This window comes from Hemicordylus capensis, chromosome 3 (genome assembly GCF_027244095.1).
Source record: "Hemicordylus capensis ecotype Gifberg chromosome 3, rHemCap1.1.pri, whole genome shotgun sequence".
NCBI lineage: Eukaryota > Metazoa > Chordata > Lepidosauria > Squamata > Cordylidae > Hemicordylus > Hemicordylus capensis.
Genome location: NC_069659.1, coordinates 260,630,987 through 260,775,165, shown reverse-complemented (window position 1 = coordinate 260,775,165; position 144,179 = coordinate 260,630,987). Strand labels below are relative to the sequence as shown.

At 43.0% G+C, this 144,179-nt stretch overlaps 3 protein-coding genes and 2 long non-coding RNA genes across 14 annotated transcripts in view; 2 read left to right on the top strand and 3 right to left on the bottom strand.

The window, feature by feature from the left end:
* FAM53B (family with sequence similarity 53 member B) overlaps positions 1-46,030 on the bottom strand; it is a 165,790-nt gene extending 119,760 nt beyond the window's left edge. Inside the window, exons 1-3 of one of the 7 annotated variants that reach the window (XM_053306382.1) lie at positions 45,213-45,611; positions 37,524-37,614; positions 1,605-1,848 (exon numbers count right to left, since the gene is read on the bottom strand). In XM_053306382.1, the coding sequence (XP_053162357.1) occupies positions 1,605-1,691 (87 nt within the window). In that variant the 5' untranslated portion in view covers positions 1,692-1,848; positions 37,524-37,614; positions 45,213-45,611. Of the gene's footprint in view, positions 1-1,604; positions 1,849-18,599; positions 18,710-37,523; positions 37,615-45,009; positions 45,054-45,212; positions 45,612-45,979 lie in introns of those variants that run through there. The other 6 variants (XM_053306381.1, XM_053306383.1, XM_053306386.1 and 3 more) reach the window with 6 other exon arrangements.
* A 14,982-nt stretch (positions 46,031-61,012) lies between these two features.
* On the bottom strand, positions 61,013-84,826 carry EEF1AKMT2 (EEF1A lysine methyltransferase 2). 2 transcript variants are annotated; one of them, XM_053309538.1, is made up of 7 exons: positions 84,643-84,826; positions 74,856-74,921; positions 74,175-74,289; positions 67,701-67,808; positions 64,997-65,213; positions 64,661-64,715; positions 61,013-61,472 (listed from the first exon to the last, which is right to left on the bottom strand). In XM_053309538.1, the coding sequence occupies exons 1-7, from the start codon at positions 84,696-84,698 to the stop codon at positions 61,355-61,357; spliced, it is 735 nt and encodes a 244-aa protein (XP_053165513.1). In that variant the 5' UTR covers positions 84,699-84,826; the 3' UTR covers positions 61,013-61,354. The 2 variants fall into 2 exon arrangements, with proteins under 2 accessions (XP_053165513.1, XP_053165514.1); XM_053309539.1 differs by lacking the exon at positions 64,661-64,715 and having other exon boundaries at positions 84,643-84,818.
* A 30-nt stretch (positions 84,827-84,856) lies between these two features.
* ABRAXAS2 (abraxas 2, BRISC complex subunit) lies at positions 84,857-123,106 on the top strand. Of its 3 annotated transcripts, none has more exons than XM_053309534.1 (9): positions 84,857-85,314; positions 94,240-94,330; positions 98,119-98,155; positions 100,169-100,235; positions 107,107-107,297; positions 108,228-108,347; positions 108,908-108,992; positions 110,869-110,983; positions 121,042-123,106. In XM_053309534.1, the coding sequence occupies exons 1-9, from the start codon at positions 85,243-85,245 to the stop codon at positions 121,512-121,514; spliced, it is 1,251 nt and encodes a 416-aa protein (XP_053165509.1). In that variant the 5' UTR covers positions 84,857-85,242; the 3' UTR covers positions 121,515-123,106. The 3 variants fall into 3 exon arrangements, with proteins under 3 accessions (XP_053165509.1, XP_053165510.1, XP_053165511.1); XM_053309535.1 differs by lacking the exon at positions 84,857-85,314 and adding an exon at positions 85,404-85,524; XM_053309536.1 differs by lacking the exons at positions 84,857-85,314; positions 94,240-94,330; positions 98,119-98,155; positions 100,169-100,235 and adding an exon at positions 104,964-105,650.
* LOC128350807 (uncharacterized) lies at positions 112,330-129,441 on the bottom strand. Its single transcript, XR_008319459.1, has 3 exons — positions 129,356-129,441; positions 123,118-123,153; positions 112,330-112,436 (listed from the first exon to the last, which is right to left on the bottom strand). It is a non-coding gene; the product is annotated as an uncharacterized LOC128350807 (long non-coding RNA).
* Positions 129,442-132,702: 3,261 nt separating this feature from the next.
* LOC128349241 (uncharacterized) lies at positions 132,703-140,281 on the top strand. The gene is made up of 3 exons (XR_008318652.1): positions 132,703-132,789; positions 133,151-133,241; positions 139,763-140,281. It is a non-coding gene; the product is annotated as an uncharacterized LOC128349241 (long non-coding RNA).
* The last annotated feature ends 3,898 nt before the right edge of the window (positions 140,282-144,179 follow it).

Below are 144,179 nucleotides of genomic sequence, written 5' to 3'. Positions count from 1 at the left end.
AGCAAGTTTATTGACCACCTGACTTCCTTAGACTCAAAGCAGTTTACATAAATTAAAACAACAGCGAAGACCAAAAAAACCCAAACACCCCCGCCCTGCCACACACACCCTAAAAACTAAAAGCCTGGCAAAATAGATATGTTTTCAGAACCTTCTTAAAGAACAGAAGGAAGGGGGAATTATGAATCTCAGAAGGCAAGGTGCTCCATGAGGAGGGGGGCTGCAACAGAGAAGTAAACTAAAGATATTGAGGTGATTCTCACAATCAGCCAAAACCGTGCTAAGGGAGCCCAGTCCGGTTTCAGTTGGTTGTGTAGTGCAACGGGAGCCATGCAGCTCCTGGCGGCAGGACCGCTTAAATGCCCTCCCTTAAACGAGGTTAGTGGAGCGCATGCTCCACTAAGCCTGTTCTTCAGATCATGTGTCGCCACAACACAGCTCCGCACTGCAGCGCCTCATGAGTAGCCCCCCAACGCTGAGGCTACAACAAGCCTCCTGGTGTCAGGGGGCTCCCCAGAATGCCCCACGCACTAACATGGAGCCTTCTGGGACTTCTGGGGGCCAGGAGGCCCCGAAACCCCACCGCCCCAACCGGCTCCGTGACAGAGATGGTAATCGTCTGGGCAGCCGATCCAGCCACCCAGGGAGGCCTGCCTGATCGTCTGCGGGGAGAGCGGGTCAAACAGCTCCTCGCAGATCCCGTTTTGGTGCTTCACACTGCTCGTGTGAAGCGCCTCATTGGATTCCTTGAGGCAGATAGGGCAGGCTATGCTGAGATTGGTGGGTTTGGACATCCCAACCAATCTTGGCATATTGGACATTGGAAAGGAAGCAAAGGCCTGCACTGGGATGCGGAGAGCACACACTCCTGGGCCTTCGGGTACTCGCATCACCCTATATGTGTGAACCCGCCCTTAGTATGAATATGGCCCAATGTAAATGAGAAATAGGACAGAGAACTTTAAGGAAAAGGAGAGCAGGTCTGTACCTGCTCTCTGCCAACCCATGCAGCTTCCTGCTGGGGTGGCACACATCACAATAACCCATGTGGCACCAGCACACACATGGTGTCCACACATAGGTGGGTACCACTTGCATGGTCAGCATGGTGTTGCTGACTGCTCAAATGGTGCCTGTGCCTGTGCGGATGCCAAGTGCATGCTGGCACCATGCAGGGGTTATTGGGATATGTGCTACCCCAGCAGGAAGCTCCATGGGGTGGCAGAGAGCAGGTACAGACCTGCTCTCCTTTTCCTTAAAGTTCTCTGTCCCATTTCCCAAAAAGTGCTCAAACCGTGGTTCAAACTGAGGTTCATGCACATCCCCATGCAGTGTTAGAACACCAACAGCACCTGCCTGGGTCACAGATCCATGGTTTGCTTACGCACAGGCAAGATGACCCAGTTTTTTAAACATGATATTGGGCACATGCAGTACTCCTCTTGCTTGCCAAGCATCATGTTTAAACTGGGCCATAAGTACAGAGTCACTGAAAAATCAATGGCATTCCACTAGTTTAACCCCAACTGAGGAGACAGTCCTGCAGTCTGAAAAACATTAATGCCCTATAGCCTAAGCTAAGCTTAGGAAATGAAGTCTCTTACCAGCTCAGCCCTGCATGATAGAGAATCAGCACCTTTGTTTTCCAGAGTTGTAGTTAAGATCATCACCATGGTAACAAAGTCATGCATTGGGGTCCATTCCAGTAGAAGTAAAGGTCACAATTAGCCATATTAGGCACAACCTCTGATTCAGTGCATTCTCCCAGAAGAAAGGTTCAATAGAATTAATTCCCATCTGTTTTATAAACTGGATGGCTTGACAGAAATCGCCCCAAATTGTCACTTTCTGGAAAAAAGCAAAAAGGTAAAACACAAATAGACTGTAAGTTGCTTTCACAAAACATTGGACCAAATTAAAGATGTGTGCCAGGATTCTCCTTGCACTCATAGTCTATCTAGGGACTGTTGCCCTTTCCACATATCTAGGCGCAACGTAGAAATTGCTCATGCAGAAGGAAAAGGCTCTTCTCCATACACTGTATAAGTGCAAGGTGGGTGAGGATCACAGGTGAGGGCCACTGCAAACTGGTGACAACCAGCTGACTAGTGAGAAAACAAGGCAGAATACACTGTCAATAGGATGAACGGGGTTGAGGAAATTAATAACCAGTTATGAAGGCCTTGGGTCTCCAATCTGCCTCTAAGCATCTTGTTGTGTTACTCCAGATTCTCAAGTGAGAATTTTTCTCTGCAGAAATGAAGACATTGGATAGTCAACCTATAACGCAGGTTATAGGAATTTGCAGCACAAGCAACAGCACAAGAAACCCCCTGGAGCCATTTTTAGAAGGTCGATATATAAATCAAATACATAACTACATAAATAATGAATAGGGATTTGAGGCATACCTGAACAGGAGGTGGGGCCTAGCTATGGGAGCTAGCTATGGCTTAATGAGAGGCCTTCACTCCACTCTAGGTCTGCAGTGATGTGCTTTTGCCTACTCTCCAGCTCACTAGACCAGAGCAATGTTATCCCAAAGAACTGAGTGGGGCTGGGGAGATACAGAGTGTCACTTACAGACTTTAGACAAGACTTCTGTGACATCTGCCAAAAAGCTTGACGACCACTGCTCAAATAGAAGTGTGGACATTAATAGGAGAAAGAATGGCTCCTCCGGATCATTATGCTGAAAAGCCTATTGGTTTACTATGCTTGCACATCTGGGAACACATCTATGGTTCCCATTTTGTGTAACACACTCACACATCTGCCTAATTCTAAGTCCTCTGGTATTTTCAAAATAAGCTAATTAATTGTAAGAAAAACAATCTCAGGATCAGAGAGATTTCTGGGCATTTCATTATTTTGAGGAAAGTGATTTGGACCCTGTGAGAAAGCACACTTCCACAAATAGTTAATCCAGACCAGAGTCTGATCGAGATTTGTCAGGAATAAAATGAAAGCTTTACTTTAAAAGCTTAATACTTTCTTTAACAATTTAGAAAGTTGCTTGCATATACATCAGCCTTATTTATCTGAACCCCTGGACAGCTTCAAAACATTTCAGATAAAAGTTCAAACCACTGGGAGATATTTACATGGGCTACATAGGGAACTAGAGAGAAGCCAGATAGCCAAGACAGATATGTTTCAGCTTCTGGCAGGCTTTGCAACAAAATGTACATAGAAAAGCTAACAGACTGTAGTTAGAGTCTAATTGAAAAAATATTTTTTCTAAAGTAATGCCTATAATCCCATTTCAGTATTTTGTTGCCTTTTTGCCAACGCTAAAGAGAAAACAAAACAAATCATGAGATGTAGCCAAACATTTAAACCAGGAGTGAAACCAGGCCTCAGACAAATCAGATACCTGCTGAGGGCCCACACGTCACACCTACCATAGATGTGAGGTGGGAGTGAATGGCATGTTGGGAATTTAAAATTGCATTGCAGATAAAGGAGTCCTCAGTTGTCCACTATTGCCTAATAAGTTTGTTATGGCCCCAGGATTACCATGCAGTACCGTAATGGATCTAGTGCTTTCACAGCTTTTCACTGGGTGGACAGTGGTGTTGAAAGAGAAAACACATGCTGTCCTTACTGGGCACCACAGAGTCCAGTCTACATGCCCCACTGGGAGGGCTGAGGGCCCAGTACAAGGCTTTGTCCCCAGGACTCCCCGCCCCGCCCCCCCACACACATATAAACAGCCTGATTTATCCCTTAATGTGCAACTAAAAGCAAGTTGTTCTATGTAAGGCCAATAATTCAGAAAATGCTGAGAACTCACTAAGAGCCAATATTGATTCCCTTGTCAGTTTGTAAATCATATTCCTTGCTTACTTGGATTTAAGCTTGCAAGTGGGTGCCATTGAGAATGCTCACTTAAAGGCCAGCTGGCTAGTTAAGAAAAATTATCTACTATTGTTTTGTCAGAACCGGGTTCATCCAGAGTGCAAAAGCCACGGAAGGGAGAAAATCGATACATTTACTGAAGATTTATTGTTGAAAAAAGGAAGTGTGATGGAGTCTGGATATTTCTGTATGCCATATGGGTTGACTTCAAGTACAGTCTGCTGGTAGCCTCCCCATTAATCTCTGAACAACCTAATGACCTTCTGGGAAGTATGAAAGCTACAAACAGAGAAGATGAGACAAGACAAGACTAACACCCCAATCTAAAAATATGCATAGCTGAGGGCACGCAGCAGCGTATCTGATTTAGCTACCAAGTATCCTGTGGGTGGACAGCAAGGCAGGCCTATTTGTCAGCACAACAATCCCACCCTAACATGTTAACACCAAATATATAAGGCGTCACTGTGTGGATTTTTCTGTGGTGACTGAGAGTCTTATAGTATAATGTGTGGGTTATTCACCGGCAGGGCTTATGTGAAACCGGCTGCTCATTCTTCCTACATCTAGTTCTACATCATACATAAAAGATCAGATATAATTTATTTGACCAACTTTTACTAGTACGGGAGCATATAGGAGCAGAAATCTGCAAGCTTTTGAGCTGCACACAGTTCTTCTTCATGAAGGAAAAAATATTCTCAACAAGTGAGGTATTTTAATGGCTCAGTCCTTGCAAGACTCTGCAAGATTTACAGTACACAGAGATCCCCAACCTGTAGAAATTCTTCACTCTGACTCACAAAGAGTGCCTTGTAACTCAAAGGCTTGCATACTCTTATACTGATAAACTTCTATTGGTGCAGAATGAGGCAAACTTTTGCCTCATGCAAACCCAACTTCCCCACCCCAATGGTGAAAGTCCTATGAAATTTGAAAGTCCGCATACAGCTGAACTGATGTTGGTCCATTGTTTTGTAAATGAGCTGAGAGCAGCTGAAGCAGGCCCCAAAGGGCAAAAGCAAGACAGATGTGTGTGTGGGGGGGGAGCCTAATCTAAAACAATATGTGCAGTTCATGTTTTCATTTCATTTTTTAAATGTATATCCCGCTCTTCCTCTAAGGAGCTCAGAGTGGCATACATGCTTTTTTTTATCCTCACAACAACCCAATGAGGTAGGTTAGGCTGAGAGATACATGACTGTCCCAGAGTCACCCAGTGAGTTTCAAGGTTGAATGGGGATTCGAACTCAAGTCTTCCCAGTCCTAGTCCAACACTCTAACCACTGCATTGTGCTGGCTCAGCTTTACCACTACTAACCCACATTGCTTCTTATTGCTCCATAGACTTGCCAAGTCATAATGCTGCAGTGACAATAAAAGCTACAACTGGAAAATTCTCGCCAGGCTTTGCACTCAAAAACTAGCAACCCTGTGCTATCATGGCTCTCTCTCCTACCTTTGCTATTGTTAAATTTTTATTGATATTATTATTTTTAATACCGCATTTTATTAAAATAATCTCAAGAAGGGTTACAAAACATTTAAAAACAATATAAAAGCAAAAAACCTCTACACAATAAGAATTAAAATGGAATATAAAAATACAAATCTAATAAAAGGTTTAAAAAACATGTACAATATAAGCATAAGATATAAAGCAGCAGCAAACAAAACACTCATTTAAAAGCCTGGGTAAAATGCCAAGATTGTACTTGCTTTTTAAAAACTGTGATGGAGCCTGTGGAGTGGAGGCCCACTGGGAGAGCATTCCAAAGTCTAGGGGCAATGTCTGAAAAGACCCTGTCCCACGTACACAACAGGTGAGCTTCCTTCATTGTAAGAAAGCTCAGCCCATTTTTGCACATGCATGTGACTACCGGGACCAGGCTGATCCCAGGGGCTCTACAGCGGCAAACCTGCTTATTTAGTCACTCATTAAAATGAGGTTTAGGGAGCGAGATCTTCCTTGACCTCATTTATCTGCACACTTGGGAAGGTGAGGGGGATCCCCATAATGTGCTACACACTCACACAGTGCATTATCAGAGCTCTGGGGGCCGGGCAACATGCGGCGGTGCATCCCAGCACCCCGACCTTCAGAGCTGCTGAGAGCACCCACTGCTCATCTGGGCGGGTGATCCACCCACCCAGGGAAGGGGAGACGATGGTCTATGGGGAAGGAATGTTTAACCCACCTCCCCTGCAACCCGCCCACAAGCCCTCCAGATCAGGAAACGGCTCGTGAGAAGAGGCTCTCTATGTCCTACAGGTATGTGTAGTTTTGCCCCACTCTCATTCATGTCTTTGCATAGCTGTTCCCATTTTTTCAGTCATCCTGTCTTTTGACCAGCATCCCTAGCACTCTTCATCTTCTCTTTTTCCTCAGAGCATACAGATCCTCTCATCGTAGACTCTGTGAAGTTTCTGCAGAGCCCCTTGTCTGATTAGCCTATTCTCTCCTCAGTTGCCTGTACCTTCTGCCCTTTTCTTTAAAACTAAATTTCCCATCTACACCTCCTTCAAGCTCTTGCTTTTCAGGTCCTTTTTTGCTCTCCTTTTTTTATTTACTCTCCACCATTCCTTGAGCCTCCTTACCCATCCTTCCTTCCTAAGACCTCTTCTCAAACTTCAGGGTGTGGTTTTAATCCCAGTCAAGTTAATTTTGATTTCCCTCAGAGAAACTGAACTTCACATGGTTAAAGTTCTCCAGGAAACCAAACATCATGAACTGAGCTATCATAGCAGCTTAACCAATCAGGCTAAGAGGCTTCACTGCCACAAGCCTAATGCAATATGGATACCAACCCCTTTTCCAATACAGTGAACTCATAAGGAGTTAACAAAAGTTAAAAATAACTATCTCAATGGATACTAAGATATATATTTATTTAGTTAGTTAGTTAGATTTATATATTGCCCTACTCCCGTAGGACTCAGGACAGCTTACAAGCAATAACATACACAGCAACACAATTCTATTAAAATATATCTTACATAACCTCATAAACTACAACCCCATACAATACTCATTCCACATGACATAATAACCATGGATTACAGGATCACTCTACGATCAGCTATCTCAGCGACCGAACACCCGGCGGAACATTTCAGTCTTACATGCCTTATGAAAGGCCAACAGATCATGGAGAGCTCTAATATTCTCCGGGAGACTGTTCCATAGAGTTGGGGCCACCACTGAGAAGGCTCTGGCTTTCGTTGATTGAAGTTTAATATCCCTAGGGCCCGGGATCACCATATACTACAGAAATAATGTTCAGATAATGTGATATTCCATAAAAGTATATCTGTCCAAAAAGAAATACCTTCATCTGTTTTCTAAAAGATAAAACTGGAGGCTCATAAGGAAGATGGTTCCTAAAATTTAAAGGGAGCAGGCAATATTGTGCCCAAGAGCTAATAGGCAATTAGTGCAACCTACAGAGCATGGCTGTGTCATGTGTTTCTCGAAACCATTCCCGGAAAGGGGCTGCGGAACGTGCAGCCACATTCTGCTCAGGTTGCAACTTCCAAACAATCTCTACAGGCAGCCCAATATACCCTACTGTGGTAGTCAATTCTGGAGGTTACCAAAGCATACATTACCATGGATGGTGCAGAAAGAGGCACATTTAATTTATTAGGTGAAACTGATAGAATACAGTCCTGGCTACCTCAGCATTGTGGCAACTGGGCACAGAGATGGAACTAAGAATAAATCCAGACTTCAAACTTGAAGTACAGGCTGGGGAAGCAATCTGTCTGATTCAGATTTCACACACCACAGGACAAAATGACACATGGTTTGGCCCTGCATGTTCAACAGCAGCCATGGTAGGGGGAGGTCTGATCAGGATGGAGGACTGTGGCACATAGGAAGAAAGTATTTAGAGACACAACAAAGGTTGTGTCTCTAAAGCTGCTATTAGTCCTGAGAGGGAAATTTCCATTTGCACCAGTGCAAGCTTCTCTTCCAGAAGTTCCGGGACTAATAGCAGCTTCAGGAGTGTCATTTTCATTGAGACCACGGCACAGCAGGAAAGAGATATACCTCCTCCCTGCATACTACAACCCCAAACCTATCCGGTTCGACCCACAGTGGCAACTGTTTATTTCAGAAGAAAACAACTTGGTGTGACATGGCCCAGGTGAAGAAGACTCACTTGCAACATTATGAAAAGCAGTGACTTGGCATGCTTCCTCTGTAAGCACTTCCGCTGGAAAGGGAAAGCTACACATCTTTCCCTGTAACTAGTCCCTAATGATAATCCAAATCAGACAAAACCATGATTGACCAATTAGAGGCAGGTTAAAAACTAACAAATCCTACTGAACTTCAACCGTACAAGAGGCACAACAGAAAGAACTTTGCCTTGTGCAATGTGTCCAAAGCAAGCCACTGAGTGTGGTATTTTTTTGCACTGTCAGCAATAAAGTCAGCAAGAAACGTCTCATCAATATGGCAATACATACAGAAGAGGCATTATTAAAACAGCAGTCTTGTGTTCTGGATTAAATTATTCTAGAATAAATACCAACCAAATACCAGCTGTTCTTTGATGGCTCTTTCAAGTGTGTATGTGTGTGTGTGTGAGATATATATATATATATATATATATATATATATATATATATATATATATACACACACATACACACACACACACATACACACATGAAAAATGCTTCCCTGTAGGAAACAGTGGGCAATGTTGCCCATCACAAATACTGATCTACAGAGTCTGCATGCTTTTTTTGCTACAGCGGAGTAATTTCTGTAAAGGAATTGTGCCTTGTTTAAAGCAGTCTATAAATGATCCCCTTTTTAAATACACTTTAAAGACTGGTTGAGGGGTGGGTCATCCTTACACCACCATGACGAAATAAACAAAAGGAGACAAATTAGCAAAGGGGTAGTAAGCACAAAAACAAAAATTATTGAACTTATTTTTCTTGCTTAGAAACAAGTCATTTTCTCCAAAAAGCTGACAAAAGCTGCAGTTAAGATTTCAGCCACCTTAGTGCAAATTTAGTAGAAACTAAGAGTACATAAAATAGCAATCCAGAGGAGCAATGCTTCTCCAGTATCCTCAAAGGCATATTCAACATAAACCCAGGAAGCTAGTGAGATTGCCACCTAGCCAGAATTATACTAGATTTACCATTTCATTTTTTCCCAGCCAGCAATTTTATTTTTGAAAATCCGGTACAAGCTTGATGCTACACCATGGATCATTTTACAATGTCATATGTTTGTGAATACTGTATTCAACATATGGAGGTGTCAGCTCTAAACATTTGGTGGCCAGTATGTCCTGCAGCAAGCCAGAGGCGATGAGAAAGTGACCTCTCTGAGGCCTCTTTCTTGACCTCATTCCTACAAGCTAAAGCTGCTAAGCTAGTGACCCCAAAGAGTCCTGAACCTTGACATCAGACCAACAAGCTAGAGTGTCTGATTGGTGAGTTCACAAAAGCAAAACATATGCACAAACTAGAGTAACTAGGCCAGCGACCTTCCAGTGGCCTCTCCCATGACATTTTATCAGCAAGCTAAAGGTCCTGAGTCATTCACCTCTGAGATAGTCCTTGACATCAATCTAGGCAGACAAGAAATTGACTGAGTCATGCCAGGCAAACTTGAGCCTTGACATCAGAATTGTCAGCAAGCAATACGGAAGTAGTATGAAAATAGCAGGGCTCCACAAGGTTCACCACTTGATAGCACACCAGCAGAATACTGGTGCTGTATATAAACTGCCAGTAATGCAAACTGCAGGAAGACCTGGCACGTGATTAAGATAGGGAGAGATTATTCTTTTCTTTCAGACTTAAAAATGATGACCCTGTGGTGCAGACCCTTCCAGTCACCAAGCTGGTAACATGAGAACCCAGATAAAGGGAAGCTGAAGGAGGTGGTTGTGGACAGGAGAAGAACTAGGGAGGATCCAAGCCATCTAGAAGCAGCATCAGTATCTGAACCAAAAAACATTTTAAAGTCATTTATTCTTTTCTTTTCTAAACCCACTGCCTTTGTCATCACTTGGTCTGCCCAGTGCTTGGTTTGAATCCTGACTTAGAGAAGCAATTCAGTTTTGAAAAAGGGTGGAGAACTGTTTTCTTACACTGCTTAAAAAGAAAGAAAATCAGGACTCTGGGGACCTTCTCCTTACATTGTTAATAATTAATGAAATACTCTAAGCAGGAAACTTACCCCCCCCCCCAAAAAAAAAACACACACACCTTACGGTGGGAGCTTAGATTAAAAATCATAACGTGAGCTTAGATTAAAAATCATAACGTCAATATGAGTGGCTCGAGATTGATATATTCAAATCATCAGTGGGATGCAAAACAGAGTAGCTCACTAAAAAGGGTTTCAACTCTGCAGCTTGTATTTGTTTTCAAACAAAAGTCAAATGAGAAAATGTTGCCTTTCTGTTTTCTCTTCCCTGGGCCAATGATTTGCCATATCCCATGGTATTCAGAAATTTGATCAGCTCCAATAACATTTAGCATCTGTGTACATTGAAGATTCACTCAACACAATACAACCAATGTTGAACTGCCTGATGTATATGAACATATGAAGCTATTCAATACCAAGTCACTACTAGTGCTCATCTACTGTCCAAGCAGCTGTCTGCAATCTGAGGTGAGGGTCTTTCCCAACCCTGAGACCCTTTTAACTACAGATGCTAGAGATTAAGGCTACAATCCTATGCACACTCACTTAAGAGCAAGTCTGATTGAATACACTGGGACTAACTTCCAAGTAAATTGTACATACAGGATTAGGCTGTAAACCTAGGATGTCCTGCATAAACAACTCAATCCTAGAGAGATACAGCAACCTAGTGCAAGAATTACAGAAGCACCTAACCCATAAAAACAGCACCTGGCCCATACAGCACCTGCACTGCTCCAAATCATGGTTCAATTCAGAATGCACCAAAGCTACAACAATGTTCATTGCCAACTACAATGCTTACAAAGATGGCATGAGCCCAGTGTCCGTGCAGGACCTCCTCAAGTAGAAGAGGCAATATAAAAAATTACTTAAAAGAAAAGAGACTCTATGAAAACCACCTGGTTTCACTTTACCCAAGCAATCAGAACCCATGACCCGGCCATCTGCTGGTGCACAACCACAGAACACTCCAGCAATGGCCTTATGGATGAAGCCGCTCTGGGAAGAGCAGAAGGTTTCAAGTTCCCTCCCTGGCTTCTGCAAGATAGGGCTGAGAGAGATTCCTGCCTGCAGCCTTGGAGAAGCCGCTGCCAGTCTGGGAAGACAATACTGAGCTAGAAAGACCAATGGTCTGACTCAGTATATGGCAGTTTCCTATGTTCCTATGACCTGGATAGCTTCATTGCCTGAGGTTTGAGAATGGCACTTTGGTGAATTGTACAGAGAAGAAATAGTGGAGCATGGAAGCCCTTGACATGGAGTACCTGCCTACCCGGCCACCAGTAACGATAATGAAGATCGTGGATCTTATTTTCCAACTGAGACCTGGGAAGGCCCCTGGCGATAATCTTATCAAAACCAACTCATCATGGTGGACCCCATTATGGCCTCACTGTTCACGTTCATTGACAAGCATGGCCGTATCCCCGGGGACTGAGGGCTAGCAGTTATTGTTCCCATCTTCCAAAAAGGTATGAAGGATAATGATCCAGCAAACTATAGACCCATCAGCATGTTCACAACAGTCAATAAGCTCTAAGCTAGTCATCTATACTAGAAACGAAGGGACTGGCTGGAACAAGAAAACCTCCTCCTAGCGGAGGAGCAGGCCAGATTAAGGGAGGGATAGTCCACCATTGACCAGTGCCTAGTACCGTAACACCGCATTGAAAAATGTTCCATCCACACTACAGTCTCACTTTATGTGGCATTTGTAGATCTCAAGCTGGCTTTCGACTCCATCCCTCAAGACAAGCTGTGAGGAAAACTAGAAACAACCTCGATCAACCAGTACCACACCCTCTACGATGAGACATCTCTCAAGGTTAGATGTAATCTCCAGAGCCACCTATCAAGCGCCACCCCAACCCGTAAGGACATTAAGCAGGGCTGCACTTGCTCCGCTCCTGTTTAACTTCTACATAAACTCCATGGTGAGTCACTTAAATAACCCGGACTTTCACCCTCCCAAGCTTGTAGAGAAACACATCTCCATCCTGCTCTACGCAGATGACACAGCAATACTCTCATAGACCCCCACAGGTCTCAGAAGAGCTCTGAGAGCCCTCACTCAATATTGTAAAGAGGATCTACTCAAAATTAACTATCACAAAACCAATATTATGGTATTTGCCAAGAAACCAAAGATATACTCCTGGCACATAAATGGGTACACAAGCAAGCAAGTCACATGCTTCAAATACCTGATGGTGGTCTTCCATGCTTCTGGCACCAGGAAGACTCATGGCAAATCTGGGCATTTAACTAAATGCCCAGAGGAGCTCTGCTGCCATCCTAAATTTCTTCTGTATAAGAGGACAATACATACTTGCAGCCCTTAAATTATTTGAAGCTAAGTTGTTGGCCCAACTCTTCTATGGTGCTCAGCTGGGCCCCTTCTCCAACTTCACCCCTCTGGAACTTGTCCAGTCCAAATTCTTCAGAGCAGTATTCCAAGCACCCTGATGTGTCCCCAACACCAGCCTATGACTGGAGGCAGCCTAGAGAAAGTGGAGGCCAGAGTACGGCTGACCATACTCAATTGCTGGCTAAGACTATCTTTTCTTCCAATGGCTCTAGCATCTCTAACACTACAGGATGACTACCAATACACATGAAAATGAACTCAGGTGGTGACAATTACATCACTTGGACTCTCCCCTGCCCATCTTATCTCCATGGGCAGGCCAGAACACTCCTCAAATAGCGCATAATGAATATAGAGCGCCAAATGGACTTAAGACGGGGTCCTGAACTTCCTCATTACTGAAAGTCAAAAGATATATAGCAGCGCCTTGGAAGGCAAATACAAGAACCCACTCATGGAAAGGCTTTGTCCTTGTGACTCTGTGGAGGTGGAAACCATAGAGCATGTGCTCCCCTCATGTCCCTTTTATGAAGACAGCCGTGACAAGCTCATATCTCCCCTGCTTCTCAAATACCCTGGTTGCTCTAGTCAAGTCTACACCAAGATGCTGCTCTCAGATGACAATCGGACTTTCACGTAAAATGCTGCCAGGTTCTGCAGGGCAGCGTGCAAGATCCACTGGGTCCTGATAGCCAGTCAATACCCCTTGCAGCAGATTTTTAACTACTGATCATTTTACCTGATTGTATGATTTTAATTTGCTCCTCTACTTCACATCTTAGCTTTTATATATTATCTTAACTATTTTATATTTTAAGATGCCCTACTTTTAAAGATATTTGTATACTTACCTTTATTTTATCACTACTCTATTAATCTCCCTACAGCTTCTAGGATTATCCTGCTGTATCATATTTTATTAATCACCTCACAGTTTTTAGAGTTGTATTTCACTAATCATAATCATAATTTTATAGGCTAATTATAGCTATGGATTCACAGCATTTTAGGTGTATCTATCTGGTTTATAATAATTTTAATGATTTTTAATTTCATTGTATCTGTACTATATCCTGTGCTGGTCTTTGAACGTAATAAAGGTGATTGATTGATTGATTGACCAGCAGTGGCTCCTGTATATCTTAAGCAGCTAGAGGTCCCAAATCAAAGAAGGGCCTTCACCTTGGCACCCTGCCCTCAGCTGTGCTAGACAGAAGATACAGGAAGATCCCCTTAGAATATAAGAACAGCCCTGTTGGATCAGGCCCAAGGCCCATCTAGTCCAGCATCCTGTTTTGCACAGTGGCCCACCAGATGCCTCTGGGGAGCCCACAGGCAAGAGGCATGTGCATGCCCTCTCTCCTGCTGTTGCTCCCCTGCAACTGGTATTCAGAGGCATCCTGACTTTGAGGCTGGAGGTGACCTATAGTCCTCCGACTAGTAACCATTGATAGATCTCTCCTCCATGAAGTTATCCAAACCACTCTTAAAGCCATCCACGTTGTTGGCTGTCGCCACATCTTGTGGCAGAGAATTCTACAAGTTGATTATGTGTTGTGTGAAAAAGTACATCCGTTTGTTGGTCCTAAATTTCCTGGCAATCGATTTCATGGGATGACCCCTGGTTCTAAGAGTTCTCAGAACACCTGTACCCATGCAACTCTGGGCAAGTCAAAACCACAGAGTACGTCCTTCTCCACTGCGTATTCTATAGAGACATCCGCAACTCAAGACCCTTTATGGTTTATGAGTTATGAGTTTATGGGATATATCTTAATTTTACTCCTTCAAGAAGAGAAGCTGAGGATCTGGCAGTTCAGTGTTTACACGACAATGTGAAAGAGGATTCCAACTCTTCATCACTGTGAAAAAATTGTTTGAAATGTCCTTTTAGGAGTCAATATTTTCTTTGAAGATTTTTAGCCTTTCTCCTGATGCTTGGTATGGCCAGAGTTGAAAACTATGCCATGTTGTGCCCCAATGCAACAAAATAATGACACTAGAAACAGAGAATAGCAAGGGTAAATTTTATAGTTGATGTTTCACGAAGAGAGATGCGCGGGAAGTCCACTTCTGTTTATTATGTTTCCTATGAATGAATATTATTACTGTTAAAATCAATAAAAATTCAATTTGGGGGGAAAAGAAAGAAACAGAGAATTTTCCTCAGTATGCATCTGAATGCTTGCATGCAGAAGATTCCAAGTTCACTCCCAGACGTCTCCAAGACAGGGCTGAGAGAAGTTTCTGCCTACAACCTTGGGGAAGTCACTGCCCAAGAGAAATTTCACTGCACAGAGAAATACATTATTTCTCTATGTAAACCGCCCTGAGCCATTTTTGGAAGGGCAATATAGAAATTGGATAGATAAACAAACAAACAAATATGGCACCTTCCTATGTTCTATGTTCCTAAGTTACTGCTGATCTGAAAAATGTATTCATATTATTATTATTTATTTACACAGTCAGACAGGTGTTATTGACTGGTTTGTTTTATCCAGACATCGAGTCCTTCCCAAGGACCTGGGATGGCTGAATTTTATTGTCAATGTTGTTGCTGTTGTTATAGATATTGTCGCAGAATATAGTCTTTTCCCAGTAAAGTAGCTTTTTGTAATTGGCTGGTGGTGATTTCTGTGGCCCCTATTGTGTTGAGGTGCTCTTCAAGCTGTTTTGGAATTGCAGCTAGGGTGCCAATTACCACTGGGATTATTTTGGTCTTCTTCTGCCACAGCCTTTCAATTTCAATTTGTAGATCTTTGTGTTTTGCTATTTTTTCTATTTCTTTTTCTTCTGTTCTGCTATCCCCTGGTATTGCTATGTCGATTATTTTCACTTGTTTTTCTTTCTTCTCGATAACAGTTATATCTGGTGTATTGTGTGGCAGATGTTTGTCTGTTTGTAGTCGGAAGTCCCATAATATTTTTGCATCTTCATTTTCTTCAACTTTTTCAATTTTATGGTCCCACCAATTTTTGGCTACAGGTAGCTTGTATTTTTTGCAGATGTTCCAGTGTATCATCCCTGCTACCTTGTCATGCCTTTGTTTGTAGTCAGTCTGTGCGATCTTTTTACAACAGCTGATTAGGTGGTCCACTGTTTAATCTGCTTCTTTACAAAGGCGGCACTTGCTGTTTGTTGTTGGTTTTTTTGACTTTTGCTCTTATTGCATTTGTTCTTAGTGCCTGTTCTTGCGCAGCTAGTATTAAACCCTCTGTTTCTTTCTTCAAGCCATTGCCAGGTCTTGGTGATGTCTGATTTTCCACTTATATTGTGCAAATATTGACCATTCAGGGGCTTATTTTTCCATTTTTCTGCTCGGTTCTTGACTTGTGCTTTCTTGTAGGCCTGCTTTCTTTCATTGGTGTTGAATAGTTTCGCGTTATTGACCATTTTAAGTGCATCTTCTTCACCATCCTTGATATATTCTTCAAGGCCTCTTTTCTCCTCCTCTACTGTTTGATGGACTTGCAGCATTCCTCTTCCACCTGAGCTGCGAGGGAGGTAGAGCCTATCGACATCACTGTGGGGGTGCAGAGCATGATTGATGGTCATTATTTTCCTGGTCTTACGGTCTAGTGTCTCTAGCTCTGTCCAGTCTATTATTCCTGCAGTGTATCTGATAACAGGTATAGCCCAGGTATTTATGGCTTGTATGGTGTTCCCGCCATTGAGTTTGGACCTTAGGATTTTTCTAACTCTCCTGATGTATTCACTTCCAATTTTTCTTTTAACTTCAGTGTGTGCGATGTTATCAGCCTGGAGAATGCCCAAGTATTTGTAATGTTCTTTTTCTTCCAGGTTCTTGATCTTGCTTCCATTGGGCAGTTCTATTCCTTCTGTTTTTGTTATTTTTCCTCTGTTCATTATTAATGCAGTACACTTGTCTAGTCCAAACTCCATTGCTATATCACTACTGAATATACGGACAGTGTTTAGCAGTGATTCAATTTCTGACTGGGACTTTCCATACAACTTCAGATCATCCATGTACAGCAGATGGTTGATTTGACTTGATGTTTTAGATGTTTGGTATCCGAGGCCTGTTTTGTTTAGTATTTGTGAAAGTGGGGTCATGGCGATTACAAACAACAGAGGGGATAGTGAGTCCCCTTGGGAAATGCCTCCTCTAATGCTAACCTGTCCAAGTGTCTCGCCATTGATTGTTAACTGTGTACTCCACATGCTCATTGCTTTTAAAATAAATATCTGAATGTTTTTGCTGACACCAGCTGTTTCTAAACATTTTAGTATCCATGTGTGAGGCAATGAATCGAAGGCTTTCTTGTAGTCAATCCATGCAACACTTAGATTTGTTTTTCTTCTCTTGCAGTTTTCTAAAATCATTTTGTCAATCAGCAGCTGGTCTTTTGTGCCTCTGGTGTTCGGGCAATTTCCTAACCTGCCTGCCAACCATGTTCAAATTATTAACTGGAATAATAGCAGATGAAGTGATGCAACACTTATTAACTAACAAACAGCTTCCAGTTGAACAGAAAGGAAATTGCCCGAACACCAGATTATTTATTATTATTATTAATTCAATTTCTATACCACCCTTCCAAAAATGGCTCAGGGCGGTTTACACAGAGAAGAGAAATAACAAATAATTAAGATGGATCCCTGTCCCCAAAGGGCGCACAATCTAAAAGAAACATAAGATAGACACCAGCAACAGTCACTGGAGGTACTGTGCTGTGGCTGGATAGGGCCAGTTTACTCTCTCCCTGCTAAATAAAGAGAATCACCATGTTAAAAGGTGCCTCTTTGCCAAGTCATACTCTCTTTGGCTGCATGAATTCAGACTTGCAAATATGGCTTTATACGACAGTAGTTTCTTTATTAACAGAATGTATAGGCTTCATCTGAAAGCCACAAAGGATGTTTCCAAAATCCACCTACTAAACTTAAAAGAGATCTCATAGACTGACTCAGCCATGGTTCCCCAACATATGCAGACAGATGCATATGTTTTGATGTGGACGGAATCAGAAAATCTCTAGGAACAAAGCAGAAAGTGCTGCAAGGTCCAGTACAAATGCAAGTTTTGTTTTAAGCTCCATGGTTCTCAAATTGTGAGGCAGGTTTCACAATTATCCTTAAGAGGGGTAGAGAAGATTTATAGATTATCTTCTAGACTTGTTTTTATTTATTTCTAATTTATTACACCCTACTTAAAACCACTTCATAGACATTTCACCTAAACGTCATAGCCATTTCACCTCACCTCTCGCCAGCAATTCTATAAGCCTTTAACAAGTGTTTACTCTTCCTTCAGATTGATTTTTCAAAGTTTTTCTTCCAAAGGATGACTGGAAAAGACTTCAGAAAGGAGCACAGTATCGCCTAAATCTCTCATATGTGCAATATATATATTTTTCCATATCATCTATGCCTTCCCAAAACACCCCCAGTTGAATATTTTTGAAAACCCATCACAATTTCTATCCATGCGTAGCAAAAGCACTGCAGAGATAGCTATCACAAACACTGGAAGGAATAACCATAAACCGTACTCAATACATGGAAATTGGAAACTTTTAGCAAATAATTATTTTTCCATATTCATGAAAAATTCCACACTGAGCCTTTACAAAGCCGTAATAAAAACTACCAGGGTTATCATAGATCTGCTCCGTGGAACAATATCACAGCAAGAAAACATTGCGTACTTCCTTAGTTTGTAAGGCAGAGCAATACAATTTCTTTTTACTAAGTGTCTCTGAAATCACTGCTCTGGTATTCAGGCACATATGTGTATGCACACATACCCACACAGGTTTCCATGTACAGCAGCAGCCCCTTTTATCACCTAAGGTACAGATTTTTTAAAAATTCACTTTTATACTAGCAGAGTAAGAGGTAAGTACTTCTCTACAGGCAACACATTTTTTAGTGCAATGGAAATGATCCCATATCAGTTCTGTTGAATATTTTATCAGAAATAATATGTTAAAAGTCCTGAAGTCAAGTAGCTATCACAGAAGGAGAACTACCAATGCAATTACTCGGGGTGGGGGGAATCTAAATGCATCTTTAACAAGCAGGTTCCATCCCTGAAAGACGTAAGTTTCACTTAATTAGGCTCCAGAAATACTTAACAGTTTCCTAAAGCAAACCTTAATCCTAATGTGTTGGTAAAGGTAGACCATGTTATATGATAATTATCAGCATTACCGACATAAATAATGCAATAAATATCCCAGGCTTCCAGGTATTTCACTGACTCTCAGTCCACAGCCTGAACTGTACAGCCCAACCTTCCGCAGGTCTCAAGTAAGTGGCTGGAGGCAAAGGATTCTTGGGAGGAACAGGATACCATGACAGCTACTGCAATACAAGTTGCGGCTTGTCCCGTCACATTTACTGCAGATCAATAGGATCAAAGTAAACTAATAATCCCAACTAATAATCCCATTTTAAAAAAAATCTTCCCAGTACTCTCTCTCTCTCTCTCTCTCTCTCTCTCTCTCTCTCTCTCTCCCTGAACCTGTACGCTTGTACTCAGGTGTCAGATTCGAAGCCCTCTGTCTTACGATAAGTATCCAGTGTGAACCTCGAAGAGCTGAGCAAGTTGTTTGCCTTGTAACTTGAATAGCCGCTTCCTCAAGGGCACATCTCCAAGCTAAATTAATCTTCTGGCAGCTAATACTAAGTAGACTGCTGAAGAGGCAATCTCTTCCTCCCACCAGGGTGACAGAGGTCATCAATTTCAGCCCTTCAGTGATACGGTACAAATAAAGATACGGGTATGGATGAGAAGTAAATTAAGCAGTCTAGAAAGCAAGAAGAAAGGCTGTAACGTGCTATGGAAAAAACAACACATTCTGCCTTCTAAACTCATACCCTGGAAAAGACACATTTCAGATCAATGGATATGGTTGCAGACTGCCTGTTATTTGTTTTAGAAAAGAATTTCAAGTTCCATGCACTCAATGTAAAGAGAACTGGATCGCAAACAAGGAGCTGCTAACTCAAAGAAGGCACAAGCACTGGTTTTAGGAATGTTCTTCAAGATTCCAAAAATAGGATCTGCAATTGTCTATTCTATTAGCTTCTTAATAAGACAAGTCCTGACTGGCCAGTCATAAGATATGTATACTCGCCAGGGCTGAGCAGCTGTTCTAGTACTCCTCAATCTACTGCCTACTACTCATCAATCTCGCCTGCTACCTTCTAAGTCCCCCTCCAGTCTCTGGATTTTATTTATATGGACAGGAATGAGTAACTGACTTGAAACTTTTGCACAGGAACAGTATTTAGCACCATAAATGTACAGTTGTCACTCATTTGCTGGGCATATACCAGCAGCTTCCATTTTCCCAGCAACTGACATTATGCAGGGGGAAAGCAATACTTCTCCCCAACTAGTGCATCCATTGCAACTATATATAGGAAAGCCATGTGAAAGACATACATGACATTTCTTGGGTTGTATCCTGACCTTCTGCTCTGTGAGCAAAAGCTTCTTTTTTTTAAAAGCTTCACACACACCCTTCTGCCTTTCTATTACTTGCAACTTTCATTTTTATTTCTAGTTTTTCTATTAATTATTTGGAGTCTCTGTATCTCTGTGTTCTGTAGCCCCATGGACACATGTTTATTTACATTACGGAGAAGGGAAGATGAACAGAAGCCAAGGTAGCCACCATAGAAAGGCCATTCTCCTACAGCACAACTTATTCTCCACTTCACCCCCACATTGTACTAGGAAAGCTACATCATCTCTGTTAAGAACACCATGCTAAGAATAAAACAATGTGGAATAATTTCCAGACTGTGCAGAAAGACGCTTGAGTTACTGCTTGTGAATTGTGAGCACTGAAACTTTGTGCTTCCATTGTGAACTAAGCTCTGTTGTAACCTATGAAGGCTGCTTACATTCCTATCTAGCCCCTGATATCTAGAGTCCACAATACCTATGAGCAAAATTGTGTGGTCAGGACCAACATCACAGAACTTCATGTGCATGCAACCAGCCTTTTAGCTTTGAATAGTTTCTTGCAAGGAAAGAAGAGTGCCAATTCTTTTTAAAAATGTCTGCTAAATTTAAATTGTCCATTGTCTAAAGGTGAGCTTTAAAACCTCAAGCAAAGAATAAAACTAATGAAGGCTAGTCTAAAACCAGCCAACTAGACAGAAGAATGTAGAATAGCAGTGGAGGAATGGAGTCCATCTGGATTAAGAAGTGGCTCCTCAAAGCAGAGAATGGACAACATTGCTCTACACCAAATTCTGCAGTAATATTTTCCTCTCACACAAAAATATCCACCATCACCATGCACCTGAACTGCTTTGTGCATTCAGGGAGGCTATTGCTAAATGAACAGGCCTTGCTGAAGGAGAACCCGTGTGGCTTCTTCAAGGGCAAGTCTTGCCTCACTAACCTTTTGGAGTTCTTTGAGAGTGTCAGCAGGCAGGTGGACAAAGGTGATCTGGTTGACAAAGTATACTTGGACTTCCAAAAAGCTTTTGACTAAGTTCCCCACCAAAGGCTCTTGCGTAAACTTAGCAGTCATGGGATAAAGGGACAGGTTCATGTGTGCATTGGTAGCTGGTAACAGGAAACCGAGGGTAGAAATAAATGGACAATTTTCACACTAGAGAGAAGTAAGAGGTAGATTCCCCAAGGATCTGTACTGGGACCAGTACTCTTTAACTTGTTCATAAATTATCTAGAACTTGGGGGAAAGCAGTGAAGTGGCCAAATAAGCAGATAACACTAAACTATTTAGGGTAGTAAAATCCACAACAGTGAGGAGCTCCAAAAAGATCGCTCCAAAAGGATCTCTCCAAATTAGGTGGATGGGAGACAAAATGCAAATGATGTTCATTGTGAGCAAGTGTATAAGTGATGTATATTGAAAAACCCCAACTGCACATATACACTGATGGGGTCTGAGCTGTCAGTGACTGACCAGAAGACAGATCTTGGGGTTGTTGACTTAGGGTTGTTGAAGTGTCGACAGTGCATGGCAGCTGTGAAAAAGGCAAATTCTATGCTAGGGATCATTAGGAAGGAGATTGAAAATAAAAATATTATAATGCCCTTATACAAATCTATGGCGCAGCCGCATTTGGAGTACTGTGTACAGTTTTGGTTACCATATCTTAAGAAGGACATTGTAGAACTAAAAATGTGCAGAGGAGGGCAACCAAAATGATCAGGGGACTGGAGCACCTTCCTTATGAGCCAAGGCTAGAGCATCTGGGGCATTTCAGTTTGGAAAAGAGGCAGGGAGACATGGTAGAGATGTATAAAATTATTAATATTAAGTTTTATTAATACAGACAACTGTTATGGTCATGGCACAGAAGTGCCCCTTTAGTTAAGGAGAGCAACGAAAAAAATATTCGGCCATTATAAGTCTCAAAATTATATTGCTTATGAATATAACAACTGTTGAGCTAACAACCTTCAGCTTGGCATGTGTGAGGTCTAAAAATGTGCCTAACCAAGGAGATCTGATAAAAATTGCCGCAGCAAGTTAAAAAGTGCTGGAAATTGATGCTGTTTTGTCCAAATTTTATCCAGATTTATCATCTAATTCTTTCAAAATTTGGTTAAAAAGACTGATATGTTCTGTCAGGCTTGTTTAGGAGGAGTGCCTTTTAATGGTTTGGTGAGGTTTCGAGCTTTTGGTGAAGTTCCAAGTTTTTGAGGTTTTCCTGCCCATCAAAGCCTATGGAAAGAAAGTGCTGGCAAGGTTATCAAGTACATAAATGTTTTTGATTATTTTATGTTATGTTATTTTATTTATTATTACATTTCAATACTGCCTGACCTAGAGGCTCTAGGCAGTCCACATAAATAAAAATAATAAAAACAAGCTAAATAAGCCAAGAGTCACTAAAAGCCAGACTAAAAAAAAAGATGGTCTTTAGGACTCTTTTAAAGGCTGGTAATGTTGTTAAGCCTCAAATATCTATAGGGAGAACTTTCCACAGCCCATGAATGAAGCTGGAATGCTGACATGTTTTGCCAGTTGTCTAAGATTAGCAGGCAGAGCCAGCCATTATATAGGCATTGCACCTGCAATAGAATCTATTAGTGATAGAATGTGAACACTCAGGGAAGTTGGGAGGGGCAAGGGGAGATATATTAGGAAAGCCAGGTGAGTATTTAGAGCAGTGTGGGGAAGAAGCAGGGACCCCATCTTGATTTGGGCCTCAAAGACCAAGGGAAGTTATGGGTGCATGGAGGGTATGTTGGAAACAAGCATAATTTGTGACAATGCACAACAGCATTACTGATGACATGGCACAACTGTTAGGGCATCAGCCTTAGGTTCCAGTTTTCACACTTATGCAGCTTGAGTCAGATTGAGATAGCCTTAATTCTAGAGTTAAACCAGCAGGTTTTTTTGGTCCATTGAATTATGATTAATTCTGATGCTCTGTAGGAGCAGAATTCTCTCCTACCAGCAGCAACCATGAGAGCATGGGCCTCCTACAATGTATGCAAGTCTACATATTAACTTCATCTGATATACAGTTACTAGGAGCCCTAGGACTGGGCTTACACTTTACTTGTTCCTGCTTAAGACCCTTGATCGTGGGGAAGTCTGTATCTCTCAAAATCAATCACAATGTGGAAAGGTCTAAGTGTGTTATGACTACAGCATTAGAATATCCCAGCTTGTGCCATACATCATATGTTACCAGAGTATGTCTGAATGGTGAAAGCAGTCATAGACAAGATGTGCTCCAATGTGGATCCATTTTGGCTCCGACATGTAGAAATTAGCAGGTGCACACATATCCCAAAGTTATTACCAGGCCAGGGGCAGGCAACCTTTAGCACTCCAGCTGTAGTTGAACTACAACTCCCATTATCCACAGCCATAACAAGTTGTATGTAGCTAGGGATTATAGGAGCTGCAGTTCAACAACTGGACTGCCAAAGGTTGCCTACCCCTAATCTAGGCAAAACAGCATCCCACTCAATAGGAAGTACATCAGAGCCAATTACAGAGCATCCCACGCATGCTTAATTGAGCCTTCTTCAGACATCTGAAAAAGGGAGACTGTGCTCATGTGTTCTAAACACACTAGCAATTCCACCCTGGTGCTAAAACACACAAAAAGCCTCACACATACACCTGCACTGTCCACATTTACAGTATTTGTCTGAAAAGATGAATGCTCTAACTATAATGAAGATTGTTTCCATGATCAGAAGGTTGAGATGCCTCAACCTTTCTAACACAGAAACAATCTATCGTGCTTCCAAGTGTTTGCCATTTCAGACAAGTGCTGTGAGAGAGAGGAAGAGAGTCCCTTTTTTAAGCATCTGAAGAGGGCTTTGGGCTTGTGTCAATATGTCTAATATGGCTTAGTTCCTGGTAAGCATGTTTAGGATTTCAGTCTCCTTCATGCCATTTGGATTTAAAAACGATAAATGATGAAAGGCAAGGCAAAGGACTATATTTCCTCTGTCCACACAAAATTTTGAGAAAACTGTCCCAAAGACAGCATATTTAAAATGATCCAATTTATATTATCCTGCATCCATTGTTTCAGAAAACTAATGCCACTAGTTCAGTCTTTGCTTACAAAGTGGTCAGAGGAGGTAGCCCAAAAGGGTTGCAACATGGCAGGAAATTTTTTTTTAAACGCTCGTACCTGATGTAAATGTCTCTTAATAAAGGAGGAGCCAAACAGCTGCAAGTTATCTTAATTAGTGTAAATCTGGCAGATTGAACAGCAAGCGTATGGTGCCCTGCAGCCTTTAAAATTTCTTACTTTCCTCAGATTCATTAAATACATCACAATCTGTTCCCTGAAGATGGTCTCTACGTGTGCTGGCTGCAAAGGAATCAGTGCTGACATCTCTAGCTAAGGTATGAATATGTAGGAGGGAGAAAATGCTTCCTTCCCATTTTATCTACTTTCCTGGAGCAAAGAGAGAACCATCTGCATCCACTCTGTTCAGTTGAGAAAAGTCTGCAGCAAAGTTATTGAGAGGCTTCTATAGCTACGGCTAGTAGTTTGCTTTTTGCTGCTGCAGCAAAAAATGAATTCTGGACCCAACTTACTATTTTGCATAATTAATTACAGTTCTGCTAATCATGAGGATGGAGATGGGCAAGGAACCTGCATGGCACAGATCTTACAATGCATTACCACTGGAAATTCTGCTGAGACACTTCAATGGTCCTACATAAAGTTCACAATACTTCGATTCTTTCTTCACAACCATAATGACTAAAAGATTGTGTGTATGTGTATAATAATGACATAAAGCCATGGGGTTTTTTGTTTTTATATGCTTTGATTTTAAAAAAATTTTGGAAACCACCATGGGCACCTCTTTGATAGGAAAAATGGAATATACATTTTTAAACTAAACAAATAAAAAGCATAGCATTAAAGGGCCCAATCCACCAAGCAGTTCTCCTGTGTAAGTTTCATTGAGCTCCAGTGCTGCTCCCATTCATGTCAATGGTGTCTGAGCAGGACAAATTCCTCTTGAACTGGGTCCAGATTGTACATCAGGTTCATTCAGTATAACCTTCTATCCTCCATATCAATTTCTTTAAAAACAACTTTACCAGGATAATAATATATCATCTGGTTACAACATGAAACATATGGTTGTTGTTAAAATGTAGTTAGAAGGTTGTATTAAATGTACAGTACAAAAATTATTTTAAAAGGTGAAGATGAAGAGTTCATTCAAGGCAAGTCCTTCACGCATTAAGTAGGAAGGGAGGGGAACGAGACAGAGTACTTTTCCAACTTTCCTTCCTGATCATTAATTTGGTGATCAATTAGTCCCTCTGAATACACTATTCATTCTGTTCTGGAGATCAAAATGTTGTTTTAGCCATCTTTGATGCCTCACAAGAAGACAAAAAGCCAAATCTTCAGGAGTTAAAGTATTATTTCCACCACATGCAGAATACTATGTGATATGGTTGCACATTTTCCCTTTCCCTTACTTCCTGCTTCTCAAAACAAAGAACCATATTTATCATACAAAATGGAGCTGCCCCACCTAGTGAAGTGTTGCCAAGCTTCAACAACAGGCCCACACATAAATATCCCCCTGCCGCCTGTGATACATACAGCTGTACTTTTGAAACCAATTGCTTTATGGGCTCCGTTATCCTGGAGAATTTCTAAACAACTTTATGGCTTGAGCTATTACTTCTCCTACTCATTTATGAAGTAATAGATTATCAAAATGTTGCAACTGTTACTGTTTCTCTTCCTTCTCTCTCCCACGTTCCATCTCATGGCTTCTATGACTATTTAGCTTCTATGTTTCTCCATTTCCCTGACAGTGGTGCACCTCCTTGTGAGTTACATTTGCCTCCAGCGTCTTTTCTCAGTTATTGTCTCATCATTCCCCATTTTCTTCTTCCCTGTTTTCCTGCAGAAACAAGCCTCATTTTCTTAATCTAATCTTATCTATACTAATCTTCTGCCACATACATATATTTATACTTTACACTCCCTTTCCACCATTGATCAGCCAAGATGATTCAGTGGGTAGAATACTAGAGCACAAAGTAAGGCACTGTTCTTCTAGTATAGAATTGCTTTTGTTTTCTCAGTACTGTGTTCTGAAAATTGAAATCATTTCCATAGATCTCCTCTATTCTGTCATTAACCTCAGTATAATATTTCCTCAGAAACGGTATTCTTAGAAGAACATCTTCAAATGGAATTCCAACACTGTGAAGCCTAATATAAGACCATGAGCAGTTTGAATATTTGAGTGTGAGCTACTGTCATTATAAATTCCCTCTGCATTATAGTATCAAAAATTCTAAAATCATAATTATAATTTTTAGAGAAAGCACCTTCTTCAGAAATAATTAAAGGTCTAAAGATCTAACATAAAGATCTAAGTTTTTCTTGAATTTTTCATGCAAACAACCCTTAAGGATACATAGGCTGACATTCTCTGCAATCCTACAAGGGCACAGCAAGAGCTCCACCCTCTCAAGGAGCCCAAAAGATAGCTGCTTTCAAGGCTTATCTTGCAGGGAGCAAGATTTTTAATGTAAGCCTTCTTAGACTCATGGAAGTGTGGGCACTAAAACAAGTTCCCAGTGCCTTCAGCACATTAATTCCTCAGATGAAAATCAGACGCATCCAAAGTTATGACTAAGTCCCATTAAAATTAATTGAATTAAACTTAGTCACAATGAACATGTCACATTGATGCCAGTGGTGCCTACTCTGGATGCTGCACAATGTGTCTCAAGCAGGAAGATGAGAATGGTCAAGCTAGATGTTCATTTAAAGCTGAGTGACTTAGCTCTATGCTCACACTGTCCTACTGTGTGACCAGGCATGCTGCGTCCTGCATGCAATCAGTTCAGTAAAATAAGACAACTGCATAGATTGTGTGGGCAGGGTATACGCACATATTCAATCATATATCACATTCTGAATGAAGTAGGTGGACACACACAAGACGGCTTCCGGCATCCTAGACTGAGCTGCTGCATGAACAGGCCCTTAGCAATGTCAGCAGGTTCTAAGAAAAGAAGGCAGCTGCAGCGATGACCAGGAGTGCTGGAAGCATTTCAGGGGGGAAACAGATGCCTTTTTTTTCTCTGGGATAACCTCATCACTACTGTGGGCGGGCAGCTGTGCTGACTCCACAGCCCATGTAGATCCCTGTCAGAATGAGAACTGGCAGGGAACCAGCAAGGGCTGAAGAACAGGGTTTGGCCTTGATAGGAGAGAAAAGGGGGGAAGCCTCAAACCCCAGTGGGTTAATGAAACTGAAGATTAGAATTCATCACAGCATCAATGTAAAACTTCTGTTTCTTCACAAGGTTTCTTCACACCCCATCCACTGCTGCACACACAGCCAGCTGTTATTCTTACATTAATCTATGACCAGGTTTTCCTACCTCCAAACTGGAATGTGGATGAGCCATCCATAAAATGGCATACCAAATAAGCACAGTATATTGTCCAGGATATTTATCATTATGAACCCCGCTACCTATGGAGACAATCTGTGGAGGTCCATCTGCATTTGCCACCAGGTCATCTGGTGGCTACTTAGGGACATGCCTTCTGTACTGCTGTCACGAGGCTTTGGAATGAGCTCCCTGTTGAAATAAGAGCCTTCCCATCTGTGATGAGGAAATACACCATTTCCACTATCCACCACTTCACAATAAAGTGGTGGATAGCTTCTGCCTTTTAGGACTGACCATCAAAAGTAAAGGATCTACCAGTCAAGAAATACGCTGCAGAATAGCACTTGGTAGGGTTGCAATGAAGGCCTTGGAAAGGATATTTAGATGCCGTGACGTGTCTATACCTACAAAGATTAGAATCATTCGGGCAATGGTTTTTCCTGTGACACTCTATGGATGCAAAAGCTGGACTTTGAAGAAGCAAGACAGAAAAAGTATTGATGCTTTTGAACTTTGGTGCTTGAGAAGACTTTTAAGGATACCATGGATAGCCAGGAAAACAAACAAATGAATCATAGAATGAATCAATCCAGAATTTTCACTCGAGGCACGAATGACCAGGCTCAAACTATCATACTTCGGATATTATACCAGGCCTGCTCAACTTTGGCCCCCCAGCTGTATTTTGACTACAACTCCCATAATCCCCAGCCATAGTGGCCAATACCAGGGATTATGCGAGTTGTATGCCAACATCTGCAGGAGGGCTGAAGTTGAGCAGGCCTGCATTATGCGAAAATCTAGGTCCCTTGAGAAGTACATAATGCTGGGGAAAGTTGAAGGAAAGAGAAGAAGAGGATGACCAGCAGCAAGGTGGATGGACTTGATTACAACAGCAATGAATGCACCACTGAGAGACCTTAGAGGCCAAGTTGAAGACAGGTCATCCTGGAGAGAATCTATCTTTGTTAGGCAGCCTTTTTCCTTTTCTAAGTATGTTGCTTGTAAAGGGGATAAAGAGAAGTCCATTTACCCTTCCCCCTCCACAATGTCCATCACTAAGTCTGGTAATTTTGTCCAGTGTCTGGCTCCTAAATTTGGGGGCTGCCTCCTAGATCTAAATAAAATTGTCAAGGTCTGCTCTATGGCAGATCAGTGGAATCTTAGGATGAAACAGTAAGCACGGGAGAAGGGCGCACAAAACTCCCTCACAGAACCTCCACTCTTTAATTATCACTACTGCTAGTGGTATAGAAATCGTAGGTATTAGCGGCCAGCATGGTATAGTAGATAGAGTGTCCATCTTTGGGCAGGGCTCAAATCCCTACTCAGTCATTAATATTATTTATATATGGCTCAAATCCCTACTGAGTCATTAATGTTCATATATACATACACACACACACACTGCTTTTTAACAAAACGTTCTCAGAGCAGTTTACATGGAAAAATAAGAATGTAAGAACAGCCCTGCTGCATCAGGCCCAAGGCCCATCTAGTCCAGCATCCTGTTTCACACAGTGGCCCACCAGATGCCTCTGAGAAGCCCACAGGCAAGAGGTGAGCGCATGCCCTCTCTCTTGCTTTTGATCCCCTACAACTGGTATTTATAGGCATCTTGCCTCTGAGGCTGGAGGTGGCCTACATTCATCAGATTAATAGCCATTGATAGACCTGTCTTCCATGAATTTTTCTAGGCCCATCCAAGGGGCCATCCAAGCTAGTGGCCATCACTACATCCCGTGACGGAGACTTCCATAGATTAATTATGTGCTCTGTGAAAAAGTACTTCCATTTTTTGGTCCTAAATTTCATGGCCTTCAGTTTCATGGGATTACCCCGGGTCTAGTGCTGTGAGAGAGCGAGAAAAATTTCTCTGTCCACCCTCTCCACTCCATGCATAATTTTATACATCTCTACCATGTCTCCCCGAAGTTACCTCTTTTCCAAACTGAAAAGTCCCAGATGCTGTAAGGAAGGTGCTCCAGGCCCCTGATAATCTTGGTTGCCATCTTCTGCACCTTTTCCAGTTCCATAATGTCCCTCTTAAGATACGGTGACCAAAACTGTAGACAGTATTCCAAATGTGGCTGTGCCATAGATTTGTAGAAGGGCATTATAACATTGGCATTTTTATTTTCAATCCCTAATGATCTCTAGCATGGAATTAGCCTTTTTCATAGCTACCACACACTGAGTCAACACTTTCAATCAGCTGTCCAACACAACCCCAAGATTTCTCACTGACAGCTCAGACCCCATCAGTGTATATATGAAGAACATGGCGCCCTGTCCCCAAGGGGCTCACAATCTAAAAAGAAACAAAGGGAAACACCAGCAACAGCCACTGAAAGAGATGCTATGCTGGGATGAATATGGACAATTGCTCTTCCCATACCAAATATAAGAGAAGCACCACTTTAAAAGGTGCTGCTTTGCCCAGTTAGTGAGGGTTAACAGTAGTGTTCCACTAGGCCATTGGGAATGCTGGGAGTTGTAGTCAACAACATCTGGGATTCTCTGATACAGAAAACACTGGTTAAGAGCCCTAAGATTGATTGGATGACATTGGGCCAGTTACTGAGAGTAAAAAGAAGTCTTTCACCCTGAGCTCATTGGAGGCAAGGTGGGATGTAATACAAACTGATATGTATTTCATATTTTTGCTGCTAACCACATCACATTTTCTTGGAAAAGAATGGCAGAATTTAGAAAGAAATGTTAAAATATTATATTATTTTGCGCTAAAGTGGGGAATTGGATAAGCTGGAAATTTCCAAATTGGTATGCCCTTACTTAAGTTTGTACTGATCAGTCTTTGGCAGATATCTTAGACTGAACCTAAAGCTGAGCAGTTTTCTTTTAACCCTTTGGAGAGAAGAACCACCATAATTCAACAGCCTACATAATCAAATGCACAGTGGACAAATTCCCAAGTACAACATAAATGCATATTGTGTCAGTTATGAAGGGCACCCCTGTGCAGAAATTGTAGCTTTCCTTTCAAAATAAAGTTCATGTGGATAAGTGGGCTTAATCTCAGTCATTGCTTTACATGTGTTTTGAAGAGGAAAGCAGCTCTAGATACATAGGACTCTTCAAGATTAAAGAGAATGCATGTATTGGATATATCCTCAGATGAGTTAAAAGTGAATACAAACTTCAGACTGCCCCAACATTCACAATGACCATTATCATCAATATGGTGTGCAAAATAGCTCCATTTCATGAGCCTATGAGCTTGACAGAACTTCCAGTATTTCCTCATCAGCTGAGGCTCTTCGGCAAATATGACAGATCATTTCCCTTCCAAATGTTTTAGAGGAGAATATTCAGAGGAATACTTGAAGATCCCTACATTGCTATATTTGTGTGTAGTTTATTGAACTACTGCATGTCAAATGGTCCATTGTTTAATAGGTGTACAACCTGATTCCAAGCAGTCCCACCAAATCCCCAGTCACAGTTTCCCACAGCAACATAAAGTCACTCCTGTCCCCCCATGATTCTGGACCCCTGAATCATTTCCGATGCTCTGGAAATGTTTCTGTGTTGGAACCGTGTGGCCAGAGCCCATGCAGTGGTTACCTCCCATAAGAACACTGCCCTTCCTGGGAGCCAAATGAGAAAAGGTTTGTTGATTTACTTTTGACCAGTTCTGAACTTGTCCTGCTGGACACTTTTTAGGACAGATCAACAAGAGATGAAGATCAGAAAATGGCTTCTAAACAAGAGTCAACTGCTCATACTCCCATTAATTTAATATTCTTGTTAATTTCAAGGTACTTTTGTGGGACAGCCATATCTTTGAATTGCACACAACTCATGATGTCCTATTAGTTTCCAGTAAGTATGCATAGGATTGCAGCCTCAATTTGATGCAGGATGAAAATTTCCCATGTAGTCTACAATTTTCTTCCTTGATACAAGGCTGTAGCCAGGATGTGGCGGGTCAGTGAGTGTATTGCCCCCCCTTCATTCCCCCCACCATGTTTTTTTTTTTTAATTGTGACATGGTATCTTCTATTTGAGAGCCACCTAATGGCACAGTGGGGAAGTAACTTGCCTAGGGAGCAAAAGGTTGCTGCTTGGTATGTTTCTATGCAAAAACACCTACATCGAACAGCAGCGATATAAGATGCTGAAAGACATCATCTCATACTGCACGGAAGATGGCAATGGTAAACCCCTCCTGTATTCTACCAAAGAAAACCACATGGCTCTGTGGTCGCCAGGAGTCAACACTGATTCAACGGCACAACCTTACCTTACCTTCCATTTAAAGAATGAAAACTTGTTTGCAGAATAGGCCAATTTCTGGTTAAAAGAAGCCTGCTTATACCCCTCTCCACAAGTGGTAAGAAATTCAAAATCCATCCAGCTGAACTGTCCAACTCTGCTAATTCAAAATTTCTCCAGATTTTGATGGATTGTTCAAGATCATGATCACCCCTACCATGCTCAAGTGATCCTGAATAAAATCCCCCTCCAGATATTATGACTCCAAGCATAGCAGACTGCTGAATAGAGGTAAGAGATCACTGTAAGCCTCCATTATTTTCAAGATCACTTCACTTTAAGTTACCCCTAATCCCTTTTAATCACTCTGCAAATTCAGAGTGAGCGAGTGCTAAAAGGTGGATTTTGTTTCCAAGCTCACCATAGGGTGCTGGTGACAATGATAAAGAATGAGAATGTTAAAAAGTGATCTTTTAAAAATCCCCACAGTCACACTGTGGCTGTGAGTATGGCAGGCTGTTGCCCCTTAAACTTTTTAAGCACCCTGCCATACTATATATATATATATAAACCCACCTAATGTGGCTAAGGCTTCGGAAGTTTCATCATCATTTTATTGTTTTGACATGTCAATGTATTTGTTTGATTTTCAAGTGTACACTGCTCTGGGACTATATGCAGAAGGGAGGCTAACATTGTTTAAATACAGACAAACAGATAACTGTGGGCATCTACCTTCCACAAACATACACACAGAATCAGAGAGCACTCTATCCCCCAAGGCCAACCTTGTTATAGACAGAAGACAGCAGGCAAAATAACAGCTTCCTTTCGAGGCCTGAAAAGTCTTCATTATGGGAAGAAAAGGAGGGACACCAAGGAGAGGAACAGGGAAATTGTGCATGTATCCAGTAATAGCACCATCCTCCCTGACTTCACATAAAGAGCCCAGACATACACCACTTGCCCTTTTGTTTTTAATGACTCTCTACAATTTTCAAACACCAGCATGTGGCTTTTCCAGGTTACTAAGCAGAAGAGTTACCCCAGATTTCATTTTTTTTCCAATTAATCATATACTCAGCAGCATCTCTCACACTGAAAACAGTTAAATTTGCCATTTGTGGCCTTACCCTCTTTATTATTTATCCTGTTCTTTGTACTGATGTGCTGTACAGGATTAATGCTGCATTTTTTAGAAAATAAGCTGCAGCTATTTCTTCAGTTCCTGATAGGTTGGTTCAGACAATACCAACCACTGCTTGGTAGGGATGTGCAGAACCGTTTGAAGTCAAGCAGGATTCTACTCAAACCCAGCTGGCTTGACCCGTTCAGATTTGAACCGGACCAGCCTCAAAAAAAAGGAGGGCAGTCCAAGTTCGAACTGGACCAGGCCCAGTCTGATACAGACCGGTTCAAGAGGGCACCTTACCAGCTGTAGCTGCAGTGACTCCTCTAAACCCCACCAGCACTTGCCCACAAGCAGTGCAGGCTGGCAGCAACCCAATTCCACAAATGGCCTCTGTATATCTGTGGAGTCAGGAACCAGGTGCTCCCCCACAAGCACTAGCCCGCACTGCTGGGGCAGGGAGCGCTGGCAGGGTTTAGAGGAGCTGCCGCACCACTGCCACCAAAGCCGGTAAGGTGCCCTCTCTCCATCCCCCAGGCTGCCCTTAGAACCCTTTCAGAGAAAGGATTCCCCTCTGCTTGTAAAAGGGAATCCTCACCTGTGAAAAGAGACTATGAGATCGGAGCGGGGAAGACAGTGCAATTGGCCTGGAAGAGGTTATATGGTTTTCTCCAAAAAGAACGGGGCTCCTTATCGAGGGCGGAATGGGAAAGACGCTGGAAATGGACGATCGATGTTCCTCCCCCGATTACGTGAGAGTCTGATGTGTGGTATTTCTTTGCTTGTAAGGACTATTCTGTATTTCTTGGGTTTTGCTTGATGTATCCTGGTCTATATTGCTAACCTGTGGATTTCTGATCTTGTGAATGTATCGTAATGTAAAATTCTAGTAGTTTGTTTAGTCAATAAAGAAAACCTCCCAGAAAACCTCACCTGATTCACCTTTACAAGCAGAGCCCCTCAAACCGGGTCAAACCAGGTAGACCCAATTTGACCAAATGGACCAAACCTCTGGCTGGCTCAACTGAACCAGCTTGCATACCAGTGGCTCAGTTCGAATATGGTTCAAATTCAAACCAAACTGCCAAAATCAGTGCATGCCCCTACTGCTTGGCATGTCATCCCAATGTCATCTTGTTGTAAACCGCCCAGAGAAGTAAGTTTTGGATGGTATTAAAATAAAATAAAATAAAATAAAATAAAATAAAATAAAATAAAATAAAACAAAACAAAAATCCCCACCCCCATACTTGCAATTTTTGAGCTGCCTTTCCAATGTAAATAATTAGGGCACTCAATGCAAGAAATCATAGTAATTTCTGATTTGAGAGGCTGATTTAAGAAATACAACTAAAACAAACAAACAAAATAGTGGGGGAAAGGCAATGTTTCTACTCAGTAAATCTGACATGACTGAAAAATCAAGAATAGCCTTAGAATATAAAATTAACTTGAGCTGCTGACAAAAGGCATAGAAAAAAGGGGTTAGCTTGAGCTCTTTTAGTAGCCAGTTCTAGAGGGACAGAGCCTCACACGCAGTATTTTTAACATGTGGGTTTTTGAGGGTAGAAACAGCAATTGAACTCACAAGAAAGTAAGAATATAAACAAGGTATATTTTTGCAAATATGCATTTTTTTCAACTGTGTGCATAATTAGATTTGTTCTGGGCGGCAGTATCAAGGCAGTGTGCATGCACATGCATTCAGAATGGGGCCTTCCTGATTCAACCTGAGCGGGATCTAAAATTAACTGAGCAGACATCAAAGAAGTGTGAGTGCACACACACGTGCACACCTTAGATGGAACACTGGCCCCCAGGGGGTGTGGAGGCCCTGCACTTCGACCACAAAGTCCAGGGGTAAGAGCACCTCTTCCTCTACTGCTGGAAAGCCTGTTCGGCTGAAGAACCTGGTTTCCCACTGTCTATTGGTATAATTAGCGTCAAATGCATCTGAGTCTAATTAAGTTTGTGCTCATGTAAAATGAATGCAGTTTCTAATAGTCAGGGTTATATATTACCCCTGCTAATTGGGCCAGGAGACATCTCCTAAAGTGGTGGCGGCTTTCTTATATCTAGCAGTGGGAGAGCAACTGTCTCCATTTAACCCAGGACAGTGTCCTTGCCAATAGCTATTACTGGTGTCTTCGTTGTTTATTTTTAGACTCTGAGCCCTTTTAGGACAGGAAACCATCTTCTATTTTCCATTGCTATGTAAACTACTTTGAGAACTTGAAAAACATGTATAATAATATTGTTAAAAGTATGTATTGTAAAATAACAATAATGATGATGGTGTCATTCTGTTTGCTGTCAGAATTCAGTGGTATAACAGTCTGACATTCCCTGAGACATGCAACGTAAGGATGTAAGTACAACGTAAGTACATGACAGGAACCTTTTCTAATGAAAAGAACCAAGGTCATATGAAGTTGGTTCAGTTGCCTATTGGCTATACCCAAGTATATCTTTATCCACAACTGTGCCTGGGCTTCATAGGTAGCAAATGAATCAATACCATTACTTCAGACTTCTTTTTTAAGCCAGTTCCTTTCTAAAAGGATGAAAAAGTGAAATGTACATTTGTAATTTGATCCTGATTTGATATCCTTGTTCATAAACTATCTATGGTTTGCACAAACCATGGTTTCCCATATTCAGATGAAACAAGAAACTGTAGTTTGTTACAAACTGCAAATTAAAACTTCATATTTTCTCCCATCATGTACAAAGGAAGGGGAGGGAAGTCACTGCACAAGCCAGAGACTCGCTACAGTGCATTCTCGTACCGGTTAATCATGGTCTGAGTGTGGCCATTAAGTTTTAAGCTCCTAGCAACTATTAATTGATCAATTTTTTTGAGATCATCTAGAATTTTGTCAGATTTAACTGGCAGTACTGTTTTACCTCAAGTTTATTTCAAAAATCAATACAATCAGTACTCACCATACAATTTTGAGGAAGAATTTCTCAGACACGGTGATGAACTTGAAATGTTCACAGAACTAGATTTAACTCAGATTCATGAATCTCACTGGATCATGAATCCCACATCCAACTCCAACTGCTGACTTTATTGCATTTAAACTAAAAGTTAATAATCAGAAATGTGAAGGCAAAATATGCTGAGTGCATAGTTTACCCAAAGGGGAAAGAGAGCCCAGGAGAACCTTAGTTGTGGTTTTGGCTTTTGATTTGTTAACGTAGCAGGATTATTGTGTTGCTGTACTGGCTTTAGTTACCCCTTGGGTTATATAATTCCCTTCTTTTGAGAATTCAGACACAGAGTTTATGCTTGGCAGACTTTAGTAATGTTGAGTATGTGTACTTCAGGTTTTTATAAGACACAGTAAATATGGAAAGAGATCCTAACTTGGAGTTTTGCTAAGTTTGTATAACTCTACTTCACTTTTTAAAACATAACGAGGTCGTGCACCTGAACTCACACCACCGCTCATGGATGTCTGCAGGAAAGGCAGGCACTCACCTGCCTTCCCCGGCAGACAAGTGGCAAGCATCTTTCATAGGAAGGAACATAGGAAGCTGCCATATACTGAGTCAGACCATAGGTCCATCTCGCTCAGTATTGTCTACACAGACTGGCAGCGGCTTCTCCAAGGTTGCAGGCAGGAATCTCTCTCAGCTCTATCTTGGAGATGCCAGGGAAGGAACTTGGAGCCTATATGCTCTTCCCAGAGCAGCTCCATCCCCCAAGGGGAACATCTTACAGCACTCACACTTCTAGTCTCCCTCTCATATGCAACCAGGGCAGATCCTGCTTAGCTTAAGAGGACATGTCATGTTTGCTACCACAAGACCAGCTCTCCTCTCCTCTTGTCTTCACCATGCAACACACCCACACAAGTGGCAGCGCTGCAAAGGCAAAAGCATAACAGCCCTGCTGGATCAGGCCCAAGGCCCATCTAGTCCAGCATCCTGTTTCACACAGTGGCCCACCAGATGCCACTGGGAGCCTACAGGCAGGAGTTGATGGCATGACCTCTCTCCTGCTGTTACTCCCCTGCAACTGGTACTCAGAGGCATCCTGCCTTTGAGGCTGGAGGTGCCCTATAGCAGGGAGCGGGAGGACTTCCCCTTCCCGCATCCCAGAGTGCCCTGCACCATAAGCGCAGTGGCTGCTGTCATCAGAGGAGTCACCGTGCTCGGTGCTTCCCGCCTGCCCACTGCCAGAAATGGGGTGGAGCCTTTTTTAACCCAGCAGCAATCATACTCACGATCACCTGCCAACATTAAATGAACTGCAGGTTCATTTAACCTCGGGTAAATGCTAGGTTAAAAAGTTGGGCTACCAAGTTTTGGAGCAGCCGGGAATGGAGGGGTCTCGGCACTCCAGATAACATGAGCCACCTGGGCTCATGAGCCGCCTGAGCCCCAAACGGCTTGTGTCGTATGAATAGTCTCAACATTTAGCAAAAAGAAAATGCTATACTGGAGCTCAATATTTTCCTCACTGTAGATGTCCAGCTCCAATATGGAGACAGCTAATGCCCATATTATCTTGGGCAAGGGCCACTGGTTTTATTCCTTCTCTTCAGTGAGATGGGAGGGGAGTGGGCTTTTGACATCAAAGGGGCATTTGCAGCTTACTTTTCATAATAAACCTGTTAATTACTAATGGGCTTGACACAAAGTATAGTTTGGCCCAAAGGGGCCATTGATAGAACATGATACATGACATGTTCTTTACATGTCATCATGAACACCCCAATCTACCTTCAGGCACAAACTGTCCACCTTTCTAGTATTAGATGGTGAAAACTATGCTAGAAATATTTGTTGTTATATATTCATTCCTGTACCATGCTGTGAATTGTTTAGTACCTTTGAAATGCACAGATCTCCAAGGTCCTTCAGTGCCGCTCTTTGTTTCCTTAGTCAGCAGAGATGGCTTCTGCCACAATCCCCTCCTACTCTATAGGGAAAAATTAGATTAAAAAAAATAATGTAATAGCACTTTCAAATAAGAAGGATCACTTTTAACACATTTACAGTATTAAAGTACTGAAAATAAATCAATTGGCTGGCCCTTTCATGCTGCTTCTTCAGACCTGCATCTCCAGAAAAAAACAGAGTTGTTAAAGAAAATGCAAAATTATTGCAGATGTGGATTTACACGTTAAAACAATGTCAAATTTTATGTATTTAGGCAACTTCTTGCCCACATACACATATTCATTTTGACTAGTTCTTAATTTCCAGAAATCCAAAACTCCTGAAATACACAGGTCTTTCAGTCAACTCGACTTCTGTATAAGTTCATCTATTCATATGGTAGTTTAGCTCCAAAATATATGCCACAAAACAAAAACAAATCCTCTGAAGTAGTCTTTCTAAACGGCCAGAAACAAAAAAATTACTCTCTTTCTCTCTAAATCAATCAATCAGTTTTTATTACAGCCATTGGCCAACCAAGAGATAAAAATCAGAACAACAAATATAACGAATATACACAAATAGTGACTAATAATTACACACAATAAAACAGTACTAGTTGACTGGGCGCATAGCATCTGCGCCCCTAGTTCTCCCTGGCTAGCCCCCCTTCAGCCCCTTCTCCCTAACTCTTCCCCCTGGTGTCTCTAACCACCGCCCACCCTCTCGCTTCTCTCCCCGCCCCCCGCTTGTGGTTTCTGACCGGCTTGCTGGCCCGTTTGCTCCTGCTGCCGCTTCCTCACACTGGCAGCGCGCAGTGCCCGCCACGGCTGGTCCCGCCGCTGTCCGCCCACTCATCCGCCATTTCCCTGGACATCAGCTCAACAGTCTCATGAATCCTGGCCTGCGTGAGCTCCACCGCCCAGCCAATCCGGCACCTCGGCTTCCCAGCCAATCTGCTGGGTTGCCGGGACGCATCCCCACAGAGGCACGTCTACGGGGATTAATAATATAGATACAAGCAGTCTTTCTCTCTCCAGAACTGGCTCAAAACATTTTTTTTTTGGTTGATTCACAAAATTAACAAAATAAATAAATAAAAAGAGTGGCCCTTGTGGTGATTAAATCAATAATAATAAATATTTGCCCACTTTCCACCCTTTAACAGGACCCCAAATTCTACTGCCTCAGGTGGCCTGTATCACCCTGCCTAATGATTAAGCCACTCCTGGTCTTTCAATCAAACAAAATCCAAAACTGATTTTCAGTTCTGACAGGTTAACTTAAAAACCAGGTAACTAGGACTGCCTGGAGGATATTTTTAAATGTTTACTGAATGTTTCTCAATCAAACATCCTATTTTGCCAACAGTAATTTCTTTTAAACAGAACAGTATTTGTTCTCTTCCTTCCCTCCGCCACACCCAATAAAGACATTTTATAATGGGGCATTTTCTATTATTTGTTTGCATTCTTGGGGGGGGAGGTATTAACACAAGGTGACATTTTTCAAATTTTCAGCAACTCTCAAAACAGTTATAGAGCAACTTTTGTCCTCTCCAGTTTGACCCTGATTTAAAAACCCATGAGACAGAATAATACAAATGCTGGCTGTAACATATGAGTCAAAGGTTGCAATAGTAAAACCAGACTGAAGTAGCCCTTGATTCCAGTGCAGCCACTCAGAGGTCAGGGATAACTACTGCTTCGTTTCCCAGGTCTGAAGTCCTATTTGGACAGGTTTGCTTGATATCAGTGTTCCCTCTAACAGGGATTCTCAGATGTGGTTGACTAGGAGATCTGGTCTTGTGGTAGCAAGCATGACTTGTCCCCCTAGCTAACCAGGGTGAGACTTGATGTGTGAGCACTGCAAGATATTCCCCTCAGGGGATGAAGCCGCTCTGGGAAGAGCAGAAGGTTTCAAGTTCCCTCTCTGGCTTCTCCAAGATAGGACAAGATTTTTTTATTTTATTTTTTAACAGGACAAGATTTTTTGATTGAACCAACAAACTACCAAAGCATTCCTGCCTGCAACCTTGGAGAAGTTGCTGCCAGTCTGTGTAGACAATACTGAACTAGATAGACTAATGGTTTGACTCAGTATATGGTAGATTCCTATGTACAACTTCCATAAACCCCAAGCAAAAGCCACTGCAGCTGGGGATTCTGGGAGTTGTAGTCTACATCTGGGAATCCCTGTTAGAGAGAACACTGCTTGATATATACAATTAAACACACGTTTAAGGAATTCAAGCTACTTCTCCAGTAAACCCACAAAAGTTCTATTAGCAGACACCACACCACAACCCAGCATAGCCCAGTGTGTATTTTTTTTTACCACAGCAGCTTGACAAGCCATAGCAAAGCATGCCAAAACAAAAAGAAAGAAAGCCACTCCAACTTTAAAAAGCAGTGAGCCAGTTCGGACAATCCTTCACCTGACAGCCAACACACATGATTAAGAGGTGAATGTGTCGAGAGCACACATTTCCTCTTCAGTATGCCATTTCTTATTTGCATAGGGGTACAGTTTATCCAAACCACTCTTCTGCATGCTCTTCAAATGCTACTTTAAGTACTTTTTGAAGCATGTGCAGAGGGACAGTTTAGACAAACTACCAATACCACCCCCGGCGTGTTATTAAGGAACAGCATGCTTGGGGGAGCACACTTTTAATCTGTGGGTTGGGCCAGTGAGTCATCTGAACTGACTCAATTTAGCAAGAGCTACTCCAGCAAAAGCAAATCAGATATACACATGGCTCTGAAACCATTCCATTTACACACTGAACTTCTATGGACACTTCTGTGCATCCCCAAACAGGCTAAGGCTGCAATTTTAGGCACATGTATCTGGGAACAAGTCCAATCAAACACAGTGGATCTGACTACTGAGTAAATATGTTAAAATTGCACTAGTTAAATCATCACTTGAACCAGCTGATATGCTCCAAGAGGACAGAGAAAAAGACGGAACTGCACTCAGTTGGTTCTGAACAGATGCTAATCATTCTTCCAAAGTGATTGTCCAGGCTGATCAAGCACAATGACATCTGAATTCATTTGCTCCTGTGTTTACTTGATGGGCCTCGGGAGGTTCAGCTAGAACAGAAATGGAACCACTGTGGTGTAGTGGCTAGAACACTGGACTAAGACCAGGGAGATAAGAGATTCAAATCCTTAATCAGCCATGAAGCTCATTGGGAGCCCCTGGGCCAGTCATTCTATCTCAGTCTAACCTACCTCACAAGGCTGTTGTAGGACAAAATGGGGATGGAAACCTTGTATGTTACTGTATTTTTTTTTGGCAAGATATCAATGTAACCATAATAATGAGAGATTTTTTTAACTTTTATTATTATGTTTGCTAGCAGCAGAATAAGAATAAGAATAAGAATAAGAATATTCATGTATAGTCCTGCCTTGTAGCAAAGCAACCATTCATGAGCCAGTGGAAATTTTGAAGAAACAACAAACCTCTGAAAAAGAAAGACGCACAATCTTTTATGCCAATTTCTAAGCTGCCATCATATCAATAGGAAACAAATCCCACTTATTACATCTTATCAATCACCCAGACAATTTATTTGAATACTCCCAAGGCACGCAGAATCAGTGACCAGTTCTGCACATCTTACATTTGCTGAAAGCAAGTATAAATGCTTTTTCTTCTTCCCCAAATATCAAAACCACTGATGCCAGGAACATCTGCTAGAGTGAGTTAGGCCAGGCAGACATCATGTAAGTCATCACTACGGAGCAAACTGTTCTTTCAAGGCAGAAACATGAAAATCTAGTGCTGAGAGGTGCATGGAATGAAGCAGAATTAAAGGGGGTGGGGAGCAAAACACATGAATTCTGATCACTGCAACCCAGTCTTGCATTTTGCAAGTTGCAAATCACTTTTAACCTACTGAAATATAGTCCCAGTTTTGTTTGATCATTTAGAAAGAGAACATTAGCATCTGGGTTGAATCTCAAACTGAAGCTTTTTTTAAACAACATATTACACAATAAATTGTGGCTTGCTTTACAAATAACTTGTCTATAGAGATATCTATGAAACTAGGTATGCTTCCAAATTGAATGAAAGTGGCCAATATTTACTAAAGATGCATGTGTTGCCTGTATGAAAAAATGATTACTAGGACAGCATAACAGTATACCACGAACCTTAATTATTTCATTTCATATTAACCGGGGGGGGGGTGCTGTTATGCTATCATTGTCCACCCTTTTAAAATTATCCAGCCAAAAACTTGATCCAGCTAAAGTATACCATAGGCAGGTAGATAGTTCCATAGATACCTAGATTAACTGCTATAAAACTATTTTTAAGTGTGAGCTTGTTCCAACAATAGGATTTTCCCATATACTCTATAGTTCCAACAGTTTTGGAATATCCCTAAACTATCATTAGGAAAAGAACTCCTAAAATAATAATAATAATAATAATAATAATAATAATAATAATAATATTATATTTATATCCCGCTCTTCCTCCAAGGAGCCCAGAACGGTGTACTACATACTTGAGTTTCTCTTTCACAACAACCCTGTGAAGTAGGTTAGGCTGAGAGAGAAGTGACTGGCCCAGAGTCACCCAGCTAGTTTCATGGCTGAATGGGGATTTGAACTCGGGTCTCCCCGGTCCTAGTCCAGCACTACACCACGCTGGCTCCATATGACTTCATAGGAAGAGAAAATATAGAAGTTGCCAAAAAGTGGAGAGAATTCCTTTCATTCAAAAAAATAGATATGTAACCAAATAAAATTAGATTTGCATGTTTAGGATATACTGTACTTTGTATATCCCTAGTATTCCTTAGGATGTAATTTGACTGTAGAAACTTCTATCAAGCTTCAGGTCTTACTGACATGCATGTAGAACCTCACCTATCAGGTGTCTATCATAACCACTGCACTGGTCGTCTGACCATAATGTCAGCTAGTCCTTTAGTACTTAGTTCCATGTTGGAAAACAGGCTTTATTCTGATGTTTGGAGATTTGTTTCCCCTGTTACCATAAAAACCTATGGTCGATTATCACATATCATTCTTGCGTAATCCTCATAACTACCCTGCAAAAGAGATAAGGCTGACACACAGCATTGATGACTTACCCAAGCTCCCCCATCAGATTCATTGCAAAGGAAAAAATTGAACCTGGCTCTCCAGATGCTGTATCATTCACTACACTGGCTTGTTAAATAATTTTTATTTAACAAGCCATTCATCCTGTATTCATCCTGAACACATCTGGGATCATTGCCTGTTGCTCATGTTATCGCCTATACTTGAGCTGAATCAAATTATTATTCTCCATGCAAACAGAACATGTAATGTGTTGAGATATACTTAAAATTGCCACAGCAGGAATATGCTAATTTGAATAAAGAGAAAATGTTGCTTATTTCAGTTCAAAATACTGAAAGCAGCTCCAGTCAAGAGTTTAACTGCCCTCGCTCAAAAACCTCTATTTTCCCATATCAGCACTTGGCCTAACTGAAAAATAGGCAGGATCTGGCAAACCCAGTGCGAAAATCAGACTAGTGTTAATCACAGAGCCCAATGTACAATGTCCCTGCAGTGGGGTAGACTAAAGCTATGGCCTAAGCCTAGTAAGTATACACCTCAGCACATAATTAACGTCATTCTCTGGGTGCATGCCTGGTTAGCTTTGCAGCTTTTCTCTATCATCGAACTCTGTACAGTGTGCTCTCCTAAACACAAGGTAGAGTTTTACTCAAGCAGGCTGCATGTGTTGTGCTGCCTAGACCACAGATGAGAGTACACTCTTAAATCATCTCAGCAAGAGACCATTTTTCCTTGATCCAAAAAAAGGGGCTGGGACACAGAAGAGCAGATTTTACAGTCTCTTCAGCTGTATTGTACAGAGGTAAAGTCTGCAAACTGTTAATCTCAGATATCAGATCTGCACTAAGTTACTCTAGAGCATGCACACACATTACAATGAAATCACAGCCTGAGAGGAAAATCGAGAATGAATATAATTATTTTACAAGATGAGCTGCTGCTTTCATCAGCACATGTAATATGACTTTACTTAAGTGTTATACTCTCTTAACATATGGGCCAATTAATCGTGTTATATCTATTTGCCTGATCAAACTAGGCTTTATAAGAAAGTACTTCTGCTAAAACTAAGGCATATAACTGAACATTCAGGAAAGTGACAACCATTTAAGCTAGGACTAACTTAAAAACAAACAAGAAATGCCTCTGATCATCAGTCTATATTAGTCAATCATGCTACGCCCTTCTTAAAAAAGTGCACAATAAATCCCAATTCATAGCAAGTTATTTAATGAAAATATATGTATCCATACATGCCTATTATTTCACACATGAAAGACATGTATTCTTTGCATGCATGCAAATTTACTCCTGTCTGGATAAACTTCTGCCAGATACATAATACTAGGGGGTAGTCCATGACAACCCTCCATTGAGTTAGTACAGTAGGATCATAATCTAAGTAAAGTATGCATAGCACAATCACCGAGGCAAGCACTACTAAAACATTATTCCAAAGGAGAAATTAGAAAAAAAAATAACTGGAAAATATGAACTGCAAGAACAAGTGGGGTATACAGACATAAACAACGCGGGCAAATGTAATAAGCCAGGCTGTAAAACACCCACATACAACCATAAGCATTGCCAGCCTGTTTATACTCAGACTGACTTCTTTATTTTCACCAGGGTGGTGGTGGTGGGGGGAGAAATCAAGCCTGAGGAATAAACTCCCATATCGCTAACAAATCAATGACGTACTGCAAAAATGTGACTTTACAAGAGCCTTTCAAGGGCAGATCCTATCGCCATGTGCAAATGCAAGGCATGCAATACATCATCATCATCACATAAAGAGGAAGCAGAAGATCAGCAAATCTAATCATGGGGGTGGGGTGAGAAGGGGGGGGAATGTTACCACACTTTCAGCTTCAGCTTCCAGTGCCTAAGCAGTAGCTATAGTGCATGGTCTCCATTCAATCAATCAATCAGTCAGTCAGTGCGGTCAGTTCTCCGCTGCTCTGTGCCCACCTATCTCATTACATGCAAAGTTCGGCAAACAAAAAGATCAATTCTAAACTTTTCGGGAAGCTGCCTTCCCAGTCCCCAATCTCTTTCCTTTTTCCTGGTTCGGCTCTAAAAGCAGATTCTTTTCTGGGAATGACAGCCCAGAACGAAACCAGATTAAATTAATGTTCCCAGAATCATTCATCCTCTCAAGCGCATACTTTTAAGCAGCAGTGGACTGGATCCCCTGCTTTGATCGCCCTGTCATCTCCCCATCCCAATCTCTTTCAGGCACCAGTCAAGAAAACGAAGCGCAGTTTGCCAGGGAGGAAAAAGAGAAAGAAAAGAAACTGGGGAGGGGGGGGAGGAAACAAATAATAAACAGCCTCCACCTCAAGCCATCAGGACAGCCTCTCTTTCTCTCTCTCTGTCCAAGAGGGGAATGAAAGTGTCTCGGCTCTGCTACTCTACACATTGTAACAATATCTGCGCAGGACGAGACCAACGGCACGGGGATGCGAAAGAGGGGAAGAGGTTACAGAGCGCCCCGCCAGAGTGAGGCCACCGAAGCACTCCCCCAAGCACGACCTCTTACCCAGGCCGGTGGCTAGTAAGAGGAAGCCCCCACTTCCAAGCCCTCCATTGGGCGCATCCGGGATGGAACCCAAAGTACGGTCGTTTGCAAGGACTGTACAGAGACTCCCCTGCTGCAACTACAATGCTGTGGACCGATCCTCCCGGAGAGAGGAAATAGACTTGTCACTTCCTGGATTGTTCTCTCCCCGCCAGTCCTTTTAAAATAAATAAATAAATAAATAAATGGAAGGAAGGAAGGAAGGAAGGAAGAAGCGCGAGGAAGGCACCGCAACGGCAAAGGCTGGGTGCGTGCGGCGGCTCTGGCGGTCTCGCTTACGGCTAGACCAAAGGTGGTTTGGTAGAGCAGCAGGAGCGGCTGCGCGATGGCTTAAGCGCTGCGCACAGTCGAGGCTCGGTCGCCTCTGGGGGAAAGGAAGGGAGAGGAGCGGAGTGAGGACTGCCTCTGCAAGCGGCATGATGGGTGGGGGCTGGCTTGGATATTGCCCTCAGCCTGGCTAGTGAGCGGTCTCTTGTGGGGCTGTGTAATAGGAGGTCGTGGTGGGGCTGCGACCGGGGAAGGAAAGCGATTCCTTGCATAGAAGTAGCCTTTCGCAGAGTGTCAGGTTCCTAATTGCCTTGTTCTGGTTTGCATCTGCAGTTGGTTGGTGGCGATTTCCAATGGAGAAAAGGCCCGGCTGCAACTGAGCCATGCCTCAGCCTCGGGACCTGTTTTCAAGGGCAGGAAAGAGGGGAAGTAGTACATTGAAGTGTGCAGTCTCCTCTCACCACTGAATAGCCACCACCGGCTGCGCAGTGCGTACACACGCCCTTTTGAGCACATCCGGGATTAGGGAGAGGTCTTCCAGGTCAAAGGGTATCACTGCCAAGGAGGCTGAAGCCTTGTCTGGATATCTTAGAAAGCCCTGGTCTGATTAAAGGTGGTGCCTACTGGAGCTTTCCTAAAACTTCTTACAGTAGGAAGAAGTATAAAGAAGTGTGCCAACCAGTGAAGATGATTTCTTTCATTGATAAAGATGGATGAGCAATCAAATGAGAGAGGATTTGCATGCTTAGGATGTATGTATGGGCACATTCCCAGGATACTGTATCATGTCAGAGAATATAGTGAGGTACTGATGCTACATACGGTAGGAAGCTGCCTTATATACCGAGTCAGACCATTGGTCTGTCTAGCTCAGTATTGTCTACAGAGCAGACTGGCAGCGGCTTCTCCAAGGTTACAGGCAGGAGCCTCTCTCAGCCCTATCTTGGAATCTTCTGCATACAAGCCTCATGCCACCATCCCCTATGAGGAATATCTTACAGTGTTCACATGTCTCCCATTCAAATGCTAACTATGGTGGACCCTGCTTATCAAAGGGACAATTCATGCTTGCTACCACAAGTCCTAATGGCTCAGTGTGGAAGCAACTTGCCTAGGGAGCAGGAGGCTGTCAGCTCGAATCCCTGCTAGTATGTTTCCCAGACTGTGGGAATGTTATCAGGCAGCAGCGATATAGGAAGGTGCTGAAAGGCATCATCTCATACTGTGTAGCTGGAGGCCATGGTAAACTCCTCCTGTATTCTTCCAAGAAAACCACATAGCTCTGGTCACCAGGAGTTGATGCTGACTTGATGGCACAATCCTTCCTTTTCTCCTACCACAGGAGATTCTCACAGTTCCCCCTAAAACCAATCACTCCGGGTGACTGGTTTATTTGTGTAGACCTGATAGTTTCTGACATTATTTCAATCACCTCCTTTCAGTGAAAAAAGTATTGTTTTTTAAATAATAATAATAATAATAATAATAATAATAATATACATTTATCTTGCCAGTAGAAAAAAGGTATCAAAATATACTGATGTGTCTAAATTTTGACAACATTGTACTCTGAATTAGGAAGGCTATATTGAAAAGAGGTACAGAATATCTTGGCATAGAAGGGTTTATTTGTTTGTTTGTTTATGTAAATTGTACTTTACTGTTTCCACCTCAAAAGGCATCAGGCAGCAAATAAGGACAACTATTAAGCACTTAAAAAAAAAAAGCAGAAAGTGCAATAGCAGTTTATCCATCCTTCAAAACCTACAGAATCTAAATGTTGCATACACAATCCTGCCACTGAAATTAGCTGAATGAACTCCTTTTTACACTGCTCTATGCTTCTTGAATGATTAATTTTTTATTCTTAGAAGTTGAATATAATCTTCAGATTTTAACTATTATTGTTCTCAGTTAGAATCAATAATTCTAATAATTTTAAAACAGTTATATCAATAATTCCAAAACTACATCATGCTCAAGAGACGCAGATGGTCTTTCTCAGATCTAAATTTACTATGATTCAAATTTACCGTATAGTAATTATTCAATAAAATGAATAATGTTTGGAGTTGAAATCCTACACATTTCAAACTGTTCTTTTACTTCCCTTTTGCATGCAAACATCTTAATAAAAATGTGTTCTGTTTCTTGAGGTACTTTTATGTTATCTTAGGATGGAAATCCCACCTTCATTTTAAAAAGGGGGTTTTTAGTTTTCAGATGTACAAAAGTGCATTTGAAAACAGGAAAATATCAAATTCTGTTTTTAAAAAATCCCTTACATAGCATATTTGTAAATGAAGTGTCATCTGTCTGGCTTGAGATTTGGCATTAACTATAGATGTGACAATTATATCTAAATTATGTAAAATATTAAAAAAAATAACTGCAGTTCTTAGGCTTACAATACAATTTCAATGTAGCCCAACAAATTGATTTATCCTGGATCTTATGAGCTTCATATTGTTGTTCTTTCAGACTTGAGGAAAGTCATGGTACTTGAATGGTTTTAACAAGAAATATTTTAAGCAGAACTAAGGATGAGCTATCAATAATATTGTCATTTATTCTTTATTGGGAAGAGCTCTGATGTTCTTTAAACAGCATTATTACCTACATTTAAAATATTCAGTAAATCTGGTTGCATGGATGAGCTGCTAATTTCTTAAATTTTCCATTAGGAGTCCTAGAGTGACTCCTACTGGCATATACTAATCCCCTAGCAAATGTATGGCACAACAGAAAAGCCCCAGATGCTATTTGTATCCCTTCCATTATTGCAGTAATTGCTGTTCTTGCTCCATCACCCATTCTTCCACTAAAGTTTATAAGTCTGGAAGTGGTGGCTACACAATGTATCCTAAAGAAGTGAGGATTCCTAATTCCCATTGAAGTTAACAGGACTTACATTAATCATGACTAATTTGTCTCATTGATTTCAATGGTACATGGTCATGACTGACTTTCTTCAGATTGCAACCTTAGGCTATGGAAAGTTTTCAAAAACATTTTGTTACCCAGACATTTTCTTAGTCTGAACTTGTGAGTCCCAGAGCCCCATTCTATGCATATTTACTTAGAAAGTGCCACTAAGTTCAATGTGACTTACTCCTAGGCACACAACATTGGATTACAGTCTTGGTGATCTAGGCCCAAGCTTTAATGAGTAGGAATATAAAATATTACAGCATTCTGGGAAATGAATTGTTGCCCTTTCAAAAATAAAGGGGCGGGGGACAGACACCAGCACCTATTTTATCCAATGCAACAATACCCTGCTACTTGTTAACCAATTGCTTAGTTAGTTAGTTAATTGGTTACTTAAGTTAGTTAGTTAAATTGTAATCTTATGTATATTTATTCAGAAGTATCACTATGTTCAATGCAAAGGGATTTATTCCCACATAAGTGGCAGTTGCACTGTGTGATCCTGCATACAGCAGACTACAGTGAGTAAATAAAGCAACATAAGGAGAGCTAGCTCCACATGGCTTCTATTACCTGGCAGTGCACTGAGTCTGACAATTGTATTCAATGTCCAGAAGGGTCTATATGCCCAACCAATAGGAAGGATGGCTAAAATGATCTGGTAAGTCATATCTCAATCTTATTTTTAGAATATGTAGTAAAATGTTAACTTTTCAACTGGATACTTTGCCTGGAGCCATTCCACATAAAAAGGTATGACATGGGTTGTCCCAACTGAATAATGTATGTAATAAAATCCACAGTGCTACTGCATCATGGGTACTGTGCATATGGTCCATAATTGATACTTGTATTATGGCTGTGTTTGTATCTGCTTGGAATACAGTTCTTGTTCAAGACAGGTAAACTGGCAGCATGGATTGTGCTACAGCCAGTCTTGTTGCTTTCTAGAGCAGGGGCAGGCAACCTTGGCTCTCCAAGGGTTGTTGAACGACAACTCCAGTCATTCCCAACCACAATTATTGTGGCTGAGAATGATGGGAGTTGTAGTTCAACAACAGCTGGAGAGCCAAGGATGCCTACCTCATTCTAGAAAATCAGTCTTATGATTTTGACCTTTCATTTATACTATACATTGAGGCTATTCACACGATGGGGCGAAATCGGGCTAGCGGAGGCTAGCCCGATTTTGGCCCATCGTGTGAACCACCGGGCTCGACTGCAAGCCCGGTGGTTCCTAGGCAGGTAACCCGCCTAAGTACCCCTGCCCTAAACCCAGGTTTTACAGATCGTGAGTAGCTGTGGCGTGTCTCCGTGCCACGGGTACTCACGAGGAGACCCCTGGAGAGGAGGCAAAAAGCCGCCTCCCGGCTCCAGGGGTCTCGCCAGCATGCCCTGTGTGCTCGTGCAGGGCATGCTGGAGCTTCCAGGGGCCAATCGGCCCCCGCTTCCCCCGGCTCCCGCCCAGATTGTCTGTGGGGAGAGCGTGCTTAGCCCACTCTCCCCGCTCAGCTCACCAAACCGGGTCTCACTGATCGTGAGACCCAGCTCAGCGACTATTACAGGTCTGAGTAAGAAAAATTAGAACCTAGTTCTTCCTTTATGTACTTTCCCTGCTTACTAAAATCACCCCTTTAACCTTTTCTGCTCCTTAGCTCAATATGGAACTGCTTTGAAGCCTTAAAGCGCTAGCCCCTTAATTAATTGAAAACAGACATTTTCGTTCTTCTGATTTATTTATCTTCACTTAATGGGTTGTGAGACACAACAGGGATGCATCCCAATCTAAAGTGAGTCACAACATATCTATCTATCTGTCTATCTATCTATCTATCTATCTATCTATCTATCTATCTATCTATTCATCCATCCACATAAACAATGAGAAAGAGGAGTGTGTAGGGGAGGCCCAGTTTTGATCTTACTAAGTGCTTCCAGAGTGCAGGGAGTGTTCTAGGTACTTAGCCCTGATGCACAAAAGCATGAGTGCAGAAGAAGAGGGACCAGGGTGGATTGCCCAAGGAGTGTGGCTGCATGCCCGCAGACCCTACCTACACATGTATGCTGACAGCCATTGTGTCACGCTACCTACACATGTATGATGACAGCCATTGTGTTTCCTGAGAGATCCTGTCAAAGGGGAAACAAAATAGAGGCTACCAAGTTTCTTGCTGGTCTGGGAGCAAGAGGAAGCCACAAGCTTGTATTTCTCTCCTAAAGAAGATATCAAGCAAGGGAACACAGCAAAGAAATAATCAATCCATCCATCAATCACCAGGAAAACAAGAGGCACAGGAGAAACTAAGTTTGTTAGGGCTGGTGATTTTCTAGAGTTTGGTTTCTGGTTGGGTGGAAGTGTTTGTGTCTTTGACAGAAGAGTAGCCTGAGCCAAGGATTCATTCCAGGTGAGTGCCTTAGCTTGTGGGAGGGGATCACATTCCTGAGCAGAGTCACTTTGTCTGCTGGTCTTTATTAATTTATTTTATTGTTACATTTATATACCGCCTTTCATTAAAACAGTCCCAAGGCGGTTACCATCCCAAGGCAGTGAAGGTCAACACAAATTATGCAGTCGAGTTTCCTGCGTCCGGGGAAATCGCAGGGGTCTTGAATACAAGGGTGAAGGCCCAAGAGCTTAGCAAACAGGGCTAGCAGACAGGGCATTGGAATTTTGCGGGAAGCATGTGGGAAGCCTGAAACAAGTCCCCTTGATCACAAGGAGCCCAATGGGAAGAGAAGGTAAGTACTACTCCCTCCTTCATATCCTTGATAAAGGAAATTTGAACAGTTAAATAGCACCAATACAGCCAAGACCTAACTTTCTAATAAACTATCTCTAAATAGTTTATTAGAAATTTGAACAGTTAAATAGCACCAATACAGCCAAGACCTAATTTTCTAATAAACTATCTCTAAATACTGTAAACAGCCAACAAAACCAGTTATGAAGATAGAAAGCCAGCAGGAGGGGACACTTCCCAGTGTATTGCACAGAGTGTCACATGCATGACTATTTGCTCCATGGGCAGAAGTCATGGGTGTGTGCTCGGTACAAGGAGCTCCTGGCTCTCAGGGAACAAATTTGTTCCCTCAAAACCAAGGTGGCAGATTGGAGAAGCTCAGAAAGAAAGTGAGGAATGCAGACGAGACCTTCAGGGATGTGGTTGCATTCCACTCCAAGGCTGATAGCTCCTTTGCTGTCAGGGAGAATGAAGGTCTTGGGGAAGGAGGACATAAGTCTGAGGCAGAGGGAAATGATCTCTTAGAGGGGACCCCTTCCGTGGATGATGAGCCCCTATCCTCTCACACAGGGGATACTCCTCCGGAGGGTGGAGGCCTCCTTGTAGCGGACAATTCAATCATTAGAGGTATAGAGAGATGGGTTTATGACCCGCATGTTGACCACATAGTGACTTGTCTGCCTGGTGCAAAGGTTGTGGCCATCATGCAGCGTCTAGACAGGCTGTTAGGCAGTGCTGAGGAGCAGACAACTGTCATGATACATGTCAGCATCAACAATGTGAGGAAATGTAGTCAGGAACTCCTGGAAGCCAAATGCAAGGTGACAATAAGGGAGGTGAAAAGAGAGTTTGAGGAACATTTAGCTAAAAGCATCAAGGGGAATAACACTCACTTCTTTAAATACACCAGAAGCAGGAAACCTGCCAGGGAGGTAGGCAGTTGGGCCGTTAGACAATGAGGGAGTGAAAGGAATTATAAAGGACAATATAGAGGTTGTAGAGAAGCTAAATGAGTTCTTTGCATCTGTCTTCACGGCAGAGGATACTGAGCATATCCCTGTTCCTGAACCACACTTTTTGGGGATGGAGGCTAAAGAACTGAGCCAGATAGAAGTGACAAGAGATGATGTTCTAAACTGTCTGGAAAAACTGAAAACTAGCAAATCGCCAGGACCAGATGTCAACCATTCAAGAGTCCTTAAATAAATGTGAAATTGCCGGCCTCCTTGCTAAAATATATAACTTATCCCTGCAATCAGGCTCTGTACCAGAGGACTGGAAAGTAGCCAATGTAACACTGATTTTCAAAAAGGGATCCAGAGCCAATCCAGGAAAATACAGGCTGATTAGCTTAATGTCTGTTCCAGGCAAATTGATGGAAAGTATTCTCAAAGATGAAATTGTAAAGCACATAGAAGAACAGGCCCTGCTTGGGGAGAACCAGCATGGCTTCTGCAAAGGTAAATCTTGCCTCATCAATGGCTACTAGTTGGAGGGCTATAGACCACCTCCAGCCTCAGAGGCAGGATGCCTCTGAATACCAGTTGTGGGGGAGTAACAGCAGGAGAGAGGGCATGCCCTCAACTCCTGCCTGTAGGGTCCCAGTGGCATCTGGTGGGCCACTGTGTGAAACAGGATACTGGACTAGATGGGCCTTGGGTCTGATCCAGCAGGGCTGTTTCTTATTTTAACTTTCTTTCTTGGACCTAATTCTGAGTGACACCCAGGACCTGGCGCATGACATCAGTGTCATCGACCCTTTAGGGAACAGTGACCACAGTGCCATCCAATTCAGCATACATGCGGGGAGAGAATCACCAAAGATGTCTAACACGGACATTTTGAATTTCAGAAGAGGAAACTTCTCCAAAATGAGGAGTATGGTGAAAAGAAAGCTGAAAGGGAAAACCAGGAGAGTCACTTCGCTCCAGAGTGCTTGGAGTTTACTCAAAACCACAATACTAGAAGCCCCATTAGATTGTATACCCAAAAGGAGGAAAGGTACCACTAAGTCCAGGAGGATGCCAGCATGGCTAACGGGTACTGTCAAGGAAGCCATAAAAGGGAAGAAGACCTCCTTCCGAAATTGGAAGGCCAGTCCAAATGAAGAGAACAGAAAAGAACACAAACTCTGGCAAAAGAAATGCAAGGTGACAATAAGGGAGGCAAAAAGAAAGTTTGAGGAACATTTAGCCAAAAGTATCAAGGGGAATAACAAAAATTTCTTTAAGTACATCAGAAGCAGGAAACATGCCAGGGAGGCGGTTAGGCCATTAGACAATGAGGGAGTGAAAGGGATTATTAGGGAGGATATGGAGGTTGCAGAGAAGCTGAACGAGTTCTTTGCGTCTATCTTCATGGCAGAGGATACTGAGCATATACCTGTTCCTGAACCAGGCTTTTTAGGGATGGAGGCTACAGAACTGAGTCAGATAGAAGTGACAAGAGATTATGTTCTAAACTGTCTGGAAAAACTGAAAACTAACAAATTACCAGGGCCGGATGGCATTCATCCAAGAGTCCTCAAAGAACTCAAACATGAAATTGCCGACCTCCTTGCTAAAATGTTCAACTTATCCCTGCAATCGGGCTCTGTACCAGAGGACTGGAGAATAGCAAATGTAACACCAATTTTCAAAAAGGGATCCAGGGGCAATCCAGGAAATTACAGGCCAGTTAGCCTAACGTCCGTTCCAGGCAAATTAATGGAAGGCATCCTCAAGGATAAAATTGTAAAGCACCTAGAAGAACAGGCCCTGCTGGGAGTGACCAGCATGGCTTCCGCAAAGGTAAATCTTGCCTCACCAACCTTTTGGACTTCTTTGCGGGTATCGACGAGTGTGTGGATCAAGGTGATCCAGTTGACATAGTCTACCTGGACTTCCAAAAAGCTTTTGACAAAGTTCCTCATCAAAGACTCCTGAGGAAACTTAGCAGTCATGGGATAAGGGGACACGTACATGTGTGGATTACTAACTGGTTGAAAGACAGGATGCAGAGGGTAGGTATAAATGGAGAGTTTTCACAATGGAGGGAAGTAAGAAGTGGGTTCCCCCAGGGATCTGTACTGGGACCGGTGCTTTTTAATTTATTCATAAATGATCTAGAAGCAGGGGTAAGTAGCGAGGTGGCCAAATTGGCAGATGATACCAAACTCTTACGGGTAGTGAAATCCAAAATGGATTGTGAGCAGCTCCAAAAGGATCTCTCCAGACTGGGGGAGTGGGCGACAAAATGGCAAATGCAGTTCAGTGTTAGCAAGTGTAAAGTGATGCACATTGGGACGAAAAACCCCAACTTCAAGTATATGTTGATGTGATCTGAGCTGTTGGAGACTGACCAGGAAAGTGATCTTGGGGTCATGGTGGACAGCTCGCTGAAAGTGTCAACTCAATGTGTGGCAGCTGTGAAAAAGGCAAATTCCATGCTAGGGATCATTAGGAAGGGGATTGAAAATAAAACTGCTAATATTATAATGCCCTTATACAAAACTATGGTGCGGCCACACTTGGAGTACTGTGTACAATTCTGGTCACCACATCTTAAAAAGGACATTGTAGAACTGGAAAAGGTGCAGAAGAGGGCAACCAAGATGATCAGGGGCCTAGAACACCTTTCTTATGAGGCAAGACTACAACACCTGGGGCTTTTTAGTTTAGAAAAAAGATGACTGCGGAGAGACATGATAGAGGTCTATAAAATCATGCATGGTGTGGAGAAAGTGGAGAGAGAGGAATTCTTTTCCCTCTCACACAACACTAGAACCAGGGGTCACTCCATGAAATTGATTGCCAGGAGGTCTAGGACCAACAAACGGAAGTACTTTTTCACACAATGTGTGATCCACTTGTGGAACTCTCTGCCACAGGATGTGGTGACAGCCAACAACCTGGATGGCTTTAAGAGGGGTTTGGACAACTTCATGGAGGAGAGGTCCATCAATGGCTACTAGTCAGAGGGCTGTGGGCCACCTCCAGTCTCAAAGGCAGGATGCTCTGAGAACCAGTTGCAGGGGAGTATCAGCAGGAGAGAGGGCATGCCCTCAACTCCTGCCTGTGGCTTCCAGCAGTATCTGGTGGGCCACTGTGTGAAACAGGATGCTGGACTAGATGGGCCTTGAGCCTGATCCAGCAGGGCTGTTCTTATGTTTCTATTTATTTATACATACACTGCCCCAAACTCTTGTCTCTGGGCAATTTACAGCAACATAAAACAAATTAGAAATTAAGACTTTAAAACAATTTAAAACCACAATTCTAGTTTAAAAATTGGGTGAATAAATGCATCTTTAGAGACTATTTAAAAGCTGTCAGAGATGCGGAGGCTCTTATCTCAGCGGGGAGCATGTTCCAAAGTCTTGGGGCAGCAACAGAGAAGGCCCACCTTTGAGTAGCCACCAGACAAACTGATGGCAACTGCAGATGGACCTTTCCGGATGATTTCAATGGGCAATGGGGCTCATAGTGAAGAAGATGTTGCACCCAGATCCCCAAAGAAAACACAGCACACGTAAATTAAATATACCAGGGCCACTTTATTGATATACATAACATAAACTTGCAACAGAAGTTCTTAACTATTCGAAGTGTGGGTACTCCGACCTCCTCCTTCATGCCAAGCTGCTGCCAAAGAGGCCTGGGGGAGGCGCGATTGGCTTCAAAAGGCCGATCTGCCTCTTCCCATTGGGCAAACATGAACATGTGCTCACCCCACCCAAAGTGACGGCCGCATATGCCTTCATCCTCCCAGAGGCCAGACACAACATCACCGCCACCCCGCTAATCCGCGCTAGTGTGGGGCGGGGAGCAGCATTCTCTTAAATATCCTGGGCTTAAGCTGTTTAAGGCTTGATAGGTTATAACCTTGTATATGTACCTTGTATTTTGCCTGGAAACATATTGCTAGCCAGTGTAGTTCTTTTAATTTAAATATGGTCTCTTCGAGATGACTAGAGACCGAAGTGGCTACTACATTCTGTACCAATGGCAGTTTCTGGACTACATACAAAGACAGCCCCACATAGAGCACATGACAGTAGTCAACTCTGGAAGTTACCAGCATATGTACTACTATTTTGAATTCATTTGTCTCAAGAAACAGGAACAGCCGGTGTATCACCCAATAAACCAGACTTTATCCATTCACCACCACTAAGGGGAAAGGGGGAGAAATAGGGCAGAACAAAATAGTGGAATCTCCAGTTAATTTCCTTTAAAGATGGCCACAGTAATTTTATTTCAGCTGATGTCGCAGGCGAGCATTTCCTCTGAAATACTACTGATGGGCAAACGCGAAATTACTGTTCTGTGGAAATGTGACAGATTGCCTGACAGAATTTCTTGGATGACTAAAATACCATATTTATTGCTATTTGAAAGTGTGTGTGCGTGTGTGTGTGTTTATACCTAAAGGAAATAAAAAAATTGGCTCTGTTCTCTCAAGGCAGCTGTATTATAGTAATATCAGAAACATAAAATAAAGAGCAGGTGGAAATTAATATGATGTTTCCAGGGTTATCATGCTTGGATAATTCTAGTTTGTCCCAATTTTATGTAATTAAAATACAATTTATTGGAGAAAGAGATTTTAAATATTACTCTTTCACTCTACAGTTATGAAATTGCAAGAGTTCCTTATTCATTTGGCAGGTAGTAAGTAGAGCTAAACATATTTGGAAATACTTGCTTCAATCCATGGCTGTTGGTGTTTAATGTTTTTATGCTAAGAGTCTAAGCTATACCAACATATAAAGACATACTGAAATAAGCAGGACTCCTTGAAAGTGAGTCATTCCGAGCTTCGAGCAGAAAATGAAAATCTTCCTACTATTCATTTTGGGTTAATTCTTTCCACCAGCATAAGCAGAGGTACTGTTAAACAACACCTTTTAAAACTATACATCTTTATATATATTTATCTGCGGCATACCTGTCGCTAATCCCATGTGTGGCAGCTCTCGCAAGAGTTCGCGAGCAGCTGCCCGGATAGCTATGGGGACGGAGGAGAAAATAGTGGTGGTAGCCGGTTGGACAGCAAGCTGGCAGGCCAAAGAAAATGGCAGGGGCGGGCGAGAAGAAGATGAAGACAACAGCAGGGGGCGGGGCACAGGAAGAAGATGGATGGCGGGCAGGTGAAGAAGATGGATGATGGCAGGCGGGTGGAAGAAAGCAGTGAGCAGGTGGGCAAAAAAGCGGCGGGTGGGGGGGAGAAAGCGGCACCAGGCAAACTAGAGGCACAGATGCTCTGAGCCCAGCCTAGCTAGTATTGTTTTGTTTTTGCTCTATGAAAAACAAATCTAGCATTCCCATCCTAAATCATGACCAAACTTAATTATTACTGTGTAGTTGCTCATTAGCATTCTGCATATAAATAATATGTAAGTTTTAACTATGTCAATTAGAACTATCTTCATCTATGACAGGCCTGCATAACATAAGGCCTGGGGTCAGATCTGGCCCTCAGGGACTTTTTTTTTGCTAGCCCACAGGTAGGAATATCCTACAGCAACAGCAAGAGCAATGAGATGCTCCTGTCCTGCTGATGAGCAGAAGTGACTTAATGCAGTTGGCTGCTGGAGACCAGACACCTCTTGCCCTGGGTGAGAGCCCACTGACACCATCTCTCATCCCTCTTGCCCCTTGCTTTTCCCCCTGACTCCAACCCTCTGCCTCCTCACTTTCATTAATATTTTAATAATAATTTTTATGTAATAATTAATGTGCTGATTAGTGTGTGTGTACCCACACATCAAGTCATGGTTGGTTCTTACCCACTGGGGTGTTTGAGTTGTGCACCCCTGATCTACGACCATTCCACTGCCTGCACCCAAAGTGAGACAGCTAAATTCTCTCTCTTGGCCTGTCTTGGATCAGGGCCATTTGACTCTAGACTCCTAGAACTGGATCCTGAGCTGTCCATTCCACCTTGAGATTATGCAATTTGATTAATGCTGCAACCCTATCTTCTAGGACAGGGGTTCCCAACCTGTGGTACTCCAGATGTTGCTGAACTACAACTTCCATGACCCCCCACCACAATTTATTGTGGCTGGAGATGATGGGAGTTGTAGTTCAGCAATATCTGGATTACCACAGGTTGGGAACCCCTGTTCTAGGGCAGGGGTTCCCAACCTGAGATTCTCAGGGACATTTGTAATACGCAGTGGACTTCAGAGGGAAGGAAAAATAGTTGAAAACATCACCCCACATGTGTAACGGTTTAGTACTCAGGGCCCCTGCACTAGGACAATGTTATTTTGCAAGATAATTCCTCTGCTATGCAAAGGCTTTTTCTCTCAGCCTGTAAAGAGAGTGTTTTCTCTACCTGTAAAATATGACTTTTTAGCCTACTTTCCAGTAGGCTTATGAGATCACCTAGCATTCCGTGTGTGTGTGTGTGTCCCATCAACTTCTCAATGTCCAGACTAATATGAACCAAATCAGATACAGTTGTAGGGACACATAGGGATACCTAAACAGTGTAGTTTGTGATGATGTCATTCCCTCCAGTTCAAGATGGCAGACATGTAAATGTTTGAGGCGCAAGTGGGCTAGCTTGTGGGCCGCCTAAACGATTTGAACCAAATTTGCTACAGCTGAAGGGACACATAGGGATGCTTCAATGGCATAGTTTGTGATGATATCATCCACTCCAATTCAAGATGGCGGATGTGTGAACGTTTGAGGCACAAGTGGACTAACTTGTGGACTGTCTAACTGATTTGAACCAAATTTGGTACAGTTATAGTGAGTGACACAAAAGGACACCTCAATGGTGTGGTTTGTGATGATGTCATCCACCCCAATTCAAGATGGTGGAAACGTGAACATCTGAGGCAGAATTGGGTTACCTTGTGAACCAACTAGCCTATTTGAACCAAATTTGCTACAGGTATAGGGACACATAGGGACAGCTCAAGGGTGTAGTTTGTAATAATATCATACACCCTGATTAAAGATGGCGGACACATGAATGTTTGAGGTGCAAGTGGGAACTGATTTGGTTCAGATGTAGGGACAGTTGGCACCATTTTAGGGACATATAGGGACACCTCAGATGCATAGTTTGTGATGATGTCATCCACCCCAATTCAGGATGGTGGGCTAACTTATGAACTGCCTAACCAATTTGGACCAAATTTAGTCCAGTTGCAGGAATAGTGAAAGGAAAGTAGGCAGATTAGTTCTTACTGGAACAACTTGTTTACAGTTGTGTTTTATGAGGCTTTTCTCTTTCTCTCTCTCTCTCTCTCTCTCTCTCTCTGCCAATGTTAAAATATTTTTTTATAATCCCTGATTCATAGTTACTGAGATGTAGTACTAGGAGTAACCCCACTTTCAGCCCAACCTATGTGCTTATAGGTCTCCCAGGCAGCACCAGAATATTTTCAGGTCTACACTGGCATCACCAGAGACCAAACAGAACAATACAATCTGCAATAGAATGTGAGTGAAGCTTTTGACAGCTGTATCTCTCTCTCCTACAGAATCTCAATAACAAGGGGGCTGAGCCTCTGAGAAACCCAGAAAACTTGGGAAGACCTTCTGTAAAAACTAAATAGGTTTGGTATGCATATTCTATGAAGCCCCCCTAGGAAATAAAAAGGTCATCACCAATGACCTGTGCAGAAATCCCTCCACAGAGCAATCTCCCTATCCTGAGTTATAAAACCCATTTCCCCCACTAACTGATTAAATTCAGGATGAAGACCAAGCCTCATGATTAGATCAATCCTGGAGGTCAAGCCTCACACCCATAGTGAGCTCTGCTGCCCTCAAGCCATTCACTCTATCTGAATGCCAGACTTCCTCAGTACTCAGATAAGGATCCATATTCTAGAAGGTGCTCAATCCAGCCACCCAAAAAGCACATGAAAACCCCTCTGAGAATTAGTATCTTGAACAGTCCCATCTACAGAACAACCCAGAACAGTTCCACCCACAAGAACAGTACAGCATCAGAACAATTCAGCGCAGTTCACAGATCCAGGATTCATCTTGTTGTTCCCAAGGATTGAGGGTTGCCCACCTCTTGCTAACCCAACAATCCATGACTCTGGGAAGAGCATCTGCACGCTTGCATGCAGAAGATACCTAGCTCCTTTTGGCATCTCCAGGTAGGGCTGAGAGAGACTCCTACCTGTAATCTTGGAGATGCTGCTGCTAGTCTGTGTAAACAATATGGAGCTAGATGGACCAATGGTCTGACAGTATATGACAGCTTCCTAAGTTCCTAAAAAGAGAGAGAGCACATTCTATGGATGAACCCCATGGATTCTCAAGCCAAGAATCTATAAGCTGAAATCATTATCTGAAATCACTATTTTGGGACTCCTCTATTCCTTGCATCACCTTAAGTGGCGCAGCAGGGAAATGCTTGACTAACAAGCAGAAGGTTGCCGGTTCGAATCCCCACTGGTGCTATATTGGGCAGCAGTGATAGAAGATGCTGAAAGGTATCATCTCATACTGCACGGGAGGAGGTAATGGTAAACCCCCCTGTATTCTACCAAAGACAACCACAGGGCTCTGTGGTTGCCAGGAGTCAATACCGACTCAATGGCACACTTTACCTTTACCTATTCCTTGCAAGCCAAGAACCTAGCTGCCCCTTGCCAGGCAAATTTCCCTTCTCATTGCTTCAGCTCAAGGCAAAGCTTCCACTCCTTCCTAGAAGCACCCACTGTAGAGCAGGGATTTCCCTCCCTTTTCTTATTTTCCTTTCTGTCTTTTAACCACTACAGCAGGGCTTGTCTATTCTACTTTGTACAGTACTTAAATACTTAAGCTAAGTGCTTAATAAATAATACCAAACACTGCAGGATTTTTTCTTCTTTGCAGAATCCAACTTTATTTTTGAACTGGCCACTATTTACCATAACAAAGTTTATTAAATATATTTTGCATTTCAAATGCAAAGCATTTTATCCTTAAAAAAAAACGTTTTAAAAAACCATTTTTGCTCTTGTACATTGATACAATTTACCTACAATTAAGTTTGCTAACAAAAGACCCACAAATGTGTAAACTCTCCCTAATCCGTATTTCATTTTATATTCACTGCTCTGTGTTGCGTACACAAATCAATGCTTATACTCACACATTGTTTATTTTGTATGTTATTTGCCAATGAAATTCAGTGCAGGGGGTCTTCCATTCAGTAACATTAATTCAACCCAGAAACCTTTATATTTTCAGTTGGAAGACCAAAGAAGTTATACTGTTTCCAGTTCTTCCTCCAAAGCAGAAGATGGGTGTTGGTAGCTCCTCCAGAAGAAGAAACCCTGCCAAACATTAATAAAATGGTTTTGTTAGGAAGAAATCAAGTTATATTATTATTGGATAATCCTCTGAACTCTGATATTAATATAAAGAGAGCACACAGAAGTTTGCAAATGGCAGGTTGTTATAGGAGTAGTAATTTTAATGTGGTGATTCTCTTTATTTAGCAGGGGGAGATTAACTGGCCCTATCCACCCCCAGCACAGTGATTACAGTGACTGTTGCTGGTGTCTCTCTTACGTTTCTTTTTAGATTGTGAGCCCTTTGGGGACAGGGTTCCATTTTGTTTATCTTATTCATTTGTTATTTCTCTGTGTGAACCGCCCTGAGCCATTTTTGGAAGGGCGGTATAGAAATCGAATAAATAAATAAATAAATAAATAAATAATTGCCGAATGATACCACTATATGAAGTATCAAATGAAGATCGAAAGCGCTCCTGGCCACAGCCTCAGTTTGAGACACCAGGGTGAGACCTGGATCCAAAAGCACTCCCAAACCACATACATGTTCCTTTGTGTGGAGTGAACCTCATCCAGAACATATTCTATCACATTCTTGGGATTAGGACCCCTTACCATGAGTACCTCTGTCTTGTTTGGATTCAGCTTTGATTTATTATCTCTCATCCATTCCATTATCACCTGTAGGCAGGCATTTAGGGGGACTATCAGATGAGAAAAAACAGGAAGGATCTAACCAGAAAAGCGAAAAAGGAGACGAAGAGGCAATTCTCCCGACCGTGGGAAAGCGGGCTAAGTGAGCTGAGCCCACTTTCCCATGGCTGTATGCTGCCATGCGAGCCACACATCTCCCGGCAGCAAACCTTGGTAAGTATCCACCCCCCTTTAAATGAAGTTAGCGGAGCGAGTGCTCCGCTAACCCGATCTAGTTGATCGTGTGCCTCCACGGCTGGCTCCGTACTGTGACAACACACGAGTAGGCCCCCGACCGGGAAGCTACAACAAACCTCCTGGCCTCGGGGGTCTCCCCGGGATGCCCTGCACACTTGAGCAGGGCATCCTGGAACTTCCAGGGGCCGGGCCGCCCCCAATCTCCGACACCCCACCAACTCTGTGACGGAGCCAGTAATTGTGTGGATGGCCGATCTCCCTGCTCATGTGCAGGGCCTGCTCTCCCCGCTCACCACCTTGCGGTGCTTCACTTTGCTCCTGTGAAGTGCCTCACACGGTGCTGTGAAGCATTTATTGAAGCCCAACACGGTTCAGCCTCAGAGGCCTTCTTCAGGGACAATACTAAAATAACATTTTAAATTTTTTTTTACATTTTATATTGTTCTAAATGTGTCTCTATGAAGTGGTTTAATTGTAATTTTTTAAAACGTTATTTTAGTATTGGCCCTGAAGAAGGCCTCTGAGGCTGAAATGCATTGGGCTTCAATAAATGATTCACAGCACCGTGAGACTTTGCCTCATTTTTTTGCATTTAGGGGTACTATGCCATTTCCAGATGATGTGTCATGGAGAAACAGATTTGGATGTCATCAGCATGTTGATAAACCCTGCTCCAAATCCCCTAATGATCTCACCCAGCAGTTTCATGTAGATCTTAAAAAGTATTGGAACCCTGAGGTACACTATACAATAGCTCTCGTTTCATACAGCAACTGTCTCCAAGTGACACCATCTGGAATCCAAGAGGCAGGAACAGAACCACCGCAAAGCAGAACCAAAATTGACTTCTGGAAACTTAAACTCATTGTCAAACTTGTCCTTTTAATTTCAAAGGGAATACTTTGAGTAATTTCTTCATTATGTCAGCCACTTAATTCAGTTTTAACATTGGTAGAAAAATCTGTATCTACTCAGGTTGTAAAGAGAAAGAAGCAAGGGAAAATTATGGTGGGTAGGGCAGGCAAAGAAAGGACAGCTTTGCCAAGTGGAATAGACTCTCTCATGTTATTTATTTTATTATTTATTTGTTTGTTTTGTATACCACCCTTCCAAAAATGGCTCAGGGTGGTTTACACAGAGAAATAACAAATAAATAAGATGGATCCCTGTCTCCAAAGGGCTCACAATCTAAAAAGAAGCATAAGATAGACACCAGCAACAGTCACTGGAGGTATTGTGCTGGGGGTGGATAGGGCCAGTTACTCTCCCCCTGCTAAATAATGATAATCACCACATTAAAAGGTGTCTCTTTGCCAAGTTAGCAGGGATGTTAGCAAGATGACCTCCCAAAATATATCTGGTTTCTGAACATTTAAGTAGAAACTGCTGGAAGTGGAAGTGGGAGCAGGTTTGTAACTCAGAATATTAGAAACTTCTTTTAAAATTAAAACAGATTATGAACTACAGATTTTTTTTCTTAGAAACCCCACTGTCCACAGCTTTGGGGGTCTTGATCATGGAGAGTTCTATGCCTCCTATACTTGGGTTTTGAAGTTATAAATAGATGCCATAATTCAGAGAATATACTGATATGGGAAATGATCCATATGCAGACTAAGCTTTGCTTGCACTTGTAACTGCATAAATTACTTCTGCCAAAGAGACAAGCAACAATTAGATTTTAAAAACATCTTATCTCTTCAGCATTACAGAAATAGCTTTAGTGCAAAAGGTAAGCAAAGCTCCAGCTGTGTGGTTAGTTCTATGAACTGCTGTGTGTTCATGTCCCTTCTCTCGGTCATGGCCATAATGTTAAGAAATTGCATATCAGGTAGTGTATAATAATTTATAAAAACCAAGTACAGTGTATGTATTGTATCAAGTAACTCAACTGGGTTACCAAAAAAAGCAAAAATACAGTTTGATCTTTCAAAAGACTGAATATTAGCTCAGCAGAACTGCTCAGATGCTTTTGACTGGAGTAATTAAGATGCTTACAGTCAACTCAGTGCTTAAGGTCTTCACTGAAAGTTAGGCCTTCATTTTGTTCTTCCAAACACAGAACTTTGGTATTTATATATGTGTCCTCCACCTTGATGGCAATCCACACACAACTGAGCGCATCATGCATTGAAACAACTTTCAGTTATTGAAAATTAGAGAGCCTGTGTAGTGTAGCGGTTAGAGTGTTGAATTGTTGAATCACACTGGCTCTCTAATTTTCAAGAGTATTGTATGAGTACTAGGACTGGGGAGACCCAAGTTCAAATCCCCATTCAGCTATGAAACCCACAGGCTGACTCTGGGCCAGTCATCTATTTTTCAGCCTTACCTACCTCACAAGGTTGTTATTATGACGATAAACATAACAATGTAAACTGCTCTGGGTTCCTTGGAAGAAAAGTGAGATAAATGTAAATAAATAAAAGAACAATTGGTCTACTTATGTAACTAGGTCCTCAGCACTTTTGAACCTAGTTCAATGCTGGTTAAAGCAAGATCCTAGGAATTTTCCTCAGTGTTTTAATCTGAAACTCAAACAGAGGTGTGGTCCAAACACAAGGATTCACTTTTACCATTGCAACATCTAACATTTTTCTGACACGTGAAAGACACAAAAAGCACAACAACATGCTGAACTAGATCTGTAATGTCAAGGCACACACACGCACCTTCTCGGAACTCTTCAAGCAGCTCCTCTCTGGTCCAGTTGCATGATGTTATTAGGAAAAAGCCTCTGGGTCTCAACACCTTGTACAGCGCTTTCACATATTGCTTCCTTTTCTCTGCGGCATTATCTGGGTTCAGACTGATGGCATCAAAAGTCCCTTTATCAATGCAAATCTGAAACCCTGATAATTCATCTGAAGGATCTAAAATATCTTCAACCTGTGCCAAATAGTTACAGCTGTTAAAATACAGTATATGAAACTCATACCATAATTTTTACTTAAATGTTTTCTATTTGGACCATTATGTCTATGTGTTACTAGGATCACATTGGGGTGGAGTGGGGTGGGGGTAGGGGAACAGAATTCCTAGACAGGAATTCAGGGATATTTTAATTGTGTCTTTAGTATGCATTTTATGCTCTGTTCGCAGTGTATGGTGTAGCCTATGCATGTTTACTCAGAGGTAAGTCACACTGTGTTCAGCAGTGCAGGTGAACATGCATAGGACTGCAGTCTTGATATATTTCTAGAAGTTTCTACTTGTTGTTCCTTGCCCAAAACTTAACAGAAAACAAAGAACAGAAACCTCAACCATTTCTAGATATTTTGGGGAAGCCACACAATCAGGAGATGAAGGCATGTCTCCTCTCCTGCTTTTGCTCCCATACAACTGGTATTCAGCGGCATCTGGCTCTCAAGATAGAGGTAGCCTATAGCCATCAGGACAAGTATCCACTGATAGACTTGTCCTCCATGAATTTGTCTAGGCCTCTTTTAAAGCCATACACGATGGCGGCCATCAACACATCCTGTGGCAGAGAATTCCATAGATTAATTATGGGCAATGTGAAAAAGCTCTTCCTTTTGTCAGACCTAAATTTCCTCGCAATCAGTTTCATGCGCCTAGTCCTAGAGTTGTGAGAAAGGGAGCAAGTTTTCTCTCTCCATACCATGCATAATTTTATACACCACTATCATGTCTCCCTTAGTCACCTTTTTTCTAAACTAAAAAGCCCCAGATGTTGCAGCCTTGCCTCATAAGGAAGGTGCTCTAAGCCCCTGCAACCTGAGCAGGTAAAACCTATGAAATGTTTGATATATTTGGTAGCACCCACACAGCTACGCACCATCAGCAGAAGGTACTTCCATGAACAGAAGGAGAGTTGTACTCACATGGGGAGTCCTTGCACAAGCAGAGCTCTCTTTCTGTTCATGGAAGGAGCTTTTGCCAATGGTGCATCGCTGTGCCAAAGGTCTAGATGCCATTGACGGAGATCTCTAGGAAGCTGAACTTTGTGCCCAATATCACATTTTACTAGAGCTGCAATACTGTGGTGATTAATCAGATTGGTTAGGTCAAAATTATTTTAATTGGCTAAAAAGTTGCCCTTCAATGAATCTTGCTGCATATTTTAAAAATATGTTAATGCCTTTTAATACAAGAGTTGGCAAAACCTGTAGATGACAGGCACTCTTAGACATTCTTAAAGGAAATGCCTCTTTTAAGATGGTGCCTAGTGCAGCATGTGCAAGAAAATGTGCCTTTTTCTCCAGAAGTATTGTTGTATACACATACTGATTGGACAACTAAGGTGTCTTTAACTGGGTGACAGCCTTATATTTTCCTGCACTTGCATGGAATTGCAGCATATACCTATTCCTGCCTTTGAGAGAATACCATGCCTTTATCCAGAAATTTTGCAAATTTATATACTGTAATTTGTTTATATTTTATCGTATATACCAATCATAAATTTGCTCTTTGCTTGCATGCCAAGTTTCTTTGTTGAAAAACTATAATTAATCTCATGATGTGTTTGTCTTGGAATAGTGGAATCTGACATCTAAACTAACTTTATCCTCTGATTTCTCTAAGTGTTGAAAGAGTAAATGAGAGATTATAATGAAGTGAAAGAAAACTACTGAGAACATAATTGGTTCTTGAACTGCCTCTATTTCATTCCAGGGTAAAATGTCTAGCAAAATTAACACCTTTGATGGGTAGAGCTCACAGTGACACAAGAGGTGGATGCAGATGACATGTGTAAGGTGCCACCATCCACTGGTTCCTAGTGAATGTGTGTTACAGGCACAAATTGGAAGTTTCACACATGTACAGTTGCTTAGCAATACTTCCTTCTGCTACCCAACATCCACCACCCAATTTCAAATCTTGGTTTCAGAGGGAAGTGCTGCTCAGCAACTGGACATTGGTGGGTTCAGATGACACAATATGCATGCCACTTCCAGCTCATACCAGGAGTGCACATCCACTAGGATTCCCCAGCAATTGAAGGCACCTTCCTTGCCACAGTGTCATCTGAACCTGTCCACAGTAACACTTCCAGATGACTCAGAAGAGCAGCAAGGTAATGAAGTAGAAACACTCTGGAACTCTTATCCTTTTACACAGAGACTGGGATCACATAACCACCACTGGAATTGTGTGTCTTGGTTGTGCAAGGAATATCTGGTAAGACTGCACTGAAGTTGCGCACATAGATATGAAGTTATAGTTACATTTGCGGAATCAGTATTTTAAAAATCCTAATCATCAGGATATGAAATAACACATAGTTAGTTTTCAAATCTCTAGTGACAAAAGTCAATTAAGGGGAAATGTAGAATTCGATTTCAGTTTGCATGTTAAGCAAATGGGAGATGTGTACTCTCCCTCAGGCACCCGTCTGTTGTGAAGGCTTACCTGCAACTTAATGTGGGACAGCCCATCCTTTTCCATTATGCTTTTTGAAAGTTCAATTGCAGATGGAGAGTAGTCAATGCCTGTAAGATTTGTGTAACCAGATTTGGCCTAAAAAGAAGAAACAAAACCCACTAAGGCTTAAGTACATTTACTTGGCTTACTAGTCAACTGACATCATCAGATCTATGCAGGACCTAAATATAAGGATGCCAGAATGTTATACTGAATCATAGCAAAAAAACTGAGCAAATGTCTACACCAAAGCTACTGAATTGCAGCACATCTTTTGCAAGAACTGAAACACAACGGTCACAGCTAAGATGTGACATTTCATAGAGCTACCTATGGTGAACTCAGGTGTTGTCAAACAAAATAGTGCTCAATTCCATACAGAAATGGCACTAGGTTGGCATCTTAAACTCACTTCATAGGGGCAAGTCCCATTGAAATCAACAGGATTTTACTTCTAAACAAACAGGATTGCTATGTAAGTTTAAGATCTACATTGCACCTTCCTAACAATTGCCAGTTGCTCTTATTCCAGAAAACCCATGCAAAAACTGGATTCCCTCCCAGACAGTATGTTGACAGAATTGTTAAAAGCTCATTTATTTGGTGCTATGACAATTATAGGTGGTGCTCCTTAGGTAAAGTGTGCTGTCGAGTCGGTGTCGACTCCTGGTGACCACAGAGCTCTGTGGTTGTCTTTGGTAGAATACAGGAGGAGTATACCATTGCCATCTCCCATGCAGGATGAGTTGATGCCTTTCAGCATCTTTCCTATATCACTGCTGCCCGATATAGATGTTTCCCATAGTCTGGGAAACATACCACCAGGGATTCGAACCAGCAACCTCTGGCTTTCTACCCAAGTCATTTCCCTGCTATGCCATTAGGTGGCTATGGTGTTCCTTAAGATAAGCTATGTACACAGTCTTAGAACAGCAACTGAAGGAAATGGAGGAAATGTAATATGGGACCACAGAAGTATATATCCGGAGTGAGTGAACCTGTTTTCGACCTTCATTGGGAGTTGCATGCACCTTTTCAGTGCATTCTATTCTTAAAAGCCCACATGATCGCTGATCAACCCAAGATGCAATGTCACCACAGCACTCTAAGACAATACCATGTGTGATTTCTTCCCCCGCTCCCACATTACGGCCTTAAACCACAGACAGAAGACATTCCCTTACAGGTTCATCCCTACTGATCTCCAGCAGGCAGGGGGCCAAACAAGGCAATATTGAATTAAGATGTTTAACAGGGAAGTTGCATCCCAAACTGAGCCCAGTACTGGTTTAACCCACGGAGGTGTTATGGAAAGCAAAAAGTGAAATTCCTAACAAGTTCCATCTGGGCTCCAGCTTGCCTAGGTGCTGGGAGACATTCAGCAGAGGAAAATGCTAATTTGAGCTGAAATCTGCTATCCAGGAAAAGCTGAAGTTGCTGCTTTAAAAAGCAAATATTAAAGACTGCATGGATTTCTTCCAACATCTTTGACTGAGTTTGGGCACTTTCCATTGGCAAGTAGGACCGTAATCTGGACAGACTCCTCCTGGGTGTTAGATCAGGGCACCATTACACAACATAGCTATAGATTTCATGATCTGACTCAAATTGGGTAACATTGGCACAGAAGAAGCAGTCACATGATGATGCACACATCAGTTTTCATGTTTCCTGTGCAATGTGGCTTTCTCATTGGATCAACTTTCCTTGCAGAAAGATTCATGAGCACCACTGTAGGAATCTATGATGGAAAATGGACAAGTTTCCTCTTCGTACTTATGCTAGTAGTGGAAAAAACACCACTTCAGTATAACACCGGAAGCTATTTTCAATTTCTTGCCAATTAAAGATCAGTTCTGGACTAATATTGTTATGTTTCCTGTTAGTTGCTTGATCAAATAATTGTAAGACCTATCCAAATAAGCTAGTCATGATCAATGAAAGTTAGTCAAAACTTACCTCAGTACCATTAAATTCAGTGGTACAAGTCATGACTAATTTTTATTTGAATACAATCCTATGAGATTTGTCCATTTCTCTCATATATGAACATGACACGTGCTTTTAGAGATGTGCACCAGCCAGTTGGGCTCCTCCTCTAGGAAATGCTGAACCGGCTCGGCAGAGAGGGGAGTGCTTCCCTTAAATACCTGGGCCCGCCACCGGCGGGGTCACCACAGAAGGGACAGCGAGGGTCAGGCCTCTTGGCCCAGGTATTTGTATGTGGGAGGCATTTAATAATGGGGCTTCTGTTTTAACTAGTCCTGAGTGAGGATCTTTTAGAATGTGTCTGGGGTTACCTTGAGATGGGGAGACAGGGGGCATGTCCACTGACTGTGGGGTAGCCATTCTGGTGGTGGTGGTGAATAGAAGAAGCAGCGTTCTCAGGTCACAGGTCAGCAGGTCGTTAAAGGAGAACGGAACATAGAAATTTACTAGCTGTTTCCCCTTCTGGCTGTCCTGCCAGCTCTTTGACCTTGGGGAGCAGTGCAGACCACTCATGGAATCTCACCTTGCTCCTCTGTAATGCCAAGTTGGTCCAGAACAAATCAGAAACCATCCATGATTTGATTCTGGATGAAGGTGCCGACCTGGTATGTATTACAGAGAACTGGTTGGGTGAGGCTGGGGGCCCAGTTTGGTCCCAACTTCTCTCTCCAGGGTACTCTGTTGAGGAGTGGGTGAGGGACCGGGGGCGGGGAGGTGGAATGACTGTGGTCTACAAGAATAATATCTCCCTTACCAGGATCCCTGTCAGACCAGATCGAATGTGTGTACTTAAGTCTGGGGATCAGGGATAGACTGGGAATTCTCTTGGTGTACCGATCGCCCCGCTGCTCAACAGAGTCCCTAACTGAGCTGGCAGACTTGGTCTCAGGTTTGGTGTTGGAGTCGCCCAGGCTTGTGGTGCTGGGTGACGTCAATGTTCATTTTGAGACCAATTTGTCTGGGGCGGCTCAGGAGTTCATAGCGGCCATGACAACTATGGGCATATCTCAGGTGGTCTCGGGACCAACGCACATTGCAGGTCACACGCTTGATTTGGTCTTTCACTCTGATCGGGGTGGTGTCCTGTGAGTGGGGACTCCTGTGATTTCCCCATTGTCATGGATGGATCACCATCTGGTTAAGGTTGGACTCACAGTCACACCCCACCTTTGCAGGGGCGAGCGACCTATTAGGGTGGTCCGCCCAACGAGGTTATTGCATCCCACAGGATATCAAGAAGCCTTGGAGGGATTCAGTGTTGGCTCTGCCAGCGATCCTGTTGATGTCCTGGTGGAGAATTGGAACAGCAAACTCACCGGGGCAGTAGACATGATCGCTCCTAAGCATCCTCTCCGACCTGCTTCAAAACTGGCCCCTTGATATATGGAAGAACTACAGGAGCTGAAGCGGCGAGGTAGACGACTGGAGCGCAGGTGGAGAAAGACTCGGCTCGAATCCGACAGATTGCAACATAGAGCTCATTTGAAGACCTATGCTCAGTTCACGTCCAGTGGAGTTGTTGAGGGCTAGTATGTGCCCCTCCTTCCTTGAATCAGAATTTGGAACCATCGATTACCCGTTGTGATGTGTTTAATGAATTCTTTGTGGGGGGAAATCTCTCGTATTCGGGTCAACTTAGATTTCGTCTCCACACTTACTTCAGTATCTGATGTGGAGGTATCCAGCAACTCCTCTTACATGGTTAGATTGGATCAATTCCAGTTTGTGACTCCTGAGGATGTGGACAAGCTGATCGGAATGGTGCGGCCCACCACCTGTCCTCTTGACCCTTGCCCAACATGGCTTATATTATCTGGCAGGGGTGTTGTTCTAGAAGGCTTGGTAGAGATCATAAATGCGTCTCTGTGGGAAGGTAGGATGCCTCCTAGTCTTAAAGAGACAATTATTAGACCGCTTCTAATATCCGCTTGGATCCCTCAGAGCTAAGTAACTACAGGCCTGTCTCCAACCTTCCGTGGCTGGGCAAGGTAAATGAGAGGGTGGTGGCCTCTCAGCTCCAGTCTTGGAGGAAACGGATTATCTAGACCCATTTCAAACTGGTTTTCAGGCTGGCTATGTGGTGGAGACTGCCTTGGTTGGCCTGATGGATGATCTCCAACCGGGAATTGACAGAGGAAGTGTGACTCTGTTGGTCCTTTTGGACCTCTCGGCGGCTTTTGATACTATCGACCATAGTATCCTTTTGGAGCGTCTGAGGAGGTTGCAGGTGGGAGGCACTGCTCTGCAGTGGTTCCGCACCTACCTCTCGGGCAGGTTCCAGTTGGTGTCCCTTGGAGACTGTTGTTCTTCAAAATCTGAACTTTTGTATGGTGTGCCTCAGGGCTCCGTATTGTCTCCGATGTTGTGTAACATCTACATGAAACCGCTGGGAGAGATCATCAGGAGATTTGGTGCAGGGCGTTATCAGTATGCTGATGACACCCAAATCTCTTTCTCCATGTCAGCATCATCGGGAGAGGGCATAACCTCCCTAAATGCCTGCCTGGAGGCGGTAATGGGCTGGATAACAAACTGAGACTGAATCCAGATAAGCCGGAGGTACTCATTGTGCGGGGTCGGAACTCGGGAGACAATTTTGATCTGCCTGTTCTGGATGGGGTCACACTTCCCCAGAAGGAGCAGGTACGCAGTCTAGGGGTGCTTCTGGATCCAAGTCTCTCCTTGGTGTCCCAGGTTGAAGCAGTGGCCAGAAGTGCTTTCTAACAGCTTTTGCTGATACGTCAGCTGCATCCGTTTCTTGAGATAGATGACCTCAAAACAGTGATACATCTGCTGGTAACAACCAGACTGGATTACTGCAATGCACTCTATGTGGGGCTGCCCTTATATGTAGTCCGGAAACTACAGTTGGTCCAGAATGCGGCAGCCATCTAGGAGAGACCATATTACTCCTGTATTGAAGGAGTTACATTGACTGCAGATATGTTTCCAGGCAAAATACAAGGTGTTGGTCATAACTAATAAAGCCCTAAACAGCTTGGGCCCTGGGTATTTAAGAGAACGTCTTCTTTGTCATGAACCCCACTGCCCATTGAGATCATCAGGAGAGGTCCATCTACATTTGCCAACGGCTCGTCTGGTGGCTACTCAGGGATGGGCCTTCTCTGTTGCTGCCTCGAGGCTTTGGAATGGGCTCCCTAGTGAAATAAGAGCCTCCTCATCTCTGACAACCTTCAAAAAGTCTTTCAAGATGCATCTGTTCACCCAGGCTTTTCTGATATTATTTTGATTGTTTTAATGTTGTTTTTAGAATACTGTTTTAAAATTTTAAATTATGTTTTAAATTTCTTGTTTTTAAATTTCTTGGTTTTGTTTTTAATCAATGTTTTACTTTTTAAATCTTGTTGTAAACAGCCCAGAGACGTAAGTTTTGGGCGGTATAAAAATATATTAAATACATACATACATACATACATACATACCTGCTTGTCCTTGCGTTTCCGCTCTTCCGGTGGTGGCACCCGCTTTCCAGATGGCCGCGCAGAGCTACGGCATTGTTCCCTGTAGCCTCCACACAGCATCAGCACACACATGGCTGGTGCACATGCCATGACAATCATGGCACTAGCCATGTGTGTGTTGATACTGTGCAGAGGCTGCATAGAACAGCACCGCAGCAGTGCGTGGCCGTTTGGAGAGTGGACGCTGCCACCAGAAAAGCAGCAGGGTGGGGACAAACAGGTAAAGAACTGCTTCCCTGCTTTTTAAGGGAACTTCTCCCCGCCCCACCGCCAACTGCCCCGAGCCGTTCATGCACATCCCTATGTGCTTTGAACCAAGGTATGAAATACACGTTGCTAATTGCTACAATCAATATACTGAGAAACTTACACTAAAACAATCAGTGGTGATAAACCATGAGATTAGCCTGTACTAGGATCCAGTCGGTACCACCTAGCCAGTCTATCTATCTGGGTGGCAGCTTTTCAGAAATTTTCATAAGCTCCTACATTTACGTAAGATGGGGAAGGCTTGTAGCTCAGTGGAAGAGCTTCTGTTTTGCATGCAGAAGGTCCTAAATTCAATCTCTGGCATCCACAGGTATGGCTGGGAAATATCAATCTGAAATCCTGGAGAGTCACTGCCAGTCACTGTAGACATGGACCAACAGTGCGTGCGACTTGGTATAAAGGAACTTCTTATATCAGCTCTGCAATTTAGGTTAAATGTGTCTGTCTAAGGCTCCTCCTTTTGAACATAAGAAATCTCTACAACAGAATTTTTACACAACTGAACTATGTCAGGCTGAGTCATGCTCACAATGGAGTCGCAAAATGAATTCCAAATAGTACAATCATGTATAAGAAGCTAGACTATTGCAGGGTTAAAATAAGGGCTGTTTTGCACACTAATTAACATTTCAGCCAGTGCTGCTAGTCAGTTTGCTTGTGCCTGCTGTGTCCCTACATTTCATTTTCCAACCCAAACCATCACATTTACAAAAATACCAACCAATTCAACCAGCAAGACACCATTTCCTGTTCCAATGTCAAGCACGGAGCTGTTCAGGGGTATCTTTTGTTTTTCTATCCACCTAATTAAACGAGCCATGCTTTCTTCGCCAAACCTAATCAGAAACAGAAGTTCAGGTAATGAACACAAAAATACGCAAAAGAAAGGCAACCAAACTTTGTCATTCTCATGTAATGCATCCACATCAAGTCAGCACCCAAGCAACAGTCTCCAGAGATCAGATTACAAGTTTGTTTAGCTTAATTTTTTAAGTGAATGGATTAATCTGAAACCTGCTGAGGTAACATTACCGATAATAGGTGTCTTTTTTATATTTTCTATAGAAACACAAAGCAATGGTGTAACTTTGCCTGTGCTTCTTATTTAATTTTTGACAAATGTCAGGGATATGAACACTTGGCCTCTACCAAACAGACTGCAGCCAGCAATTCATTTCCCACATAAAAAAACAGATGTCAGATGATAATTAGCTATTTTAATTTGCAACAGGTTTAACCTAGACAAGAGCTGGCATTTTTCATGAAAACCTCTGTATCACATTACCAGCACTCAATGCAAAACAGCAGATGTACAATTTTATTTTATTGCATGCACTTTTAGAAAGAAGAAAATAATGTGCAAACATTTACTGAAGCATGTTATGTTGTTGCTGATACTTACCAGATCTCACCAGCATCACCACTTTCTTTAAAAAATTGCAATTCTTGTTCGTATACTGCATCCCAACTATAGAGAAAGAAAAGGGCATGGAACTGAACAGAGCAATGACACTCCATCTATTAGTGAAGGCAGCCTCCCCAAGAAGTGATGGGATGTTACTAGAGGAGATATACGCTCATCCTTTACCCCAGCTACAACCCAATCCTCAACTTCCTTAGAAATCCCACTGAGGTTACTGATAAACATTTTAAAATTATATCCCTCCTTATAATTCAAAAATATTCAAATCTGCTTACAAAACTTGCTTTAAACAAAGATACAATCCATAAGAATACTGGCTGACATCCAGCCAGTGTGCTGGCACAACAGTGTTTTCCAATGCATAAGCAGGGGTAAGTTACACTTTTCTCCTGCAGCTGCCTGTGTGCCTCCTGAAACATTTGCTGAGGCTCCCATAACCCTCATGGGCATCGTTCAAGAGACATAGCTGGTTACAAAGTGAAGGAGGGGTTGCCGAAAATTACTCCCCCATGCACAAACAACGGAAAATGTTGCATACCTGCCAACATGTCTCTATTTCCTCATAAACAGAGACATGTTGGCAGGCATGATGTTGTTGTATCACAGCATTAGTCTGATGTCAGCCACTGTCCCAAAACTCAACAAACAAAATAATGCTAAAAATACTATGTAAAACCTAAAACTACAGCATCAAATTTAAATGATGGGTAAAAGTCTGGCCACATAAAAAGAAGCCTTAGGCTAGTGCCTAAAGCTCATCAAGCTGGGTTCCAGGTGAGTAAACCTGGAAAGAGCATTCCAAATTAGACGTGCCACCCCAGCTCAGAAAGAAACATTGGACTTACCGTGAAGGGTTCTTTTTTCCAGCAAAGGAGGTCATCTTATTGAATGGATTGTGCACTGAGTATGCTTGAGACAGGACTGGAATTTTCATTTGGAATTTTCACGTGCGGTTGACACTACCAGGAGGTGTCAAACCCCAATTCTGGGACTGTTGAGGAGAGTGTAGCAGTGAAAGGAGAGACAGAAGCCCAGGATACTGGTAGGAAAGGAGAGCAGAAAATACAGGTGCAAACAATACAGAAAAAGCTAACACTGCACATTACCCTGGAAGCCACCCCCGCTCAAAAACACAGATCTCAAGAACCCAGGACAAAAACTATATACATCTGCAGGAGGGCTGGATGACCTCTTTTGCTGGAAAAAAAGAATCTTTCACAGTAAGTCCAATGTTTCTTTTTCTCCAGTGTAGGATGTCATCTTACATAATGGGACACGTCCAAGTGGTGAACCACAGGTGAGACAGATGTATTTAAACCACCTGTTGAAATACAGTACGACCAAAGGCTGCCTGGAAGGAAAGGAATGACAAGACCGTGGAGTGCCAAATGAAAGGAGTAATAGAAGTCCATGTGGAAGCCCTGCAGATCTCGAAGAATACGAGTGGAGAAGAGGCCGAGGTGGACACACTGCAGACAGGGTGCACCATTATACCACCTGGAACAGGCAAACCCAAGGTTTCATAGAATAAGGAGACACATAAACGGATCCATGTGGCCAATGTGTTCTTGGATAACTTTTTACTGAATGGGGGTGGGGAGGACACAAATAGAGAATCTGATTGGCAAAAGTCCCTAGTGCAACAGAGGTACACCCGGAGGGCCCTATGGACATCAAGGGTATGCTACACTTTCCCCCCGGGGTTGAGAAGGGGAAGGGCAAAAGGAAGGACCAGGTCTTGGGAGTGGTGGAAGGTAGAATTAACTTTCAGAAGGAAGGTAGGGTCCAGTATTCCCTTTAACAGGGATTCCCAGATGTTGTGGACAAAGTTGTGCGCCGAGTTTGAACACCCTGTGAATGGAGGAGATGACAACAAGAAATAGAACCTTATAGGAAATAAGATTAAGGGGAACCACAGACAAGGGCTCAAATGGTTGCCTGGAGAGTACCTTAAGGACCTTATTCAAATTCTAGGAGAAGAACCTCAGAACAGGTGGAGAGGCAAGGTTGCATGCTCCCCTAAGGAAGTGCCGGATATGAGGGTGGAGAACTGAGGAATTCAGGGAATAGAGGTAAAGAACAGATGCCACAGACATCTGGTGTTTCAGCATGGTAGGCCGAAGGCGAAAATCCAAGCCAGATTGGAGGAAGGACAGGACCTCTGGTAAACCTGCTGATACGGGGTCCAGGCATTTCCTGTGGTCCTAGTGCAAGTAGGCAGCTCACGTCACCTAGTAAATTCTGGTGATTGATGGCCATTGAAAGGCTAAGATGGTATCGTGGATTGCAGGAGAGTAGTCCTTGCTAGCTAGCGATGAGCGCTTAACCTCCAGGCACAGAATCAGAGCCACACAGGGTCTGGATGATGTACAGGTCCCTGAGCCAGGAGGTCCTTGTGGAAGGGAAGATGCCACTGAAGCCGGACATACAGAGCCACCAGGTCAAAAAATCACGGTCTCCGAGGCCAATGAGGTGCGATGAGGAGCAATTCTGCCTGTTCTGTCATTATTTTGCGGAGCACTTTCATAACAATCACTGTCGGAGGGAAGGCATCCAGGAGGATGCATGGCCAAGGGGCTATGAGCACATCCACTGTTTCTGTCTAAGGACAGTGGAACCTGCTGAAGAAGCGAGGAAGACAGTGATTTGTCAACGAGAAAAACAAGTTCACCTTGGGAAGTCCCAGGTGGGTAGTCATGGCTTGAAATACTTCTGGATGAAGAGTCCACTCGGCCTGGTCTATGGTCCTGCGACTGAGACAATCCACTTGTGGTTGGCAATGCCGCTGAGGTGTTCAGTGACTACGGATGCTAAATGAATCTCCACCCACTGGAAAAGCCAGTTGGCTTCTGTCATCAGGGAGCAATTCCTGGTGCTTGCCTGGTGGTGTTGCCCTGGTGGAGAGGATGGAAGTGTTGCAGAGCAAGGCGAGCTGTGTGAAGTTCCAGCCAGTTGATGTTGTGACTGGCTTCCTCAGTCGACCAATGGCCCTGCGTGAATTGGTGTTTGCAATGTGCACTGCCTCGCACCAGGCTGCATCTGTAGTGATGATGATTCAGAAGAGAAGGAGGTAGGAGTGGCAAGAGCATGGCATTCTCTGGCAATAAAGTCTTTCAGCCACTGAGACACATCAGGTGGGAAGGCCCTACTGGCCGTTGAGCAGGAGAGGCTAGGGTTACTCACAGGAGGAGCAGGAATCTCCTTAGGAGGGTTGTTGTCTTGTGGTACAGGAGAAGCCAGCTTAGCAGGCACTGCATGCTCCACAGGTGAAGAAGGCTTAGTGGGCCCTGTGGGCTCAGCTGGCTGTGATGGAGGTAGAGCAAGAACATCCCCAGCGGGGTAGACCCATGGGATGGGGGGGGGGAATATGCAGACCACCTGTTCCTGCTCCCCCAATCCAGGAGCAGGCTGAGAAGGAGGTATGCGTAGACTGGCACCAGAAGAGCAGCGGCTAGCCTCCAAGCTGCCACCATCAAACTGAGTTGTAGGCAGGAGGCGCCATGGTTGGCGCTGATCACAAACAGCCTGAATCAAGAGCCTCACGCTGAGTCACATGGCAAACGACTCCTTAGGCTTCTTTTTGGTTTTTTGCCACTCAGTGGTCCTTTAAGTGTTTCGCCTTCTTAGCGGCTTTTTCCTCTGCCGGCGGGAGCATGGAGGATGTCCCTGCCGAAGCGGAAGACATGGGAGCTGACTGTGTCAGAGAAGCCGAACAGTGCCCATCCTTGCCTTTGGGAGGCTCCCGAGCCGTGTTCCTGCCTCTGCCCTCAGAATGGGGCCTCTCTGAAAGGGAGCCCTGTAAAAGCTCACCAGCCTGAGCTAACTCCATTATGCGAGAGCCACAATCAAATAAATTAACAATGAAAGTAAAGCAAGCAAACTTTCCAATAGGCCGAATTAGATAAAGAAAAAGGTTGTTTAGTGTTTTTTAAAGGAACACTTTTCAAAAAGTGTTTCGCAAAAAGCAAATCAGCTCTCTTCCCACCCTTGCACAAACTAGGGTGGGGAAGGAGCAGAAGTCAAGAGGAGAGAAAAAACTAGCAAAAGAGAGGAAATTGCTGCAAATCCTTCAGATGCTGAGGAGCTCTTTCCTAGCCCTGCAAGCTTGAGCAAGACAGGGCTGGAACTGGGGTTTGGTGCTTCCAGGCAGCCGGAACTAGCCTCATGTGAAATTCCACGCCTGTCTCAAGCATGCTCAGTGCACGACCCATACTATAGGATGATCTCCTATGCTGGAGAAAAAAGAGGTTTCCTCCAAGCACCACCCATTTCACTTCTGAAGGTGGGGGCACTTGGAAAAGGATTTCTGGTGATGATCAGAATGGTCAAGTTCAAGGAAGTTCTTGAGACACCCAAATCCCAAGTCATACAGGCAGACACTTTCCCCCACAGGATCTTCCCAAGGTGCACATGAGAAGCCCAGTGTGCAGACTGGCTAGCCTTTGTATGCCTCTGTCAACAGAATCGATCAGACACAGCTCAGAACTGCAGGACTCAAGACACTGATATAAGAGCTATCTAGAAGTGACTGTTGCTCATTCTGTGTGACACAAAAGGGAGAGCTTGAAGGGTTAGTTTCCAAACAGGGAGAACCAAAGAGATCAGGATTGACAGTCTGCCATTTTTTAATCTGACCTGACTCTTTTCCTGGTTCCACCTGCTGAGCTTGCTGATCAGCCTATATACAGCAGGAAGACTGCCGGTGGCCACAGCCCTCAGAAGCCTGCTGGAGAGGGGGAGAAGAGGATACCATCTTCCCCAGGGTGTGAAACTGGGGTGCCTGCCTGGCTATCTCTTCTCTTCTGCCCTCCCTGGTTGCCATCTGCCTCCGCCCCCCCGCCCCCCCGCAGGACTGCTTGCGGAGAGGCTTTGCAGGACTGGGGCTGTAAGGGTGACTGGGCAGTTTTTTCCTGGTTCCATCTGCTGAGCTAGCTGCTCAGCCTATATAGGAAGACTGCCAGTGGTGGCGGGCCCGCCACCAAAGGGGGTCGCCCCTTTGGGGGAGCCACTTTGGGGGAGAGGCGAGGGCGGGACATTTTATCCAACTATTTGTATGGGAGGGTACTCAATAGTGGGGCTTCTGTGTAATTAGTTTTAAGTTGTTTTAGAATTGGGTTGAAGTTGCAATGTGTGTGGGTTTGTCTAGAGATGGGGAGTCAGGGAGTGCCTTCGTTGAATGTGGGGCAGCTATTCCAGTGGTGGTGGGGAATCGAAGAAGTATCATTGGCAGGTCAGCACGCCATTCCAGGGGAAGGGTAGTGAGAAACCTAATAGCTGTCTCCCCTTCCGGCTGTCCTGCCAGCTCTTTGACCTCGGGGAGCACTGCCAACAACCCACATAACCTTACCTTGCTCCTCTGCAATGCCAGGTCGGTCCAAAATAAATCAGAACTCATCCTAGATTTGATTATGGATGAAGAGGCCGACCTGGTGTGTATTACCAGACTTGGTTGGGGGAGGCTAGTGGCCCAGTCTGGTCCCAGCTTCTTCCTCCAGGATATTCTGTAGAGGAGCGGGTGAGGGGATGTGGGTGGGGATGTGGAGTGGCTGTGGTCTATAAGAATAACATCTCCCTTATCAGGGTCCCTGTTAGGGTATTGGACCGTTTTGAATGTGTGTACCTAAGTTTGGGGACCAGGGATAGATTGGGACTTCTGTTGGTGTACCGATCGCCCCACTGCCCAACAGATTCCCTTACTGAGCTCACGGACTTGGTCGCGGAGCTTGCGTTGGAGTCTCACAGACTTTTGGTGCTGGGGGACTTCAATGTTCATTTCGGAACCAATTTTTCCGGGGCGGCTCAGGATTTCTTAGTGGCCATGACAACTATGGGCCTATCCCAAGTGATCTCTGGACTGACGCATATTGCAAGTCACATGCTTGATTTGGTCTTTTATTCTGATCAGGGTGGTGTTCTGTGGGTGGGGACTCCTACGATCTCCCCGTTGTCATGGACGGACCACCATCTGGTTAAGGTTAGGCTTACAGCCACTTCCCACCTCCGCAGGCGCGAGGGGCCTATTAGAATAGTCCGCCCAAAGAGGTTATTGGATCCGGTAGGATTCCAAGAAGCCTTGGAGGGATTTAATGTTGGCTCTGCCGGTGATCCTGTTGGTGGCCTGGTTAAGAATTGGAACAACTTGCTCACCAGGGCAGTAGACACAATTGCTCCTAAGCGGCCCCTCCGACCTGCTTCAAAACTGGCCCCTCAGTATACAGAAGATCTACGGGGGCTGAAGCAGCAAGGTAGGCATCTGGAGTGCAAGTGGAGAAGGACTCGACTTGAATCTGACAGATTATGTCATAGGGCACACTTAAAGATCTATGCTTAGGCGATACGTGCGGCAAAGAAGCGGTTCTTTTCTGCCCGTATTGCTTCTGTGAATCCCGTCCGGCGGAGCTGTTCAGGGTTGTGAGGGGACTAGTATCTGCCCCCCCCTCCCCTGAACCAGAATTTGGAGCCATCAGTTATTCGCTGTGACGTGTTTAAAGAATTTTTTGCAGATAAAATCTCTCGGATCCGGGCCGACTTAGATGGAGACTCCACAATTAATTTGATATCTGAATTGGAGGTGTCCGACAACTCCTCTTATGTGGTTCAACTGGATCAGTTTCAGTTTGACTCCTGAGGATGTGGACAAGCTGCTTGGAGTGGTGAAGCCTACCACTTGTTCTCTTGATCCTTGTTCAACATGGCTTGTTCTATCTAGCAGGGATGCTGTTGTAGGAGGCCTAGTGGAAATCACAAATGCTTCTCTGAGGGAAGGCAGGATGCCTCCTTGTCTCAAGGAGGCAATCATTAGACCACTTTTAAAGAAGCCTACATTAGATCCCTCAGAGTTGAGCAACTATAGGCCTGTCTCCAACCTCCCATGGCTGGGCAAGGTAATTGAGAGGGTGGTAGCCTCTCAGCTCCAAGCAGTCTTGGAGGAAACTGATTATCTAGACCCATTTCAAACTGGCTTGCGGGCGGCTATGGGGTGGAGACTGCCTTGGTTGGCCTGATGGATGATCTTCAGTTGGGAATTGACAGAGGAAGTGTGACTCTATTGGTCCTCTTGGATCTTTCGGCGGCTTTCGATTCTATCGACCATAGTATCCTTCTGGAACGTCTGAAGGGGTTGGGGGTTGGAGGCACTGTTTTACAGTGGTTCCGCTCCTACCTCTCGGATAGATTCCAGATGGTGTTGATTGGAGACTGTTGCTCTTCAAAATCTGAGCTTAAGTATGGGGTCCCTCAAGGCTCCATACTTTTTCTAATACTTTTTAACATCTACATGAAACTGCTGGGAGAGATCATCAGGGAATTTGGAGCGGGATGTTATCAGTATGCTGATGACACCCAGATCTATTTCTCCATGTCAGCTTCTTCAGGAAATAGCATATCTTCCCTGAATGCCTGCCTGGAGGCAGTAATGGGCTGGATGAGGGAGAATAAACTGAAGCTGAATCCAGATAAGACGGAGGTACTTATTGTGCGGGGTCAGAACTCCAGAGACGATTTTGATCTACCTGTTCTAGATGGGGTCACACTTCCCTTAAAGAAGCAGTTCTGCAGTCTGGGAGTACTTCTGGATTCACACCTCTCCCTGGTTTCTCGGGTTGAGGCGATGGCCAGGGGTGCTATCACCTCGGCTGATACGTCAGCTGAGTCCGTTTCTCGAGATCAATGACCTCAAAACAGTGGTACATTTGTTGGTAACCTCCAGACTGGACTTCTGTAATGTGCTCTATGTGGGGCTGCCTTTGTACGTAGTCCAGAAACTTCAGTTGGTTCAGAATGCGGCAGCCAAGTTGGTCTCCAGGTCATCTCGGAGAGACCACATTACTCCCTTGCTGAGGGAGCTACACTGGTTGCCAATTGGTTTCCGGGCAGAATACAAAGTGCTAGTTATAATTTATAAAGCCCTAAACAGCTTAGGCCCTGGGTATTTAAGAGAATGCCTTCTTCATTATGTGTCCCACCGTCCACTGAGGTCACTTGAGGAGGTCCGTCTCCAGTTACCGCCAGCTCATCTGGTAGCCGCACAGAAACGGGCCTTCTCGATTGCTGCCCCAAGATTGTGGAATGCACTCCCTGCTGAGATGCAATCCTCCCCATCCCTGACTATTTTAAAAAAACATCTGAAGACCCACCTCTTCACCCAGGCTTTTTCAGCTTTTTAAATGTGTAGTTTTAATTTTATACTGTTTTAGGGCTTTTAGCTGTTTTGTTGGTTTTACTGTGTTTTAATTGTTTGATTTTAATTGTTAATTTGTTTTAATTGTTTTTATCATGTTGTGAACCGCCCTGAGCCATTTTTGGAAGGGCGGTATAGAAATCAAATAAATAAATAAATAAATAAATAAATAAATAAATAAATAAAAGCATTATTAAATCACCAAGTTGGTTTCTTTTTTTAGTTCAGCTTCAGCTGATAGCTTCAACTATTGAATTAACAGATGCAAACAAAAATATCTCTCCTCTGGGAGTGGGAGGAGTGCACATTTAATTTCTAAAATCAAAGGTGAGAAGATTTTAGTCCACCTAGAAGTCCCTCTCCCTAATTCCAGATGTGCAAGGTAGAACCTCTCTGTGACAACATTCAGCATCCTGGACCTGCACTGTTATGGATCCTGCACTGTTATGGATCCTGCACTGCCACCAATTTATCTTCAGTAATCCTCTCCTCTACTTCTATTGTCATTGATAGAGGAGGGATGCTTTAGGCATGGGGCATTACTCCAATAGAGACAGTCCAAATATTTTAAAAATAAGAGGATGTATTGTTTCACAAAGCAAAACCAAACCAACAGAAACAAAAGAAAGGAGGCCTTGTAGCCCTGCCTTTCCAAAAAAGACACAAACAGTTACAGTTTTACTGTCTTGCAACTGGAATCCCTTTCTGCCAGCTTCTTCCTTGACAGTTAACTTCCAACTGACTACCTCCCTAAGTTTTGCGATCCATGGACCTCTCCCTGTCAATCCCAGAAACTGGCAACAGTTACCATGCTTATCTTACCATCCCAGACCAAACAATTTACAAACATAAATTACTCTCAACTAGTCACTTCCTCAAATACACATGCCAATAGTGTATTTAAAATATTAAAAATCATATATTCCAGAGCTGGATCCAGAGCTAATGAGGGCTGAATTCAAATAAGTCTTAATCACATACAAAACACTTGTCTAGAATTGATTCATGGAGTTATTAACAAAAGAAATAGCCTACACACATAGCAGTATCTCCTTCCACTTTGTGCCAAATGTAATGGAAAAAAATCCTAATTGTCACTTCATCCAACCTGTATCCATGACTTGCAGATATTGTGCATTCTGGATGCAACCATTATGAGGTGGGGATTTATTCTGGGGGTTTTGTTGTTTGTTTTTGCAAAAACAAAACTACCACATACAAGTAAAACCCATACACCTTTTAAACGTGGATGTGATAGTACTATGTTCTGATAGTTCCATAGCACTGAATTTGTGGGCGTGTTGGTGTTTTGTGAGGGCTTCTAACAAGTAACGGTAATTCTTGTTTATCATAGATATTCTTTTTGCATTTTTTTTAAAAGGGCAACTAGACAGTGCTGATGATATGATGAAAATATATTTAGATTCCATCCATCCACTACAGGCTCTTCTACTGATCCAGAGCCCTCAACTCCTGTCCAGATAAACCTCAAGCAGCTTGCATAGGGTCTGAGAGCTGAGACTCCCAATGCCTGCCTGGCGAGGGAATCCTGCCACTGCTTCCCCTGGGGAGACCGGCCGCACTCACTGCTCTTTAGTGCCCAGCGCCGAAGGTTCGAAATCTTCCTCTCTGCTGCTGCCCATTGCCTACCAAGCACAACAACCGGGAAACATTGACAGACTATAGAGAGACTAGAGAAGAGAGAGGGCCGTGCCCGTTCAGCTCCCAGCCTCTCTAGGCATCGGAGGACTCCATCTACTTTCTCCTTCCAGGCTATTGGTGATGGGGTGCGCCGGGGGGGGGGGAGAACCACAAGAAAGTTACGTCATCTCTTCTCTAAGCGCTCTGCTACAGGAATAACTGAGCAGAGCCCATTGAAGCCAACCAATGGGGGATCTCCTATTGGCTGAGATAAGGGCTGCCCCCAGATATGAGGAGTAAAAAGGGGACGAGCTCCGACACCTCGTTTTCTCAATGCAAGTAATAAGTCGTGTGAGCTCTATATTTGCCCGGCTTCGGGCACTATTGGGGGATCTCGCTCTCAGCTCTGTGGCTTGTATTAGATCATTGTGAACTACGTTTCCCAGGAGGCCTTGTAGCCTTACCCGGAAACCGAGGTGCGAGGAGAGCCGCTGCTGCGGTGGCTTGTGGGATCGTCGTCGGAGGTGGTGGTGGTGGGGCTCCGTCATGGCGGCTTCCATTTCGGGCTACACGTTCAGTTCCGTCTGTTACTACAGTGCCAATAGCAGCGCGGACCACGTAAGTGCTCGAGCCTGCCTGTTGCTTCGTCCTCGGGGCGGGGGCGGGGGGCTGCGCGGCGAGATTCCTCCCCCAGTTCGGGCTGGAGGGGCCGAAGGAGAGGCGGGGACGGGCGAGAGGAAATGGGTGTGAGGAGGGAGGCGGCAGGTCCTGAAGAGCCGCTGGAGGGAAATCAGCTGGAGGGAAGCCGGGCTTTCTGGAGGGAGAATGGTAAGGGCGGCCTGAAGGGAGTCCAGGAATGGGAGGCTGACGGGGAGCAGCCAAACATGGGGCTTGCGGGGGGGGGGGGCGGTTGCTGATGCTGTCTGTGGAGCCTTCCTGGGAAAGGATAGTTAGAAGGGAGGAGGGGGGTGACTGGTGAGAGAAGATGATGATGTAGGGAAACTGACTGTGGTGGGAAACGTGGACTGCAGCCAGCCAGCCAGCCGGTGGGGTAGGAAGCCTGGGACAGAAGTTCCTCGCTCCCCCGGACTAGATGAGGAAGTGGCTCGGTTGTCTCTGTAGCAGCTGTTCACTTGCGAATGGGCTGGCCTTAGAAGATCCGAGGCCGGTGTAGGGCTTTGGGCTTCTGTATTCTTACGCCGAAAAGTGTGAGAAGGAAGCTTGATGTAGGGAGTTGCTGCAGCATATGTTAAATCTGAACGGCATATGTGAACCATTGCAGTGTGGATGTGGCAGCCTTCTCAGGCGGCGCTTCCTGTTTTGGGGGGCAAATCTGCAGGCAGATAACCACTTTGATAGGTAGGTGTCTGGAGAGGAAGCATCCTTGTCAGTACTGCAGCGCAGCTGAACTTCTCTTCAGAGGTGCTCTTACACCTTGATTTCTGGGTGGACGTCCAGGGCCTCCACACCCCCTGAGCCCTCCAAATCATCTTTTTTCTGGTGTGGTCACCACACTGTGCTGGGTGGCTGAGCTTGACTGTGACCTGCACCAGGTGGCAAAGTGTGACCTCTGTTTTAGAGGAGGCTGTAGGGAAAGAAATATATGAGATGGGAATGTGTTATGCATTAGCAGAAACATTTAAACACGAAACATATTTGCATAAATATACCTGTTTTATATTCTTGTGAGTTCAGTTGCTGTTTGTGCCCTCAAAAACCCACATGTTAAATACTGAGTGTCACAGAGGCAGTGTTGCCTCTATCAGGGATTCCCAGAGGCAGTTGACAACAACTCCCATAATCCTCAAGCAAAGGTTATTGCAGCTGGGAATGCTGGGAGTTGTAGTCTACAATCCCTGTTAGAGGGAACACTGCACGGGCGGGGGGGGAATGATGCTTAACTTGCAGTGGCAATGAGGAGCCCTTTGGAGCCCCGGGGGGGGGGGGGGCTCCAAAGGCCTTTAGGTCCAGGCTCCAAAATTACCAAGGTGCTCCTCTGCTTGCTTTTATATCATTATAGTGGGTGTGAATCTTGTCTTGTGCAAAGAGGCAGGGGCGTAACTACCGTTAGGCAAGGGGAAGCGGCTGCCTGGGGGCACCCACGCCTCGAGGGCCCCCCACGCCTCGAGGGCCCCCCCAGAGGCAAGTCACATGTGAAGTGAGTGTGTGTGTATCAGCGAGGGGCCCATTTTAAAACTTTGTCTCTGGGCCCACTCCAGCCTCGTTACGCCCCTGCAAAGAGGCTTTTCATGCTAGTGTAAAATTCATTAGGCCAATTCAACTCTGAATTTTAATGATGGGTGCTGAATATTTGGACTTTACTTAGGGGTGGTAGCAGTGGCACTGACCGTGTTACTGCCACTTTAAGGTGCAGCAGAGTGACTTGTGTTTGACTTTCCAGTCATATTCATACCACCTGAGCTTCCTGTTCCCTCTAACATTTGCGCATGTGCGTGCACTCACAAGTTTTTGAATGTCTGCTCAGTTCATTTTAGATCCCACTCAGGTTGAATCAGGAAGGCCCCATTCTGAATGTGGGTGTGCACACACTGCCTTGATACTGCTGCCCAGAATAAAACTCATTCTGCACAGAGATGAAAAAAATTATAGGTACCACTGCCTGAGCTGTGGGAACTTTATATTGGAAAGGGAGAAAATAAGATTAAGTGTGTCTCTCTGCTAACTGAGCAAAGAGGCAACTTTTAAAAGTGGTTATTCTCTTTTATTGAGCAGGGGAGAGCAACTGGCCCTATCCATCCCCAGCACACTAACTCTCCCATGGGTGTTGCTGGTGTCTATCTTATGTTTCTTTTTAGATTGTGAGCCCTTTGGGGACAAAAATATTTGTCATAGTTTCTAGAATATTGTACAAATGTGCCGTGTTGCTTCTTGGCTGAAAGCAGCATGACTTTTTGCCTGTCAGATGTTATGTATTGTAGATTCCATGAGAGAAATCAGTGGCTTGTAAATGATGGCGTGTGTTATCTTTGGGACCATAGTTAGGTTGCTGGGGCAAGACTGCACAAGAGCTAGGTAATTTCTAGTTCAAATAATGGGGTAGGCATTGGAGCATCACTTAAATAGAGTGTGTGTGGTGGAGGGGGAGGGAGGGGAAAGTTTGAAAAACACTGAAAATGTAACTTGGACCAAAATATGAAGTGTGATGGTCAGTAAAATGTATTTCCACATGGTGCCTAACACACAAAATTGATGTCGCATATCAGAGAGACTCATGGTTGATTCCAACCATGGTAGAGCCTCATGGTTGAGGGACTGAACTAATTTCCAGCTTTAAGTCTCATCTTTGCCATGAGTTACAATGTGCTGCATATTGAACATTTGAAAGCGCTAGACATATGTTATTGTATATCTGTAGGATCTTGTTTTGTGTTTGGCCGCAAAGTGAAAGGTGCTGTATACAATAGTTTAAATATGAAGCAAGCAGTAAATAAACCAAAAAATGAGACTTCAGTAATAAAACAGAAGTGGCTCACAATCTGTCTCAAATCTTTTGTTGTTCAGGGTATCTTAAACAGGCCATATTCCTAGAGAGACCATCTTTCTGGAGAGAAACTTCTGGAGCATTGATTAAAAACTTATTTAAGCCTCAATCGTAAAAAAAAAACAACTATGCACCATAGAAGTAGTATGCTGATTATCTTGCAATCTCTTCATTGGAGTACTTGTGCTAAATGACCTCTTTTTAAAAAAAACACCAAAAAACAAAACAAAACCCAGTGGCCAACATCTAGGCCACTGTTCCCTCTAACAGGGATTCCCAGATGTTGTTCACTACAACTCCCAGCATTCCCAGCTGTAGTGGCCTTTGGTTGGGAATTATGGGAGTTGTAGTCAACATCTGAGAATTCCTGTTAAAGGGAACAGTGATCTAGGCTAATCCTGCACCAACATGCCATGGTTTTCTGGTATACGAGGACATTCCTCAGGGACATAGTTTCAGGAGGCACAGGGAACTGCTAAGGGAAGGGTAGATTGTCAAAAACCACACCTCTTATATGATTGAAAACCCTAGCATGTTGGCACACGGTTAGTCTGGACGGTGGTCAATACATTCATTTATTTTTGGAAAGCAAACATTTCAGTTCAGATGGTTTGATTGCAAATTGATCTTGATGGCTCTAAAGTGGATAATTGGGTCCCAAGAGTGCACAACTTCATTTTGTCTAATGTGGTAATTCCAAGATGAAGTGTAAATCAGTAGAACTTTAACTTGATCTAGTCCCATATTCTTGCATAAACTTTTCAGCTCACTCCAACACTTCCTTCCCCCCCACACACCTTATGTGTTACACGGTGCTATAACTCTTTCTTTTCCCAGCTGAGCTCTGCTCCAATATCTGTTCGGATGTTCAGTCCTCTCTACCTATGTATTCACATTCCTGGATCTTTGATCTATAGATACATGCCAATCTCTCTTTTTAAATTTAATATTTTTTGACATTTTGTATTTTACATACATCTTTCCCCTTCCCCCTACCCGTCCCAACCTTCCCTCCCCTAGCCTTCCCATGCCAATCTCTTTGTTAATCTTAAGATTACCCCCTCCATTTCCTGCCTGCAACTCCCAAACCATTGTAATGCTTTTCCACTGGACATGTGATGCTTTATCCATTTCTATCATCAAGCACTGTCATAAGAAAAACTTAATTCCAGCTTTTTTTTAGTAACCCTACTTTCCCTTTTGGGATGAGGGATTAATGCATCTGTTTTCTTGATTAGACTGCAGTGCTGTGGGAAAGATTGTTTTCAGTTTTAGTTCTGTATGATGCTTTTCTTTATCATATAATTTTCTTTGTGGGGCTTTGTACAGCAATCATTCAGCATACCCAGTGCCTGTTCAGCCATATAGTCTTCTTATGCAATCCCTTCAGAGCCTGGAAGAGACTGGTATCTACACCACACCCAGCAAATGAGTTGGAGATGTACTCTTTTGCTGCATTATATCTGTTATTCCAGATCAGGGGTTCCCAACCATTGGTATTACTGATGTTGCTAAACTACAACTCCCATCATGCCCAACTATATTGTGGCTGGGGATGATGGCAGTTGTAGTTCAGCAACATCTGGTATACCACTGGTTGGGAGCCCCTGTTCCAGTCCATGCTTCTTGAGCAGCAAAGTACCATCAGAACATGTCTTTGGACTGCAATTCATGCTTTGCCAGAAGGGATGAGTTCACTGGGATAGTTAAGATATAGTGCTGAACTATGGCTTTCATTGACTGTAATTGAGACTCAAAATCATGATATGTGTTCCAGATGTACAGACAAATCAGTGCTTACAGTTTCCCTCTCTTCCCTGAGAATCCCAAGATGTTATTTCAAGCAGTAGTGTCTGTGGTTTCAAATGTTGCTTTACCCATGGTTTGTTTTGAATATGTAGAAACTATAGCTTGCAAACCAGCTTAAAACCATTGTTTCAAATCCTGGTTTAGTAGCCACATGCATACCATGGTGACTTGAATGATGTTGGTTCAGACATCCCAGCAAATCCTGGTTTTACTCTGCAAACAGTGGTTTAACATTATGTTGTCTGAACTATCTTGTTAGATGCAGCTCCTTTGATGTTAAACCTTTTCCCCCAGGGATACTTCTTTTTATAAATCATAAGATCAGATGTTGGTACAAATGCAGCCAATAGCACCTGTTGGAATGATGTCTGCTTGTTAGGATGTAACCCACTTTTGTGTGTGTGATGGATATATGGACTGCTTTTCTACACTTGTACACAAAGCACTGTGTACAATTCATTCATTTGTTCAATTTCTATACCACCCTTCCAAAAATGGCTCGTGGCGGTTTATACAGAGAAATAATAAATAAATAAGATGGATCCCTGTCCCCAAAGGGCTCACAATCTAAAAAGAAACACAAGATAGACACCAGCAACAGTCACTGGAGGTACTGTGCTGGGGTGGATAGGGCCAGTTACTCTCCCCCTGCTCAATAAAGAGAATCACCACTATAAAAGGTGCCTCTTTGCCAAGTTAGCAGGGGTTAAATAAAAGCTAATTTGTAGCTCTAAATGCAGGGGTCACTTACATTTGCAGTTACACATTAACCAGGAAAAGTGTGGTTTGCTAATTTGGTTTGTGATGTTGAACTTTTGTTTCCCAGCAGACAGGAATGTAGAAGGAGGAGCATGCAAGCCCAAGATTCATTCACATAGAGCTAAACTATAGTTGGGCGTTGTGTCTGGATTGAGCTATAGTATTGGCCTCATTTTTTAACGTATTGGCACATTAAAGCTTCTCAAAGGGAGTAGCAATCTATTCATGTTTTTCTTGATAATTGGGACTCCTTGCAAAATGGATTTTTTTTTTTTACAGAAATGTGTTCTCATGAATTACATGTGGAGTTTTTAATTCAAATACTTTCCATATGTCTATGAGAACCTGTCTGAAAACACACCTATGGAGGTGAGGGAGCCCTAAAAAGCACTTATTTTAATACCAGCTTAATTTTGTACAGAATCAAAACACTACTGGTATAAATCTGTTTTTCATATACTTGTGGTGTGTGTGTGTGTATACTACATTTGGCTTATGTATAACCACTCTTGGCATAACTGGTTTTTTCATTGACTGTTAATGTTGAAAATCATAATATCTGAATACATTTTTATGTGAACTGCCTTGATGGTGTGTGAGAACAGCTTTTTATTTCCAAACCTCACCTTTTGTAGCACACAAGAGTTCACTGGATCAGGAGGAGAGCTGGTCTTGGGGTAGCAAGCATACATTGTCCCATTTGCTAAGCAGGGTTTGATTTGAAGGGGAGGCTACATGTGTGAGTACTGTAAGATATTCATTCCCCTTAGGGGACGGGGCCACCCTGGGAAGAGCACTTGCATGCAGAAGGTTCCAAGTTCCCTCCCTGGCATCTCTAGGGCTGGAAGATACTTCTGCCTGCAACCTTGGAGAAGCCACTCCCAGTCTGGGTAGATAATACTGAGCTAGATGAACCAATGGTCAGACTCAGTACAAGACAGCTTCCTATGTGTCAACATTGTTTAAGACCAAATTATTAATATTTATTAATTAATTAAAATATTTATACTCCACCCCTCCAGTGCACTACTGCTTGGGGCAGCTAACACAGATACAAGAAAAGTAATAAAATTAACTTAATAATAATAATAATAGAACAATAATAGTAAACATTGGTTTACTGTTCTCTCCCACCCCATGCCCTTAATGAAAAACAAGTTTGGCTTATTTTAAAAAATTAATGATGATACCCAGGAACCAAGTTTTAAGGGCTGATCAGGTAGAAGAACATAGTTATTTGAAAAATATCCTCCAGCTTCTTGTTTAGTGACTTAATTAACTAACATGACTGTTCTAAGCAAGCAGACTTAATATTGACTTTACTAGTGACTGAGCTGTCATTTTTGATAGCGAAAATGGGCATAACTATGTTGTGCTCTCAAATGGATTGATGCATTTAGCTAGCAGAAAAAAACACTAGATGGTGTTCATGGTTTCCATAATTTTTTAGTGTTTGTCCTGCCCTTTAATATAACCTCTATTTTCCTTAAACAGTTTTGATTACTGATGTCTGCTATGAAAGGCAAAGTTCGGGAAGTACAAGCTGTTCCAAAGTCAAAAATAGGAAGGTTCTGGCTTCATTTTGCAATATACAGCTGCTGTATTGTGACTTCTGTATATTGTGCTCTAGACTCTTGTATTTGTAGTTCAGTATTATGCAGGGCAAAGATACAGCCACACCTTGATTTTCTGTTTCCATTGTTGTGGCTTGCAGACACTACAGAAAGCAAGAAGACTTTTAGAGCTGCTGTTTATTTATTTATTCACTCATTTATTCAAAATGTCTTGTATGCCACCTCCTCCAAAGACTCTGGGCAGTGAACAATAATTCTAAAAACAATTAAAGGGCAAAAAACTGGCAAAAAAGGTAGGTCTTAAGAAGGGCCTTAAAAGCCACTAAGGAGAGGGCTGAACGAATCAGGAGTGGGGAGGGTGTCCAAAGAAGAGGGGTGGCCACAGAGAAGTCCCTCCTATGGGCACAGGCACCACGCGCTACACCAGGGCCCAGCACACTAAGGAGGGCCAACTGAGAGGACCTCACAGGATTGGATACAACTGGCTGAGAGAGCCGATCTCAGAGGTATACAGGTGCTAAGCCCATAAGGGTTTTGTAGGCGAGAACAGGCACATTAAATTGGACCCAGAAGTGAAGAAGCAACCAGTGTAGTGACCGTAAAAGAAGTGTAAGACTATCAAATCGACAGCCACCCATGAGGAAGTGGGCCACTGCATTCTGGGCTAGTTGAAGCTTCCAAATTGTTTTCAAAGGCAACCCTTGCCAGGGCCTGCCAGTCAAGAAAAGGCTGTAACTGGCGAACCAGCCAAAGCTGGCTAAAGGCACCCCTGGCCACGGCCTCCACCTGCTGTTCAAGCAGGAGCCGCAAGTCCAGAAGGACCCCCAGATCACGAACCGTCTCAAGGGAAGCGCAACCTTGTCAAGAGATAAACTCACACACGGCAATTGGCCAGATCGCAAACTGAACAAGAGCAACTCGGTCTTGGAGGGATTAAGTCTGAACTTGTTTTGGCCCATCCAGGTCCTGACAGCCTCTAGGCACTGAGCGAGCACATGAACGGCATCACCTGTTGGCCAAGGATAGAGATATGAAGCTGAGTATCATCAGCATATTGATGAGAACTTACTCCAAACTGACAGATGACCAGGCCCAGCGGCTTTATGTAGATGTTAAAGAGAATGGGAGAAAGGACTGAGCCCTGTGGAACCCCACAAGAAAGGTGCCAGGGCACAGAACACTTATCCCCAATTGACACCAACTGGAATTGCCCAGCGAGATAGGACTGGAACCGCTGTTGTATTGTGAAAGTACTCTTCCTTTGTCTTCTAACTGTCCTTCTCACAACTGTTAGGACACTTGCTGTAGATCTGAAAATTCTTTGACATAGTGTTTAAGAAAGGGATGTATTAGGGAAACTGGGTTCCGGGTACCTTTGATAAGGGGTTAGGAGTCAGTACTGCTCATAAAATAAAGCATTGGTCCCAAACCTTTTGCCTTTATGATTTGGTCTAATAGTTCTTCCTGAACCCACATGATTATGTAGCTATAATAAAGACACAGTTCTTTTATCCAGCTTTTAATTAAAGCTAATTTTAAACTGTCTAACTATTTTTATTATGTGAAATTGTCTTTAACTTATTAAATATTGTATTTTGGATTATGTACACCACCTAGAGTTACACATATCAGGAGGTATATAAATATGATAAATTATTCTGTAGTTGAAGGCTCTTTGATTAAGTATTGAACAGGCCAACTCAGAATCCTTTTTTGCACAAAAGTTACTACACTGTAGATAAAGGATACAATGTTTTAAATGGGCTTCCTCCTTTGTCTGTATATTGCAGTATTCTGTAATGTGACATAACAAGATGAGTTCAAATTCAAGGCAATTTATATGAAATACAAAACAGTTGTTCTGTCTTAAATCAGAATATATTTTTGTTCCACTTATAGGAAGGATTTCTGTTGGGAGAGGTAAGACAAGAGGAGACTTTTAGCATTAGTGACTCACAGATCAGCAACACTGAATTTTTACAAGTAATTGGTAAGTAGCACCAATCTTCAGAGTCTGTAGATCTAATTATTTAAAGTTTCTAATTATAAAAGATCTTTCAGCAAGCTTTCTTATAAGTATAAGTTACTAAACCAGTGTAAACAGGGTGGATTGACTTACATTCAAATCAATTTTAAACTAGTTTCCCATTGGTATGCAGTAGTGGTCAATAATGTTTACTACATTAATTTAACCCCTGCTCAATTTTGCTTATAACTAAATAAAGCATTAACACTCTCTAGGAGGGTATAACTTGTATAATGTGTATGTATGATAGCCTTTCTAATGTTTAGACAATGTAGCATGATATGTCTTATTTAATGGATAACTTTGCTCATGATGTATGTTAGAAGCAAAGTCTGGTAGTTACTAGGCAGAGCAGTTTTTCATAATATGAATTGTTTATACAGAGTAAAGGTAAAGTGTGCCGTCAAGTTGGTGTCAACTCCTGGCGACCACAGAGCCCTGTGGTTGTCTTTGGTAGAATATAGGAGGGGTTTAGCATTTCTGTCTCCTGTGCAGTGTGAGCTGATGCCTTTCAGGATCTTTCTATGTTGCTACCCGATATAGGTTTTTCCCATAGTCTGGGAAACATACCAGCGGGAATTCGAACTGGCAACCTCTGGCTTGCTACTCAAGTCATTTCTCCGCTGCACCATTAGGTGGCTACTTATACAGAGTAAATTGTCATAATTTGACAACAGAAACAAACTGCAAAGCATAGGTAAACTGCATAAAAAAGAGCCTCCAAGTTCACTTTGGCACAGTAGATGGATCTCCTTGGTGATATACAGGTGAAACTCGAAAAATTAGAATATCGTGCAAAAGTTCATTAATTTCAGTAATGCAAATTAAAAGGTGAAACTGATATATGAGATAGACGCATTGCATGCAAAGCGAGAGAAGTCAAGCCTTAATTTGTTATAATTGTGATGATCATGGCGTACAGCTCATGAGAACCCCAAATCCACAATCCCAGAAAATTAGAATATTGTGAAAAGGTTCAACAGTCTAGGCTCCAGGTGTCCCACTCCAATCAGCTAATCAATCCATAACACCTGCAAAGGGTTCCTGAGCCTTTAAATGGTCTCTCAGTCTGGTTCATTAGGAATCACAGTCAAGGGAAAGACTGCTGACTTGACAGTTGTGCAGAAAACCATCATTGACACCCTCCATAAGGAGGAAAAGCCTCAAAAGGTAATTGCAAAAGAAGTTGGATGTTCCCAAAGTGCTGTATCAAAGCACATTAATAGAAAGTTATGTGGAAGGGGAAAGTGTGGAAGAAAAAGGTGCACAAGCAGCAGGGATGACCGCAGCCTGGAGAGGATTGTCAGGAAAAGGCCATTCAAAAGTGTTGGGGACTTTCACAAGGAGTGGACTGAGGCTGGAGTTAGTGCATCAAGAGCCACCACACACAGACGGATCCTGGACATGGGCTTCAAATGTCGTATTCCTCTTGTCAAGCCACTCCTGAACAACAAACAACGTCAGAAGCGTCTTACCTGGGCTCAAGAAAAAAAGAACTGGTCTGTTGCTCAGTGGTCCAAAGTCCTCTTTTCTGATGAGAGCAACTTTTGCATCTCATTTGGAAACCAAGGACCCAGAGTCTGGAGGAAGAATGGAGAGGCACACAATGCAAGATGCTTGAAGTCCAGTGTGAAGTTTCCACAGTCTGTGTTGATTTGGGGAGCCATGTCACCTGCTGGTGTTGGTCCACTGTGCTTCATTAAGTCCAGGGTCAACGCAGCCGTCTATCAGGAGATTTTGGAGCACTTCATGCTTCCTTCCGCAGACGAGCTGTATGGGGATGCTGACTTCATTTTCCAGCAGGACTTGGCACCTGCCCACACTGCCAAAAGTACCAAAACTTGGTTCCATGACCATGGGATTACTGTGCTTGATTGGCCAGCAAACTCGCCTGACCTGAACCCCATAGAGAATCTATGGGGCATTGCCAAGAGAAGGATAAGAGACATGAGACCAAACAATGCAGAAGAGCTGAAGGCCGCTGTTGAAGCATCCTGGTCTTCCATAACACCTCAGCAGTGCCACAGGCTGATAGCATCCATGCCACGCCGCATTGAGGCAGTAATTGCTGCAAAAGGGGCCCAAACCAAGTACTGAATACATATGCATGCTTATACTTTTCAGAGGTCTGATATTGTTCTATTTACAATCCTTGTTTTATTGGTTTCATGTAATATTCTAATTTTCTGGGATTGTGGATTTGGGGTTCTCATGAGCTGTATGCCATGATCATCACAATTATAACAAATTAAGGCTTGACTTACCTCGCTTTGCATGTAATGCGTCTATCTCATATATCAGTTTCACCTTTTAATTTGCATTGCTGAAATTAATGAACTTTTGCATGATATTCTAATTTTTCGAGTTTCACCTGTACATGATGGTATCCCCTGCATCCTGGGGCTGGATCCTAGTACCTGTGACTTTCCAATCTCTGATCCCCAGTATCAAGTTTGTGACAACTTAATACTTTATGTTGGAGATGTTATCAATGACTTGTTCTATATGTAGAAAAGCCATCTTTATCTTGGGTATAATTTTATATTATGATTCAGTTAAGTGAGTAATGTGCTTGAATATATATTTAGTCAGGCTATTTTTAAAAAGAACAGCTTTCAATGTTTAGAGCTTTTCTAATCAACTTTTGTTCACTCCTCATATAAAATGGATGTTTGAGGAAAATCTTGGAAACTGTGGAAACAATATGCCTTCAAAAAAATGTTGTAAATTATCTGTCTTATAATTTAAATGCCTTGGATCCCTATGTTGCAACTAACCGTACTCTCCTGGAGTTCTGTATGCCTTCTGTATGCCTTAATAATACTTTGGAATATATGATGTTGGACAGAAAACTGATATTCACCATTCTGTGACTTAGGCTTTGTGCAAGCACCCATTCTTTGCACCCTTTTTGATAATGGATAGGTTGCAGATAGTACAACCTAATATTTTACATTTTAGGATTACACTCCCACATTGCTCATTGGGATTCTTTGGAGACTAAAAAGGTGAAATGAGTGACTCCTGTAAACTACTTACATGGAATTCAATTCAGTGGTGTTTCTTGGTGTAGCTTTGGAGTTGGCAGCAAGTCCCAGGTGCATGTTTATAGTTTCTGTATAAGAAAAACTAGAGAGCATTTAGGTCATGAGTGAGTGTCCATGTGCACCTGGGTTTGCATGTTTTTCCAATTCAACTGTTCCCAGCTGAACTGCCAAGTAGTACCTTGAGCTTGGGTGGTTGCTAAGGGGACTGTTAAGCTGGGAACTTGGCAACACTTCTGCATGCTGTGTCCTACTCCATCATTAGAAATATTTAATATAAAGGGAGTTGTTCTGTTGACGGAAACAATTGCTTGTACAAAATACTATTATGTAAACCTAATGTTCCTGTAAAACAAAACTCTCCTTTCTCTGTTGGAAACTTCACTGATGTGGTGCCCACAGAAGGGTATTTGAATTACTGGATTGATTCTAAGGCATGACAGTACTTAAACTGCTGTAACAGAAATGTAAAGTCAGGCCATGTTTAAGGATCCTACACTTTCTTAACTTACAGAGAAGCGCTGCTGCAGTAACTTGATTTTTTTGATGTGAGGGCATTTTTTTGATGTGAGGGCAGCATATGTTCTGGGATACAGAAGTGCTTATTTGTTCACTGACCGGTACTTGGGAAAATGTACGTTTGTAGGTTTTTTCCCCTTGGGTCTTGAGTAACTGAAACATTCATTGTTGCCTTTTTTTTCGTTACAGAAATCCATAATCATGAACCTTGTTCAAAACTCTTTAGGTAAGTTAGTTTCTTCTGCACCCTCTGAGTCAACTGTAGTTGGGCTAAATCCAGCATTAAACTAAGAACTAAAAAGCAGTCAAACCGGATTCAAAGTGCATGATATATTTCTTGCTATCTCTAGAAGCCATGGGTGGGTGCTAAATTTATTACTGTTGACTGAGACACTATGCTGTTAAGTTACTGTTTCCAGTATGTATGTATCCATTGGAGTGGTCTTCCCAGGTTCTTCTCTATTAATTTCTCTGAGATATATAGAGATGTTAAAATTCTGCAGTTTTGTTATATGAAGATGCAATTCATGATGGGAAGAAACTTCGGTTGTAGGGAATTGGATGCATAATGCTCCATGTGTCGTCAACCTCTTGATCAGACACTCTCATTTTCACCGGAACATTTATCGGTGGTTTCTTTGTACCAAACCTAGTAAGTAAATATATATCCCTTGTAAATAGGGAGTTCTGGTTTCTGAAAGCAGGCCTATATACTTAAAAGAACATTTTATAGATTCACTTATGAGTTTAGAGCATATAGACTGACTTCCAGACTAATGCTACACTTAGTGCAGACATTATCACACTAAGTTGGGAGCTTGCATTCCAGATTATAGTTGCATTGGTTTAAGAGGACACCACCTGCCCTTCCTTAATCCATATATGATGCAAAGGTTTCCTCTCTCCTTGTTGCGCAACACTTGCCCGAGTGAACTGAGAGCATGAGACTGAGTATCCTCTTGGCTGTGTGACCTTCCGAGTGTGCCTCTGTGTTGGTTGTGCTACTGTGATATTAGTCTGAATGTCAGCCATAGTGTTTACTGCTCGACTTATTATATTCATGTGCAGCAGCATATTTTGAGCACTCTCTATAAAGAGTTGCACCTATCTTGAGATCTGTGAATGCACAATGTCTGACCTATAGTGATTTGCTTTAGGATGAATATAGCTGTGGCTCTGCTAGTTTTAAATAGTTCTAAATAAACTGTCCTTTGTTCCCTAAATGGTAGGGTTGTGCAACATAAGGAACTAACCTGTGGCTGGCATAAATGCCCATTTTTCCTGTGCTGATTATTTGAACAAAAAATTGCTTTATTAGACCGCTGTCAACTAATCTGTGTGTAATTGACTGTAAACTCCCGCTAGGAAGAGACTAAGAATTCTCAGATAAGTCTAAGAGCATGGTAATCTTTAAATTCTCTTTCCAGCACAGAGTATACTTAATATAAAAGTTTACATCTGAATCTCTGCATCTAGTGACTGTGTAGGCTCACTTAACTGTTGGCACCAATTGGATGCCCATATAATATATAGCATGCTGGTGACTTTGTGGGTTGCCCAAAGATTGACCTTCAGCTCAGACTGCTGAACTAGAGACTGAGAACGTTAATTGCATTGAACTGCTTTTAGAGAAATAAAGCCCTCTTGTTTGACAAGGACAGAAAGTTATGTCTACCTGCCTTAAGCCAATCCCATACTGAAGTCTATGAAAGCATAGCCAGAGTCCTAGTTTACATGTGTTCCCTATATGTGTATTCTGGAAGTAGTGGGATGCTGAAGCATGTCATGGACCTGTGTATTTTAAGCTGATACACTGTCAAGGCAGTGTATAAGTTTGTATTTGCTTTACTGAGTATTTTACTGTGTCTTTAAACAAATACTAAAATCAACATAGTAACAGAATCGTTCTCGAAAGCAACAAATACATAAGGCAGCAGGGAGAGAAATCCCACCAAGGGCCCAGAGCCTAGATGAATAAAAATTTTGGCCAACTTGAGAAGGCAGGGAGCAGACAAGCCCAGGCAGAGCATTCTAGACTGGCAGCAGTAACAGAAGACTCTGTCCCACATGCATGACAAAGGGGCTTTGCTCAGTCTGGTATTCTAAAACTACTTGGATCATATTGTGAATGAAATCTGTTCAGTTCAGATACACCATTTTAATTATTGAAGCATACACTGTGTTCCAGTATACATGACTACAATTTGTGTAAACTAAGTCTCAGTTTTTCCTTTTCAAGCTTTTATGACTATGCAGGAAAAGTAAATGAAGAGAATTTGGACCAGATTCTTAAAGATCGGCGAAAAGTAAGTGTGTATAATCTAAAAATATAGGTGAGCCTGCTGCAAGAAAATGTAATGAATGTTTGTGAAGTAAGGAGCACTCTCACAATTTGGTTCTAGGAGTTTTGTTTCCTTTCCTAGAATTTCATAATCTGCTTTTCAGTTTAAATCTGAAGTGGAGGGTAATAAAACTATATATTTAAGGTGTTTACAGTTTACAACAAAACTGTAGGCAAACCTAGTAATTTCTTTACAGGAAAGCTAGTAAAACATAACATTTAAAAGAAAAGCTGATTCAGATATATTAGACATCTAGATCTGTCAAATTTTAAGTGATAGGATTCTACAAATGCAGAAGTCACCACCTATAGCCTCAGTGGGCTGTAGAGTTATTTGTTTGGTTTTGCTGGCACCCTCATCATTTGACTTCAGTCAACAGAGAATCATATAGGAGAACATGGTCTCTTGAGTACGTGGATCTATATCTTACAGTGCTCTAAAGGGAAGTCCCAGCACCTCAAACTTGACCTGATTGATAGTCATGCTGTTGCAGAATTAGGTGATGTCAAATTGTAGATATGAATATGGGACACAAGTTTGAGTTCTCTTCAAGGGCAGTTCCATGTGCATTTTAGGACAGTAATCCAGTCAAGGTTAATGAAGTATGTACAGCAGTGACAAGATCTGTCTCTTCCAAGGAGGATTGGAAGGGCATCATGGTGTAATCACCATAGCTGATACTGTGTTTGCTGCCACAGCCCTGAGAACCCAGGGGAGAACATGATCCAGGGATACTCCCAAGCAGTGAAATTTCTTCTAGAAGTCATTTCCTCTAGGCAAGCCCATTAAATCTGCAGGTTTAGTGCATCAGGTTTAGTGCATCTGCAGGTTTAGTCCCATCATGATCAAGTCCATTGTGTTGAGATGGAGTAAGTTTATTCAGCTCGCAGCCAATCTCAAGCAGTCATGCAAGAACAAAACTTTACATCTGATTAAGATGGAAAGAGGAAATAGAGCTGGGCATATTGGTAATGACCTGATCCAGAAGTCTGGATAAAACGTTTCCCAGCGGTCTTGCGTTCAATGTTAAAACCCTGAAGAAAGGATAAAACCTGGCGGCGGGGGGGGGGGGGGGTTCCAAAGAGCAGAACAATCTACCACCATCTTCTGTATCCTTCTGATGAGGTAGGAGTGCAACCATTGCAGAGCAATGCCCCATACTCACAGCCCACACAGTCCATCTTCTTGATCAGCTGCTGGGAGATCTATTATTATTATTTCTTGTTTACACAGTCAGACAGGTGTTATTGACTGGTTTGTTTTATCCAGACATCGAGTCCTTCCCAAGGACCTATTATTATTATTATTATTATTATTATTATTATTATTATTATTATTATTATTATTTCGATTTCTATACCGCTCTTCCAAAAATGGCTCAGGGAGGTTTACACAGAGAAATAATAAATAAATAAGATGGCTCCCTGTCCCCAAAGGGCTCACATTCTAAAAAGAAACACAAGATAGACACCAGCAACAGTCACTGGGGGTATTGTGCTGGGGGTGGATAGGGCCAGTTACTCTCCCCCTGCTAAAGAAAGAGAATCACCACAGTAAAAGGTGCCTCTTTGCCCAGTTAGCAGGGGATAGGAGATCTAGGAGAAGAGAGAGTTGCACTTCATCTCCTTCTGAGGGATAATAAATTGAAGCTGAATACAAACAAGATGGAGTTACTAATGGTGATAGATCATAGTTTGAGGGATGTGATAGAACCTCCTGTTATGGATGGGGCTGCATTCCCCCTAAGGAACAGGTACATAGCTTGGGAGTGCTTCTGGACCTACGCTTCACCCTTGTGTCTCAGGTGGAGGCTATGGCCAAGAGCACTTTCTGTCAACTTTGGTTGATGCACAGCTACATTTGTTCTTTGACGATAATGATCTCAAAACTGTGGTGCACTCACTGGTAACCTCTAGGCTTGACTGCTGCAATGTGCTCAAAGTGGAACAGCCTTTTGTATTTTGTCCAGAAACTTCAGTTAGTTCAAAATGCAGCAGCCAGCTTGGTTTCCGGAGTTTCTCAGAGACCATATTATAAACAATTGCACTGGCTGCCATGTTTCTAGGCAAAATACAAAGTGCTGGCAAAATACAAAGTCCTAAACGGTTTAGGACCGGGTTAGCTGGGAGAGCACCTTCTTCAGTATGACCCCACCACCACCCTTTAAGGTCATCAGGAGAGGTCCAACTCCGGCTACAACCAGCTTGTATGGAAACAACTCGGGATCGGGTCTTCTCAGTAGCTTAAGAGTTTTAGCAGCCTTTAAAAGAGCCCTATAACATATTTATAGCCTAGGCTTTGTTCAGTACTGTAATGGTTTTAAACTGGTTTTTGTTTTAATGAGTTTTTATCTGTGCTTATATTTGTGAGTCTTCTAGGGCCATCTGGGTGAGGTGATATAAAAATCAAATAAACAAACCTCTTCCTAGTTAAAGTCTACCAAGGCAGTCTGTCATTGTTTGCACCCTGTCTAATGACTCTGAGTCAGACCCTGAGAATGCAGAACCAGCCCTGAACCCAACTCTGGACAAGGAACCAAGCCAGAACTTGAGAGAGCAGCAGAATGAAGCCTCTTGAAACAGCATCCTCTGAGACTGAGCCTTCTGAAGCTGGCCCCTCCCACATTATCACTCTCCTTGATAGCTGCATGCTGCCACTAGAAACAGGCTAGGCAGGATCAGGTAAAGAGAAGTGTCAGACCCTAGGCTAGAAGCCTTCCATTCTCCAGGCAAGGAGATGGAGCCCAGGAGGAGTAGCCTGAGCTCGGAGCTCAGCCTGTCTTTGCTTTTGGATAAGTTTGTTCCATGGAGCTGTTCATGGTACTGCAACCAACTTACCTTGTGGGCTCTTGTCCTTTGGAGAGGGCAATCTCAAACCCCAGACCAGAAGTCCAATAGAAATCTTAACCACAAGCATCAGGAGCCATTTGACCACCCTGGCCAAGAGAGAGTTTGGATACTGGCCTGTAATTCTGAGTCCTGGAGATCACTGAAGGGGTTCTTTACAGATTTAATAATTGGTACTGCCTCTTTGGACTCCTAGAAACTATAGGACTGGAAGGTATCTGACGGTCATCTTGACTGAATACTTTGTGCAGGGGTAAGGGAAAGGGAAAAAGATGGCCTTGGTCATAACCCTATCAATTTTTGAAAAACTCATTCCTCCTAGTCTCCTCTTCTCTCCCCGCCACCCATCCTACTCCCTGTATGGTTATTAGGTCAGCCCTACATATAGGTATGTACATAATTTTCCGACGTGCAACAGGTCATTTTGAGTGTTCCACGCTTGGAACAGAACATCCCTAAAAAGGGGGCCCTGAGCTCAGAACAGAACAAGCCCATTCCATTCTGAGTGTTCCAGCTTAAAAAAAATAACAACCTGAAGATAGTGAGGGTGGTGCTAGGGGCTTTCAAGAGGTAAAACTTTAGCATCAATCCAAGCACTTAGAAGTACTTTGAACATTAAACTAATCAAAACTGTTCTCTAACCAGCAGTAATACACCGGGCTGGCACTGCAAGCCACTGTGGCACTCTAGATGGCACCCTGCACGGCAGCTTGTCCCCAGAGTTCACCTGGCCTCCACACATGCGCGGAGGCCAGGTAAACTTGGGAGACCTGCCGCCGCGGCTTGCAGTGCCGGCCCAGCACGTTACTGCTGGGAAGAGTTTTGATTAATGCTAAAGGTACCTTCACTGTCTCTCCTTTTTTATTTTAAGCTGGAACACTCAGAACGTTCCGAGTGGAATAGGCTTGTTCTGTAGAAACAGCGGGTTGCCCCAGTGTTCTGGTTGGAACATTTGGTCCATTTTGCATTCTGTTACGAACATGGAATGGAATGCAAAACCTGTCCCATACACACTCCTACTACATATACAAGCAAAACTCATTCAGTTCCCTTGGCTACTTCAGCATCATCTCACGTTGCCCATAGTTGAGAGAGACTATGCTGTTTCAGTTGCTCTGTAGTCCCCCCAGGGTGAGCGGCTAACTGTAGACCTCCATTCTAGATTCTTAGGGAAAGTATGTAGAAACTTTATGTAATGATCAAAGGCTGATGCCTGTGAGCAGTTGCTGCATGAGATGGTTCTAAACTATTTCCTGATAAAGCTGCCTATGTGGCAAACTGCTCTCTTGTAGAGAGACTCGTGATTCTAAAAGTTACTTAAATGTTGAACTGGATTGTAGTAATGAAGTAATGGGAAGCTTCTTTACAAGGCAGGTTCCCACAAATGAACAGTTTCCTGCACAGCTGCCACAAGGAGGTAATGAGTATAGCCTCTGTGTAGTCACTAGTACATGCGCACCAGTCTTATAAACCTGCTGCTTGTGCTGACATCTTTTCCAAAACAAATTTAGTTTGAATCCACATATTTTGTACAAGATGAATGTATTGTTGCTGATAATTAGAACTTGTCCATCTCTCATTTGGTTTGTGTGGAACCGTGTGCTCTATAAAATAATTTGCTAAAACAACCTTTATGTTTTAAGTGTCTATATAGTCTGTACTGGAATGTTCTTAGCTGAATTTTTCATGTTGGAGAACTTCTGGTTTTTCCTCTACAATAAAATGTATTGCACTCAATAACAAATCATAAAAGAGAAGAAAATCTTCTAGGTGCTGTGGTAAATGACATGTCAGAGTTGAACTAAGTATACTCCTAGTCCATTACACTTTGGAGAGAATCTGTGATGATGCAACTATTTTAGTAATATGTCCAATTCTGGGAAACACCTGTATCGGGCAGCAGCAATATAGGAAGATGCTGAAAGGCATCATCTTATATTGTGCAGGAGATGGCAATGATAAACTTCTCCTGTATTCTACCAAAGACAACCACAGGGCTCTGTGGTTGCCAGGAGATGACACCGACTCAACAGCACACTTTACCTTACCAATTCAGTTGACTATACTATATTTATTTATTTAGCAGATTTATTTACTTCCTTAAACTCGAGGCGGTTTACATAAATTAAAACAGCAGGGGATGGTGGTGGGAGACAGAGAATGAAAGGACTGGGGGAGGTGGAGAGAAAAGAACCCCCCCCCACACACACACCCTAAAAGCCTAGCAGAATAGCAAGGTGTTCCATAAGCAGGGGCCTGGGCCCAGAACTCTGAAAAGGTCCATCTGAGATTACCTTGAATGGCAGATCGAAGTTGGATGGGAGAGGTGGTCCTGAAGCTACACAGGCTCCAAGCCCTAAAGGGTTTTATAGGTGATAACCAGCACTTTGAATTGGACCTGGAAGCGAACTGGTAGCCAGTGCAGCGACCTCAACAAAGGTGAAACATGATCATATTTTCTGCTGCTCATAGGCAGCCGGGCCGTGACATTTTGATCCAGCTGAAGCTTCTGAGTCTTCAAAGGCAACCTCAGGTAGTGTGTATTGCTATAGTGCAACCGAGAGGTGACAAGGGCATGAGTTATGGTTGCCAGGGCCTGCTGGTTGAGATGAGGATGCAGTTGGCGCACCAGACAAAACTGGGCAAGGCTCTACTGGCCATGGCTTCCACCTGCTGTTCCAGCAGGAGCTGTGAATCCAGGGTGACCCCCAAATTGCAAGCCTGCTCTTTCAAGGGGTGTGTGGCTGCATCAAGGGAAACACTCGAAACTGGAACCTCTCCAGATTGAGAACTGAACAAGGGCAACTCTGTCTTGCGGGGATTAAGCATGAGCTTGTTTTGGCCCTTACAGCCTCCAGACACTGGGCCAACACATTCTTATAAATGCTTTAGAAGAAGTCTGTTGTAAAAATTAGTGCATCAGACGTTTATAAATTCTAAGTTCATGCAATATATGTACATCTTCTTGAATATATTGATGATACATTGTGTACTTGGTATAACATTAAGTTTGAATTGCTAATACTCTTGAACATCTTTCTTGATGCATTGAAGGTAATATCCAAAGTAAATGTGGCTGGCCCTAAATTTATTTACAGGAAAGTCCTTGAAATGCCCACAAAAAGCTGCGCATCCAGAACTTTTCATTCTTTTTGTTGGTCTTCTGATGTACTAGCATTTGCAAATAACTTTCTGAGTTTGAGGTGGCTTTTTAATAAGATCTGATGGCTTGCCTGCAGGGAGAAGTAATTGCTGAATTAACAGAATTGCATTTATGCATATGGAATTTGCTTGTTTAATGTTTAGGTTTTGGAACTATCTGCTTGGATTCAAAGATCATTACAACTAGTTTCATGTGCCCAAGAGTAACGTCATCTTGTGTGTCTCAAACAGCAACACACCATACTATATGGCAAAGCACTCTCAAGAGCAGCTTGGCCATTTTAAAGACAAAAGATCATATTACATGGGCATATTAAAGTCCTTGGGCACACCTAAAATAGCTTCTTGGATCCTGGCCATAGTGTGGAAAAGTACTATGTAAACATGCTTAATAACAAACTCTAGGATTATTAACTCAGAAATCCTGAGTTCATGAATCCGCAGAGATAGTGGTTCTCGAAATGCATGGTATAGAAGCAGCACATCCATGATCATGTGCAGCTTTCTGGGTGTAAAAAAAGAGTGATAGTTATCTGCAGATGCTTCTCTGAAACAAAGTCATTCCCACAACTACAAAATGTAATCCTTTATTATGATGGGTTTATAAATGTGAAGATAGTCAATCTTAATGTAGATGGACATCTTTAAGAGTATACAAACACATGGAAAACACTGTTCTTTCTGTAATCAGAAATACTATGCTTCAGAATACTTGATATTGTGTTGATTCCAGTGGCTCATCTATCATGACTGTACTTCTGAAATATCAGTAGATAAAATAGTTTTGTCTTTTGTTTAATACTATCTCCACTCATCCTTTATTGTAGAATGTTATTGGATGGTACAGATTTAGGAGAAACACTCAGCAGCAAATGTCATATAGAGAGCACATCATCCATAAACAGCTGACGCAGATTCTTGGAGTGCCTGACCTTGTCTTCCTTCTCTTCAGTTTCATCTCCACTGCAAATAACTCGACACATGCTTTAGAATATGTTCTCTTTAGACCAAACCGAAGGTAAACAATTCCTGGATATTACAAAATAATGGTTCAAAATACTTTTATTAAAATGGTTAAGGACAACATGAAGGTCTCTCAGATGCCTTCCTAGTATTTGTGAAATCTCTTTAGAACCTGTTCTAAAGCTCTCTGAAGAAGGCTCTTTCAAGAATCCATTTCTACTAATGTATGAAATGAATTCTTGAAGTAAATGTCTTCTCCTCCCTTGTCTGAAGCCACTCTTGGCTCAAACACTAAAATAGCTTGTACAACTTGTAGAAAAATCTTTTTAAAGGTGTTGCAGTAAAAATTTTCAGACAAAATTGCAGAAGTACATGTTGTGGTCTGGAAGCTGCCTAAATGTTCTGAAGTACTGAGCATTTTATATATCTAGAAGAGATAACTCTAGAAAAATACTAGGCAAGTTGTAGAACTACTGACTAAGGGACACTGTTGTGGTAGCCACTCCTGCTAAATCAAATCCTAATTGTAAACCGCCCAGAGATGCAAGTTTTGGGCAGTATAGAAATTTATTTTAAAAGAAAAGAACACTTCATAAGATACTTCTGGAGTTCTGCTAGTCACATGAACTCCATTGTGCCTTGCAGAAGCAGCTACATTAGTGTTATCTGCTAGTAAATTTTCCTGTCCCTTTGCTAAAGTCTTACTTAGATCACTTAACTATCTTGCATTGCATCAGTATCTCAAAGAGCCTGTCTTGAGGTTTTGGTAATGAAGCTATTAAAATGTTTAAGACATCTTTTAGTTGGTGGCCTGTCATACTTGTAAATCATGTATGTTCTTAATAGTACTGATTAATTTTTCCTCAAGCACAAAATTAAGATCATGGTTTAAGTTAGCATATTACTAGTACTGGACTCTTGTAGGGACAAGTCACAGGAAACAATCTGTGTGAATATTAACAATTCTTTCTGAATTTTTTTGCAGGTATAATCAAAGAGTGTCTCTTACTATTCCTAATCTAGGCAACACAAGCCAGCAGGAATACAAAGTTTCTTCAGTGCCAAATACTTCTCAGAATTATGCCAAAGTTATTAAGGAGCATGGGTAAGCATCCCTTTCTTATGTAATTGCTATTTTGGCATCCCAAGGACTTAAACAAGAATAGAGATGGAGTTCTTGCCTCTACTTTATGAGTGCCATTTTCTAAACAGTATGGTGAAGTCATGAAATACTGATCCAGGTAAAGCAAGTTCACAAGAAAAGCAAAGTTAATATGTTGAAGACTGGTTTATAGACCAGTCTCCATGTGTAGAATGTCTATGGAGTTGAGTGAAAATCCTGCATCTTGTGTTGGCTTTTGGTATAGAACAGTTGAGTTTTGTCAATGCGATAACACTGCAAAACCACCCTCAAACAAGGTAGCCTTTGTTTGCTACCTTGGAAATAAAAATTGTAGAAAATTATTTTAACATTGGGCTGAGCAAGAATCACCTTTACTCTGCAGTTCATATTGCAGGAAAATGGCTCTTTGAGAGAGACAGTTTATTGCTGTAGATTTAATAACCCTATATAAAAAACTGCCATAAAGGGTAAAAGGCAGCTCTGAAAGAGCAGGATTTGACTGTGATCTTTTCTAACTAATCATTTCTGCATATATTTTTTAGTACTGATTTTTTTGATAAAGATGGCGTGATGAAGGACATCAGGGCTATATATCAGGTTTATAATGCACTTCAGGAAAAAGTACAGGTAACTCCTTCTTATTTTAATATTGGTCAACATTTAATTGTCACAACTTTCTGTGCTTTAATGCAGAGCTACAAGAGAACCAGCTTTATTCTGAATTTAAAACATCTCTCAAATAACTTTGCTTTTCTTTAATAGTTGAACAAACATTTGGCTGCTTCTGCTATAGCCTATTTGATCTAACAGATTAATGCCTATGCTAGCCATTTTAATGGCAATAGTTGTCTGCCTTGCCTGATTTAAGACTTTCAGGCAGATTTTCTAAAAATTGCCTGCAATGGAGGTAGTGAGGACAGATATTGTTTGGCCCTGAGAGCTCTCTTCAGGCTTTGCCATGACAGAACACTGAAACTTTGCATCTTTGTTTAGGAGCAGAACCTTTATGGGCTTGATTGCAAGACTGGGGGCTCCACCCTAGTGTATAATGCACTGCGGCTCTGTGCATTAAATATTTGATGAGGGAGCTTCAAAGAATGCATGGTAGAGGCTAAAATAAGTGGGGGAAATTGAAGCCATTGTTTCTTTTTTTTTTTTCCCCTTCCCTTTCAGTAGTTCAGGACACCAGCCAGTTAGTTTGCCTTCTCAAATACTAGATACCAATTGTGCCAGTCTACTAGGGCCACAACATCATTTGTCATACCTATAAGTAACTGCCAGTCACGTGCCTGAATCCAGGTTTCAGAACCTAGACATGGTGCAAGTGGCCCGAATTATTGGCAGCCTTGCATATGATTACCATCTGCCTTTCCTCCCACGACCACTCAAATTCTCTGAAGTTGCAGGAGACCCAGATGAAGCCAACTTACGACGGAGGTTAACTTTAGGAGAAGAATAAACCAACTGTTGGCTTAAAGTTGTAGCAATGTGGATCTGTAATACCTTTGGGATGGATTTGGAAATCTGCATTGTTACTTGATGATTTTTAACCAATTTAAAAAAAAATCAAACTTGCAATAGATGTATCTAGCAGATGGCTCATTGTATTCTATTGGGAGGGGCATCCATATGCAGGCACCTAGTACTTCTACAAGAGAAGTTGTCAGATCTCAAACCAGCTTGGAAGCAATGCAACTTGGCATAGAAACTTGCTGTCTCACTTTAAATGGATAAAAGAAATCTCATCATTCTATTTTTATAAAAGGCATTCTCTTCTGGCACTTCAGCACTGCCCTTTCCTTTAGCGCGTGGGTGGATAGATATGGAGTGCCTGTCATGCTGTGATTATTGCTATCCATAGTGAGACTTCCGCATGGTACACCCTAGCTAAAACAGTGTGAAATTTGTGCATATGTGATTGCAGCAATACTCAGGTTCATTTAACTTGATGATTTGGTACAAAACTGAGGATATGCCAACCATCTCTTTTAATATTTTTAGAAATGGGGACCCTGCCACCTGCTGCATCGAGGTGGTTCATTTAGTGTAGCGAACAGCTAGTTTATCTCTTGTTTTGGCATACTTTCTGCAAGATTACAGAGATTCCTTTTTAAAGAGAGAGAACAGATCTCTGTAAGCTCACTTAGCTAGAGCACTTCGAAGTTTTTCTAAAAACTTGCTGAAGGATTATAAAAAGTCACTTCTTGATGCTTATTCACTAAATACATTTCAGTTGTTACTAAAATGATGGCTTAATGCCAGTCAAATCTCAAATGTTTTTTCTTTGTTTTTTTAAAAGTTTAAGTTGTGATTTTAGTGTTGTGGCTTACACTTATACTAATGATTGCGGCATGTTGGGTAAACAAATTTACCACCCACTCTTCTCTTGGCTTCAGTGGAAGAAAATACAATACATGGTTTAGACAGCTGCCACTATGAACTTGTCCTTTGTCTATTTTTACTATAATAAATGTGAATTAAACTAACCTTGTGTTTCTCCCAGGCAGTTTGTATAGACTTAGAGAAAAGCGAACGGACTGTTGAATCTTTCCAGGCAGAGGTGAATAAGCTAAAAAGGCAAATTTCACAAAGGAGAAGTGAAAAGGAGAAGGAAATAAGTAAGTATCTTCTGTAAATGTCTCGGGCAAGACAGTGGTGTAAACTGTTTGGGGATGGATGCAGTGCTGTACTGTGCAAATTCTCAAACTCATCCGAACAAATTCCAGGATATTGTGGGATTTAGGAAATGGCATGCTGGGTCTGGAACAAAGTGCTGATTATCTAGATTTTAGAGGAACACTACTACGCCTGTCTTGGAAATCCAGTGTTCAGTTGATATTCCTTGCCTAGTTACTCAATATGTCAGGCATGCTTTATCACACTGTGATATAGGGCAGCCTTACATGACTGCCCAAGTATTGTTGAAAAGAACCAGAGGTTCCCTCTTTCTTAGTCTGGCAGTTGTGTGAAGCTGCCCACAGAACGTTAGAAAAATTGACGGGATGGCAATAGAAAGAGTGCATGCATTTGTGAAGAGGAATGCTTATTTCCACAATCACTGCTTTCAGTGAGGTGTTCCTCTTCGGTCACTCCACTGTTGGAGCCCAGAGTATTGTCTGTATGGAGGTAGCCAGAGAAGCCTTTCCTTCTCTCTAGCTCCCTCCATGTTTGGACAGAGTTGACAAGAAGCAGCCATATTCAAATCCATCCAAGCACATGCAATCCTCTGCTAACATAGCAAAGAGGCACCCTTTTAATGGTGACTCTCTTTATCTAGCAGCGAGAACGCAACTGGCCCTATCCATACCCAGTAGAGCATCCCTCTAGTGGTTATTGCTGGTGTCTATCTTGTGTTTCTTTTTTAGATTGTGAGCCCTTTGGGGACAGGGAGCCATTTTATTATTTATTTATATCTTTGGGAACTTCTGTTGAAAAGCTGTATATAAGTTTCCATCCCATTGATATTAAGTGGTAGTAATGGGGTGTCATGAAGCTTCTGCTAATTGCAAGGAACCTGGCTGGAGTGACTATACATAAGCAGGACAAACAAGTGCCTCGTGAGAACCAGTAACATGGAGAGCAAAAGTATGCAGACTAGATTGCAAGAGGAATTATCAAGGGAGAAGACTCTACCAGCATTCTGCTATGCTAGGATATGTCCGGATAAGGTTGTCCATCGAAAATACTAAAAACAATACACTTTTCATCCTAGAAATAGCTGTGGCAATTTCTTAAACTTTCCCTGTCCTGCAGCATATCTTACACTCTTACCAGCCCTAAGCCAGAGGAGAGCCTTTTCGCAAGCTTGGTTTAATATTTTGCCCTCTGCGGTTTTAGAGGGAAGATACAAGAGAGTCCCTCAGAGGAATCGTTTGTGCCCATGCGGCACAGGTGAGATTGAGACAATCTCGCATGTTTTGCTTTGTCCTTTTTAAAAAAGTTATTCACTTACCTGGATTGAGCCTTACTTTAAAAAGTGCCCGAGTCATTCAGATGACTTCTATGTGGCTTATTTCTTAATGGACCATCATGTAGAGATTACTGGTAGAATGGCAAGATTCTGTGCAGCGGCTTGCAAAATAAGATGTGAACAGATTAGCTTTAATTTTCTTGTTTAACACGATACTGTGTTTCAACAATTTGATTCTGTATTTAACTGTTTGTGTGCTGTGTTTTGGTCATGGTCCATAAGTAAACTATCTATACACCTTTCAACTATATTGGGGTGGGGGGGAGTTCTAGAATAAAATACCCCTTTGAAGAGCTCCTCCACCTTTCAGAAGGTGAAGGAATGAATGAGTGGATTGACTATCCTTAACTTTATTCTAACCAGTAAGGAAGAGTTGGTCAGTGAGGTTAGAAGTATTTTTGGAAAGTGTCTAGTAATACTAGCACTTTCCAATGCCAGCATTTATCATATAAATAAGGTGTGTGTGTATAAATAAATATAAATGCATGTGTATACATATCGTGTGTATCTTTTAAGTGGTATACACAATTTAAAATATAAAACAATAAAAATGATTTCACAGAATAAAAAGTTAAAACTAGGCTTGTGCCCGAAATGTTTCGGAGGCCATTATGAAGGCCTCCAAAACGTTTCGGCGCTGGGGTCGGTTTCGGTGCCGAAATGCTGACGGGGGTAGCACTTTAAGGGCGGGGGAGGGTGTACTCACCCCTCCCGCCGCATTTCCCCCGCCGGCGCGCTGTTGATTTTAAGTCCCTCGGGGCAGCAGCGTTCCTCCCTGCTGCCCCATTTCCCCTGTCTGCCGGAAGTTGCGAGCGCGTGCCCATCGTGTGTGCGCTCGCGCACACGGCAGAAGGGCGCGCGTGCACACACACAATGGGGCACATGCGCTCGCGACTTCCGGCCACTTCCAGAAGTAGCCGGAAGTGGGAAACGGGGCGGCAGGGAGGAACGCTGCTGCCCCGAGGGGCTTAAAATCAACAGCGCGCCGGCAGGGGAAATGCAGTGGGAGGGGTGAGTACACCCTCCCCCGCCCTTAAAGTGCTACCCCCATCGGCGCCGAAGATTTTCGTGCACATCCCTAGTTAAAACCATCTCAAAGGATAAACTAAACAGTTTTAAATTTCAGTTAACAGCCTGAGAAAACAGGTGTGTCTTTAGGGTCTTCCTAAAAGCAATCGGAGGCAGAGATGTTCTTAATTTGACAGGGAACATATTCCAAAGCCCCGGAGCAGCCACAGAGAACCTGGTTCAAAGTCATCACCAAATGAGCTGGTGGCAACCATAGCTGGACCTCCCCAGATGATCTTAATAGGTGGCTGGGTTCATGACAAAGAAGGTGCTTTCTTAAGTACCCTAGACCCAAGCCGTTCAGGGATTTATAGATAATAACCAGCATTTCACTTGGAAACATATTGGCAGTCCGTGTAGTTCTTTCATAATCTGTTTTATATCTGTGTCATAACCCTTCAGGTTGTCCCAGCCTGGCTACCACATTCTTTAACAATTGTATCTTCTAGACCAGTGATTCTCAAACTTGGGTCCTCAGGTGTTATTGGACTTCAACTCCCATAATCCCCAGCCTCAGTGGCCTTTGGTTGGGGATTATGGGAGTTGAAGTCCAATAACACCTGAGGATCCAAGTTTGAGAATCACTGTTCTAGACTATGTACAAAGGCAGCTCCATATAGAGTGCATTACAGTAATTGAGCTTGAAGGTTACCAGCATATGCTGACATATCAGCCAAAGCTGATTAAAAGCACTTCTGGCTACTGCCAACCTGAGAAAACGGAGTTGGATCCAGGAGCATTTCCAAGCGACATACCTGATCCTTCAGCGGGAGTGCAACCCCATCCAGAATAGGCAGATCTACCATCTCTTGGGTCCCCCCTCCCCCCAATCAGTACCCCCATCTTATTTGGATTCAACTTCAGCTGATTATCTCTCATCCAGCCAGTTTCTGGCTCCAGCAAGCATTGAGGGAAGTTGTACCATTTCCTCATGAGGTGAATATGGAGAAATAGATCTTGGTGTCAGCATATTGATAATACCCTGTGCCAAATCTCCTGATCCTCTCTCTCAGTGGTTTCATGTAGATGTTAAAGAGCATTGGAGACAGTATGGCCTTGTGTAACACCATACCTTAGTTCTCACTTTGCAGAGCAACAATCACCAATCGACACCATCTGGAATCTGCCAGAGAAGTAGGAACGGAATAACTGTAAAACAGTGCCACCCAATCCCACCTCTGCAGGTGACCGAGAAGGATACCATGGTCAATGGTATCAAAAGCCACCAAGATATCCAAAAGCATCAGCAAAATCGTACTCCTTTGGGCAGTAGCAAATTGGACGTCATCCATCAGGCCAACCAAGGCAGTTTTAACCCTATAGCCCACTTGAAAGCCAGTTTGAGCTGGGTCTAGATACTCTGTATCATCCAAAACTGCCTGGAGTTGAGAGGCCACCACCTTTTCAGTCACCTTGCCCAACCATGGAAGATTGGAAATGGGTCTGTTGTTAGTGAGCTCTGAGGGATCCAATGCAGGTTTCTACAAATAAAGCCTAATAGACTTCTTAAGAAGGAGGCATCCTTCCCTCCTTCAGAGAAGCATTTATAATATTTACGAGACCCTCTCTGATAATATGATCACAAGATAAAATAAAGTTGGGCAAGGGTCAAGAGAACAGGCTGTGAGACACACAGTCCGAAGCAGTTTGTCAACATCCTCAAGAGTTATGAACGGAAAGTGATCCAATCTAATCCTATAAGAGGAGTTGCTGGACACCTCCACGGTAGACTCTGCAGTAACTGTGGAATCCAGTTTGTCCGGAATATGAGAGAGTTTATCCATGAAAAGTTTATTGAAAACTTCACAGTAAGTGACTGATGCTTTAAGGTTCAAATTCAAAGGGGTGGGGGCACATACTAGTCCCCTCACAACCCTAGACAATTCTGCTGGACATGAATTTATGGAAGCAATCTGGGCAGGAAAGTATCACTACTTTGCTTCCTGCACTTCCAGAGCATAGATCTTCTTCTGCCAGAGCATAGATTTGTGCCAAGCCTTCCGCCACTTGTACTCTAGTCTCCTACCTCTCCATGTCAGCTCCTATAGCAATAGCACTTACATTTATATACCACTCTATAGCTGGAAGCTCTCTAAGCGGTTTACAGTGATTTAGCATATTGCCCCCCAACATTCTGGGTACTCATTTTACCGACCTCGGAAGGATGGAAGGCTGAGTCAACCTTGAGCCCTTGGTCAGGATCGAACTTGCAACTTTCTGGTTACAGGGCGGCAGTTTTACCACTGCACCACCAGGGGCTCTCTGGTATAGTTCTACCGAATACCACAAGACTGATTTTGAAGCAGGTTAGAGAGGACGCTTAGGAGTAGTTGTGTCTACTGCTCTAGTAAGTTCGTTATGTTTGCACCAGAGCATCAACAGAATAACTAGCAAAGCCAACTCAAACTCTTCCAAGGCTTCTTGGAATCCTATTGGATCCAATAACCTTCTTGAGCAGACCATCCTAATGGACCGTCCTTCAGCCCTGCAGAGCTGGGTTGTTTGCAAGTCCTACCTCAACCAGATAGTGGTCCATCCATCACAATGGGGAGATGACAGGAGTCCCCACCCACCGAACACCACTCTGATCAGAGGTTTTATGCTGTGAACCACCTAGAGACTTTGGTAGTGGGTGGTATACAGACTTATTAAATACCAAATTAAGTATGTGACCGGCAACATGTGCCAACACTTGGGACAGGCCCATAGTTGTCATGGCCACTATTAATTCCTGAGTCACACCTGACAACAAAATGAACATTGAAGTCCCCCACCACCAGTAATCTGGGCAACTCCAATACCAACTTCACAACTAGATCTGTCAACTTGGTTAAGAACTCTGTTGGGCAGTGGGGTGATCAGTTCACCAACAGAAGTCCCAGTCTGTCCTTGATCCCCAGGTTTAGGTACACACATTCTATATAGGCCAATTCCCTGACAGGGATCCTGGTAAGGCAAATTGTATTCTTATAGACCACAGCTACACCACCACCCCAACTCACCCACCCAATCCAATTCTCTCACCTCTGTGTTCCACCACAGAGTATAGCACTGGGAGAAGCTGAGACCAGACCAGACCACTAGGCTCTCCCGACCAGGTCTCAGCAATGCATAACAGGTCAACTCCTCCATCCATAATCAAGTCATGGATGATCTCAGACTTATTTTGGATCAACCTGGCACTACAGAGTAATAAGGTGAGGTTCTGTGGTTAATTGGCACTGCTCTCCAAGGTCAAAAAGCTGGTAGGCCAGCTGGAAGGGGAAACAGCAAATTTGAGTTCCCTTCCCCTGTAATAGCCTGCTGACTTACCAGTGCAGTATGGAATAGATAGACAATCCAAAACACATACCTGTACCTGGCCCAATTAATTATTAGGCAACAATATTGCACCCTTGGCATTGCTTCTCTTTATAAGGGCCCAAAGTTTAGAAATCCCAACAGGCATGGCTTGCTTTACATGGCATTACATGGCACATCCTTACATGGCCATGTAATACCAATACCAGTGACCCTCTGTGTGAAAGGGGAAGCCACACAGTCAGGAAATGAAGGCATGTACCCTCTCCTGCTATTGCTGCATTGCAGCTGATATTCAGAGGCATCCTGTCTCTGAACATGAAGGTAATCTCTCGCCATCAGGACTAGTAGCTGTTGATAACTGTCCTGCACAAATTTGTCTAAGCCCCATTTTGTCCAAATTGGATGAATTCCTGCAGGAGCAGCTAAAGCACAGCCAATCAGTCTCAATCAGAGAGAGAAACAGAATGGAAGTCAAATACTACTATCTAAAAAAAAGCCACTGTGACTGTACAAAAAGCTTAGTTATGAGCTGAAAATAAAGAATACATATAAGGAATAGAAGGAAATTTCTTATATCAAACTAATACAGGAAAGTAGCACAAGTTGGATGTCCACATCTTTCTACATACAGCAGGCAGGCTAATAGCCTCTCTGTTTCTTTTTCTTCTGCCCATGATGGGAAAGAAGGTTTCCAAGTCCATCCTAAGCAGGCAGATCAAGGCCTGTGTCATGTTTGTTTACAAAGTGGAAGAAGTCCTCAGACCTGCAGCTTGGTCTTCTGCATTCACATGTCACTACAAACTCAATACAATTGCTTCTGCAGAGTCTTTTTTGGCCACAGAGTTCTTCAGTCTGTTTCCACCTCAGTACAAGCATCATGATGCCCTGCCTGTTGTTGGACTTCTGGATGCCATCCATCAAGATAGAAAGGAACATTAGTATTTACCATAAAGGTTTCTTATTGGTGAATTGAGGGCATTCAGCTTCATCCTGTAGTCCAGGGGTATTTGCTGCCCCTGAGGTGTGATCTGTGTCACACAATTTCTTCTTGGATTTCATCCACTTCCTCATTTGTGGGCTGACTACTGGGTATTTCTACTCTCCTTGTTCCAATTATTAATTCTTCTAAGAACGAATAATTCTTGTTTCTGGTCTCTGCTACAGCTTTTCTAGGAAACGGGGTTGGAGGAATCTGTCAGACTTGCTGATTTACAGAAGTCCTATCTCTGGAATGAATGGGTTTAAATCATTCTGGATGATTTTCTTGTCCACCAACAAGAAAAAAAAAATCTTCACAGTAACTACCAGTGTTCATTTTTGCTTCTGATCTTTGCATGCAGGGGAACTCACAGAAGTGGTATGAATGGTGAGGGGATAGAATTAAAGTTCAAGACTGATAACTTCTAACTAGGGATGTGCACCAACCTCTGTCCATGTAGCTGTTCGAAGTCAAACCAGTTCATGGTTCTGTGAACTGGTTCATTCTGGTTCAGCCCAACAATGAACTGGTTTGCCAGTTCGAAAGGGCAACGGTGAGTAGCACCTTTTAAAAATGAGTACAGCAGTTCCTTACCTGCATGACAACTACTCCATGCAATTTCCTGCTGCAGCAGCACTCCCCCAACATCCCACGCATGATGGTGTCATAGCAACGACATGCACATAGTCTCCTTGCATGCCTTGTGCAGGCTGTTTGGGTGGGGGGAGTGCCACAGCATCAGGAAACTTCATGGAGCGGCGATCACTCAGGTAAGGACCTGCTGTATTCACTTTTAAAGGTGCTGCTTGCCAGCCGACACCCCCAACACCACACTGAACTGGTTCGTGTTTGGGCCAAACCAGAATTAACCAGCTCACAGAACCACAAAACTGTTCAACTTTGAACTGCTGTATGGACCGATGTTCGTACATATCCTTACTATTAACTATTTAAATGGGTTCAAGTCTTCAGGACTAAATGAATTGCATCTTAGGTTGCTAAAAATCTGCTGACACTGTCAAAGCCTCTGTCTAACTTCTGAGAAATGCTGGGAAACCAGTGATTGTCTCAAGACTGGGAGCTGCTTAAAGTTGTCCCACTCTTCAGAAGCAAGGAGTTGGGGAGAAGATCTAAAACCAGACTGGTCTGTTTGACTACAATAGATTATTACTGTGAGCCAGGAGACAGGGAGCCTATTTAAGAACATAAGAACAGCCCTGCTGGATCAGGCCCAAGGCCCATCTAGTCCAGCATCCTGTTTTGCACAGTGGCCCACCAGATGCCGCTGGAAGCCACAGGCAGGAGTTGAGGGCATGCCTTCTCTCCTGCTGTTACTCCCCCACAACTGGTATTCAGAGGCATCCTGCCTTTGAGGCAGGAGGTGGCCTGTAGCCTTCCGACTAGTAGCCGATGATAGACCTCTCCTCCATGAAGTTATCCAAACCCCTCTTAAAGCCATCCAGATTTATTTATTTATATCTATGTAAACTGCTTTGGGAACTTTGTTTAAAAGTGGTATATAAATATCTGTTGTGTTCATAATACCAGGGAAGATACTAGAACAGACTATAGAACAATCAAGATCCTTATAGACTGATTACAGTGCAGTGATTAGTGGAAGCCAGTGTGGATTTGTCAAGAATTAATCCTACCAGACTAATAAAAGGATCTCAGCATTGCAGTCCAGCAAGCTGAGTGTGAGTTGGCAATGTGATAAGCTGCAAAAAAAAGAGGTGAATGTGGTTTTAGATTGCATTAATGGAACCATAGCTTTACGCTGCAAAAATAAGTAGTTCCCCATTAGTCAGACCTCATCAAGGGTTATGTCTCCAGTTCTGGTGCCACACTTAAGGATGTTCTCAAACAAGCATGTTTGGAGAAGGTTAAGAAAGATGGTCTGGAAAACAAACCCTGTGAGGAAGGGTTGCAGGAACTGAGTATGTAGACTGGAGATGCGGCAGCAGGATAGTACTCTACCTGAAGGGCTATTATATAGAGGGTAAAGAAACTTTCTCTGCCTCAGATGTCAGGAATAGGTCAAATTACAGGAGGGTAGATTTTTTTTTAGTTGAACATCTAAGAGCAGTTTAGAACCAGTTATCTAGTGGATGATGGGGCAATTCCTTTGCTTGGTCTTCTGTCTAGGTATCTGTTGGAGTATTCTAGATCTTGTATATCGAGGCTGTCAAGCCTGCAGGCCATATTCAGCCCTCTGATCTTCCTTCCTTTCTCCACACCACAGCTTTCTTTTCCCTCCTGCTGCTCTGCTGCATGCTGAAGTGCCCTCTACCCTGGCCAGGCTCCTCCCGCCACTCCCCCGCACACACTGCATCACTCCTTCCTCCCCCTGCCCTCATGGAAGTGGTGGCATTCAAAGTGCTGGCTGGCTTACTCCTTCCCCTTGAGCTGCTCCTTTCTCCCCCCCACTCCGCCATGCATAGGCTTTCTTCCTCACCACCAGTATTTCTCTCCCATCCCCCCTCTCTCTCACACACATCAGGCCTGCCCTTTCCTCCGCTCTCACTCTCCCCTTCCCTGCTCTCTTGTCAGGACTGCCTCATCCTTTCCCTCGGTGTAAAAGTAGTGCTTTCAGCTAATTTAAGTGGGCAGGGCAAGAGAGGGGAGAAGAAAATGAATGAGATAAAGGGGGCGGAGGAGGAGGGGGAAAGCAGTAGTGCAAGGGAACAGAAGGCGGTTTATGTGTATCAGAATCATAATCCCAGAAGTGTATCAGAATCCAATCTGTCCCACCACCAGATTTCAGTTTGACACCCCTGTTGTATATCAAGTAGTAACTGCTAGGTTGTGACTTCTGACTCTGTTAAATAGAAGCCAGTTGAAATTAAAGTACTCTTTCTTGCATGACTGAAGACCTCTGTTCTGAACTGATATATGTGTGTGTATGCACACACTACAGTTAATGTACCATTCCTTCCACCTGTCTAGAACTTTTTCAGAAGCAACAATTACACCTCATAGCAGTCCACTATCAAGTTTGTATTACTGCTTGCTTACATTATTTAAAACATTGTCAGTTTTGAATTAAGCAGATTAGTTTGGTTTGTTTAATTTTGCCTTGCAAAAAATAGTTTAAATCTGGAAAAGATACATTATACAAATAATGCTAGTACTAAGCAATGTGCAGGGGAACATAGAGCGTAGTTTATACTTTATTTTCAGCATAGGCAATTTTCTGCTCAAATGATTTAAATACATATTCTGTCCTCAGTTGTGTTTAATTCCTTTCCCATGTCCCCAGCAGCAGTTTCTTCCATAAATGCAGACCAGTGTGTACACCAATTGTCTGCCTCTGACATGTAACCACAGCACTACTTCTTCTGTTTCATTTTTTATAGGGCTGCAGCAAGCCATCATAAGCCGGCAAATGTCAAATGATACCTTGGAGCCTATATTTATCCCACGAATGTCTCATGCTGGTTTTGCTGTGGAAGGTAGTACTCTTGAAGAATCAGATGCCTCTGACCCTCCTCCTCCTCCTTATGCTGACTTCAGTGTGATCAATCACGACAGTGCTGTACACCCTGGGGTTCTAGAAAGCAATGTCTTCATGCCTCGGCCTCAAGCAGTGGGCTCTTCTAGCTATGTTTCCACAAATACAGGATTGAAGCATTCTGGCAATGGAACATCCATGCCAACCTCTTCCCAAACCACCACCGGTAACAATGTTAATGAATCAGAAGACAGTGACTGTGAGAACTTGCTTGAACCAGCAGAGTCATCTGACAGTGAATACGCACAAGCAAGGGATTCTCGACCCTTGACACATGCAGATGGAGACTCCAGGAACACTCAGATTTCCCAGATCTAATAGAACATGAGCTTAATATAGCACTATCTTTCCTAATTGTTAACAGAGATATTTTGGGATTTGACTTGGAAGAAGTGAGCTACAGAAGTGGATTATTGTGCACAACAGATGTAGAAGACTTGCACTTAGATGGCTTATTCACTTTGTGATGCGTTTTTGCAAGTTTTTATAACGGAATCATTAGGATAATCAAACTATAATATTGAGGAGATTCATGGATGTACTGGTAGACAAAGTGAAATTTGTGGGAGGGGGGACTTGTTGCCATATTTTCTGTCAAGAAAAATGGGATTTAGCAACTAAGCACGGAGTCTCAAATGAAGTTCTCAAAAATCAAAGCTTACCTCGTGCACTATCATGCCTTGAATTTTAGGGAGGTTATTTCTAATAATTCTAATCAGCAGGCTTTTTAATGGTGAAGCCAAATTGATTATTGCCAGAAAAAAACAACCCTTTGATAATTCCAAGAAGCCTGATTGGAACAAATGTGAACTATCTTCTCTGCATGCTCTTTTAATAGAGATGAGGTTTGTTTCAATCTTTTTCTACCAGCCTAACATGTACCACTTAAAATTATGGTTGCCTTTTTCTGTAGAAAAGCGATTACCAGTAAAATCATCAGTGAATGTCTCAAGCATAACTACTCTGACCTTCGTGGATTTAAAGTGACTTAACCATGCTATCCTCATTATCTCATTTTTGTTCTAAAATGTGAAGAGCACATAGCAGAAGGTGGTGAAATACATGTAGTCTTGTCAAAGGTTGGCTTTAGAACACTGCAAACCCTAATCACTTGATGAAGACAATTTCTCATGACTTACTTGCAAAACTTGCCAGATTTGCACTCTAAAATTGGTGTGCAAGTCATGGGATGTGGAAATGGCTGTCTGGTAAACTACCTTTTGGATTTTCCTCTTAAACTTAAATTGTAGCTCTAGTCAAAGCAGAAACCCTTGTGATTTTTGGAAGCAAAGTGGACTCTCTGCAAAGAATGTTTGGATGCACTTATGTTTTTATTTTATGCTTGCAGTAAGACTCTTGCTCAGATGATACTGTACCATTAAAAGTCTCTCTTTCAGGCTTTCCTCAATTAGTAAATGGCACACCCTTGAGTCTGTGGTGCACCTTAGTCTTTTATAATTCCACTTTTGATTAACACCTCCCCCCGCCCCTGCAAGAAGATTTTTCTTAGATACTGGATAACCTAAAACTTCAGTAGCAAAACAACTCATTTGTTGGCCTGTTTGTACTAACGAAAACCAAGTGGCTTTGAAATATGGTAAAAATACTTCTGTTTCCTTGGATGTTTGGGACTTAAACACTTCTCTATTTTCAGTACTTAAACTTCTTGGCCTTAACATGAAGCATTCTTGTTTTTCATTGCTGCAGTCTGTTCAAATGAACGAGATCTCTGTTTGGGTTTTACTAACTTTGGGTATCTGCAACCAACTGTAGTGCTGATTTGTTAAATAAGTGCTGTTGCCATCTCATCAGTTCATTCAAGAAGGTTTAATTTATGTCACACAAAAACCTTTAATGTACATCTCTGACTAAGCAGTTAAATGTGACAATAAAATCTTATTTAATCCTTATCTTTTAATACCTGTCAGCAAGGTTCCATTGCAGTGAGATCATTTATCTGCAAGTGAAAGCAGTTTTTAGTCAAGATTTTTTTCAAATGGGACAATAAATTGTTGACAAAACTGCATGTTGCAGAAGTAAGATTCCCCCATTGGCTGAGGGAAGAGGAGCACCCATGAGATTATGGTTTGTATACAATAGTAATCACTCTTTCTAATGTCCATTATTCACATTTGCTCATGCATGACAAATATCTATAATCCTCACAGCAGAAGACTGAGAGCAGTGAGTTAAACGTCCCCTTAGTTTGCACAGCAGACCAAAATAACTTCTAGGGGTAGCAACTCTATTTACCATATACACAAATTGTTTTGCAAGCAGTTCTGCATTTCCCTCATGGGTATTTTTTCCAGGTTTAAATAGTCCCATTGAAAGTAAGTTTTGAATTATGACATTACTTTTAAGAATCCTAGATCTCTTAAGTGACCACTTCTCTATGGTACTGAAGTATAATTTGAACCCTCAACTCCATCAACCAGAACCAATTGTAAAATAATTGAGGGCGGGGTGCAAATCAAGTAACTTCCAACCATGTGTCAGCTGTTGGTATGTCTACAAATACACAACTTGCGATTTATTAAGCACAACTTGACACAACTTGCGATTTATTAAACAAATGGGACCCTTGCTGACCTTTTACTGTCTGATCCCAGTTGGCTTTCTATCTACCCACCCTTTTGTGCAGTATGAAAAATTAAAGCTATTAGGGCTTTACAACTCAGTACCAGTTTTTTTGAATTGAATTTGGAGTTTGATTAACAATCAGTGAAGTTCTTCAAGAGATGTCCCTGTCGACTAGTCTTGGTAACCTAGCATCTATAAATTGAAATAATAATAATAATAATAATCTATAATCTTAAAGATGCACAAAAGCAGCCCCACATGTATTGCAGTAGTCTTGAGGCTATTGGCACATGGATAACTGTGACAGTCTGTCAATGTCTAGAAGGGGGAAGCAGTGGCTGCATCAGTTTGGGCTGGTAAAAAGCTTTCAGTGTAACTTGGCAAAGCTAGATCAGTTGGCTCTCCCGGGCTGCGGAGTACAATCCTAGCTAGAACAAGAGAAACACTCTACATTCCTGGTATCCACTAAGAACACTACCCACTAATAGTGCCTTTGTCTTGTCAGAACTGTGAAGACCTTGAGTTCCTAAGAACCTTTGTTCAAAAACAAAATGCACACTTCTATCATTAATGCCATGAACGCAGCCATTATTAAGTGTACAGTTTTGATGTCTACACTATCAATATCGCAGATGTTGCTAACCAGCTTTGTAATGTTCTTGTTTGACATCCAGACTAGTGCAATGAGGGAAATGGTATGCACTCAAGCTTGTGTAACTGCACAAAGTTGCAGTGCTTCATGTTGTACAACCACTATTGCAATACCTTCTCCAAAATACATAGAAAATTGTGCAATGTTTCAGCATCTTCTGCAAAAACTGATCTGGGACAAATGTTTCTTTCTTTGTGCAACTGCCAACATCATTGTGCTATTTCCTTACACATTAGTCTGGATGTAGGCCACTGCCAAATGCTCTGATATTGCTGTTCCATTTTCACACTAAGAAAAATAGTTTAGAATGAGAAATGCCAACTCAGATAAAATGAGTACTTGCTTTTATTTCTCTTGGTAATTCTTTGAAACATGGTGGGGGATAGTTTTTACTTCTAACTAAATTTTCTGATGGGCTGTTATGCATCTTAACTCTGAAGTATGAATGATCTATCTTATATAATTGATTCACCAAGACGGGATGTGTGGGGACGTGGCAGAAGGGAGGTGATTGGCTGACGGTGGGCACCTGTGATGCTGCACTGCTGCTCAGTGCTCAGACTGGGCAGCCAAAGCCCTGGCAGCAGCAGGAGGATGCAAGCATTGGGGGAATCCTGGCCACAGCGGCTGCGACTGGGGCTTGCGGGCCAGCAGTGGCTGCATGAGGTTACAGCGGAGCGGCGGCTGCAATGGGCTTGGATTTGGGCAAAGATGAGAGAGGGCAGGAGGCAGCGACGGGTAGTCAAACATGCAGATGCTAGAGGAGACGGCTGGGCAACAGTGGCAGGCAGAAGTAGGTGGATGACAGGCAAGCGGGGAAGAGAAAGTGGTGCAGATGCTGTGCACTGGGTCTGCTAGGAGAGCCTGAGGAGGCGAGAGGCGAATGGCCAGCAGGTGAAGAAGGCGGCAGTGGGGGGCCCTAGCCAGGCCACCGGGAGAAGGGGGGAGAAGCGGATGGGGGAAACGGGGGTGGCGGGCCCTGGTCTGGCCGCTGGAAGGAGGGGGGAGAAAGTGGGAGGGGGCACCCAGAAAGCCAGGCTTGCCAGCGTGGGAGTGGGAGGACAGCTGGGCCCAACTAGAGGTGCAGATGCTCTGCACCTGGGACCACAAGTAAAACATTTGAAATTCATAAAAAGATAAAAATCCTAATAGATAAAACACATTAAAATCCAAACATTTCTGTATCAGTTTAAGGCCTGAGAAAATAGGTACGTCTTCAGGGTCTTCCTAAAAACAGAGAAAGAGATGCTCTTATTTCAGCAGGGAGTGAGTTCCAAAGCCCTGAGGCAGCCACAGAAAAGGCCCGGTCCCGAGTTGCCACCAAACGAGTTGGCAGCAACCATAACCAGATTCCTCCAGATGCTCTTAACAGGCAACAGGGTTCACGACAGAGAAGGCGCTTTCTTAAGTTTGACATTAATGGACATTCAGAACTATAACTTTAAAAAATAGCTCTTCTAAACTTCTGTTTTTGGCTAAGCTACTATAGTTCATGATCTGGATGTGATCTGTTGTAGCCATAAGGAATGGGTTCTGCGCCTGCGAAGGGACCTCTCGGGCTGATTGTCTAGCTCCTCTTGACGCCCTTCCTCCGCCTGCATGTGCAGTGCTGAGACCGTTAAGATTGGTGGTTGGGGCATCTCCTCCTCAGTTTCTCTTTGACCGCCTTTGCGATCAGACCTCGTAGCTGTTGCTCCTCGAGAGAAATTTTAGAGAGTATTGGACTTTTGGTTTGAACTTGGATTGGACTTGGTTAGGAATTACTCTTGTTGGACGGATTTGTTGAAAGATCATTTGCCTTTACAACTTGACCATGGAACGGATATCGGATTGTGTTGTGTGACAGACTTTGGATTTGGTGACTATACTTTCCCTCCATTGGTGCCGATTTGACTATGGAGGAGAAGAAAGCTTTTAAAAGATGTGAGAAGTGTCAGGCCAAGCTGCCCTCGACAGATCACCATGATTTGTGCTTAATGTGCCTAGGAGAGGAGCATAATACCGCTGCTTGTAGGGTATGTTGCTCTTTTTCAAAACAGACGAGGCAGAATAGGGCGCTGCGCCTTCGGGCAGAGTTATATGATGAGGCACTCCGCCCGCCGACACCACAGCCGGGCCCCTCGGTGGGTTCCCCTTCGATGTCAGGGAGCTGTTCAACATTGAGCACTTCTGGCTCTCTGGAGTCCAGCGACCGTGGAACTGCAGAGCGGCAGTCTAAAACCGCGGCCTCTAGTGCTGTGAGGTCTTTGAAAAAAGTTTTCAAAAAGCCCAAGGATGTTGCTAAGAAGGTGAAGCACAAGCATCGAGAGCGCACGAAGGGATTGGAAGCGCAGGGAACAAAGGTGCACTGTACCCCTTCGCCGACGACGGCACAAACTTTCAATGGTGACTCGGATGAGTCTAACTCGGCATCGACATCGGTGGCAGCACCGCGTTCGGCGTCAGCATAGACGGCACAGCCGCCTCTTTCTGTATTGGCGTCGACATCGACGGTTCCGCCTCCTTGGTCGGCATCGACATCGACAGCGGAGCCGCATCTTCCGATATTAACATCGACGTCGACAATTCCACCCCAGTGGTCGACGTTAACGGCACCGTCGCAGTTTTCAACATTGACACTACCATCGACATCGACACTGGCTTCGACATCGACTATGACTGCCTCGCCAGTTCAGGGCATGAATTGCGGTATGACATCGGCATCGACGTTGGCAGTTTCAGCCACGGCTTTAGGGAGAGCTCCTTTTCTGCTCTCTCCGGCAAAGACCCCCTCTGAATCTCCTTCTACTCCTAGGACACCGGGTTACGGCATCCAGGAAGGAGGGCAGAGGGCGGATCTGCATGACCTAATGGACTCGGCTTCCAGTACTCCAGTCTGGGTCGACGTTCCAGGGGTTTTTGAGTGTTGGCCTCGATGATGAGCAGGATGAGGGAGATCCAGCTCGACTGCCTGGGACACCTGCCTACTCACCTGTACTTGTTCGTCTGCCATCTGCAGTGGAGTCCGCTATGGGGCTACCTTCTGGACTTCCAACGCACAGCTGCGGATTCCGACACACGCTGCCAGGGGACTATGCAGATTACTTGCGCTGGAAGGCTATGCAGCAACCCTCTGCCCAGTGCCCTGTGGAGCAGCCACAGTTTTCTGCTGTTCAGGGGCAGGCAGCAGTACCACCTCAACCCCTGCCAGTCATGCAGCTTCAGCCACCAGTTGTGCAGGCTCAACCACCACTGGTGCAGGTTCAGCCACCAGCTATACAGCTGCAGCCTCTGACCATGCAGCTTCAGGCACCTGCCGCACCGCCTCACGCACCAGCTGTGCAGTGTCAGCCTCAGGCCTTGCAACATCTTCCACCAGCTGTACAACCCCTGGAGAAGTGGGGGGGTCCCCTCGATAGACTTGTTTGTGAGGCGTGCCAACAAAAAGTGTGCCAACTACTGCTCACATGTGGGCATAGGTTGGGGGTCCCTGGGAGATGCTTTTCAGCACACCTGGAGTGTGGGTTTCCGGTATCTATTTCCACCGCTACCTCTTCTGGGCCGGGTGGTAGCACAAATTATTCGAGACAGGGCAGACTGTGTTCTACTGACCCCTTGGTGGCCACGCCAACTGTGGTTCACTCCGCTTTTGCAGTTGTCACGGGGCACCTTCTACAGGTTCCCCAAAAGACAAGACCTGCTACAAAGGGAACGGTGAAAGGTGCTGCATCCCAAAGTTCAGGGCTTGAAAATGACAGCCTGGAGAATCAGGTTATGAAAGATATCTTGCTAAATAGCAGGCGTGAGTCCACTAGGCGTAATTACGCTTGCAAGTGGAAGAGGTATAGCATTTATATGAAGGGGAAAGGCATCAAGCCCTTGCGTGCCACGCCACGTGAGGTTTTGGCTTACTTAAGATCACTGAAATTGATGGGGCTAGCCAACGTTTCTATCAAGCTGCATTTGGTTGCCATTTCATCCAGACATAAGGGTTGGGATGGCTCAACTGTATTTTCCCATCCTGAAAGTAAACGTTTCCTGAAGGGCCTTAACAATTTGTATCCACCTGTGCGTCAGCCATTGGAACAGTGGAGCTTGTCCTTAGTGTTGTCGGCACTTACAGATCCCTTTGAACCACTGGCTACAATACCTATTAGACTGCTATCCTTGAAGGCTGCCTTTCTGGTAGCAATCACATTGAAGCGAGTGAGTGAGTTAACAGCACTTCATGTGGATAAGCTGTATACTCAATTCTATCCTCACAAGGTAGTTCTGAGGTTGGATCCACGCTTTCACACTAAAGTAGTTACTGACTTTCACATAAATCAGGAGATAGTTCTGCCTACCTTTTTTTCAAGACCCAGTAACTGATTTGGAAAGGGCACTCCACTCGTTAGACGTTCGAATATATACAGGCCCTCCTGTATTATTTGGAGCGGACTTATGCCTTCAGAAAGAGTAGGAAACTTTTTATCTCTTACAGAGGGAAATATAGGAGTCGACCAATTTCACGCCAGCGCCTTGCGCACTGGATAGTGGAACTGATCTTTCAAGCATATAAATGCCAAGGAGTTGCACTGCCAAGGACTGTGCGGGCACACTTGGGCTTATGCAGCATCAGCAGCCCACCTAGCTGGCATCAAGATGTCGGATATCTGCATGGCTGCCACGTGGTCATCTCAGCAGCCATTTATCAAACATTACGCTATTGACTTGAGAATGGCACGTGAAGCAAATTTCGAAAGAACTGTGCTGAAAAGGGTATTAGCGTAGGCTTTGGGTCAACTGCACCCACCTCCAGAAAGGAGAAGCTTGCTAATCACCCATTCCTTATGGTTACAACGGATCACAATCCAGATAAACAGGTTCCTTACCTGTAACTTATGATCTGGATGTGATCCGTTGTAGCCATAAGTACCCTCCCTGACCATCCCCGCTGCAGTACCAGGTTGGGGAGAAGGGACTTGTCAACTTGCAGATTGCCCATGACGGCGGTCTGTGAGAAACTGAGGAGGAGACGCCCCAACTGCCAATCTTAACGGTCTCAGCACTGCACGTGCAGGCGGAGGAGGGGCATCAAGAGGAGCTAGACAATCAGCCCGAGAGGTCCCTGCGCAGGCGCAGAACCCATTCCTTATGGCTACAACGGATCACATCCAGATCATAAGTTACAGGTAAGCAACCTGTTTATATTTGCAGTGCTTTTCAGTTCTGCATAGTACTGCTGCATTTTATAGTATTTGCCAGAGGTGTGTGCCTGTGTGTCACAAAGAGAGGAATTCATAAAATAAAATTGTTCCCACGCACACAAACATTTGATCTTGAGCATTTGTGTATCATGAAGACAAACCTGTTCAATTGTATCGCTCCTTTAGCCTGCTCCCTGTAACTTTCTCTTAGAAGAATAAGAGTGGTTGATTGAATTTTGCAAATGGTGTTGAAGAGCCATTAAGCAGAATCCATTTTGGACAAGCCTCAGTGGGCACATGAGCTTCCAAAAGCTACAGCTACTCCATCAATATTTTGAACTGTTCTATTAACTATGAACTTTTTTCTCAGAAATACTTATTAATGAAACAAGTTTGCTTGTTTTTCAGGTACTGTTGCTACCTGGCTTAGTCGTCTGTCTTGGATGGGTGGGGACATGGGAATTCAGCAAAGTTTCAAAAGTAACGTGATATGGAAAGAGGGTGAGGTGGATCTTGTATGCAAAGAAGCAAAAGTTTAAAAAGAAACCCTATTGGTTTTGCATAGACCTCTGGATGTGCCTACAATAGTGCTTTGAATCCCAGGCTAAGATAAAGTGCAAACGTGACTGTATGAAGCCAAATCACAGCCATATAACAGTGCTTGGAATAAAACAAATTTACCGTTCCTCTCTTTGTAATTCTGCGGGCAGCACTTTAGCTTAACTTTCTTTTCCACTCATTTGGTCATTTTAATTTTTTGCATATCAGAGCCTAAGATGTCTAGCACGGTACGGGGGCACTGTTCATGTGTGCCCGCTCAAACATTTTCTCATGTCCGTTCAGTTCATTTTAGATCCCGTTCAGGTTGAATCAGGAAGGCCTCACTCTGAATGCATGTGCACACACACACTGCCTTGATACTGTTGCCAAGAACAAAACTCATTCCGCACATAGATGAAAAAAATTATAGAGAACACTGGTGGCAGGGGCGATTTCGCAAAATAGTAGAGGTTTTTAAAAATAAGATCGTGAAGGACACTGTGTTAAAGGAGAAGATGGGGCACATATATACTGCAAACTAATACTGCAAGTAAAACACTTCCTTCAATAAGTCCTGAGCATTGTAGTTTGTGGAGTGTAAAATTGATTAGTCCTGCATGCACACTTCTCCTTCATGTTCCAATAGCTGGCACTGTGTGTGCACCATCCTTTTATATATAGCCTGCATCCTATCAACAAGGAAGGTAGGCAGGCTGGCTGGATTCATTTGTCCTGCTCCCTTTTCCTTGCAAAACAGCTGACTGGAGAGGTGATTGGCAGGTAGCCATAATTTATAATCCCACCACTAAACTGAGACTTGTCTCTCTCTCACACAGGGTATAATTGGAGGTCTATCAACATTAACTTGGAAGTTACAAGGAATAATATTGTCCAATACTTACTGAATAGTTCTTTCTGTTGTCCTGACTTTTTCATTATAGTGTATTGTTATAACTTTCCCCAAAAGGCCAGCATGCATTGCTGGTCTAACTCTTCTTTCACAGAGCTCAGCAAGAGAGAATTTTCTGGACAAACAGTGCCTCTGTTTCTTAGTTTGGCTGCAGCTAACTCATTTCCCCTACTTTGCTCTAAATTACAGATACTGTTCAGATGGATTATTACTGGAAATAATGTGACCATCAGCCTTATGGTAGAGGCTGTCGCTCACGTATCCCCCACATACCCCACATTGGCTACCTGATCAGTGGTGTTAGTAGTAAATATGAAGAGCGAATTCTTTGTTTTTATTAAATTTTTAACCTGTTTTCAGATGGAAATACCACTATACATCTGTCTGTGGGAGAAAGGCATTTGGGTTGGGAGGGATATAGATGGTTGGTTGACAGTGAATCAGAATTAATCTTCTCAGTCGAAACCCCATGTAGGGAAGTTTGAAAATCACACTTTCATCACATTATTAGTGGTCGCTCTCCAGGTGTCCTCACTCACCTGGCGTTCAAAATGTAAAGTGACATCAGAATTATTTATTTATTAAGGAAAATATTGATTTCCAAAGCTCACAAAGTAGTTTATGTAGAACAAGACAATTCTGAAAAGCACTCACAAACTAAAAAGAAACCTAAGGTAGACCCCAACAGCAGCAACTGGAAACACTGTGCTGGGGTTGGATAGGGACAGGGGCTCTTCTCCTGCTAAATATAAAAAAAATAACTTCAGGTACCACTAGGAAAGCTGGTTAGCTCTCTCCTTTAATTCATGTATTTAAAATGGCATCATGCCATGTCTGAATACGATAAACTAGTGTGCCTTGTAGTTCGGTTAAGGAGACTTTTAAATGTTATGGTAAGTATGAAAGCCAATTAGCCATAGATTCATCTGACACTGCTGCCATAACATCAAAAGGTGGGTAGGCCCATTGATATGGGTTCTTGCCACTATTGTCCCCAAACCTGGTCTGCCAACAATTATGTGGGAAGGACCTGAGCAGTGTTGTATCTAATTTTTTTCATCTCTGTGCAGAATGAGTTTTGTTCTGGGCAGCATTACCAAGCCACCGTGTGCACACTTGCATTCAGCGTGGGGCCTTTCTAATTCAACCCAAGCGGGATCGAAAATGAACTGAGCAGGCATCAGAAAACTTGTGAGCACGTGCACACGCCTTAAGAGGGAACAGTGGACCTGAGTATTTTAGATGGTGGCATTTGTAACATTCAGTAAGAACGACCAAGTATAAGGTTTTTTTAAATCTTCTAGGGAAATGGTAAGGGCACAAGGTGATTTAAGAAACCCTGATTAGTCCCTTGATTTCCATCACGTAGGGCCTTAAAACACTACTGCAGCAGCATGGGATAAATGCAGAGTTAAGCAGCTGACATGCCAACTGCCATGATGTACAAAAGATACCTCAACCAACCCCTGATTTGCATCATGCCCCCATGCATCATTAGAGGAGAGATTCCAGCTTCCACCCTTGAGGGATGGTAATGGGGTGAATGATGGGCATAGATCTCCATCTTCACACAATTTGTGCCGCTTCTCACTGTCAAGAGTTATGCTCTGGTATATGTCTATCATAACTTTGTTTTTGTTCTGTGACAGGAGGAAAAAAAGTGTTCAGCTGTTATCCAGGGGGAGCCATTAAGACCTCACCTATGACCCATGGGTTATTCATGTCAGATATTACAGTGGTGTAAGTGCTGGATACTGAAATGCTTACTGTGGCTAGAGGCAGGGAATGTGTACGTTTCCTTTTATTGAAGTAGTTGCAGTGCAAAGGAGATGACAACTTTAAAAATATACAAAGCAGAGAACACTAGCCTGTTTCTCACAAGCTAAAAGAACCTCATCTACCCAGTATTCTCAACTTGTTTATCAGTTACCTAGATAAAGGGATCGATGGAATCCTTATCAAATTTGCAGGTGACACAACTGGAAGGGATAGCTAATACCTCAGATTGACCCTGCACCAGTGCCAACTTGAGAAAAACACCCCCCAAACAGAACAAATTCTGACGGTCAAAGAGTCTAAAACAGTTCTGTTTTCTCACCAGCCGTCTCATACCTTGGTGTTTCTGAGGAAGAAGGGCTTTGAAAGGTGCTGAGACTGAGCAGCAGTGCCCACCACAAACACCCAGAAAACAGGTAAAAGTTCAGTATGAATACAGAGCCAAGGTAACTTTTAGTGTGTTTGTCATGCTCAGCCACAGGCTGCTGTAACACTTGCACAGCAGAGTTATACTGTCACGTTTTCCTGTGATTCCATTCTTGTTTGCAGCTGCCTTCTTCAGTTAGTTATTATGGTGTTGCCATGGAAACCATATAATATGACATGTTGAAGTCATTCACATGACCATTTTTGACAGGGTGGGGTGGGAGGAAGCAGGACACTACTACCCTCCCCCAGACAACCTCACTGCTTTGGGGATCTGCCATGCATGCACACAACCAGTGCGCGAGCCATCCCAGAATGCTGAGGGAGCAGGGAGAAATCAGGCTGCATCCTCCTGCATCCCACAATGCACCATGTGAAGAGCACAGTGCAGTAGGGGTTTCTGGCAGCCCAAGCTTCCATACAGCCTGGTGGTGAGGCCAGGCATGTGTGTGTGCCCTGCTCCTACCTTGCTTTTAGTCTGGGTACAAAAGCCAGGTTACCTGGCAGAACCAATCCTAGTGGTTCTCAGGACCAGCCCTACCCAGGTAGGGCAGTGCTAGCCTGAGTAGGGCTGGTCGTGAGAATGGCCTTGTTTTCTGAATTCTAGTCTCATTGGGGGTGTCTGGTATGAATTGCAGGTTCCTAAGCTGTGGTCTTCTAGATGTTGAACTACAACTCCCATCATCCCCAGCTTCCATTTATTGTGGCTGGGAGTTGTAGCTCAGCAACTCTGGGGGACCACAAGTTAAGAACCAGGTGTTACCTCATCCCTTATTCCCAACATTCAGGTGTTAACTTACCAAAACTGCATCCAGATTCTGAGGAGAATGAGAGCTTTTAAACTGCTTTTAATCTTCGGTTCATGTATTCAACATATATGCTAGAGTATGCTCAGCGTGCTGTGTGCTGCCTCATCCAACAATCCATCCAATTATTATGTGTTTACATTAAGGAAAAACAAATTCTAATAAGGGGGAAAGAAATATCATTAAAATTGTTTCTTAATATAAGAAAGATTCCAGAGATGCAGCAAGCATATTCTGCCTTGTTACTATGGTGGCAGGCTTGGATGTGTAATGTATTCTTTGCGTCAAGTTATAAATGGGATTTTGGCAAGTACTCTGTAGTCAGTTTCAAACTAGCTGGGGATTGCTATTGAGAGGCATGGTTTTTGTAAGGAAGCACAATTCTCCCAGCACCATGCAGAGATGGCCTCTGGCATTTGCTCTTTTTTAACTTTGTGCCTGTTCCTGAAGCTGAAGCCTGAGTCATAGAGCCAAGCAACACACTGAAGCTATTCACACGATTGCTAGAAACTGGGCTGGGCTCCCTTAGCTCGGTTTTAAGCAATCGTGAAAATCACCGGGCTCATAGGCGAGCCCAGTAGTTCTCTGGCGGCTAGCCTGCCTAACTACCCCTCACCCTAAAGGAGGTTAATGGAATGGGTGCTCTCGGTTAACCTTGTTTATTTGATTGCATGTCAGCCTCGGCTGACACAATTGGTGGGGGGGGGGAAGGACTGCACTGAGCATTTGCGTGGTGCCTTTATGGAGTTTGGGGGAATGGGGCACTGCACAGCCTTGCTCCCCTCCCCCCCTTCCCCCAATCCCCGGAGCTTCCGATGGAGCTGAGGCTGTGTGCGGGCCTATCCAGCTGCCCAGCAATAAGCAACTGCTCGTGTGCAGGGAGATCAGGCTAAACCTGCTCTCTCTACACAAACCCTGTCTGACAGGTCGCATCAATTGTGTGAAACGCCTCATTGCCTAAATAACCTGCTTGTCTCTGGGCACACTTGGTTTTTCTTTACTCAATAGCAGCCCACTCTGGATCAGGACCATGCTGTGACATGGGGGGGGGGGCTTTAACCCTTGCACCAACTTGGTACCAGTCTGGACTAAGACACCTCCTGGCTTCTACCTGTCCTGCAAAGTTCCCATTGGTGCTTGTTTCCAGCAATGGCCTTTAGGAAAGGTAGAGCATGAAAGCAACCGCCTCACTCTCATGGTCCCAGCATACCACCCCCACTCAGTTTCAGATCCTGTTGAGAGGGGAGCAGTCAGGTTGGAAAGACCAGGCTGTCCCAGGTCTCAACACCAGGATGGGGTCTGTCAGCTTAGAAGCCCTAGAATTGGAGACCCTGGAGCCAGCACCCACTGAGCCTCAGGCCAGGGCCACGCCCCTTTCAACACCAAAAACCTGTGCGCTCCTCAAAGCCTGCACACCAGTGCCACCAATGGGGCAGGAAGGATGTAGCACCATGGAGAAGTACAAGGCTCCAAGCCATTGGGCTGCCCCTATAAATCTCTTCACTCTCCAGGCAAGGAGGTTAGCTCAACATCTGGGCCAGGTAAACTGATGGAAAGCATACTGAAGGACAAAATTGTTAAACATATAGAAGAACAGGCCTTGCTTAAGGAGAACCAGCATGGATTCTGCAAAAGCAAGTCTTGCTTCACTAACCTTTTGGAGTTCTTTGAGAATATCAACACGCATGTGGATAAAGGTGATCCATTTGACATAGTATACTTGGACTTCCAAAAAGCTTTTGACAAAGTTCCCTACCAAAGGCTCTTGAGTAAACTTAGCACCCACAGGATAAAGGGACAGGTTCATGTGTAGATTGGTAACTGGTTAAAGGACAGGAAACAGAGGGTAGAAATAAATGGAGGGTTTTCATAATGGAGAGAACTAAGAAGTGGAATCCCCCAATAATTTGTCCTGGGACCAGTGCTCTTTATCTTGTTCATAAAAGATCTGGAAGTTGGGGTAAGCAGTGAAGTGACCAAACTTGCAGATAACACTAAACTATTTAGGGTAGTAAAATCCACGACAGCTTGTGAAGAGCTCCAAAAGGATCACTCCAAACTGGGTGAGTGGGAGACAAATGCAAATGTGGTTCAATGTGAGCAAGTGTAAAGTGATGTATATTGGGGCAAAAAACACCAAGTTCACATATACAGGGTCTGAGCTGTCAGTGACTGACCAGAAGACAGATCTTGGGGTTGTTGACTAATTGAAAGTGTCGACAGTGCACGGCAACAGTGAAAAAGGCAAATTCTATGGTAGGGATCATTAGGAAGAGGGTTGAAAATAAAAAATATTATAATGCCCTTATAGACATCTATGGTGTGGCCACATTTGGAGTACTGTGTACAGTTTTGGTCACTGTATCTTAAGGAGGACATTGTAGAACTAGAAAAGGTGCAGAAGAGAGCAACTAAGATGATCAGGAGCCTAGAGCACCTTCCTTATGAGGCAAGACTACAACACTTGGGGCATTTCAGTTTGGAAAAAAGGTGACTACAGGGAGCTATGATAAAGGTGTATAAAATTATTCTGGAGTAGAGAAAATGACAGAAATCTTTCTCCCTCTCTCACAATATTAGAACCAGGGGTAATCCTATGAAACTGAATGCTGGGAAACTTAGGAACAACAAAAGGAAGTATGTTTTCACACACACCGCATAATTAATCTATGGATGTCTCTGCTACTGGATGTGGTGATGGCCACTAGCTTGATGACTTTAAAAGGGGCTTAGGCAAATTCATGGAGAATAGGTCTATCAATGGCTACAGGCCACCTCCAGCCTCAGACGCACTGTGCCTCTCAATACCAGTTGCAGGGGAGCAAAAGCAAGAGAGGGCATGCCCTCATCTCTTGCTTCTGCACTTCTCGGAGGCATCTGGTGGGCTACTGTGTGAAACAGAATGCTGGACTAGATAGACTTTGGGCCTGATCCAGCAGGGCTGTTCTTTTCTTAGGTGGAAGCTGGAAGGGGTTATCTGACTCTAGAAGCCTTTAAGACCTCAATCCACCTCTGGCCCTTGTTGCACAAGGTTGCTCAATGGCAGCCTTCCAGGGTTGTGTAGTGCCATTTCATTTGCTGTGGATTCTCATTTTCAGGATGGGAATAAGACTCCTCCCCACAATGCCCCAGAACACCTACTATTCAATGGTATACTTCCTCTGAACATGGAGGTTCCACTTAGTGATTATGGTCAATAGTCACATATCCCATATGATTTTCTCAAAACCTCGTTTGCATGTCTCCTAAGTTAGTCAGGACTGGTTCAGGCAACCTATGGCAAATAGCCCTCTGTGGGGGCCCTCCTACTTTGGTGGGTGCTGGAAAAGTTGGCCCACCTCAGTTCATGAAGGCTGTGGGCACTGAGGTGATCTCAGGGGTCAGCTATGGGGCCTTCTGAGGACCCTGGCCCACTGCAGTATATTATCAGACCAGACACACTCCATATAACTTTACCACGACTTGCTAGTCCTAGAGGCTCTTCTCACGATCCGTGATCCAGATCAGGCGCCCACACGACTGCCGGCTCCGTTACGGAGCCGGCGGGGGCTGGGAGGATCGGGGGCTGCGTGGCCCCTGGAAGCTCCAGCATGCCTGTGTGAGCGTGCAGGGCATGCTGGAGAGACCCCTGAGCTAGGAGGCTGCTTTTCAGCCTCCCAGTCGGGGGTCTCCTCATGAGCTGCTGCGGCGCGGAGCTGCACTGCGGCAACTGATGATCCATTAACCAGGGTTAGCGGAGTGCTCACTCTGCTAACCTGGGCTAAGGGGTGGGCTACTTAAGCGGGCTAGCAGCTTGTAAGCCACTGGGCTCGCCTGCGAGCCTGGTGGTGTACATGAGCAACAAAAATCGGGCTAGGCTCTCCTAGCTTGATTTTTGCTGCTTGTGGAAATAAACTCATAGGCTTTTATTGGGCAGGAAAACCTTAATAACTTTTGAACCAGTGCTCAAAACTTCACCATACACAAAAAGGTACCCTTCCTAGACAAGCTGAAATTTGAAAGAAATGCACGATATGCTTGTCTAAAGACTGGACAAAAAAGGACCAATGTGTCAATTATCAGCACTTTTTAATTTGCTGCACTTGTGTCAATTTTTAGCAGATTACTTTGAAATTAGACATATGTATAGCCCTTGTCTAGTAAATCATATATGCCAAGTTTCAAGTTATTAGCTCAACAAATGTCATATTTATTTATATATGCAATACAATTTTGAGGCTTATAATGATAGAACCTCCCCCCACCACTTGCTTTAACTAAAGGGCCACTCCCATAATATAGCAGTTTAAATTGTATCTGGAAAAACCCAGGGATCGTCAAAAAGGGCCACCCTAACCCTGCCCCCAGCTACAGATCTGTTTTCTTTACCAGATTTGCAAATGGCATGAAGCTGGGGGAATAGCAAACACCTTAGAAGACAGAAAACAGTCTTGACAATCTTTAATACTGGGTCAAAACTTTAAATGTTAAGTCTTGCATTTAGGTTAAGAAATCAAATGCACGAGCATAGGTTAGGGGCGATCTGGTCTGGCAGCAATATGTGTGAAAAAGGTCTAGGTATCTTAGTGGATCACGAGCTGGACATGAGCCACTGGTATGATGTACCTGCTAATAAAGTTAATACAATCTTGGGCTGCATTAACAGAAGGCAGAGTGTCCAGATCACAAGAAGTAATAGTTTTGTTCTATTCTGCATTGGTCAGAACTCACTTGGGATACTGTGCCCAGTTCTTGGTACCACATTTTAAGGAGGACATTGATAAATTGGAACAGGTTCAGAAGAGGGCAACAAAGATGCTGAGAGGTTTGGGAACCAAGTCAGTTAAATGAAGTGGGTATGTTTAGCCTGTAGTAGAGAAAATGGAGAGCTAGGATACCTCTAACTTTCAAACAGAGGCTAGATGGCCATCTTTTAGGGATGCTTTAGAACATCCCCGCACTAAGTAGGGATTGGACTAGAAAACCTCCAAAGTTGCTTCCAGCGAGCTTTAACACTCTATGATTCTGTGATTACTGCATAGTATGTGCTCTAGAAGCCATCTCTTCTATTGATCTCGTGCAGATAGCTTCTACTCCTGAGATGGAATTCTCTGTTTCCATAGGCAATAATGGCCCATTATACTTACAGGACTTTGAGTTCATGTTTTGACTCCAGCTGGCATTTCTTAGTTCTTTAAGTACACAATTTTGATTGCATCTATTTCCTTAGAACTGATTGCTTGTCATTATACCTTATGACTCCAGGGTGCTGCAATTTTAATACTGTTGGAGTGAAAGGGCTAAGTGGTAAAGTAGCCTGATGTATTTCAGAAGAATCAATTTAGCAGTAGTAGAAAGTCATGGCATTGAGAAAATCAATTATTGTCCTTATGAGTTATTCATTAAGAAAGGGCAGTTGTTAGCTTTGAATCTATTTTATATAGCTTGCCCACACGGGGGGGGGGGGGCCTTTCTGCCATACTGTTTTAATAAAGCATGGGCAGTGTATTTGGGGTGGGAGGAGACAGAAATAATCCCCTGTTCTCTGAGAGCAGAAAAGATGGAATTGTGTTACTTTACGTCCATGTTATTGATGTTCTGTAAGCAATGAAAAATGAGAAATACACTTCTTCTCCATGCTCAAAAGAGATGTATTTTGTTTGAAACTATATAGCTCTAGAGTCTCTAGACTATTTCCTGTAGTAAATTCTGAAACATTCCTTTAGGGTATTAATCTTGCCGAAGTATAGTGATGATGTAGCAATATAGTTTGGGTTAGAATGCAGCCTGAAGCTACCAAACCAAGACTTCCCTGGTTCAACCTGCCTGACTCTTCTTCATCAGCCTTTGGATCCCCACCTTCCTTTACACCATTGGAAAATAACTTCTCTGGAAACCAATCTCTAATTTCACCAGCAGCTGTGGACCCTGCATAACACAATTATGTGAGGGAATTTCTGCGACATTAGGTGGCTCTCCTCCGTAATGGCTACCAAATTGAGGGCAAGGGCCTGGCCAGGGTTCACCATTTTCCATCTGCTAATGGGCATTCCCGGGGAGGAGCTGTAGAGATTAACACTCTCTCAGCCAAGGGCCTGCCTACTGCTAGACTCAGCGCTAGTTGGTTGGTTAATGTGTTTGTATTTTATTTTGAATTTCGGTGTGCCTTTCTTTACTTCCAGTTCCCCGTTTCCCCCAGTTCCTTATTCTGTGTGCAATCTTGTTTCTTAATAAAACTGATATACATAGAAGTGGCTTCAGTCTGGTTTAAAAGGTTCTGGAGAGTTACTGGCAAAACTCTTCCCCATGTGCTTCATAAGATCATTTGCGACTGTTTTCAGAATAATATATTGTTGTCTAGAGCTGGGTTGTGTGGACTCTAGCCATACAGTGCCTGTCAGTCCCAAGCCAGACAGTTCTAGGTTGCTGAAGCCATGTTAAATCTTGTCAGTGGCTTTAGCTCAGTCTTCAACTGGTGGCAGCCTATCTTGAAGGAGCAGCGTGCTCCTAGATTGGAATCAGAGCCATATTTCTACTGAGGGTAGATCCCAGGAAAGCATAGAGTAACCACCATCTCATCACAGTCAACCAGTGAGTTTCCTAGCTCAGTGGAGATTTTAACCTGGATCTCCCATGTCCCAGTCTGACATGCTAACCACTACACCACACTGGTTATAAATACTGTATACCTGACATGGAATCTCAGACCAAGGCATGTTACAGATGCCTATCCATACTTTTCTTCATAGTCTTCAAGGAAACAATTTTACTTGCAGCGTTCTGCACACCATGGGTGCTTCCAAAATTCAAGTTGCTCAAGACTAGAGCCCACTTGTGCAAACAAGTGCAAGGGAGTTATACAATCACACAGCCATTGGAAATAATGTCTGTGTGATTGCATAAACCCCTTGTGCAATTTCAGCATGTGTGCACCTATACTGGGCAGCAGTGAGATAGGAAGATGCTGAAAGGCACCATCTCATACTTCACAGGAGAAGGCAATGGTAAACCCCTCTTGTATTCTACCAAAGACAATTACTGTGGTTGCCAGGAGTTGACACTGTCTCGACGGCACACTTAACCTTTACTATAGCTCACTTGTGTGCTGTAACTTGATTTGGAAGCTGCAGCAGAGCCTGTGGTATGTGAGCTACTATATTTCTGGACAGGTGTGTCACATTGCATTGCTGGGCTGATCTTAGAGTTAGGGTGCAATATATATGAAAGATGCGCAGCTTTTTGTTTTGGTGATTCTCCAAAGGAAAGGTGCTTCATCACTGATTAGTAGTCACACCACAAAGGACACCTCTTTTTGTGTTCTTGTCATACAGTCTAATGGGTGGTTATCGTCAGGCAAACAATCATGGTAACTTAGATGTCAGATAATTTAAGGCTTTATAGATCAAAGCATATCTACTGTCTTGTTCAAAAGCTAGGAGTTCTGTAAAGCTGTGGGAAACCAGTGAGAATCCTGATAAAAGATCGCCCCATGGAGAATACATTCAGGTGCTTCTGGGGATTATCGCCTCCTCCAGGATGTTACATTTTTCTAAATCTCTAAACAGCTCTCACAATCAAAAAGGCTGGAATAACTGCCACAAAGTCCAAATGAAAACATGCCACAGCTTAAGCCAATTCCACAACAGTGGAAGTCAAGCTACTTCCACACAGTCAGCATCTTGGGGGGGCGGGCGGGCAGCAGAATCCTGCTCTGCTCTTTCTTTAATGAGGCAGTGGAGCAATGCACTTAAAGCAACTTGCTCCCATCAGGTTGCCAGTCTCTGAGTGCTCCTGTATATATTGGTCAATCGGGAATTTCATATGCTAGTGATCAACTATTATGTCTGTTCCTGACTTGTTAACAAAATTTATTTTCAAATCAATTGTTATAGCAGGATTGGGCATCATAGGATGGGTGGTTACATTTGAGACACATACCAGGCACTCCTATACTTTAGCCCTGGGCACATTACATAAACCTAATAATTGTGTTTTTAAAAAAAGTTTTCAGCCCTTCATGTTAAGGAATAGATGTTCAAACATTATCAGGAGTTCAGCAAGAAGGTAATTCTCATGACCTCTAATGTTCATACAAATGACAGTCAAATAATGGTAATGATATATGATTACAATATGAAACACAGATAATAGGCACTCATTCGTCTATTATGTTGAGAAAACATAATGAGAAAATTATGTTGTCGTCATGCACTGTCCCAAATTATGAAGTGGTGAACAATATGCAGCTCAGTCATAGATTTAAATGCAGAAAACCAGATGACCATAAAAACAGGCCAAGTCTGGCAGGACTCAAATTATGGAGAGAAAAGAAATTGGGATTAAAAACATCTGCTACCAAATGCAACAGGGGCTTTCATTTATCTTGGGGAAATCAGAGGTGGGCATTCTTGCACTTTCTTATACTTCTAGTTTCTGATATTTCTGTCAAACAAGCTATTGATAGGCACAGACAATATATTGCAGAAGAATTTGACTTATTGTAGTAATTTTCCAAAATAAATATTGTAAATCCAGTAGCTGGCCTGTTGTCAAAAACATTGGACAACATACAGTACACTCCTCCACCTGAGGCTGGGTGTGGTCTAAACCTTTGTTTAGACTGAGGAGCTCAATTGCCAAATACTAAATCTGCTGCTTGGCACGTATCCCAGTCGAGTACACAGCATTATGTCATCAAAAGGGACAATTGCATGGATTTGGCTGTAATTTTAAAAAGCATTCTTTTATGTAGGAACAGGGAGGGGTACATGAAGGGACAAGGAACATTGTGTTCAGGTGGCTGGAACAGTTGCTTTGACACCAGCACCTGTGTCATGATAAAAGAGATTTGGTTTTATAGCATAACAATATTATTTTATATTTTTCATTTTTCCATAGTGTTACAGGAGAGATTACTCCCTGTATCCCGCTCGTCTCTTGGTTAGGTATTTCACCGGACACCAGTATCAAAGTTTCAAACAAAGCTTTATTTCAGTGCTAGCAAAAGCTTTGGGGTGTGGCCGCCTGCCCAGTCTGGCAGGCCATCCCCCTTTTTATACCCTTGATTAAACAACTTTCACACCTGTGCATCGTATACAAGCTGAAGTGTTACTTTAACCCCAAAGGTTCCGATTTGCCTACAAGTGTTATATTTCCCATTTACACTCTCAAGACATCTGGCTTGCAGCTTTGGTTTCCCCTCCCCATTGAAACATACTTTAACGCTGTGCCATCATAAAATATCCTCAAGGCGTGGGGATATCTACCAACAGCCGCAAGCTTCATTGATAAGGCGTATATCATAGTTAGCTAAGTGCTGTGCAAACCAACTGTGCTTTTTGGCAGTTGAGAGGTATTGCAAATAATATTCCAACACTAGCCAGTTATTGGACTTTCAATGGATACATAGTACTTTGTGTATCCATTTTTAAAGCCAGCCATGCTAATGGACATTACAACACCCTATGGCACACGCACACACACACACACACATGGTAGGTTAGATTGAGAGATACATGACTGGCCCAAAGGTCCCAGTGAGTTTCATGGTTGAATGGAGATTTGAACTTGGGTCTTCCTGGTCCTAGTCCAACACTGTAACCACTATGCTATGCTGGCTCTCTTGATGGTGGCAGTAAGCAGGGTGCAAAAGGCCAATAGCAGTTGTAAGAACCTAGGAAGGGTTTTAACAACTCCCTTGGAGGGGGTAAGTGACATTAAAAGTGACATCTGCAGCTGCCACCGGCTCGTCTGGTGGCCACTCAGGGATGGGCCTTCTCCGCTGCTGCCCCGAGGCTTTGAAATATGCTCCCTAGTGAAATAAGAGCCTCCCCATCTCTCACAGCTTTAAAAAAGTCTTTTAAAACCTATCTCTTCACCCAGGCTTTTAATTAATGTTGTTTTAATTGGTTTTAATGCTGTTTTAAAATATTATTTTAAATTTTTAAATTGTTGCAATGTGTGTGTTCCCCACCCCCCACCCCCATTTTTGCCTTAACGAATGTTTTATTTTGTTTTTATTTTGTTGTAAACTACCCAGAGACGTAAGTTTTGGGAGATATAAAAATGTTTTAATAAAATAAATAAATAATAAAATAAATAATAAAATAAATAGTTAAAAAACAACAAAAAAGGTTCCGTGAA

Bases quoted from the DNA above. Each gene is read 5' to 3' on its own strand.
- EEF1AKMT2 (XM_053309538.1), bottom strand. From the start codon at position 84,698: ATGGGCAGCAGCAGAGAGGAAGATTTCGAACCTTCGGCGCTGGGCACT. The intron at 67,809-74,174 runs GTTGGTATTTTT...TCTTCTTTTTAG, and splicing joins GTGTCTTGCTGGTTGAATTG to GCCAAATCTGGTTACACAAA. The intron at 65,214-67,700 runs GTAAGCCTTCAC...TATTTGGCACAG, and splicing joins TGTCCCACATTAAGTTGCAG to GTTGAAGATATTTTAGATCC.
- ABRAXAS2 (XM_053309534.1), top strand. From the start codon at position 85,243: ATGGCGGCTTCCATTTCGGGCTACACGTTCAGTTCCGTCTGTTACTAC. The intron at 98,156-100,168 runs GTAAGTTAGTTT...TTCCTTTTCAAG, and splicing joins CCTTGTTCAAAACTCTTTAG to CTTTTATGACTATGCAGGAA. The intron at 108,993-110,868 runs GTAACTCCTTCT...TGTTTCTCCCAG, and splicing joins CACTTCAGGAAAAAGTACAG to GCAGTTTGTATAGACTTAGA.